Source organism: Pavona decussata, unplaced genomic scaffold, assembly GCF_977016875.1.
Source record: "Pavona decussata unplaced genomic scaffold, jaPavDecu1.1 SCAFFOLD_262, whole genome shotgun sequence".
Lineage (NCBI taxonomy): Eukaryota > Metazoa > Cnidaria > Anthozoa > Scleractinia > Agariciidae > Pavona > Pavona decussata.
Window position 1 is genome coordinate 136,802 of NW_028145665.1, and position 144,179 is coordinate 280,980.

Genomic DNA, 144,179 nt, shown 5'->3' on the forward strand with positions numbered 1-144,179 from the left:
AATCCTGAACCTTGTCGCTTCCCGTATTAAAATTCTCGAATATGATTGCCTCGAATATGATTGCCTATCAGCTGCCATGATTTATAATCATATATGGTAATTGAACTGAGTGGAGTGCAATTTGTATACTGAAATCATATGTGTGATTTCAAAATCGAACGAGCGTGCTCGTTCGTAGTCTGAAATGTCAGCCGTCTCCTCCCCTTAACCCACCGGGGGCGCGCCCCTGTGGGTTAGGGGGAGGAGACGGCTGACATTTCAGACTAGCTTGTTCGATTTGAAATCGCACATATGATTTCAGACCAAAATTGCATTACACGAAGTTCATTTACCACTCAGTATTACACCCATTTTGAAATCACAGTCTTTTGTTAATATTAATATTTATTTATCCACTTCGCTAAGTGCTCGCGCGGCTAACATGCAAAATTGAACAATAAAAAATGGAAAAATAGAAATGTCTATGTCAGAAGTTACAAAATTTCTCCCCGAAATAACTTTTTCTGCCCTTTATTTTTCTGCAAAATGATTGGCTCAATTGCAGGTAAGCCATGAAATCTGATTGGTTATTATTTCATTTTCATTTTGATGAGCTAAAAAAAGGATGCGCTATAGGGCAAAAAACGGTGTCATTCGTGAATAAATCGCACTGTTGAGAGCCAATCAGATTGTAAGGATCACCAGTGATAACAAAATGGCTGTAATAAATGGTCTTTTTACATAGAGGGCAAAATTACTGAATGCTGATTGGTCGAAACAGAGGGCATTTTTTCTCCTGATTGGTCCAGCGGGGAAAACACTTGCTCCTGATTGGCTGAGTACGCCACTGCTGCATTTAGTTCGTTTTTTGCTTTTCTCCCACAACAACAACGACTTCTTTCAGATCCTTTGGAGTTAAACTTTTTAAGCCGGATTGTTTGTGCCAAAGATACTTGGAAATCAAGTGCGACACCTACAAAGGAAATTCCTAAAGGTGGACTTTCGTTTCTTACAAGAAACAGCAAAAGATTATTTTAAAGCTAAAAACTTGATCGGATTTGCTTGGTTGAAAACTGAAATCATTTATGGCAGCAACCAAGTGTTTTCACCTCGCTACCGCTTCTTCCAACAAACGATAACCGAACAATTAATAACAGTGCCCTTTTGATGGGAGGAAGGAGCACGTCAAATTCAGTAGAAGCATTGAAATTATCTTAAATTCTGAAAATATTCCAAGGCAACAGGGCCAAGAAATTGACAATTTTACCTGCTTAGAGAAGTTAAAACTTTATTAAAATTGATTCCTGAGCCATGCAGTTCAAAGTAGAGAAAAGGTTTCATAAAGAAGATAACATATTTTGAAATAAAAACTTTTACTTTCCACTGCATGTGATAATTTGCTAACTGACATGCTTCACTGATTTTGCAAATTATCATGTCCAGTGAAATTGAAAAGTTTTACATCTTGTAAAAGATGGCCTTTCTTTTAGTTTAAACAGGCTTGGAAATCAACTTTGATAAAGTTTTATCATCTGTCAGTGGCTAAAACTGTCAATGTTTTCACTCCATTGCCTTGAAATCTGGTCAGAAATTCCAAATAATTTCAACAGTTTTTCTTTGTTTGACATCCACCAAAATACAACTTTGTCTGCCTCTTTTCAAGGTGAAGGGACATGAATTAATATTGGTAACTACTGTAACTGGCATGCTTGGTTGATGATATTCAAAGGAAGATGACATTGCTCTCTGAGATAAATTTAACAGGTTGCTGTTGTCCCATTAACATGTGAAGTTGCAATAGACTTTACTTCTTGTACTGTGGAGACAAGAAGACAAACTACTGTGATTAACAAGTAAAAAATACTTAAAACAACACTATGTTTGCATTGTAACAAGCTTGTCAGTTGAGCTAAGCTTTTCAAAGTGCATTAATGGCACAATGTTCAAAATATGCAGTAAAGTAAGTGCTGCTTGATGGCATCCTATTTTTGATTTCCAGGGTGAGCTTCAGGAAGACCTTTGAGCTGAGATGTATCCTAAGCATTACTTCCAAGTAATAGTCTGTTGTTGGAATATCAATTTAACACTAGTCTATTGTTAATAAATACTTAGGACACATCTTAATTAAGCAGAACTTTACCATCCTAGAAATCCTCCTTCTTCCTCTTTCTTATCCTGCCTTTCATGGTCTGTTCTCCTTTCCTTTAAGTCCCCAAACCCACCCCCTGACTTATAATGGTCTCATGAGTAACTCAGCTGTGAAAGGTTATTAATGCAGCAATTCAATGACATCTTTCACAGCCCATCTTTCACCCTACAGCCTGGGCATAGCAGCATTAGATCTATACACAAAGTACAGCTGGTGTCATGTGATGCACTGACCTTTTTCAAAAGCCACTCAGCATCCTGCAGGGCTCGGTCAATAATCTGCTGTATTCTTACAGGGTCACTTTCATCACAATGACTTGCATAACTCTACAGGAGAGATAAAAATTTACCAATATTTTGTTTATTCTTTTGATGAATTAGATACAAAAAAGGATTTGGTGAATGACACCTGATACCTGCTGTTCAACCTGTAGTTGAAACCCGGATATCATACTCATATCTCAAAGTGAGATAAGCGATGCTAATAAATCCCCCCTCCCCCCCCCCAAAAAAAAAACCCATGAGCTAATCAATAATAAAACTCCAAAATCCCTAATTTCACTTGAATTGAATTTATTGATTGATTCAATCAACCAATAAAAATGATTTTCATTCACCAAAATGTCTTAATTGCTATTGACTATAACTGAGCTTTCTGGCATTTGGACATGTATGCGGGATGTGGACACCTGTCATATACTACTCATGTAAGAAAGTATACTGTGCTGGGAAACTGATTGTACAGACTCTAGAATTTGATTCGTACAGTACACTGTCTTGTAACCGCACTGCACTTGTAACAGTGATTATGTTGAAGCAAGATCAAGTGGAACTAACCATATAATTCTGCCTCATTGAAGGCTACCACAAATCACGGGGGGGACTCCCATATAAAAGTGACAGGGGTGATCATCGGAAATTTTGAAAAGGACCCGTAAAAGGTAGCAGAATCTGTTTTGTAGATGTGGTCCGAACAATTTGTTACTCCTAAGAGGTACCAATGCAGTTGACTGAAATTTACACCCTCTCATATTTTTTGTTTCAATACCCTAAAAGGTATCACCATACCTCTGACAGAAGTCATTTTAGATTTTAGCACCCTAAGGACTACCAAACCCTACAAAGTACGACAATCACCCCGGTCACTTTTATATGCAAGTCCCCTCCCCATACGCCACATATGCCCTTTCAAAGTGAATGCTGGGGAAACATTTTTGAATTCAAGAGGAGAGGAGAGCATGGGAATGCTATTTAAAGTTACCAATGACTGAGGTCAAATCGACCACCATCTATCCACCATTGTTGGTCCTCTCTGGCTGTTATACAGAGTGAGGTACCATAAAATTCCAAAAATATAAGCCGTGGCGCTTATATTTTTCAAAGGACCTTTTTGAGGGGTTTACTTTTGGAAGGGGCTTATATTTGGAGGGGCCTATTAAAGGAGGGAAATTTGCATTTCAAAATTGGCTAGGCTTATAACTGGAGGGGAATTTGTGTCAAAATTTTTGAATGTGCAACTGGCTAGAAATTCGTAATAAATTAATCGCACTGAAAATGCCAAGTTCAAACACAACAGCAATAAACTTAATTAAAACGGAAATACAGTAAAAACGGTAACATAGTTCAGGCTCAAAGTTCATGATAACTATAAAAGCTCATATCGTTCTTCATCAGTTTCCTCTGTGTCAGTGCCTTCAAGATCTCCCTCATCTGAGTCAAATAATAAAATCCAAGGACAATTTCCAAATACAAACCCCCGGGGGCTTATATTCAGAGGGGCTTATTATAGGAGGTATTTTTGCGTTTCAGATTTGGGGGGCTTCTATCTGGAGGGGCTTATTTTCAGAATTTTATGGTATATGAGTAGTGAGCCCAGGGAAATATATGTACAATGAGTTACATACAACAGAACAAATAAACTAAGTAAATGATTTTTCAATTCATAAATTAAGATGCATTTTACTGCACATGTAAAGTGCAATTTTTTATCACATGCATCAATCAGTAATTAATCAATGAAAATAAATCCACACTCACCACATGCAGCCCAAGTTCGTGTCACTAGAGTGCGTGTAATAATTAATTACTAGTGGGCATGATGACCCTTGAGTGCAAGCAGCAATTGAGAATTTAAACGCATTATAAGACTTTGTATGGGAAATAAAATACTGTTGATTATGAAGTTCTAAAAACGCTAAATTTAACTTTCATTCAATAAAACGAATAAAACTGCCAAGTTCGCGGCGTCACTAGAGCTGAGAGCGTGTGATAATTAATAACTAGTGAGACAATGACCTTTGAGTGTAAGCGGTATTGGGTTACGGGCAGCCGTTGAGAATTTGAACGCACTATAAGACTTTGTATGGGAAATAAAATACCGACGATTCTGACGCTTAACAAAACGCTAAATTTAACTTTCATTCAATAAAATGAATAAAACCGACTCACCTCTGGTGTATCCTTGTGAATTTTGTAGCCTATTTCGCCTTTTCGAGCGTTCTTTGAAATCACTGTCATTCCCCTCATAAGACGGAGTCAAGGCAGCACACTAAGATTTCGATCATAAGCTCGCATAGTCCGCTCAGAGGCGGTTTGCTCCTCGAATTTCCATCCCAGCCGCGATTTTTTCACTCAAAGCTAAAGCCCCATCATTCGCAAACCTCGGTGAATGTTTCATCGTCAAAAATCCCCACTCAATTGGCTGGAAATGAGCATTTTCTGCTTCCGATTCCACGATAGCGTAGTTTCTCCAACAGCCGATGATTTTGAAAATGGTCACGGAGCTTGGGTCCGAGGTCAAATTAACTCCACCCGATGGAGTACAGTCATTTCATGTACAGCACTTAGCCCATCCCCACAGCGGCATCTCGGACCGCTTCATAATTCATAATTGCCAAACCCAATCGAACATGATAACACAGTCGCACTTACAACTTACAACCATTACAAAGATATCCTTGTTTAGCATGGGAGTTGAGCACGCCATATGTGCGGTAGTTCTGGTTTGCGCGTTCAAGACCCGGCGACATCGTCACTTTTCTTTCCTTTTTTTTTTTCGCTGGTTTTCTGCAGTAATTGAAGGACTGGATGCAGAACCGCCTTCTGTCAAATGTTGGGCCTTTTTTTTCTGGATTTGTCTCAATTTTTGCAGGTGGGCTTCGTTTTAGTCAACAAACATTGCCCTGTATTTTATTTAATTATTACACGCTCTCTAGTGACGCGAACTTGGGCTGCCTGTGCACTCACTCAAGTCTTTTGAGTCTTTCCTTTTTATTGATTTGCAATATCAGTCAATTAATTGGTATTGATTGTTGTTGATTAAGCTTATAGTATTCATTTTCATTGAAAGACTTGAATGATATGTACCAAGCCTGCTGTACCACTTAGTTCATGATCAGCGTATATGAACTGTTGTCTTACCTACCTGTCTGACATGATGCTTATAATGACTTTGAGCCTCTTCAGGCAACTGCTTTATGCATCTAAGTAGATGTCTGTAGAGTAAAACCGGTGTTCTAATGGTGTGCTGCATTATAAAATCTCCATAAAATAAGCCTTGGAACGATGTTTGCTTGAAGAATTAGTAACCGTGCCTTCAAGCTGTGTAACCTCCTAATTTGCCCACAGACTACTGCAGACTGCAGATGACTTGCGCCCCTTGCGAGTTTCATATTAATTTGCACAAAATGTCTGTAACAGCGTCTTCAGATGGCGAGGTGATAGTAGTGACGGGTGCAGCGGGATTTTTGGGGCTTAAAGTAGTGGAATTGTTACACACAAGAGGTGAGAATATTCGGGAGATCAGAGGATTTGATATATGTCCGCAGCAGCCATATTACTTTGTTCAGAATCGGCATACCCGGGATGGAAGTACGAGGCTTACATACAAGCAAGGGGACGTTTGCAATTACGAACAGGTCAGTAGCAAAGCGATGTAGTCCTGTGTGAAAAGATATTGCACTTTTAAACTGTAAACTAAATGTATGAAATGGCCAGGAATATAATGCGGGTATCAGCAGTCATCCCGTGGGGTCCGCCCCCGGGGACCCAGAGGCTTTTCGTCAAAGCAGCTCTGAAGGAGTGGAGCTACATGAAAAACGATGTGACAAAGATCCCCACCCCTGGACCTAAAGACGGCAGTGCTGTATTCTAATGAAAAGCAGAAGAATTTTCAAGCTGAAAGGGCTTTGTTTCTAAACTTCTCCTGTAATCTGCTGTAATCGTCAAAAGCCAAAATGCACCACAATACCAGAGTAGTAAGGAACAAGCCCACAATTGAATTGTAGCTTTCGTAACAACCTTGCTAGCTTGACTTCTACTCTTCTTTAAATATTTTCTCCCTATACATCTTTATTAAAATCATGTGCTTAACAATACAATTTAACCCTACGTGATTAGTTTTACACATTAATCTACAACATTCTGGTAATAAATGCAAAATATTTATCTTAACGAGAACTATCATTAAACTTTTCAGATTAGCAGAAAAGTTCAGCTGGAAAATAGTACAGGCTGTACTTTGATTCTTAATAAATAATAATAATAATAATAAAAATTAAATATTTGTATGGCGCAAATTAGCATGTGCATATGATCAAATGTGCCTAACAAATTGTAAAGTAAGAAATAAAAAATGATTAATTAAAAATAGTTATTTACAATTCTTACAATCCTTACATCATATTGTAAGCAACTCTAAATAAGAATGTCTTCAATTTAGACAGTTTATTCCACAGTGACGGTGCAGCAGCAGTAAAAGCCCTGTCACCAAGTGTCTTCTTCGTTTTCGTGGATGGCGGTAACAAGTGGCCTCACCCTTTACACCACACACCCTTGTAATATTTCAAAAAAAAAAAACTGTTGCATCTATAAATTCAGTGACTATGTTTGAAAAACAGACCAACTGAACAGTTTCATAAATTTATTTTGAGCACTGAAAAATAGGAGGTACATGTACCATTGACAATCTGTTTCAAATTTACGTTGTAATCATTTATCATGCTAGCATTGTTGATAGCATGATGAAAATATTGAGCAAATATTGAGCAATTAGTTGCATAAAGTGCCATATGATGCTCTTTGGGCATTAAAATTGAGGATAAGGGATAAAACATGAAACATAGTCAAAAGCAACATGCTATTCCTTTGCTTTTTTTTGTAGAAGACTCTCGTGTTAGGGCTACAAAAAATCCATGTTCGCAACTTGTATCAGCCACATGATACGTTGTCACTATTCACCAAGTTTCATGGCATGTTTGGAAGTTCAACTTAGTTTAAGATATATTATTACTTTGTTTCCACCATTTTCAGGTCAAGGATGGCTTAATAATACTTGCAAATTTAAACAACAACAAACAAGCTCACATTGAAAGAGAAGTTATCGACCATCGGCATTCAAGCTTTTGTTGACCGCTTGATAAATTAATGCTGAACATCATAGTTGTAGCAGACCATGTGCAAATCCTGTGGATAGGACCCTGTGGAGATTTACCTAAAAATGTAAAAGTGATTTAATGCCGCAGTCTCTGGGGCAAAGTTTTACAACAAATCCCTTAGCATGCCCGCAGGTTAGTCCATGGGATGGCCTCTGATAACGCGTAGGAACTTAATTTGAACTACGGATGGAAAATTTAGCAAAAGCCGGTTTCTCCAGAGAGAACCTGCAGGGATTTTAGCAGCTTTAGAAGTTGCACATAGTCTCCTAGGTGAGGTCTTGACAGCTCATCTGCTCACAGATTTCCCATTTTTTGTTTTCAGGTCGCAGCGGTACTCAAGGGAGCAACTGTTGTCATTCATACAGCAGGTATAATACATGGAAACCATCAGTCAGAGATGAGAATGCATGCAGTCAATGTGACAGGCACTGGTAACTTAATCAGTGCCTGCATAGAGTGCAGTGTCAGTAAATTTGTGTACACAAGTACCGCAGATATCATGTTGGGTTGGTCAGATAACTACAATTTGAATGAGTTGTCACCTCTACCAGGGAATGATGTTTCTGGCTACCTTTTTGGCCAGTATGCATTCACCAAGATGCAAGCTGAGAAAAAAGTCTTGGAGGCTTGTGGGAATCCACTTGCAAATGGCAGTTCACTTATAACTTGTTCTTTGAGAATGGCGGTCATGTATGGGGAAGGGGACAAAGTGTTCATTCCTAATGTAATCAACTCTGCCAAAAGCCAGTTTGGTTATTTACCAAGAATGGGAAGTACAGATGCCAGGTTCCACACGTGTTATGTGGGCAATGCAGCTTGGGCCCATGTGCTTGCAGTTGAGGTTATGCGCACAAACCCAACACAGATTGCTGGAAAAGCATTTTGTATTGGAGACCACACACCAGAAAAGAACTTTTTTGATTTGATAGAACCCTACTTGACAGCTACTGGCTGCCAACTGCTGAATGTTTCCATTCCATATGCAATCATAGTCTTTATTGCTATTGTTTTAGAGTGGATAGCATGGATTCTACGGCCATTTTGTAACCTTTCTGTGTCGCTTTCCAGATGTTCTATATTTTGTGTGTGCAAAGGCATGACTGTTATCTGGCAAAAAGCTAAAACTGAACTTGGTTATAAGCCAATTTATTCATATGAAGAATCTAAAAACAACACAGTAAGATATCTTATAGAAAAATATGGAGCTTTAAAAAGCTGACCTTCTACATGTAAGAATAGTTTATTTTGAGAACTTTTTATTAGATCTGATATGACTTACTTTTAAGAGCGGTTGCTATAGTGACTGCTGCCTCTCGTTCTTAGTTCACTATTTGTTGTGTCGATGAGGGGCGTAGTTTCTAAAGAAATAGTGATGCTGCGTCAGTGGAGTCGAAACAAATATTTGGTTTTGTCAACTGGGGTGATAAGGTAGTTAATTTCGGCCATTGTAAAGAGCTGATGTTTCAGGGCTCGAAATAACGGCCGGTCAACGGACAATGTCCGCAATGATTGGGGAGTTCACCGGTCAACCTTTCGTCTTGCCGGTTATGTTGAGCGGTCACATTCAATCGCATTGAAGATGAAATAAATAAAAATTTCCATGCTATTTAGTTGTTTCAGTTGTTACCAGTATGTAGCGAGTCGCTGTGTATTTTGGGACTTTGATCTGAAATCGTCGGTGAAATGCAACTAGAGCCGTTGTTTACAATTCGCGCATTGAAACAGACATCGGGGTTCACGCACTTCCAGTCACAAAACTATAAATATTTGTACTTTTATTGGTTAATTTATTAGTTAGTTTATTTTAATACACATAAGCTTATTTTCATTTCGCCGCTGTAATTTATTTTTATTGTTGACTATGAGTGCTTTAAAGTGCTATTAGCTCTACGCAACGACTTTTTTGGAAATATATAATGCCAGTTTTGTTTCATGGGCCCCTGTTTTAAGAGTTATTTATGTTATAAATTTGACCGGACAGAAACGATACATGACCGAGCTTAAATGAATTTGGCCGGTCATCGTGTCCGGAGACTCTTCGGAAATTATTTCGAGCCCTGTGTTTTGAGTGGTAGGCCTTCAACGCAGTTGATAAAACCAAATATTTTAAATAATACCTCCACCCTCACCATTTTGTATGGGGGGGGGGGGGGGGGGAATAGGATGGGCACTTTCAAATCTGATATGGATTTCTTGTTTGTTGTTTTGTTTTGTTGTTGTTGTATAAAATGCAAGTAAATTATGATTAAAGAAATTAGAATCAGTTTCCCTTATGAAATTGTACAATTTAATGTAGGTGCCTGTCAGTATGAAAGGAAAGTTGTAGTTTGTATGTAGTGTCCCTGTTTACCAGTATTTGTAATTCTGTAAGGCATAGTAATGTGTATGTGATAATAGTATTGTACTGTGTAGTTTGTGATGTAACATTGATAGCTAAAGTTCTGTTCATAATAACATTAAAGTTCTGTTGTATGTCATAGAGTTGCAATAAGTGAGAGGCTTTGATGTAAACAATGTGTAAGTGATAGTAATGTGTGTAGTCTGTTTAGCTTGCTATATATTGTGTGTATTTAGTTGTGTTTGCTCTTGTGTCCCTGACCTTAACATTTAAATATCTTTTCTTACAGCTGGCTGCCTGGCATTTTTAACTTGTAAGCAGCCAGCACCCCTTTCATCTATTCTATGTATGTATTTATATTATTTATTGTAATTATAATGGGGATGGAATAAAGTATTGTTGTTGTTGTTGTTGTTGTTGTTCCTGTGTCATCAATGAGTGCTATTCATAACATGGCCGGTTTTTTTTTTCACACTTATTTCAACATGATCATGGTTAAAGCTGCGAGCTTTGGGGCCGTGTATTTCAACTGAAACAACAACAAAAAAAAATACATAAATGGCCACTAGACCTCCCACAAGTACGGTTAGTTTGTAAAGAAATTGGGGCTCTGCGTCAGTGGGAGTGAAAACAAATGTTTGGTTTTACCCTGATTCCACCAATAGCATAGCTTCACTTCACTTCACAGATACACCACACATAACCTACAATTTCCTGATGCGCTCTGAGTGACAATAAGCTACCGCTGGAAACATCAGCTGTTCAATCTCTCTACGGTGGTGAATTTTCCTCATCATCAACTCTGTCGATAAAATCCGAAATATTTGTCCACGTGCAACATAATGTAACGTAAGGCCCCATTAGCCTCCCTCACAGACTCTCTTTTGGCTCGTCACGCAATCTTTCGTCCCCAGCGTGGCTAGGCCTCGAGTGACAATTGGAGAAGGGGTACAAAGTGGGGTAAAAGATTACTGTGGAATATCACGGGTATGGTATCGCACTCTTTAATCAACCTAAAAGACTGCGAGGTGTTAAGAAACCATAGTTACCTGGCAAAAATGGAAAAGAAAAAAAAAAAGGCAAAATAACGGACATGCTAATAATAAATTAACAAAAAAGTTATTTTCTTTTTGAATTAATTCGAAACAAGACGTAAACAGAGAATGTGGCCGACTTTCGAAACGAAAACGTTTTTCTACCGGTCCTGTCAGAGACACATAAACAAGAAAAGGATGGATTCCTTTCAGGATAGAAATTTAAGCACGGTCCTAAGATAAGCTCTTGGCACAAGTTGAAACGAGGATAGATTTCAGGCCCATGGTATACAATGCCTTAAGTTCAGTCATGTGACAATCGAAGGGAGTTCTCAATCGCTGTTATAAGAAAGTGGCCTTGGATGGATAAAATCTTTGATCAGAGTCTTATTGATTTGGTAACTGAAGATGAGATAAGAATCCTTAATTAAGCTGTAAAACAAGTAAATATTAATTTCCTCTCTTGAACGCAGCTGTAAGTTTTTTTGAATTTTATATTTTTACACTGGACCGCAAGTAGCAGAGGCTAATCGAGGCGGGCAGTGAAAGAGAAAGAGTGATATACAATGAATTGAAAGTTAGTTTTCTCAAGTCAACTCGGTGTCAGTTTAATTGAGAAAATTCGTCTTTTAGCCCAACTTTCGGCAGGCTTTGCATAGTTTCTGTGTAATTCTATTAAATTGATCCAATCTAAATAAGGACTATTTAAAAAGCAGGAAGCTTGCGAATGACATTCAATTTGCCGCTTAACAAAACTAATTGGAAATCGAAGACAGCTCTTAAATGTTGAATAATTTTATCGGTTATGACAGGTTTTAATAACTATACCGGCTGTATGTTTAAACGAAAATTCGCTTAGGTCCTTAATATTCGTTTAAAACAGTAGCAGCCAAGGAGAGTTCCACTGGCAACAGCTTGGTAAGTCCTTGATCCTTCTAATAAGAACATGAATTAAAACTTATATAAAACATATATAGTGTTTAAATGCTCTGTTGTTGTTTCTTGTTTTAAACTTATCATTTGTCTCATCAAAATCTGATTTTGAAACGAAGAATTAATTCAAATAGTTTCTTATTAATCTCCGTCTCAGTTTAGTCGTTCTTTCCAGTTGACGGTGAAAACGCACGTTACAAAGTGGGAAGAAGCGAGAGTGTATATGCGACATGTGAAATGTTAACCTTTTTTTTTGTCGTCGGTCATTTGTCTCACATTACCAAGCCAAGATCAAAAGAGACATGTCTGTTTTATTAAGAATATTCTCTCGACTGAGCGAGCTAATTCAACTTAGCATCATAATTGTCTATTTTACAGTTTAAATTTTAAAAATCATGAAAACCAATGTCACTAGCCACGTCGTAAAATTCAGTCCATGGCATGGTAATGGTTTTACTTTCTACCTACTTGCAGTCGACTTGCGGTTCAAAAAAGGCTGTCAGCAACACGACTCTTATCCGCCTTTTCAAAAGATTTGTATTCACTACTATTGTTTGAGAGTCACAAGAAAGATCTTTTCCATGCTTTTTCCCTTGTAAAAGAAGAGAAGATCAAAAGGAGAAATCTCACATCGTTGGGTGGAGACGGAAGAGGAGTACACATGGTATGGAAATATGTAGAGTAATTTATATCTCCGTAGTAATACTAAGATTATCAAGGTATATGGCACGTCCAAAGCTATCTCCTTTGAGGTCTAAAGAATGAGCTGATGATATAGTATGACATGGCAACCACGTTACAATTTCTAAACGGCGCCCACCTTAGAGCCGCCATCTTAGATTTCTTAATTTCTCCAGTACGTCTCCAAACCACCAAAAGAACAACAACAAGATCAACAACGAAACAAACACACAACCAAAATAATAATAACAATTAATAACAACAATAACAATAACCAACAAACACTAAAATTTACTTACACGAAGAAACAAGAAAATTCAAATTTTGGAAAACGACCTATCAATATATAGTTGCATACACTGACGTACGAAAATATCCCCAGATAAATTTCTGAAAATTAAAAGTGACAAATATTGATTGCTTTGCTTGTACTGGTTAAAAATGTGTCTAAAGTCCGTTCGGGCTGTCACCCCTGTCCGTGAATTAAAAAATATTTACAAGACTAATTTTTAAGACATCTTCACGTGTAAATAAAAAACCATTTCGCAGATCGCCAGCTTTGGTAGTCGTACCCAGTTGTGTCATATCTAGTGGAATCATTTTTATTTTTATTTTTATTTGCCTTGAGCTTTTTAGTCCAACAACAACTGTTTTTGAAGTCACCACCGATTAAACAAACCCGGTTACTGTTTAAATTAGTGTGAAACTTATGATGTACATGTAGCTGCGGTATAAAGTGAGCACTTGTATGTACTCATGTTTTATATGGTTTTTTTATGTTCATATGTTTAAACAATATTCCAGCGAGCAATCACATTCGCACAATATCTTCATCTCATACTTCGTGGGGTCACAGAAAATTATTTTGAGATGACTTTTCTTTCAGGTTCAGTCTTGGAGTTCCAACATTAAAGACGCTCAAGAAAATACGCATTATTTTTTTCTGTGTTCATAGAAGTATCTTTTTTAACGTTCTTTTCTATTTTTTAATGCCTTGACAAAAATGTTCTCTTAGTAACTCTGCTTTAAGCTAGCGCAGTGTTCATGGTTGTCAGCTTTTTTTAATTACTATTTTTCTTCACAGATTCAAGACCAGTACTCAAGAGGGAAGAAGCTACTAATTTTTTGGATCCAGCTCACGGCGAATATATTTGAGTTTAAAAAAAAAAGTAATCAGGGTAAACAAATGTGCAGTTCTGATGATATACAACTGAAGAAACTAAATTTCAATTAACTACTTTCCTTTATTAAACGTGGTATTCGAGTACCTCAGCTTTTTCAGATCATACATGAATAAAGATATCGCGTTAAAGGGGCACTGTTACAGAGATGCTGTATTTTGGTCAAAGCTACTCAAATATTTAACATAGAACCTTACATTACTGAATCATTCTTTTAACATTTCCATCGATGCAAATGTGACCCAAATGTGTTATCTCGCTATTCAAAGGCACGTTAAATATCATTAACACTGCCCCTTTAATTTGCATTGTTCGTCGCCGCTTAGCCACCAAGCGCCTTATGACACAGTTGTAATTCTACAATGTTGGCACGAGCGTGCTGATGTTGTACAAACTGCGAGTGCTTCAGCTGGCTGCAGACTACTGATTCGGATGGATGATGCCCTCTTTTGGTAGTGTCGTTAACAAAAGAAATGACAGTTGAGGTCAGTCCGCCTCCGCTTATAATTAATAGGTGTCCGTTTGATAAAGGTTCTTAAGAAAGGAAATGACAGTTGACGCCAATCCGCGTTTTTTTTTTTGCAGTAAATGTGCTCAGAGATATTAAGGCATGGCCAAAAGCCTAATTTGCATAAAACTAGAAAACAATCATAATATTTTGTAGATTGAAAGAAGAAATGTCAAACTTGGCAATAAGATAAAACTTGATGACCTTAACCGATTCTTGCAATAAAGCGTGGAACATTTTGGTCACGTGACCATTAACTGATGATTACCTCTGAAATCTTTGAAGTAAAATGGGGTACATAAAACAAAGTATAACCAAACCTTTTCGGATGTCATACTATTACACTATGAAAGTTCATTATTAATTAGCCTTATATGGTGGTACTTGTTATTCTTATTAAAAGTTATTAAGTCATTTCTAATGTCACGTGACCTATTTCGGTTAATTGCAGGACTTTTCTTAAATGTTGACACACAAACAAAGTTATTCGTTCCAAACCCTTGACATGTAAACGTATGACACCAAACGACAATTTTTACAGGTCTCGTGACCAAAATGCTTGCCACTTTGAAGCAAAAATCAGTTAAGGTCTTCAAGTTTTATTTAACTACCAAGTTTCACATTTTTTTGTTTAAGGTTACCGGATACCTTCGAGAGTCGTTTTTTTTGCCAAAAAAAATTTTGAGGCCAAATTAAACATTTCTAGTCTCGCTTCATTTTCAAAAAAATATATATTACAAATCTTGCGGCGTGCGCGAATTATCAACAAGAGAGCTTTTTCAAATGAAATTCCATCACCCGCCAGAGTGCTATAAGCCAATTAAACTTTGTCAGCGTCTGGGCTTCCCGTGATGTTTCTCGCGGTAAAACATCCGGAGACGTTCATTTCATGTCGCCTCTCTTCCTTTTGTTTACGTTTGCAACTTGTGATTTATTCACACCAAGTTTTCGCTTGTGTTCGTTTTGCGAATCGTGTATGGCGAAAGATAAGAAAGAAAAGAGTCCGTGATTGAAAACTAAGAAGAAAACTGGTCCTAAGAAAAAGAAGAAGAAAGTTTCTGATGAAGGATGGCGAAAAACTCTTGCCGAAACGGCATAAGCGCGTAGCGCATAAGCCCAGGTACAATAATCGATATATCGAGTTCTTTGAGGCCCTTTCCCTCCCCACATATTGCGCACAACGCTGGCCTCCAGGTTGCGGGTGAAAATATCTCCATCAAACCTGCAAAGCAGAAAAACTCGGATATTGAGCTGCAAGCTTGCGACGGCAATTTATTCGCATGGACAATGGAATATATAAATAGTCCTTCAACGTACCCCGGTGGCCGCATTTCTGCCTGCAGCTGTTCTTTCGGATCGATGGGGCTCACCGTCGAGGCCACTGCAGTTTTCCTTTTCTTCAAAGAATTTTTTCTGCCCGGCATTTCGCGAGGAAATCCGAGAAATTCTGACTGGTAATAGAACTGCAGTCACGCACTCAACTTTTCCGGCGCGACACCAGTAATCTCAGGGGACTCAGCAGTAGATCTCTTGTAATTCTATTGGCTTTCGATGTCGGCGGCATGCTCAGTGTTGAAATATGGCGCAGCAAGGGCGTGAAATGTTTGTAAACCTTTAGAAGCGAAAAAAACCTACTTCGTTTTTACGCGAGTGCGCTTCCTTTAAAGCAATTTATACGATACAAGGATTTGACGGATTGCCTTGAAATTTGGCCCGAAGATTCCCAAGACACCGAGCAAAAAAACTGTGTGAGGGATTTCCGTTTTGTAAAATTGATCTCCCGCAATGGCCTTCGTCGTAAAACGTATCGGTGAATTTTTGATCGTCAAAATTGACAGTAAAATTGCGAAGCAACCAATAGGAATATCGAAAAAGCGTCACACAGTTTTGAAGATTAATGCCTTGTGATTGATATGATGCAGTAGTTTTGATTCTGCGGTCGAATTCCATACCCGATAAATTCGCTCAAAGAGACATCAGTCGTTTTGGGCTTTTGGAACGCACTCTCCTTACGGCTAGAAAAAATCAAAGCGAAATAATTTTTACCGGATAGTACATTTCATTAGCTTTGTACTGATATATAGTTTATGGTTGTTGCATTTAAGACAGCGCGCAAATATTTTTTTTCGCGAAGGACACATGCGAAGGTATCCGTTAACCTTAATGTACGAAATGTTACGATTGTTTTCTGATTTTATGCAAATTAGGCTTTTAACCATGCCTTAATATGCCTGAGTGGCAAAAAAAAGCGCCTTATGCAACTGTCCGATTAATACAGTTTCGACTGTAATTAATGTATGGAGTTATGTGGAAATCTTTCCGTTTTTTACCTGTTATTGGGGATATGTTTGCAACGCTTATTTTCTTAATTTCGTGGGTACTTTTTCATGTTGTGTGCTTGTCTGTGCCGTTAAACACAGATTTAAATGTTCACTGTGGTGGCTGCATTTTTACGTTCTATTAAGATTACTTTATCTCCGCTCTTCTTCAGTTCTTCCTGGAAACGTAAGTTTCATCAATGATGACAACGTTTTTTCCAGGCGCAATTTTCTCGCCATAGGACAGGGCCTTGCCATAGGGCAATCAGTGGTTAGCTGTTTGGTAAAAATGATCCGACTAAAAGCGGACCCTTTATGACGTACGTGTGTTTGTCCGTGTAGCCTAAGTTCGAGTGTGTGTCAATAAACAATTCGTGCACAAGCTACATAGGCTGTCATTACTTGACTGTGTAAAAACTCCTCAGCAAAAACGAGTAAGAACAAAATGCTAATCCAAACAGTTAATCTGCAAAGGGTATAGCCCCACCACATTACCACAATTAAAACGCTTAAAGATTTGAAAACAATTTATTTACAGCGTTGATCTATAAACAGCTAAAAAGCTTTAGAGACCTGATGATGTCTTTTACTAACGCGAGTTCTTAAAGGACACCTCCACTCTGACAACAAACTTTGACGTTACATTGTTGGAAACGTCTAAATTCTAAATTTTAGTTTGAATAGTAGAAATAACATTCAAGTGTACTAAAAATTAGGATACGATTATCGTCTATTTTCGCTTTTAAATTTCCCGCGCGCCGCCATTTTGGATTTGTGGCGTCATACGGTTGCCGCTATTAGTGAGGTTAAGCACCACGTTTACGGCAAACGGCAAACATGACCACGTGACCATGTTTATCCTTCATTGCCGCTCGCTGTTTTCAGTTTCTCAGAAAAATTGAGTGTTTCTGCGTTAGAATTAAAGGCCAGAATTATCTTGTACTATTTTCATCTACGTACTCATATTTTCAAGAAAACATAAACGCGAATCTCACGTTTGCCGTTTGCCGTAAACGTGGTGCTTAACCTCTCTAATGTCAGTGAGCAGAAGTTCCTTTGGGGGAAACAATTGAACAACCGTAATACGTCATTAAATCCAACATGGCGGCGCCCGGGAAATTTAAAAGCGAAAATGAGCGATAATAAAATCCTGTTTTGTCCGACACAGATATATTATTTCCATGTTATCCAACAAAATGTAAAATAAGATTGTAGTTTCAACAATTTAATGTTCACTTATTTCAGCAGTGGAGGTTTCCTTTAAGGAGCACAGTTTGCAGGCCTTTACAGTGTCATTTCGTTACGGAGACGAAAACTAACACTGCGTTTATAACAATGAAATCCTTTTAACTGCTAAACACCTAATATCCAGAATGTCAACGGTCACCTAGGAACTACACGAACGAACTACACCACGAGGACTGACCCATCACGTCTGCTAAAGAGACAGTCGGAGAGAAGACAGGCCTTTGCGGTGATTATTGTACCACTATAGTTACCACTTACAACAAGTGACAAATTGTTGTTACACTTTCGCCTTGATCGCGTCTCCCTTTCCCATCATTCAATGTTGTTTAGAAACTTAAACACGCTCCAAAAGATTTCGCTTTCCTTGCGCTATCCAACATTGCACGGGGGGAGAGGAGGCGAGTGGTTGAACGACACCGCTTGTAGTAACTACTAACTAACTAACTCACTAATCTAGTCATTACTAGGTCCTATCTAGCTACTAATTACCAGATACTAAATGCTGAGGGGGCAGACGTGGGGATATTTGACGTGGTTATGATTTTATGGTCAATTTACGCTAAATACGCCCACTTTTGGCATAAATCATACCTCTTTCAAACAAGTACTCGTTATTTATCAACAGTCAAATTCCCGAAGATGGGAATGGGAAAATTCTTCACATCCCTCGCTACGTTCCAGTTTCCTCTAATGAGTCATCTGGTTAAGTTGTAATTTGTGTTCATAGGCATAAAGCTGGAGCCTCAATTGTGCGAAAAAAAAAAAAAAAAAAACACCATGAGGATTTGTGAAGTCAAATCTCCCCCCACCCTTCCCCAACATCAAGCTTTTGATCATAGGGCGCAAAACTCGCATTCCGGAACCAATGCTTGTCTCTTGAACTCGCCTTTTCCTACAGGCGGTCTGTTCTCAAACCATTATAGCTACGCCTCGGCTCCAGTACTGATGAGTCAGCAGTGTAAGCTATGAATTGTCATCCCTCTTTACACCCTGCGTCATAAATCTCAGCCGGATCTGTAATGATTGGCGTAGCTGTGGGATGATCTTCAGGATTTCATCTTTGATGATATCCCCGATGAACATGTACTTGATGTGGTATCTAAGGAAACATTAAAGAATTCAAACTGCAAAGAAACCCAAGAACTCTAAACGCAACACAACAAATGTAAAACACTGAAGTCTTCTTCACGGGCGTTATACTTATAAGGCGGGTCACGCAATCTTATTTCCTTGTGTGACGACTTCGATGGAGTTAACTATCGTAAACAACAACTCGCTGTCAGTGTGGTATGACCTGGTACTGGTAAGGGTGCGGAGGAAATACAAAAGATTGAGGGGATAATTGAGCAAATTGAAATGTTAAACCATCTCACAAAGCACTGTTTGAAATATGTGTCACCAATTTATGAAACAGTGGTGAAATCTTCAAGTTACTATTCACATAAAGCTACCGAGAAGTACTTTCCGGTAGTATTGTTTACTATGCTGTCCAGGACAGGTCCGCCTGCAGAACAGGCGTTTTTTTTTGTGTGCGTTTTTCAGGCGAGCGGGCTCGCCTCGTGCTTGGCTCCGCTCGCCTTCAAAAGCGCAAAAAAAAAAAAAAAAATTAAATAAATAAAAATAATGCCTGTTCTGCAGGCTATGTTCAGGGTTCCTTTCAAAATAAAATGCAGGTGTTTTCCACGATCAACTAGTTGGGGTCGCCACGAGGAAAACATTTGAATATGCTAAAAAGTGTTATTAACTAAAAAGTAATGTCGTTCTAAATCTACGGCAAAATCACAAATCATACTAAAGGATACAAGAAGTCGCAAATTGTGTCGATGTGGTGCATATGCTGAACTTCTCTGTTGATTTTTTCCAGTAGACGATACAGCTCGATAACGATCTGCAAACAACAAGCAACCAAACAATTAAAGGAACTGTTAGGGGTAGGCAGTCAGTTGAATAGTAGGAATATGAGTATATTACTATTTACAGTACAAAATGATAAAGTGATACGCAGGCGTGTGCGTGTGCATTCTTCAGAAGTGATTTTCCGGGTGATACCAAGATGGTTATCGGTTTTTAACAAAATCTCAAACCAGTTAATTTTGGCGTGTTTGTTGGTTTTAGCTTTTGAGTCGGGGTGAAATCCCAAAGTGTTGAAATTGCAAAAAAACAAAATACTTATAAAAAAGCTGTTCCATTAAAAGTTAATAAAGCTGCTCCTAAAAGATTTGAAATTCAAGATTTCTCTCTGGGTTCGAGGGTGCATGCTCTTTGGAGCAAGAGTTGAGAACTCGTTGTTTCCAAATTTGTAACGAGATTTTCTCACATAAATAATAATTCATAATTCATAAAACGGAAATCACTACCTTGAAGGAGGTTTGGAAATGGGATCTTAAAGAAAAGAAGTGGGTTCAAAAAACGAGTCGCAGCCGTGCTTTTTAAACAAACTTTGAGGTGATTAACAATCAGATGGAACACTCTTTCGAGTGTTTGATAAAGCTTCTCAAACCATCTATAATTCTTTAAGAAATTCAAAGCAAAAGTCCACCAAATTTTTTGATAATTACGATCACATGTCCAAACTTCTTTCACGGTAGCGATTACCTTTGTTTTCTCTTCATGAATTATTAATGAGTTTGAAAAATATTCCATCTACAGTCCGCTGCAGTCGTTTGTTCGGGGCCAAGTCTGAATAGTCTGCATGATATCAGTTTACATTCCCTTCTAGTAAACCCCAGGGTATTAAAATAGTAAATACGGTACACAAAATTTTCCCGTCGATCTCGTAGGTGTATTGACACTGTTGACAGGTCTGGTGAGCTTGTTGTCACCAGGAACTCCACGTTACCTTAAAAACAACAACAACAGTTTAGCTAATACTCAAGTCAGGACACGCAATAACAATATATTTGAATACCTCTTGTAAACATCTAGGTCTCTCGTGCAGAAACCGCTGAAGGAATGGTCCCACCAGATGACACACGTACAGATATTGGGCTTCATTTGTGATCAGCGGTGATACACGCTCACGAATAAACCTTCAAATATGAGATGAACAGCGAGAGATCAGAGGGAGAACGTCAGGGGTAGTAACAGGCACTTTTTGTCTTATACAAACTCTTCTTTGTGGTGAGAGCAAGAGGACGCCTGCATTGTCATTCAAACAGACAAAACAAGTCCTCCGAACAGAGTTTAAACCCTGTACGTCTCGCTTGCGTCGAGTGTTTTTTTGCGGGAAAGAAATACACTATTTGGATTCGCTTCCTAGTAGTTTTGGCCGGCCTGGAGAAAGGCACTGTTGGTTTCCATTATGCCTCGTATACAGTTTCGGCGGAACTTCTGGGACCATTTGACGATAAGGTGAAGGTGAAGTCGCACTTCAGGCCTAGCTAGATGGATCAAATGGCCAACCCGATTTTTGTAGGAATATCACTACCCCGGCCCACCTGGAAGGAATGCTAGTCCATCACACGATTACTCACAGCATTTTTCGTCAGATATATATCATACATTTGGGTGAAGTGAGATAATTTGGACTTAAGTTTCTTTTCTGAGGGAACAATACGATATTTCAGAGACCAGCCAAGCTTCGAACCACCGCTCTCCCGATCGAATGTTCGATCACTGACCACTGCATGCATGCGACACCGCACCTCCGTCGTTGGCGCTAACTTGTGGAAATTTACGAAAACGTCACACATAACAAAGTTTCGTAATGGGTATTAATTTTTCCGTTGTTGTTTTAAGTTCATAGCTCTCGCCTACTGCTTGATCGACCACCATTTAACCAATACTGACCACATCATTCAGCATCATTATATTATATTGGGGCATCATTATACTGAACAATTCAATACAATAGACAATACTTACTGAGGAACCTGGCTCAGCTGTCCAATACTTGCATGATGCCAGAACGCATGCGTGATTGCCAACACATAATCTGCACTGGTTTCTGAATGCATGGCTACGTTGGTCGAAAACTCCAAAAACGAGTAGGGGAATGGAGCACCTCTTGTCAAGTCCTCGATTATCATTGGAGTCATAGACGCGTCTCGCACGGGGAGATCGTTTACGAGGGCCACTCGTATTTTTTCGTACACTTTGCTCCAGTACGGTTCCTGATAAATAGAGATAGCATATCAAATCAAGACAGTAGTAGCCATATTGCTCTTAAGGAAACCCCATTATTAAATTCAGGAGTTCAATTCCCGGCAAAACCACAACTATTACAATTTTCCGTAAGCGACAAAATACTCAAATCGCCGCGATACATTCCGGGAAGAGCAAGTGCAAAACAGCTTTATTGCCGATATCAAACTACATTCATTGTATAATTAAGTGAAATTGCAATTGAAACGGTATACGTATTATTCTAACTCAACTCTTTTTCAAGAGGAACGTGATCTTTTTTTTCACTCAGTGATACAGGCATACTCGGACAACGAAAATCCGAGTTCTCCTAACTGGAGCCAGTCGAACCTACGACCTTCCGATTACTAGTTTTCATTGGCCATCTGCCACAGGAGACTCGTGGGAGTTAAAACTTAGACCTTTAACCCCTAATATCAAAGAACAAATTCTCCTGTCTTGTCCCTATACTTTTCTTATAAAAGTACCGGGAGAAGTTATTAAAATATCAAGAAAAGTCATCTGGGGGTGATCATATCTTTAATTTTCATGACCTCAAGGGTTGAATAGGCACTGATATTACAAGGAGAAATTTGACGCTGACCACTGTTGGGGCTTACTGGGTTAAGCTCAACTTTTCTATAAAATTTCTTTTATGAAATTAAGTGTATAAAGAAAAAAAAATACCATCAAATTCGGGTTTACGCATGGAGACCAGCATGAAAGCGTTGGGCCTAAGTTCTTCCCTGATGTCTTACATATTCTTTCTTGGGAAATTCTCTTGATTTCATGTCATTGGTGATTTAGAAATAGTTCATGTGTGGGCAAGATATTTGAATTTACCATTCATATTTATTTATTTTTACCAAGAAACGAAAATCCCCGTGACACTGCCCTTTAAAGTGTGCCGTGTTAAGATGCCTTACGGAAACGACCAAATAGAAAAGAATAAAAAGGAACTGAGGATTTACCGGAAGCGATGACAAAACCAGTCCAACTGCATTGATCCATTCCATGAGGTTTGCACGGATATGGGTCTCGTGAGTGAGGTAGCTTCCTTTGAAGATGACGTCAAACAGTGCATCGCCTACTTCCGGGCCCGCGACGGGTAACGCCATCAGCTCCACCCACGTCACATGAAGCGCATGCGCAACGGGGTTTGCAAACTCGTTGAACCGCCAGTCACAGGCGGGAAAAGGAGGCGGAGTTTTACCGGAAATAGCTTGGAAATTGTTAAAGAAACGACATGAATTTTTGCTACAAAAACGCATGGCTAAAATGACAACATAAACACACAACACTCTCGACGCCAAGGAGGAATTCACAGGTTCGACCTCTGTGAAGCCTCGCTTTTTCCTTCGGGTTTTCTTAGCAACTTTTTCGTCCTTAATTTTGTAAAGCATTATCTTTAGCTCATAACTTGCGTTTCTAACCCTAAAGATGGTCGTCTGTTGCTGCACCTGGGAATAGTGATGGATCTAGGGGAGGGGGGGCGGTCCAGATAATCAAACAGAGAGAAAACATCTTTAAATTTGCTCAAGATGAGCTTCTGAAACCCCCAGTCTGATGAGTGAATGGCATTGCACGCAACTTGCCTTCAGCTAATATATTTATATTTATGTCATATTGTTGATAATATAACGGGTTTATATGGGTTGGCTAAGCCTTGCCTTAATATATACTTCTTATGTATAAAATGGCCTAAAATGTCGCACAAGTTCTTGTATTATGAGTAATGGATGGAAATCATCAAAATCCAAATTTGGAAACAAAAACAAATCCCAGCACCAAAAGGATACTGTCCACTAGTCGACCAATGACAGAACAGTAGTAATCCAGATCTGGAGTCCAGGAGGCGTCTTCAACACTGGACAGATACTCCAAGTATCCCTTGGACAGACACCTGTTGACCAAGAAACCATTAAAATACTTAAAGGGACCATTTCACCCTAAGAACATGCGCGCGTTGATCATAAGCACTCTGAAATCGTTGGCTCAACTTTTTCACATAGCGTCGGAGAGTTCACGAAGCTGTTTTCATCTGTTTGAATCACGTTCATCTTCGGAAAGTTAGCTGAATTTTTTATTTGCAAACGTTCTTTAGTAATTACAGAAGCTGTTTGTTGTGATATTTTTGAAAGCTTTTGCAATGGCGGAAAAGCAAAAATCCCGAGACGAGTATGTAAACTAGTCTCAACCGGACTCTACTGCGCATGTGTCCCAGCTGACATACAAGGGAGTTTAAGAAACGAGCACGGCGCTGGTAACGAGAACGCCACAAAACAATGGGCTTAATGAGCAAAAACAATCGCTCTGCACGTGCGTTTTACATTTGGTACATTTCTTTACCGTTCTCTGCAAAACAACAACGTAAAATGACCAAGTTTTAGGTTTTCTCGAGAACGGGAGGGTATGACGCAAAATCTTCTTTATTTTTCCTTATATTGACGTCGTTCATACTAATTTAGTTCCTGGAGAGTTCGCCAGCATTTTCCAAGTTAAACAAATTTAAATGATTGCGAAAGAGTTACAAAAACGAGAAGTTATATTTTTAAATGACATTCGCGTTACCGTTGCCGTCCTCGTTTCTTAAACTCCCTATTCCCTTAAGTGAACGGGTTCAATTTCGTGAGAAGCACGTGTTGAAATTAGTAAAGCGTTACCTTCAGGGGCGTGTTCCTCAATTTTTTAATAGGTATTTCACTTTTAACGGAGATATTGTAGCTAGGACGACAAGACAAAGCCACCATCTATATGTCCCTAGTGTTAAGCTGGAGTGCAGCAAGAAGTCTTTTTATTATCATGGCTGTATTGTATATAATCGTAATTTGTGACATTACCTTATTATTATTATTTAATTTAATTTAATTTAATATTTTTTCTCTGCATATAATTTTAGTTATAGTTTATTGACTTTTTAGCATATGATATTATTTGTATATAGGGCCTCCGTTGATAACAGTAATTTCATTGTAAATTAGCTGAAGGTGCTACCCTATTCAAATAAAGATATCATATCATGTCACGTCATGTGGCATCTAACACAGTTTCTACGAAACGAGCTGAAGGAATTGCCCCACGGTCCATGCTCTCTAAACGCTTTCCTTTACCCTCTATCTCCACACGATTTTACGTTACAAATGTTCTAAATTTTTCACTGGTACAAAGTGCCTTCCCAACAACATAGGTCTCTGAACGTGAAACAATTAGGAGGACACGCCTTCGACAGTACATAGTTGAAAAGGTAGGAACAAGTACTCACCAGCCAGCGGGATGGACATCTTTTTGTGCACCTGTTAAAACATGTAAGAGCCTCACCTCAACAAAACAAAAAAGCAACAAACGGCTCTTCTTCCTTTCTAAAATATTCGTCGACAAATCAACGTGAGCATCCGACATGTGTGGACTAATGTCGTCGCTTGGCCAGAACCATAAAAAGTATGAATTGCAAAGTTCGCACAAATTTCGGACAATGTTTGGAAGACCATCGGAAAATTGTCGATAACCTTTTTAATTGGCATGTGTGCAGTCTCTCAGAAGCCTACGGAGGCAATGCGTTGGGAAGTCGTATCAGTGAGTCCGCCAGTGGCTGAACCACAGAGGCGGTTGCAGGTAGGGCATGAAAAGACAGTTGTTGCCAGTTTTTAATTGGAACGGTTTGTACGAAAAACACAACAGTGCATGGCCCTTTGGACTGAGATACGAAAATATTCAAACTATCTTGATTTCATGATCTACACGGACACGTTTTATTATCAGAGTAGCTCCTTAGGATTCCAACTAGCATTACTCCCCGTGGATTACATCTTAGTCTAATGCAGGTTACTTACAGGTTACTGATGCACTAAAGAGTCATTTTATAGTAAAATGGGGGTAAAGAAATCAACATTAGGCTAAGGAGCACGTTTATAACAAGCACTGAACCTTCTGATCTTGATCATCTGATCACAGCACCCTTACAAATTGATTTACAGACAAGGGTCCCTTGGGCGACAAGTTGAGCGTAATGCAGCGGTAACTTACCGGGCCCGATAAGTATATTTTTTAATGATTTCTCGCCGATTACACAGTGATTACAGACATGGTACTTGGCCAATGTTTTCATATATTATAAGATTTTAAAATTTAGTATTAAAAATTTTAAAATTTATCGGACCCAGTAAGTTACCGGGTCTTTCGAGAAACGGCCCCCAGGGCGCGCACAGTCACGCAAACTCACCAATAATTGCTCCAGCTAGTTTTTTCTTTAAATTTGAACATTTATCACCAGACACTTATCGGGCCCGGTAAGTTACCGGAACTTTCGAGAAACGGCCCCCAGGGCGCGTACAGTCACGTAAACTCACCAATAATTGCTCCAACTAGTTTTTTCTTTAGCAAGGGTTTGTCTCGAAGGCAGTGCTCATAATAGTGCAGTGTGTTGTACAGGTAGGTTATCGGGCGATCTATCAAACAAATAAAAAAAGAAACACTCTGTCACATTCTAAAGTGTTATAGTTACTAAGTTTATAATCCAACCTATACGCTCCTGCTTTGTAATAAAACGTCATAAAATGACAGACAGTACACAGCTCTTTAGAACGACTTGCAGGCCAATTCCGAGTTGCGTCTAACCTCATTATAGAAGCGTGGCTAAGTGCAAAGCTTTTCATATGAAAATAAGTTTTGTTTGCATATAAATGAAAGCTAATTTTCATTTGAAAAGCTTTGGACTTAGCATTGCTTTCATAATGAGGTTAAAAGCAACTCGGAAATGGCCCATTCCATTGGACCTGTATATCACACAGCTCTATTGTTTCTCTATAGTGCTAGGGTCCATTGTCTCAACCTCAATCCCAGGGTCACACTCCCTAGGACGTGAATAGGAGAGACCCTGGGAACGAGGTTGCCATTATTTTCTGTTATTTGTTCACTGCTCAGTCGTTGTCTTTTCAGCCAATCCTGTGAGCCGTTGTAACAGGTGCTATGGCCCTAAAATGATACAATGATACAGCATTTGTGATTGGGTCTAAACAGTATCATTCAAACGACAAACCATGGAACTTGTACAAGCATCCAAGATGATCAAGAAGACAATCCAATGACTTGTGCACTGGCGACAGCTCCAGGAAGCGCTGGATAACAATGTCAAATACCTGTCAGAGCAAGGAAACATACAATGTTACCAACAACAACAAACAAACAAATTAAAAGAAACGCTCAGTTTTCATGAAATGAATTGCAGCCTTTTCACCTAGCATACGCGTTAATTTCTCTTCGCTGTTTCTTCAAGCGACTTATCTGTTCCAAGCCATATTAATCCTTTAAGCCCCGAAATCAAAATGCATTGCCTAGTATCTTTCAGGCAGCCCCAATTAATCACATGTTTTGACAAAATTGGCGAAAAAACTAGAGCACGAAAACCGGGAGCATGCCGGGAGGTGTCCAGCAAACAGCATTGGGAGTTTAAGTAGCCAAACACGAGAGCGCACGCAAAACATTATTCACTGGTTTGGTACATACTAACATCGGACATATTTTTGATGGATTGTACGAGTCGATAGACCTTTGGTAAGGAAGCAGTGGTGGTTGGACACGGTTCGCAAAGCTTAGTTGCAACAAACCTTCGTGCTGTGCGGATCTCAAGGAATGACAAATTTTAACTTCAAAAAGGCAGAAAATCGATATATTCGGCAATTTATTCGACTACATCGACTGACTGAGTCTTCTGTTCAAAACGTTGGTTTTACGCGGTGATCCTACCGATCGATCGACCAAAAGCCGGCAATGCCGAAACTGCTATCAATACTGCCGTGTATGTACCCCATCAATGCAATTACAAAAGCAATCCTGTCGCCCTTCTAAGGTCCACGGATAGCTATGAAATCGTATCTCTTGCTTTATTATTTACCATCATGAGCTTGCCGGAAAATCTGGCACTTTTATAGTCAACCCAGGTCACGCGTGAACAGTAGAGACTTTAAGCATCGACGACGGGAACGGCAACGGCGACGGAAAAACCGAGGAAAGACTGAGGAGAGGACGCAGTTGCGTCGCGAAATTGGAAACAGTTAAGCAGGCGCAATACGACGACAGCTTCCCTCGAAGAGGATTAAATAGGATGGGCGCTTTCCATTCACCAAAAATTTTCGATTTGAATTTTCGGGAATTTCGGTCTCGAATGGAACGGGCTTATTCTCGGTCGGTTTCCACTTTTCGGGAACAGCTGAAAAGGTTGTCCTAAATTGTCGAAAATCTTTTCCGGAAAAGATGCTGTTCCGTTCGATTCCCACCCGAAATTTTCGAAAATTTCGTCGAATTGAAAGCACCCATCAAGTTTTCGTTAAAAGAAGTCAGAAATCGATTTTAATAATGAAATAACCGATGGAGAATTTTTACTGCTATTAACGAGAACATGTTTGTCGGAGTTGCAGTTCTCCGATGTAAACAATTCAGACCATTTGATATATTTTTAGATCGTAATAAAAATCACCGATATAACTAGAAATAGCGACTAGATTTACATTAATTTACTTCAAATGTTCTGCATCGAAGGCTGGGATTTCAAGAAACACTTTAGCAGTGCGAGCACGCGTGAGAATTTCGTTATCTTTACATCTAAAAATTTGAACTGAAAACTACGATATGACACAGTGGTTTGTGGTTTGGATGCTATTTTGAGCAACATAGACTTTTTATTTTTCTCCAGCTTAAATGTAAATTAAAAGTTCTAGTGTGTCTTGTTTTGAATAAGAAAAAGTAATGTTACACTGATGTTAGAGAGAAACATCGATGATTAGTGTCAGACTCGCAAGTCATTTCTAATTTTGCAGGCATCGTCACTAGCTTTCTGTTTTGAAACAGCCGACTGATGAAGTTATTATAGTTTCCGAAAAAATAAAACAAAAACTCAACGCGTACTTTACCTGCAGTATCCTTAAGTGCCAAGCGATATTAAAAATATCATTTTTTCGGGGCGAAACGAAGGTAAAATATGTGAAATGTTACTCACGTTTTCGGGCAACGCCAAACGAAGCTTTCTCACGTCGGGCCCCGGAACAGAACGTCTGGATATTTCCCGCCAGACATGCGCAATGTGACATTTGGGTTTTCCCTCACAATCTCACGTCGCCGTTGCCGTTCCCGTCGTCGATGCTTAAAGTCTCTAGTATTTCCAAGAGTGAAATGAACATTCGAATTTCTCTTTGTAATGTCCGACGTGTGAATGGAATGTTGGACATTTCTCTGGAAATCGTTCCGAAAAAGACGCATTAACTGAAAAAAAAAAAAAAAAGATTTTGCAATGTAAAGAAAAATTCATAGCTTTATACCGTCAATAAGCTAGGGAAATTTATACGGGAACTCTGAAATCTCGTTGGCGATTTTCAAAACTGAAATGTAAATTTCAAAACTCCGTTCAAATTTCAAAAATATCGTTCACGCGTGACCTGGGTTGACTGTAAAAATATTCAGAGGTTCGTAACCACAAGAATCCAATTCTGGTGGCAATTCAATAACAATCTACGGGAATGTTGTTCCATTGGTACTGTTGACTGGTAAAGAAGTGTCTCATAACTCACCGGCAGAAACCTCAAGCACACATTACCAAAATAGATTGGCAAGTACTGGACTGTAGGAACAGAGGCTCCAGGGGAATCTAACAGCCCTTCAAAGTAGAACCGCTCGGGGTAGGTCTGAAAGAAACACATTGGTATGGTGTCAGAGCCAACCAGATCAGTAGCGAATCAATTAATTAATCAATCAGAGGATGTGTTACTGAAAAGGCAAAAGTTATGAAAGTCTTTTTTTTTATATTACATCAAAATAGGTTTTAAACTGTGTTGGATTATTAATTATTATATTTAACAATTATTCCTCGAGCGCGCGTTGGATATGAGATGATAGATAGCCAACGAGGCGCGTAGCGCCGAGTTGGCTATAATCATCTCATATCCAACAAGCGCAAGTGGAATAATTGTTTTATTAAAAACAATCGAGAAATGTTGCTAGATCTTGCTGATTTTGCTTTGCAAGAACAACCAGAAGACAATTTAATGGTGGCTATTTCTTGGGCATGGTATAATGGCTCATATACCATGGCCGCTAATTCAATCAAATCCCTGGAATTGCATTTTACAATGATCCAGTTTTTAATAATAGATATTAGTTCTCTCTATCCGGGCATTTTTGCCAGATGGATCCTGAGCGGATGAAAACAATCACGTCAGGTGATCAATTTACCAATCAGAATTAAGTCTACATTTTACACTGATGTTTGGGCTTCCACCATAAAGTGCGGTTTCTCTGTTACCGCCTTTACAAATTTCCAAGCTTTCATAAAGGTACGTGGGATCGGGAAACGATAGAATTTGGTTGACATGCGTTAAGCACTGATTCTATCACTGTTACAATGTTTATGACATTGTGTTTCCCCACACAGGCAGTGTTAGTATTTGTAGGACCTTAACCCTTTCCCGACCAAGAGTGCCATATGGCACAAGATGCAATTATGAGCTCAGTATTTGGTCTACTTGTGTGAAATTTGCACAACCAAAAGATCTTGGAAAGATCTATAAATTGAAGGCATAAAATCATGCCCCCCTCCTATATGAGACTTGATTTACCACCCCTCAAACTTTTGGATTTTTTTTTCTTTGTACGTTAAGGGTCCAGTTGATATCTTACAACAAGCAATGCACTGAGAGCTGTACATTAAGCTATAGTTTAGGGGGATACCCAGTATGTACAACGAATAAGAAAATTTTCAATGTTTTTCTTCTTTTGTTTTGGACTTTTTTCACTCTAATATGTGACCTCCTCCATCTCTGTTGGTGTGATTTATAGCACACCCCAGAAAGTATCTTTTAAATGGTATATCACATGTGGTCTCCCAGTTCATAGTTAGCGATTTAGAAAAATTCGCCATTTCCCTCGGACGGGAAAGGGTTAACGTGTCCGTTGAAAGTCCGTACAAGCCCTGAGCTACATCGCAATAATTGACGACTCTCAAAGATTCTGAAACCTCCAATTTGAAGATTTCTCATCCTATACCAGGCTGGTAACTAAGAATGTTTTCTTCACTGATATCGATAGAACGAAGGGCGCCGGTCGGTATTCACTACTAAAAGAAAGGGCAATAAAAAACAAACAAACAACAACAACAAATAGATAAAAAAATATCATCAAATTGAATGCCAATAACACGGGGAGTGCTTGCACAATCTCCCGAGCCAGAGGCTCGCGATAAGGTGCTTGACAATAATCCAGATCGATCTGGAATTTGGAAATGGTTGAAATTTTAGGTGCAGTCCAAATGAAAGAAATGATCAAGTTCTATATAGAAAACAATGAAAACTAAAACGATTGCCATACAGAATGTTATTGGCTATCAATAAGCAGCTTACAGTGTGGTACGCCATGTGTTTCTGATGCCAATCATTCTGAAGCCAATGTTGAGGAGAGTTCTGCAATAAAATAAACAGATAACAACACTTCACTACAAACTGGGTAAAAGATGAGCACATAACTACACAAAAGATTATTGTTAGGCTGAAAAGGCGCCTCAAGGCGCAACATTTGCCCAACATTCGTTCAACAAAAGTTGAACGGATGTTGGGCAAATGTTGAATGAACGGAGTTTTCAAACGGTTTCAACGCCATTCAACATTTTCAAGAACAAAGGAAATGTTGAATCGATGTTGAATGAAAGTTTAAACCAATTTAAATTTGATTCAACACAGTTTCAACAAGCTTTTAACATTTTTTTACGCTTTCAACAATGTTGAACGACCTGCTAAAACGCCCCCGACATTTGGTTCAACAACTGTGTTGAACGCATGTTGAAGCAAATGTTGAGACCGTTTAAACGGGCCTTTAGTTGACTGACATAGAAGCATGGCAAAAATGGCATTTAATTTATTATTCTTAGCTTTTGCATGCATTTAAATGAACCTCATTAACATCATTTGCCAGTAAAAATTCTTTGAAATTATCAAATAAAAACCTTATTGAAATACATACAAACGAATTTTAACCGGCCCCTACTTTTTGCAAAGAGTTTGCATGGAACCAAAGCACAAATATAATAGCTCAAGTGGTTCTCCACCCTGCGAGCAGAGCCTCCTTTCGTTTTTTTTCTTCGAGCAAGCAAAAGAAAGGCTCTGCTAGCAGGGTGGTGGTTCTCATGTTTGCGTCTGTGAATAAAATGTTCAAGTGGAGCTATTCTGACCTTCGTGTTTTCAGCTGCAGCGATTTCAGCGAAGGCTCATTCAGTATTGTTCAGTTCTGCGTAATGACCATTACATTAAATATAAGACAGACCTATAAATCTTAAGTCACATCCTTATTCGCGAATACAACTTGATAAAAAACGCATAGATTGACCAGGTTATTTGCTTTTGGACGTTGTTCGTGTCAACCCAGAACAAACTTGTACACATACTACATAGTTAATTGAGGGACTGTTTATGAAACCTTACCATGTCAACAATGGTGCTGCAATTTATGTTGAAAGGGCCGCGACCGTACATAATCCTTAGTCTTAACGTTCACACTGCAGTTGAATATCTTAACAGGAACATTTCTGTTGGTCAGTTGCTTCAACACATTTCAAAATCTATGGTGGTTTGTGCACGGCCAAGGCCAAAAATGCTAACAAAAACATATAACAAAGAAATTGACAGGCTTCATAACCACTGGCTTTTATTAACTATTACCAGTAGACCCTTATCACTCGGCGGCCATATTTAGTTCCGGGAGTAAAAGGCTTTGTTTTCGCACGGCAAGCCTCGGCCAGACGCGAATTAAGTGTGAGGCTTGCAGTGCAAAAACAAAGCTTTTTATTCTCCTGAGACTCGACATGGCCGCCGAGTGATAAAGGTCTATACAAGCACAAATCGCTAATGTAGCCACAGCTTAATAACTGTCCAGACTTACCTCTCGTATGAAGGCATTGACGCGGCTTCTGAAATCATGCGGCTTTAACAGGAGCAACTGAATGATAAAGAAACAAACCTGCGCTTCATTTCCTTCATGGCTGCGCAGGGCCTAAACAACAAACAAACAAACAAACAAACAAAAAACTGGTTAAAATCCATGAGACAGGCCATTTCTTGAAAAAGATAAGCCTTTCTTCCTCAAGTGATAAAATTCAAAATAAACATTTCAGTTTGTCCCATCATACTTGTACACCTTAATGTTGGATAGGGAGTTTTCAGTGTAAAATGAAAGAGACGCATCTCTGACAGCTCACCGAAATAGCGGAAAAACGCGTGACCGGGCTGGGAGAATTCCGGCTATACCAAAGCACTTAACTCCTAGGTGGCCAAAATTCGAGAAAAATTTTAAAATTTTATTTTCTAAAATACTTCAAAACAATCAGCACCAGAGGGAAATACTGCTCAGAAACACCCTGTACATCATAATAGCTTTCAATTCAATGTCACACGTTACGATTTCAGCCACAGATTTTATCACTCCAGGTAAACTTTGTATCTTGTTATACGGACAGTTTTCTTGGTCCAACCCATACATTTTCCTCAAAATTAAGTGTTTGATAATAAAGATGAAATACCTTAAATCTGTATTAGTATGTAAAGCTTAATGTCTTTATGAAATGTAGTTTGTACTTATCATTCCTTGTTTTCAACTCAGTTAAACTCCTTGTACTTGTAAATTAAGGGTTCTTCTTTTAGAATGACATTAATTAATGTGAAATACTTTAAATCTGTATTACTATGTGAAACGTAGTTTGTACTTGTTCGTTTTACTCCGCCCCGACTAGCTGTATTTGCGGGTAAGTAAGCCCCAACTTATGTTACATTTTTGAAAATAAACATTGATTGATTACTGATTGATTGATTGATTGATTGATTGATTGATGGATTGATTGATTGATTGATTGATTGATTGATTGATTGATTGATTGATTGATTGATTGATTATAACCCACTTACTAAGGACACCCGATAATGCAGACACTTGTTCTGGTCCCAACGGTGGCCATTTTAACGGGGTTTGACTGTACTCTCCACAGGAGAGAAAAACGTATTTTCAACTCACCAGACAAAGAACCAGTCTATCTAACGTGACAACGTTGTACTTCCATATCAGATCATTAAGGTGTGTGATACACTGTGAACAGAACAGTACACATAGTTCGTTAAATTAGTGTCATACAGATTACTACATCAGTTCGGTACTGACGGAATTGGATAAGTACTTCATCAATGTGCCACGATATATTTTGATTGGTTGCTAAGCAGCATGCAAAAAGTTAACATTAGACTGCAAATAAATGAAGTATTGTTGAATGCAATCTTTGCACTTTTGCGATTAAACTGAGGAAAAAATTAGCTGGTATGACCTTCCCAATTTTAATTCAATGGCAACTCACTTTAAATTCAACCGTAATGTGATCATGGTTTTACGATACGTTTTAAGTGTAAGGCAGTATATAACTGCTTGCGTGATAATTTCACATCTGATCATTTTAATCAAAGTTCAAAATAAACTTTTTTGGCCTGTTGAGTGCAACGAACCTATTGCTACACATAAAGAGAGCTTTTCAATTGAGTGTTCAAAGTAATTCGCATTTGCTTTAATCTTGCTCTTCTACACAATGCGACTGGTTTAAAAACCCTCGTGCCTCAATCTCAATCGTTTTCCCGCGCTTCGCACGTTTTTCTGTATTTACATCGAGTTGTGATTGGTTCATTGTGTCGTTTACGTTTGCTGTGCTTGGTTAGCGTGATTTGCTGAGTTTTCCGACTCTCAATTGAAAACTATTCTAAAAAAATAACACGTGTGTTTTCCTGTCGTTGATACATCAACACAGCAAATAAGTTTCTCCAAACCTTGTTGACATGTTTTCCTCCAACAGACGTAGAAAACTCGTACACCAGATAATCAGCAAACACTCGAACATGCGCAGAAAGGGCACGAGCACCCAGACGTTCCAGAACTCTTTATCAAAGAAAGCGAAAGCCACGTTAGGAATATACTAAGGAGGCAAACAGTACGTCAAACCTTGGAGCCAGTGATGTAAAGTGCTGCTTATTTTTTAGTCCGTGAATGAAAACCTGAATTGTGACCATTCAAATGAAAGCATTTTGAGCAGCGTGTTTTCCAATGGTGCTGTTTATTATGCTATCCAAGATAGTTCTAACCTTGGGCCTGTGAATGAAATGATAAAGTGCGACCATTCAAATGAGCAATGCTTTCTTGTGGTATTGTTTAGAAGAGATGAGGTGCATGGTTCTAACTTTTGAGTACATAAATAAAATCCTAAAGTGCCACTATTCAAATGAAAGCTTTGAGCTGTACATTCCCATGGTGTTGTTTGTAATTGCTGTACAAGACGGTTCTAACGTTTGAATCAGTGGACGAAATATCCTTAACTATGAAAGCGTCTTATTGTAACTTAAGCAAGCAAGAATGTTAGTTCTTGTTTTAAGTTATCTTCTGAAAAACATTTGACCTTGAGTGATCGTGAGCCATACTTTTTCAAGTTGGGTAGCTGGGACAGATTCACGATTGTCTCCTAAGTTAAGATGAACCCCGAGCATTGTTTCTAAACTACAGAGTTTGGTATTCAAATGCTACTTAGGACAAAATTAATCCAATGATAGCTTCATGAATTTGGTTCCAGGGCGATGGTTTATAATTCACCTCACATCTTCTTTCTCACATGAGTTTTGGTCTTAAATATCAATATGTAAGAAGCTTTGAAGCATTCTATTCAGGGGACTACTGACTTACTTGTGACATGCAGGACTGAGTCGGCCATTTTCAAGTAACATCTTCCACAAAATGCTGAAAAGAAGGTTACATTTACAACAGTCATGAGGCCCTTTCACTATAGTATTTTCCAAATATTTTAAGCAAATTTTTTATCAAATCCCTTTTGTGATCTCACTCGATATAGCTCGCACGGAAGTTGGAAGCAAAAATGCAAGGCATTTGCTGTCCGTTGTATTATTCAGTGCCTCAAGGATATTCCGTCAACACAACGAAACAAAAGGATTTCTGAGTATTATATAGTAATGTTGAATCTTCCTCATAGCATGTCAGCGTCCACCATCAACCACGAACAACAGATCCATTCACAGAAATGTTACTAGTGTTTGTATGATGGAAGGGAAGGGGGAAGGAGTAAATGTGCCCTACACCTCCCCTCACACATCAACCACAAACTTATGAAAAACTCCGAGACCGAGGAAACATATTTTATTACGCTCCTTTGTCTCGAGGCATTCCCCATTCATTGAGGTCGACGACACTGCTCTTGCCCCAGTCTTCCCGCAGATAACAAGACCATTTCACACCTCTGGGAAATGAAAAGCAAATTTGGATGATCTTCAGCCATGACAAGCTATTGAGAAACCTCTTTAAAGCACCGTGAAAACTAGCTATTTTTAACAAACTCTCAGGTGAACTGGTAAACAACTCATCAATGGTCATAAAATTACACATGATGCTTGAAGGTTGATCATGCGTTAGTTGCTGACTGGTGAACAGCTTATCCTGAGCCTATGATGTGCACAACATGCATCTTTAATATAAGCATGATGACACTTACCAAATAAAAACATTTGTTGAGGAAGGATCCGCAAAGTGATTCAAGATTTCATTCTCTGTTGTCATCGCTGAAAAAAAAAGTATTTGCGATCGGTTCTCACGCATGCTAACACAACCAAAGTCATGAATGACGTACTGCATCTACGCCTACTTCACTTAATAACCCTTATAATTATCGAATTGTGAAAAGTGAAATAAATATTTCGGGGGTGTATGGCACGGTCATAACAAGCAATATTTCTATCAACAGTTCCATTTTTAACTCGTGAATGCGCGCATGCACAATGATGGCATCGAGAATGGCTCTATGATTCAATGCCTCTTCTTTGAGTTTGGCCTTTGCATATGCCAAATTAGGTGCTATATGGGAAAAGGTAACAGATCCTTTCTGAAAGGTTTTGGAGACAGTGTCAAGGATTAGGATAACCTGGTTCAATATGTAAATTGTTGCGATGAACTTGAATGTGTTCAAGCGCATGAATAATCCCTTTGCAGCGGCATCATGTTGTTCTTCATCAAGCATTCGCAACGTTGTCAGTATTGCTGGATAATCTTGCTTTAAACTTTTCACAGCTTTTCCCAGGGATAGCCATCTTGTGCGACATGCCTCCTGGATCTTCCGAACTACTGCTTTTCTCGTGTTTTCGCTTAACTGTAGACTGTTTATGTTCATCTGTACTTTGACATATAAAGCTGTTTTCTTGTTGCAATTTTCAAACAAAGACCACAGCTGTCGAAGATTTGTTTCAACTACTGAAATGTAGAGAGCCAGTCGGTGGCAAACACCCCACAGTTGCTGCATTATTGCTGGGCTTCCATTGTTCAAATGTTCCGCTTGCTTTTTCTTGAGTTTTACGCCAACGCCGTTTTTGTTTCCGGTAAACACAGAAGCACCATCAGACGCCAACCCTGCAAGTGAGGCCCACTGTAGCTTATTGCATCCATGATGGCATCAGAGTTTGCACTCTTGTGGTGATCAAGAGATTTTGAATCGAGAGAAACTTTGTGTGAATCTGTGCATCAGATACGTATTGTACAAAAGTAACCAGTTGTTTCATAACGGCAATGTAACCGCCATTCGCAACTGTCTGGACTACCTTGCCTTTGAGGACTTGACCAATTGCCAGGAAGATCTCTTGCTTACATCTTTCCGATCGATGTGTGAAGTACTTCATATCCTGTATCCCATACTGAGTTAGAAAGTCTGTAAGTGGCAAAACCTTCATGTTGGGAATTTCTTCTTTGGCAATGAAATTGAATACCGCAAATGCCTGTACAATCACCTCGTCAGCCACTTCAGCTTTCTTCTCCATTTCCTTTTGTAACCACGACGCCTGCTGCAGAAGTTCTAGCCTTACTGACTGCTTGTGTTCCTCTTGAATTATCATGCTCTGATATCGTTACCTTCCTGAAGCGTGTACCGGGTGTCTTAACATATTTCACGGCTTTCCCTGTTTTCATATGCTTCTTACAAAGACAACAAAACATTCCCTCATCCTCTTTAAGTGCCAACCAACATATACCAGTTCTAGGACAGAATACAGTATTGTCATCAATCCATTCATGTTTGAAAACATGCGGCTTTGATGGTAATTGTCTCTTAACTTCACCGGAAGACAGCGACTTGCAGCCGTTTTTGGCACAAAGCACATGATTGTGCAGTACATAGTGATCCTCGGCACCGCCAAAAGTTTCTTCTAGGATGCGTAGGTGATGTTCTTCTGAAATAACAGATGGTTTAAAGGGAGCATTTCCTGATGCTGGTTTGAACATGTTGTATCTTTGGCTTGTACTTGATTATCCATCAATGTAGGTGATGTTCAATTTTTAAAATTCAATTTTTAAAAACGTGAGTACTGGCAAAGAAGACAGTACCACTAGCTTACACGTACATAATATTTGTTAAATTATATCCAATTTGGACTGAATGGTTTCAAAAATCACGAGCTGTGAACACATGTACCTCTCGTGTACCTATTTTTACTCTTCGTATTATTCGTCCCCCGGTCCTCCGCTCAGATAAGTGAGCTATCGCTGAATTGTCTTTGTGGGTTGACGCACAGCGTGTTTCATTACAACGAAGAACGCATGCGCAGTGCAGGTGAACTTCTCAACCGAGACATTGGTCGAGGGTCGGCACCCTCCACTGTTCCCGTTAAGGATACATTGCGGGTAACAATTTCCAGAAATATCCTACCGCGTGCTGGGAAAGCGACGCGTCAACTGCTACTGCTGCTGGCAGCGGTGATAAGCAAGGGAAGTCCATAGCTTTCTAGCGTGCCGGGGCAACCGACGAAGTCTCACTTCACAAATCAACAAAGAGTGGCGTTGAATTGATTACAATGATGTATGCCAGCAACTACCTGGACCTGTCCTTTATAACGGAGGCGTTGACCGCTTATAGTTTGATGAACTGAATTAATTCTTAGCTTTGAAGTATTGGTAAATCAATTTTACGTGTTCTTTTCCAGAACCGAGTGTCTTCGGTGGAGATTTAGTAAAGCCATGAAGAATGAGAACGACACTTTCGCGAGCATTTTGGTCGAGCGCCCCTTGTCTTAATGTATATTGACGCACAAATATTTGCGCTCGCGCGTCAACATGCCGTACAAAAGTTAACAAAGTAAGCATGTTTTTACTGAAAAGAGAATTCTTCACTGAATACCTTTACAAAGAAGAAAGAAACTTATTAAAGTTAAATATCACTTTAACTCCACCGATTTATCGTTAATTCTTCTGTTCTGTACGAGAAACTGAAATATCTTCGACCCTCTGTCGGAAAAAGCCGCGCGCGTTTTAGGCCACGTTTTAGGCACAAGTCCACGAGCTCTGGGCTGGTCAAAAACCGGAAGCCAGATCCTGGCTTCCGGTAAAAGATACAGTATAATCTAGGAGACCACAGCGAAAAATATATTTCAGTTATTCTAGCCTTTGTTGTTTATTTCTATCAAGTTCGCCACCTCCGCCGTTAGGAACAGTCTGCCGTCAGATTTGTTCCGGTAAAAGGACGGATACTGCTGACCAAATGGATGCAGCCTCTGGAAACAAGATTGCCAATCTCCAGAGTAAACCATGTTGTGCGCAGGGTTCAAATTCATTCTCCGTCAAGTTCTGCGCTTACTCTTGTAATATACAATAAACAATTCTTTGACCTTAATTTGGTTCTTGCTTATTCCCGATCTTAAGATGGCGAGCGTAAAGAATGCAAAAGACTCAAGCTTATCTTGCTATCGATCCGTAACGGCGGCGATTACTTCTGTGAGCTCGAGCACATGGTGAAAAAGCTCGCTAAGTCCACTGGGACTACGTCACTTGATTGCGCAATTTCGCAGATTTGTGTCGACGACTACAAAGCCAATTTTCTGACTCCGTCCTGGCCCTAAGGGCCTGGCCGGAGTGATAAATATATAAATAAAACTTAAATTGTATGCTTACATTTCCACCTCCTGTATTCATCTTCAACTCTTTGCCTCAGGGCTTGTTTAGATTCTTGAGGACAGGGGTTCTGCTGGTAAAACTGTCGAAGTGGTGCAGGAAAACATGCCAGTGTGTGACTGGCCCAACTAAATAACAAACCACAACACGAATGAGGAAACAAAAACTCACAATCTACTGTCTTTGTGGTTTGGTGAGCAAATTTTCCCTCCAATATGAAAACAGTTGAACCTTTTATACCAGTGAAACTAAACGTTCAATTGATCAGAAATGTTTTATTCATCTGTTATGGTAAATGGGGCGCTGCAAGTTGTAAGTGCACAGCGTGCTGTGTCATAAACTGAACATCAAATAGCAAAACGTTCTTCACGTATTTGGCTTTTACATTCGTATGACCGAGGAGGTGAACTTCAGTTTACAACATTAAACAATTGTCAGTCTGTAAATGGAAATCAAGAAGTAAAAAGAGAACCAAAGCTTAAATTCTGTTAGACATGTTTCGAAATCCTTTTGTCACCGTCAGTTACAAACTGATCGTTACAATTTGATTTTATAATAGAAGGAGAGCACAAAAGAATTGATCATTACAATAAATATACTAAAACACTAATACAATACAATACGATACGACACGATACCAGGTGTGGGAACCCCCAAACAACACTGACAAAATTGTTCTGAAATTTTCTTCCCACAAACCATAGTTAATTAAAGGCAATGGTTATTAAACCTGACAAACGTCTTTGTTATATGTTTTTGTTTGCCTTTTTGGCCTTGACCCTGCACAAACAACAATAGAATTTGGAATGTGTTGGAGCAACTGACCGATCGAAACGTTTTTGTTAAGATATTCAACTGTGGTGTGAACGTTAAAACAAAGGATTGTGCAGGGTCGCGGCCCTTCCAACATAAATTGCAGCACCATTGTTTTCATGGCAAGGTGTCCTAACCAGTCCCTCAATTAACTATGCATAAACAGATGACACCCAAAAAGGCCATAAAGACCCTGAGTGTTAGCCTGGCCAGTACTCCCACAACGATTGTTCAGGTTACAACTGTAAAGGGCCTACAGAGCATCGAACAAAACATGCATGGCTCAGAATAGAACGTACCTGTGAGGAGTGTTAGTGATCAGACATTTCAGGATTCCTTCATACCAACTCACAGTGGATTCAGCATCTGTCGATCAATCAATATGTTTTAACTTAGGCTCACGATACTACAGTTTTCATGGCCAACGAGACGCTACACAATATCTTATCACTACTTTATCTGGAAAGCCCAAGTGTTTAACAGAAAGAGGAGTATTGTACTTTCCTTCATTTCCTCCGGCCTAATAATGTCATTTGCCCTTTCGCTGAGCATATCATGAAGCACTTATTCACTCAGTCTTAAAATACAACGAATTAATTGGGTTTGACAAAAGTAAATAAATACTGTATCATCTTGGCGGTCACCATCGCAAAATTCGGACCGCTCAGAGAACCAATCAGAATGCTCCTTTTGATTGTGGACCAGTTCAGCCATATAATAAACAATAACACAGCATACTTACAGGTGATATGCATTGCACGTGCTATGGTCAGCACAAGGGCGCTGTTCAGTTCCTCGGATTCGGCAGACAGAAGCTTTGAAATAAAGAAATTTCACAAATATTAGCAGTTATTAAATGTTTAATGACAGATGATTTGATTTAAATTTCTCATCATGAAATCACAAAATCCTCTGCAATAACAAAATTGCCATCTGATGGCAACAATAAATATCAAAAACATCTTGCAGTAAAACAGGCGGACTGCAAAACAGTTCGTATTTTTTTGCGTTAGTCAGCACGAACGCCCGCGTTTGGATTGCCTTCGAGTTTGCATTAGGCAGTTTCAAAACATGCGCTTCTAATTAAAAACAACTACTGTTTCTTTAACATAGCACAAACATTTTATCTCAGGTTATGTTTGAATTTAGAGTTTCTATCAGCACCTGTTTTGGTTCAGTGTTGAAGCGAGACAGCTGTGGCTGTACTTCAGAGCTTCCCAATCCTGTGATGAGTCTGAGGGCCGTGCTCTCAACACTGTTGACAAAATAATAACAACCACTTAAATTTCAGTAATAGCCTCTAGGGGAAGTGGTCAAAACTACTATACTCGAACAGGGCCCACCAAACCACAAAATACATGGTAGTCTCTGCCTGCATCCACCCCCCCCCCCCCCCCCACCTATCTCAATTTTGATGTTTATCTAGCAATGCTATCTTGGTAGCTGAATATTTTCTGTTTCAAGCCAATAAGATTTTGTCGATAATGTTCATGAGATAGGTAGTATCTTTGGTAACACCCTTGGACAAACTTGTTATGACCAGTTTCCTAACAATATACATCCTCCAAGCCAAAACAAACAAAATTTGTATTAAAAAACTGAATGTTGTTGCAGGTTCTAGCCAAGCATTGGATCAGCAGATTTGATACCAAAGACACAGTCCTCTAAATGCAGCTGAGATTTGTTGCCAGCCAGTTGATGTACAGTTACAGTACCTTGTTATACTTATTTCTTTCCCTTTCTTTACACACTGCTTTCCAGTTAAATTTTTGCTGCATATCACATTTTGATGGCCCACATTGATCTGTGATCATGGATAAGTCCAAACTTGCCGGGCAAAAGCGATACTGTTTATTTCTTTCGTTTAGATGCAAACACAAGAAATCATCATTTACAAGTAAAATGTATGGGGATGTAATGGTCAAACTGTGGGTCTCTTAGTGAAGACTAAGTTTAACCAAAAATAAAAGCAACAATTTGACAAACATGGCCGCTGTATTAAAAATGGTGTTATTGCGTAGCCCTACGTAATTATGGTAAAAAAAACTAAATGCAAACATTTTAGTGTTTGTTTCATACTGTTTGGACGTAAATGACTCCTTCATAAGTGAACCGACGAAGCTGTGATTTTCACCTCTGAACAGCACTAAAATGTTAACGTTTGCTTTTTTTCACCAAATCCGCAGCACTGCTGGTACCCTGCTAGCAGAAGTTTCTTTCTGATAAGTCTTTTAGCATGTACGAAGTCGTTCACGTCTCTAGTATTTCACGTAGACGAATACGTGAAATACTAGAGACACTACCAGGGTACACCGCTGGGTATGCAGAACGCAAAAGATATTACCATAGATGTAGCTGATTCTGGTTGGTATGCGGTACAGCGGCGAGTGAGTGCAGATGGGAGAGTAACGTCACTCTGTAGTGAGGCTGGATGTGGTGTAAGCGGTAACTAAACATCTCCAGTAATGTGTGAAGAATTCCCCAAGCATGACTCTTGAACACATTGGGAAGTAAAGAACCTACAAACATGTCCAAACATAGTTGGTAAAAAACAATGGTTATGAAGTGTGACAAACTTCTTTGTTATATGTTTTTGGCCTTGACCGTGCACAAACAATAACAGATTTTGAAATGTGTTGGAGCAACTGGCCTGAGCGTTAAAACAAAGGATTGTGCACGGTCGGGGGCTCGCTACTTTCGGGATTTATTAGCGGCCGCAATTTGTTTTAGGTTACTTTCGGAATTTTACGGTATCACAGAAATCCCACCATTACAAACACCCCTCTATTATAGATGATTATTGCTTTACTTATGAATCCTTTGATTCCAAGTGACTCGATCTCCATGTAGACGAGCAGCCGACTGTATGTTTCCACAAGGGCTGGGGCCAGAGCAATGGACGATGGGGAGTTACCCAACTTGATGATACGATTAACAATGCTGTGAATGAAACTAAACAAACAAAAAAAATAGTAAATCAGATCACAGTAACCACGAAAATGCAAGCACAGTAAGGGTACAGCACCAGACAGAAGTAATCTGTTAGAGAATATATGCTGATTAGCGTAGAGGTACGTTTACTTACTAACAACAGATTTATAAAAGCTTATGAACCTCAAAACACATATTATAATTTAGCACAGCTTTTGGACTGACCATCAATTAAGACTAAATGTGCTTTGGATTTACAGTTACTGGGTTTCCAAGTCATTATCCATCACACCAAAATCTCAATAGGTGACACAAAAAGGTTCAGTGATCCTTCTGTTCGATCATTCTAATTGATGTTAACTTCAGGGACCTCTTCTCCTGTCGCTTTCTTGAGGTTATCACAACAGTACTGGACACCACAAACTCAAAAACAACTTGAATAAAGGAGTGTCTTGGAGAAAGAAAGGGACAACAGACTGTAAGGAGCATGACATTATTAGAAATACGTGACTCGGATATCACCTTGTGTGATATATATTAATGGCATGTTCCTTTGAGAGACTCACCTCATTTTAGCATGCACTGTGAGAGAGTCCAAGAGACTCATTGGACATGGCACCGTGGGACTAGCCGCGAGTGTGTTTGATGGACCAGGCAACTGTGTTGTGGCTTTATTGTTCATGTTTCCATAACACATTTCAACCAGCACAGCCATGGGTACATTGAATAAGTCTGGGTTGGTGCTGTCTGTTGTCAAAACCAGGAAAAATAAAAACAGAAAAGTGAACTGTCAAGTAGTTTTATTCCCAGATAATGAATGTTGTGCTGCTGACACTAATGACACAAATGATGGATCAGAGAATTGACTCTGCAGTGTATGCTGTAGTGCCAAGTGAACCCAGACTAAGCTACAAGGCCAGACAGGAGCAAGTGCTGTAATTACCACCATAATCACCCACGCCTCGTACCTCAGTTGGTACGGCAGTGGTGATCAAATCCATAGGTGGTGGGTTGGATTCTCGCCAAGGACTAAGATTTTTTTTGTTGCCTCGTGTGGTCTTGCATTCAGTCCACACTAACGCTCAGTGAGAAATTCATGGGCTTACTTAGCACCTCAACGTACACTGCAGAGTTATCATCAATTCCCAGACACTTAACTTGGCGATCAGCGATAACTGAAATTGTTTGTTTGTTTGTTTTGCAGAGGACTCAAGCAATTAAAATAGCAGCCCTTGTTCTTGTTCCCCTGTCACCGAGTAAATATGGATGTATTGTTCTAGACTAATTCCTGGTCTACATGTTGATTTGTTCCAACAAATTATTTCCAGTCCAGTCCAGTTTAGTCAGAAACAGCGCAAGAGCAATCATTGGATCTATAAGTGTTTGCTAGCGGCTCAAAAAAATTAAAACAGTATGAAGATGAACTACCAAACTGACATTTGGGAGTGTTTATCAGATGGTTGACCAAATTAATATTCCCTACTTACAAGCATTACAGAGAAGAGGTATCTTGTAATTAGACATGTTAAATGAGCTGGCTGCAGTTCTAGAGCTCATATTAATGAATCTGAAATATTAAAAGAAATTACAAAATGTGAGAGAATTAATAATATACACAAACCTGCTGTACTACAAACTAACACACATTACATTGCTGACAGTTGCAGAACACAAACATGCAGTTTATAAGGCAGCCAAAAACAGGTTTCAATTTAGATAATGAGTGAGGTGAGTAAGGGAAAATTTGTTTGTATTTTTAGACTTTTTTCACAGCCCCCCAAAAGCCATGTCCTGCATTTTCAACCATGCCCAAAAAATAAAATCCCTTTTTCTGGCCAAAAAATGTTTAAATAAAGTGGTTAGAACAAAAATAATAACAAATAACAAGTTTTAAAATAAAATAAACCAGGTTAGAAATATAATTAAATCAAATGTCAAATTAAACCACAACATATACGCCTGGAACATGAACCCACAGAAAAGTGAGTGCAAACTAGTTAATACGTTTTTGTGGAATATTGGGAAGGCAGAAGATGATGCTCCCTCTGTCTCCCCTTCTTGTCGTCTTCCATGCATTTGTTTTCTTTCCTTTCTCTTTCTTTTTTAACATTTTTCTGTTTTTCTTTTGGTGCCCCTTATTCTCTTTCTTTTCTTTTTCATATTTTATCTCCATGCCCAATTTTCCCTCCATTTTTCCTGAAGTAGCCGCTGTAGAGACAGGCCCCTCGTTCTAAGCATTGCCATAGTACCAAAACAAAAGGGTGGCAACCCACAAGGAAGGCACTGATAGTTAAGGGTATGCTGGTATGGGAGACAGGAATTTCAGGCACCCATTGTCCCCTCCAACTGATAGGGCTGTACCAGGACTAGAACAATCAACCATGAGATCAGAAGTTGGATGGGTAACATACAACACATAGACCATCATATAAAATGTAAACAGAGTGAATAAACAAATTACACAGGAGACGTATGACAATGGCATGAAAAGGAAACTCACTCCAGTTGATCCTTGAGTGTGTGAGGAACAGCTGGCCTCCAGGTTACACTCTCGGACTGTGCCTTAAGTACAAATAAAGTATTAGTCTTGTTCAAGAGCATTAAGAGCAACTGTTGGCAAGGGAGCTTTCCTGTTGGATTATCATCATCATCATTATCAAGTACTTCGAGCTCTCATCTCGCACCACAACTGTTAACACTGATTTAGGTTTGCTGAAAGTCATACTGCATGGAAGAGAGCAAGCTGCTTGGTATCACATTAAATTTTGGTTTACAAGTGTACTGACCTTCTTTGCTAAATGAACCCAGATGCAGGCCATAGCCAGCGCATGAACTGAATCAGCGACAGTTATATCTGGGAGCGGCAAAGGCTGAAACAGGAACAAAACAGCCGTGATTATTAGTATCAATTAAAGCACCGATGTTGCAAATAATGTTGATGTCTGAGTTTTGCTCAATATTGAATTTATACCAACAGCAAAAGATCGTCCACCATAAGTCTTTAGATTATTTGTCGGCTTTTGTAGCAAATGTTAACCAGATGAGCATAGACTCCATGGAGGATAGTAGTAGGAGAGGAGTTTAATGACATATTTCAGAGCCTTGTCATTTAGAGCTCTAAAAGTATTCAACAATATATCAATACTTCAGTATTTATCCTCTCCTCATTAAGGGTAGTAATATGGATAATGCAACAAACCAGAAAGAAACAAATATCACCCACTTTGCCACTTTATTTAAAATAAAGACAAAAGTGACAAAGTGACTGACAGAGCCAACCTGTTTTTCTGGATAGAGCAAGTCAAAAAGCTTCATTACTGGTTTGAAATCACTGAGCTGAAAGGAAAAAGAACAACATGATATTAAACCAAACTTGTTACATCTATGTATCGAGTCTTACGGAACGAAACAAATTTTTCATAAATTAGAGCAGACACACTGTCTGGACTTACAGGATTTTTCTGGATACTACCAGAGATAAACTGCAATAAAACCCACATCAGATGGTCTCTTCCTTTCTTAAGGTTTCTTCCACTTAACTGCAAACAAACATAATATGGAAGACATCAGAGCTTTACATATCTGAACCCACTTAATCTCAGACCAATAACATGAATCCAAAAGCAAAAGTGTGACAATTCCAGTTGATGAAATCATAAATATTATTTTTCAGTATTGCAGTTAGTTTTCAACCAGGACTCATTGGAAAAAGGTGACCTCCTTGGAAAAAAAAAATAGAAAAGAAACCTAAATTCACCAATACAAAAAAAAAAATTGGATTTTGCATTTTATTTTGTGGGAAATAATTTATAAATCCATGTTTTGCTTCAGAGTAATTTGGTAAACCTTTAAATATTGAAATTACAGGATGGAACCATCTCTTAAATATATTGTATGAGTCAGTGCTTTCCATTTGTCAGAATTGGCCGACTGGACTGTAAATCAAATGCATCATTTTGAAGGGATGGCGCTGCAAAATCTTGAAAAATAATCACTCCAAAATAGTATGCACTTTTTTACTAGTTTGAAGAAATCAGAACGACTAGGTAAAAATAATCCTTCAAATTGGTGCATGTATGTTCCATTTACAAACTGACTGGTCCGGCTGGCCATTTCTGACAAATGTAAGGGCCCTTAATTATACAGAATGCCATCAATTTGCAGCTTACCTTGGTGTAGAGGGACAAAACCATGTGTGGAAAGCTGGCAAACTGGAAAAGCACGAAGAAAATAAGGTGGCTGGACAGATGATGCCACAGCAGTTGGCAGCCTGTTTCCGTCATGCTAGCATCATTCTCCTCAGATCTCTCCATAGCTACAACTATCAAATCAACTAGGAGTTCCTCTAAAGCTGGGCAGCGTTGCTTTTGCTGAGAAGACAAACAAAATAGGTATAAGAATTAAGGGGTAAGGAAACTTAATATGTACTTGTGTGAATCTTGGAACAAGGTGAAAATCGTAAAGTACTGCGCAAGTTCTTAAGAAAGCAGTCAGACATATGCCACTCTCATACATGTAGAATACTAGCATGAAATTATGTTTTAGATTTGTAGGCATTTCTTTTTTTCTATTTTTTCTCACATTTGTAATACAAGAGACAAACTATTTTTCCTACAAAATTAGTGATGTACTACTAGAGGTCCGACCAGCCTCACCAACCCGACTCTAAATATTCAAAGTTATCCTGTAGTATGAAAACAGGATGCTATCCAAACAACTGTCATTTATTTTGTGTTCAGCTTCTTGATTTTCATTGAGGGAATATTCACGGACATCTAGAAAGTGGTAGTGGGAGGTGATTTGGTAGTAATATTATTATTACACCTAGTAAGTCAGTATTATATGGCAGAGTAAGTTGCTTGCAAAAGAACAAACCTGTTTGTTAAGTCCCAACATGGTACAGATAACATCACGAGAATAAGGCTGGGCAATCACATACTGCAACAGTTTTGTCTGAGGCTTCAACAATTCCTGAAAAAGGCATCACAACATCATCACAGTCATGTTTATCAGGAAGGGAGGCAGCAGAGTTGAGGGGTTAGGGTGCCGGACTTGAAATCTGGAGGTTCCCAGTTCAAGTCCTGCTTCGGCCGCTAGCTGGAGTTCAACTCCTTGGCTGTGCTTGTAAATAGCCGGCTGGTCTGTCTCCTGCCAGTTGGGATTATGAAACCATGTTATTTTCAATTTTAATTTTTTTTTGTAAAGTTTAATGCTCTGCCACACTCGCACTTGTGCTTGAGAAATAACGGTTATTATTTATATTAATTCTATATTTAAATATTAAGTAAACCATTGACATTGTATTATTAGGACACTGAAAATACATTCTTATCAATAAAAGGTATAGTTCCATACCATTTTGGTCTGCAAAGGATACAGATTTTGATACAAGGGTAGAATAGTGCTTAGTACATGTATGTATAATTTTATTGATATCCATATTTCTTTAAAAGGTTGACACTGTTTAAGCCCTGGATAGTGGATGGGTTGGGGCCATGACAGGGAGTGGGAAGATACATGGGATCCATGAAGGAAGGAGAGGATCCCGATGCCAGGATTTTTGGAAAGTGCTGGTTTAAAACTTCCATTATCCCCTCCTAAGAAGGCTAAAAGAGTCTAGTGAAACCAAATTGATTTCAAAATACCTTGTCATATGGTAAAAGCCCTTTGAGAGGAAAACTAAGTGTGTTAGGATCCAGTTTCCACACAGTGATGGAGGAACCAGGATGACCAATGACAGGAAGAAGGGATGGGCGACCTGTGACAAAAGAAACACACAGAGGTCAGTTTCTTGATCAAAAACCAAACTTTAAAAAACAAATTTAACTTTTTGGTTGTAACTATTTATTAAATGGTTGACAGGTCTGAAACAGGTTTGCATAAAATGTTGCCATCTTTCACTTAGAGTGGCTGGTGGATGACCATTCATGAGATGATTGTCTGAATTTACTGATCAACTGATTCCAGAGTTTCTTAGCTTAACCTGCCCCCTGTAACACTGGTCACCAGTGTTTCAAGTAGGTCTTATGGCTTTAAAAGTGCTATGCCAATACATCAGTCAGAACTACATGGTCTTTGGCCTTGCACATGCGTCCACATTACAAGTGAAAACATCAGAGCTTGGCTGTTGAGATTTGTATTATACTACAAGAACCCTGTGAGAATGGATTCATAAACAAGTGGTTTCTTGTGGGGTCACTTTGGAAAGAGACTCGCCATTCTTTACTGCAATCACAGTTCGTACAGACATACCTATAACAGATACCAGGCGAGCAAGTGGTCTGAACGATTCTGTAAAATCTGACAGCAACTTTGCAATTGCCTAAAGGGAGCCACAAAATAATAATTAGTAGATAACATTACCACTTTACGAAAGAATCTGTTAAAATTTGCCCTAGAGCATAACCATGTAAAACGAGATGAGTGCTGAGCATTTCCTTGGCTCATTTAGGATTGTTTTTTTACATTTCTGTTGGAATTAGAGGTTAGGCTAAAATGTTTTAGACACTTTGATATGATTATACAGACTTACAACAGAAAAACACTGAGCCCCTGGCACAGTGATAGTCTGGCAAGCTAACAAAGCACCAGGGGTTACAGTACTGTGCAAAAGTAATGAGAGCAAATTTCGATGAATTTCGTTTATTGTTCTTGTAAATTTTTGACAATATGTTGGAGAAATTTCGGGCGGTATTTCGCATCACTCAATGCGATATTTCGAAGAAAATGCGGCGAAATTATGCGAATTCTTTCGAAATTTCGAAGTAACGAACTCTCCTTGCTTGCCCAACAATGCAGATTTGCAACATTGATAACGAAGCTGGTTTTTCTACTCATGAAGCAATTATTGCCAATGGATCAACCATTGCAATGGTTGTTATTATCATTATGTTCTACCCTCAGTAAAAATAAAGACGTGATCATGGCATGATCACAGGTGTGATCACGGGTAAAAACTTTTTACGCGTGATCACGACATTATCACACCCTGACGATAGGGACTTGCAGCCATGTTACAAACTGAAAGTTTCTAATCTGATGAGCACCTACCCAGTGAGGCTTGACTTTTCCTTCAGGAAAATTTTTGTAAATCTGTCATCAAAATTAAAACAATGAGAAACTTGTACATATGTTTACCTACTGGTTTTACCCTCTTTACTAAGCTATATTCAACCTACAGAACAGAGCATAAAATAAAGTGATCTGTAAATAAAAAATATAGCTAATGGTACACCCATAAAGGGAATACACCAAGGAATGTCAATGTGGACCAAAACCGAAACTTTCTATAATAATTGAAGAGCTTAGAGCATAACTGGCCTATGTCGTATTAAAGATTGTTTTATGTTGTTTTAGCTCAAATTCACCAGAGTTTTTGCAAGTAGTCTTAAATTCTTCCAGGAAACATTACTCTATGCAATGTTTTATTCCTGCTTTGTGCTTTGTTTGCAATAAAAAGCTATGATCATGGGCAAGTTATTGACATTTTTTAACACAGAAGGAAGCGCAAAACAGCTGATAAAACATTGCAGCAACGTTTCGTGAAGGAATTCAAGACCACATGTAAAAACTCCAAAAAACAACAAAAGGCAATCTGAAATGCAACATAGGCTGGTTATGCTCTGTGCTCTGAGGCCTTCAATTATGACCATAATTTGTGATAAGATGGATCAAGTTGCCGACATTGTAATAAGTAAACAAAATTGCATTTAGTCGTTGCTTAAATGTATGTAAATACTGTTTAAACTCATCAAGAACTGAGCAATAGATATGTATGTTCAAGAGAATACAATTATTGTGACAAGGCTTCATATCAAAGCATTATTTATCATGAATTATACATTTCCAGGATTAATAGTGTTTAAAAATGCTTTAACACCATTTCCACGAGTTTACTATGCTCTCTGTTTAAACGCATTAAACACTGTTCATTTACCATTATCCCTGTTAATGCAAAGTGGGTCACAATTTAGAATACATTCATTCCTACATGGACATTAAATGTACATAGAGAATGAATCTTACTAATAAATAATTTATTGTGACCCATGTCTATGTCCATGTCTACTTAATGGTTATTTTCATTAATATCTGGATTAATAATTCAGAGTGAACATGAACATGGACAACATGTCTAGAATCCTCATTCTATCTAGCTGACATGCTATTTTATACCTAAAGTGAACACTTTCAGGTCTTTCTCAACAGTGCAAGACAGCATTAATTTCACAAACTAAAATTATAGAACTGTTAACATTAAATTTATCAAGCTTTTCACATCACTAAGAGCAGTGACTTCTGGAAATCAGACTGTGAAAAGGAAGGCAGACTATTATGATCATCAAGATCAACAGCGTACATGTAACAAAACTTTAAAAATTAGTTAATACATTTATTTAATTTTTTATTGCTTAGTACCTCATTAATAACAAAGTAAGCAGGTAAAAGACATGCATTCCGGTCAAGAATATACCGCACAACCTGCAAACAAACCAGGAGTAAAGTCTGTGATACTAGAAATTCAATTAAACAAAAATAATTTCTATATAAAATGCATATCCAGGAGATAATGCTGATTCAGAAGCACATCTGGCTACTCTTGTGCACACTACAGTCAACTCCCTATATTGCGGACACCCTTGGGACCACGAGTCAGAGTCCTTAATAGAGAGAGTCCATAATAGCCGGAATTTATTTCAGTCAAACGTCTGTTATTCATTTTGCTTGGGATTTAGCTACTGTCTGTATTATCGAGATGTCCGTAATAGCAAGGTGTCCACAAGGCGACAGTTGACTATATTTATCAATGTTTTCAGCTATGCATAATTATGGTTGGCCATGATAGAAATGGACACCAAGTTGAAAATAATAAAAAAGAGAGACTCCTTTCAAAAGAAACTGCAGGGCTTCATTGGTGGAGGAGTATGGAAACAAATAAATTATTTGGTTTTATAAACTGAGTTGATAAGGTAATATTATTTGACCACCGTAAAGAGACTTGAGTGCTGACATTTTGAACACTACACCTTCATCAGAGTGAATCAAGGAATTGTGGCTTGTGTGTGGTTTATATAGTTAGCAGTAGAGGCACAATACTGGTGGAAGCATAGTAACATGAAAAACAATAACAAAATTAGTCAAATGAAACATGCTCATTGATCGGCACTCTTAATCCCCATGGAATCAATAAATGCTTTTCATTTGACTAATTTATTTTTGTTTGGCAGATGTTTTCAAGTTCTTCCCTGTTTACATTAACTTGTTGGGGTTTGTTTTTTGTTTGAATTGGTTCTCAACACATCATTTCAAATAAGCATAAAATCACGTTTTATCATATACATGTAGATACGAGTGTTTTACTGGAAAATACACCACTTGTAAAATTCATACAAAACTCTATCCAGGACCTGAGCGGCGTATTTTCCATATCCTCACTACAAGGATATTGATGACATCATTTCCCGCTTTTTTATGGTTGTTTGTGCAAACAATCAGTAAAAAAATGGTGAGCAATAGATTTGTCCATATAATAAAAAGAAAATTACACAGTGACTTGAAGATATGAATTTTCTCTTCTCATGTTAAAAACAATATTTTACTCACTCGCTACGCTTGTTTGTAAAATATTGTTGTTACCACTTGAAAATAAAATTCATATCTTTGTGCCATCGTGTAATATCCTCTATATATTACATGGCTATATACATAATTATCTTCTACATGTATCTACAGTGTACCAGATAACTTTCAAAATCAGAGGGTCAACGGAGAATTTTGAGGGGTCAATAGATGTGGTTCTCTACTAATCTTCTTAAGTTTACCATTCATTTTGTCGGGTCAGGAAGCCAGGCTTGTTGGGTTTTTGACCTGAGGACCCTCTCTTATCTGAAACACTGATCTAGCTTAATTGATTATTTCTTAAAAAATAACGCTAACATACAGTGACTAACAGTATCCTTCGGGTGTATTCAGATTACCTTGACACAGGCCTGTATTCTGTCAGTGAACGCAGCATCAGAAAAGGTTGGGATGTTGTGGAATCTTTGGAACACCAAATTTAAAATGTCACGACATCCCTGTGGCATAAATTAAAAGAGTTAGCAAACCATATTTGATGGAATCCATAACCCCAAAATGCCTTGAAAGAAAGACAAATTAAGGAGGCTTATAAGGGTTTTTGGTTGTTGTAGTGTTTGTGAAATGATGAAAGATCATGTGGACAAACTTGAAACAGCTTTGTAATTCAGTTGTTGGGCAATACTTTTTGGCTAGTTCTGACGTCATTGCAGTTACTACGGAAACAGGTAAGCTCTACAAAATGTTATCTCAAAAACTAAGTCGGTGACTGATCCGTTTTTATTGCTTTGGTGGAAAGCACCCTACATTCTTTAACTCCTCTGACAAATCTATTAGATTTTGCATTATTTCAAAAAAGGCATTTTTGCACCAACCTACATAAAATTCTACTGGATAACTTTCTCCCAAACGTTTTGTATTTGAAGTGGCACACTGAATGTTGCATGCATGCAAAAATCAAGGTAGGTCATCGTACAAAAGCTTCCTGCAGTTTTTATTTCCAGTTCGCGTTTTCACATCCGGTGTTCTGCGCATGGGACTTTTGATAGACATTTTATTTTTTTCACATTTTTTTTTACTTATGACGTGGGTGGGTTACGCGTGCCCACACGGCTAAAAACCCTTTTGAGTCTCCTAAACAAAATTTTCAGAAAAGGCTTTTTCACCTTATAATCTACCCCACCAATGATCCTGAAAAGCAGCTGAAATGTCTTGCACCACATGACTTCCTTGTGAAAGCTAAGATGAGGGGTCTTGAGAATGGCATCACACACCAACCTACAGACAACATTTCAAAAACATTTCTTCACTGTGAAGGATGGGAAAAATATTGTACTGATATAAACTCTTACGAAAACCTATAATTTGACAAAATAAGGGGTGTAACACCTGCAAATAACAAGCATCCTATAACAGGAACTCAAGTAGTCATTATTATTATTATTATTATTATTATTATTATTATTATTATTATTATTATTATTATTGTTAAAATTATTATTATTATTATTATTATTATTATTATTATTATTATTATTATTATTATTATTATTATCAATTTTAATGATTATGATTATTTTCAATTTTATTTACCGGTATTCGTAGGTCTCAATAATATACATCAGCCAAAGTACAAGTATTACCATGTACCTGGATGGGAGTAATGATGTTTCAACTAAACTCCCAAGCAATCCAAAGGCTAGATCTATTCTTCTTGGATTGTTTTCATTGTAGATGAATGCAACAAAATCAAGGAGAAGTTGTTCTCTGGCATCCTGAAGTTAAAGCCAAAAATAATACACAGTTAGTAGATACAGTCTGTAATAGACAGCTTCTGAAGCATAAAGGTTATTCCAAACCTTCATGTGTGTTCCGCAGAAAAACATTTGCATGCACACCATATTTAAACAGTAGATACCCTAGAAAATCCTGGACATCCTCTCATATTAAGCAACCACCCAAATGTCAAGCACTGGTTGTTACTTTCATTATTCAGTAATATATACATGTAGGTGGTTCCTTACAAGAGTTCAGACCTCAGGGAGTTTAAATTTTCAATACTCACATGTACTCTCTGCCTCAATCCATACACAATGAAGTGTATAAAACTGTGGTGTATTTCACCCTGACAACTACAAATATTAACTTTTAAAACATTGCCCAGACAGTGAATAATTATTATAATGCTTCATATACATGTATGTACATGTGGTCAGTGTTTTGGGTAACACACGTTTACACACTATCCAATTTGAGGCTGTGGTAAGAGCAGATCAGACCTCCCTGAAGGATGTACATGTGATACTTGTCAATTTAAGGGCCCATTAAAGTATCTTTTGATGCTGTTGCTAGGGAAAAATCAATTTGCTCTAACTCTGCGCGTGTATGTTTCAATTGGACCAAATTTGGGCAATACCCATAGGGAGCAAATATGGTCCAGTTCATGACGTCATCGGGCCACGTGACCAGAAACAGAAAAATGCATTTCAACTAAATGGCTTAAGCCTTTTTTCCGCATTTTCTGTACAATAACAATTCAAAAGCCGTTTTGAAGAAATTTAAGCTTGCGTTTTGGTTTATGATGAAATTTGAAAAAATGAGAATGGAAATTGTGCTTCTTTGACCACTCTTTTGGCATATTTTTTCTGTTTTTCATTTTGTTGCAAAACCCATGCTTGAATTCCGAGAAAATACATGTATGATGTTCTTTCGAATTGTTTTAAAATCCAGCAACTACAATTATCTCTCGAGGAGAAAAGTTCTTTTTTCGCGGCACCGGAAGTGGTGAGCGAATTTTCAGCGGCCTGGTGCCTAAGCATTGTTGGCCAGGCTGCTCCACCGCTCGTCCCTTCCCAGTTAGCACCTTGGCTGCACTTTGTTCGGTGTAAGTATGCAATAATTAATTTTGCCAGTCTTCGCATCGTGGATGGTAGGTGAGCTGTTATTCGAATAGTGGCCGCGAGTCAGATAAAAGCCGTCGAAATGTGCAATGATGACTTATCTCCACACCGAACTGCTTCAGTTCTTGCTTCTTGCACGCTCCAGTCGGCGATCCTTTTTACGAACGGTGCAATCCATTCAATAATATGGATCCACTGAGTGGAACTGACGTGATCCAGACTGAGAGTCCCGAGAATATTGTGGTAATCTTTGAAATATTGCCCATTGACAAGGAATGAAAGAGTAAAGAGATTACGTATTGCAGATCTTGGACGAGTCGTGGCTTTAACGACAGGAATGCTACTCTTCAAGTTGACTTTTTTCCCACATCGACTGCACTCGAACTCGAACTCTTCAACTGTGTTTTGTTTTACCGAACAAAATTCGAATTCAGTTTCTTTTTCAAAGGACTTCACACTGTTGTAGATTACTTAAATTACTGTTAAGTAGGTTCTCAAGCGAGGTTGATGTTGTAAGGAGAAGTTGTCCATCACAAGTTTCGAGCTCACCATTATCAGTCAGGTTTTCTATCGAGTGGTTAGCATTTTTGATGTAAGAATGAAATTCTTGAGCTAGAGCTGCTTTCAAGGATAATTTACAAGCCTCCTTGCTCACTGTCTGCTGCTCCATGCTGTCTTGGGAGAGTGGTTTCAATTTAGTGGCCTCGATAGCTTCATTTATTTGTGTTATATCTAAACAGTGGAGTTACTCAGGTTCGGGAGGGCAGTTCACGGACACAGGGTCGCACAGTTTTATCGCAAAAGATGTCAGGGAGTTTCGGAGCGGTCAAAAAGACACGGACACAGAATTTTCTTTGAAGTTTGCAGGTGATGATAGTGCAATACTAATTTCAGTTTGTGTCTCCACATCTTTGAGATTTCGATTCCCAACCTGACACTTGAAATCTTGTACTGTCACCTTTTCGAGATTTCCCCCATCGACATGTAGCCATCGCTGCGGCTTTCTGCTTCCGTCCGTACGTGGACAACATTTTCAAGCAAAACACTCAAGTTTCAAAAATAAAGGCACGACTCACATGTTATAACCGTAAAGCAGAAAACTAATCAATAAAAATGTAAATGAAAAGTTTTTCTTGTGTTTGTTGCAATGAAGGCGACTTGAATCGGTGACGCCGGGCCGACACCAAAAAAAGCGCGCGAAAAAATTTTTGGCTGACTGGAAGTGAAATTGCACTTGGGTAGCAACCGTGTAGCTTAGCCCTTAAGATTTAATGGTTATCCTTTCAGCAGGCTTCCCTTTGACCCATCAATGTTGTTTGGGGGGAAAGATCAAAGGTGAGTCTTTCTTGTACATGTACAATGTAATGCAAGGTAATCAATAGTGTGCAATAACTTTTCTTGATTAGTGAAACACGTGTCAATACTAAACTTTAACCTTGACTGACATTTATCCACTCAATTCTTTAATTAAAATAAGTTTTGTAATGCATGTCTAACAAACCATACCCTTTGGAGCTACACTGCACACAAACCCATGTACATGTAGCTTATATATTGGTATAAGCCACTGCTTCCCCACCGCGAGGTGGCAGAGGTACATGTACATGATGCTCGCTAATGTACTGATTGTGTTTTGGGTGTCACACTTTGTCTTGTTGTATGTACAAGATCAATTTACAGGAACACTTGCACAAAAATAAAGCAATGATAAAAAATTACTTACCACTGGCACATTAGCCCAAAATGGTTTAAACACTTGCTGAAAGAGTTCCTTGATATCTTCATCTTCATCATTTTCATTATGAACGATCATCCTTTAACACATGGAAAAAGCCAATTCAATATTATTTAGACATTTCACAAAACAGCATGATTTAAATTTTGCTATTTAACCCACCGACTCCTGAGCTTTTCTTCTCCAAATAATGACAATTTGCAATATTATTGTCCTGGCAAGTTGTAGCCAAATCTTCAGCAACTCTGTTGCAACATGGTAAAAGACATCACTTTTTCTTCTCATTTTTAATTTTGTTTTTTGCCCACAAAAATTTAGGTATGTATTTCAAGTTGACATTCTCTTTAAGGCACAAAGCAAAATTTTGAGTTTTTGAACGAGAAAGACAGCAGCAGAGAGACAGACAGACATTTCACCTAAACATTTGCAAATACCTGTATAACAATAAAGTACAGTGTCAATTTCTGAGAATGTGAAAATTTTCAATGAAAAGTATCAGAGTCTAGGAAGAAAACTTTGAAGTGTAACAATTATTATATATAATTATTATCTTAGACCCAATTCATTCTATCATGCTCTTTTACATATAGATGCTTACTAAGACTTTTTTCCTATTCTATCCACTGGTTACCAAAAACATCTTCTCAACAACAAAAAATTGTCATATTGTTTGTCAAGGAAAAAAAAGGAACATTTCAAATCTATTCATACCCACAGAAGGCAGTCTCAATGGCTTCAATTCCCTGTGAAAGACAAAAAAAATGATACGAAATTAATAATTAAACTTACAATAAAATAATATAATTCCCTTTTGTTAAATAATAAACTAAGGTATCTACATGTAGTAGTATAGTGCTAAATCAGGAAAGCATCAAGGTTAAATTCAAATTTTACCCAGCTTCTTTGTGCAAAGTGACTGCAGTGACAGCACAAAAACAAGCACAACAACAACAAACTTTACCTACACGTGATGCCGAGTCCAGGAATCAAGCACAGGCAACACTGACAGGAAGCAAGTGTCATCACTGTTTCACCATCCTTGACATTTAATGAATTTACTTGTGGCAAGTGTGTATAGTGTATAACTGGCAAGCATCTCTGCCAATTTAAATTCCATGTGAATAATATACAACTCTCTTTTAAAAAAAAATGTCTGCCGTGATTTTGGTACAAATTTTATTACTATCAATAAGTCTTCCAGATTTGACTAAAAAAAATGAGACCCAGCCCAAAAACAACACTATGTGCAAATAAACAAAGGCCCTGTTCAGAAAGGGTGCCCCTGCCCAGTTTCAGGCATGGGCACTAGTCTGAACAAAGTAATGTTTGTTGGTGTCTGAGCAAAAATCTGGGCACCATACCCAGGTACAGGCACTGTCTCTAAGGGTATTACATGGGCACTGTTCCTGCGCACAGAAACTGGTCTGAATAGGATTAATTTTTATCAGTTCCCACGCTTTTTCCTCATGCCTCCCTGTAATGGCAGGTGCTATATTGACGAACAAGAACAGGTTAGCTCCCTGAGCACTGGAGTCTGAACAACGTCCTTTTCATTGCCTGGGCACAGGGCCCTGGCACAGGTATCTAGTCTGAACAGGGTCAGAAACTCAGTTGCTGTCTATTTGGACTAAAGTATAGGTGTTGAAAACAAATAAAATGGTATTGGAAATGTAGAGAGGTTAACTTTAACTCTTTTAGAAATTACTTCTAGACCTATCAATTTATAGACAACCAATAATTTTCTTGTGATGTATAATAAGAATCATTATTGGTTCTAAATTACACAAATAGGTCTTTCTTTGACAGATCTTGGCTACTTCTTAACATCCTATAGAATGCAGTGCTGGAAATAATTTCCTTGCTTAACAGAATGCGCGTCCTTCCAAATCTTTATTTGACAGTGAATCAAGTATCAACCCCCACAACCCGTGGTGGAGAATGTGCGCCATGGGTAGTGCTTACTGCTAAGCAAAATCAGCTGGTTATTACGACCGCAAATGGCATAATTATGACCCTTTCAAGTCAAGAAAGCGCCACTTTCCTTCAATAGCAATTTCATATAATCTGAATATTTTTTGATACCTAAACAGAGTTTCAGTTGCCTTAACCCCGAAGTGGGGAGTCCCTTTATGATCACTAACAAACGTTCGAACGTGTCGAATTTCCCGCTTTTATCGACAAGACAGGCGGAACATGTAGCCGTGCTTGTGTGCCACAAGTATGGAAACAAACCCCCATAATTCAGCAAAGACTATCATACCAGTGCATCTTCTAAGATGTGTAGCAGTTTTGCCTTGTGGCTTTCCATGGCATCACTCAGTTCCTTTTAAGGGTATTTCCTGTATTTCCCTCCTTTATCCATGTGCCGCCATCTTGGAAAAATATCTACCCAATCTCTTTTGTCTGTACTCGGTGGGTGGACTGGGATGGCGTGAGTCACTTCAGTGGGTGTACTTGAAGTATTTATTCAAAGTTCAAAACAAGATGGCGGCAGGGAAACGTGGGTAAGGGAGTTGTGAGGTTTTTTTTCAGGCAAATCACAAATGCGTGTTATGTCTAGACCGTAATAAGTGCTTCATTGAATGTTGCAGGTTAAAGCTACACTCAATAATAGAGAAACTCTCGGAACAGTGCGAGAGAAAAAGTCCTTTACCTGTAAGTAAGCTTACTGTTTATTGCATGCAAGCGGTTAATAAAGGGACGTAAGCTTACTTGCGTCAGAAGTTTAGCGTGTGTGAAAAGTTGTGTTTCGTGAATAACAGAAATTTATTTTGAAGGAACCGTTCGTTTTGAGATCAGTTTTTTTAAGCCAATTTAGATTCGAAATGGCTACCAAGGTCGTATTGATAATGCACTGTTAGCTATAAATACAGTGTAGTAATCCGAGAAGTAGCGGGGAATTGGACTTTTAGGTGCAGGACAACGTTGTCAGGTTTCCTGGAAAATCATTATCGGAGATCGGGGAAAGGGGATCGCGGATATTAGTTTTAACCGAGAAAAGAAAAATAGTAAAACTGCAAATGCATTCAGTGATTAGGTGATCATTATGGAGATTGGATAATTCTCCGAATATTGTGCTACATTCTCAGGCTAATCAAGACGTTTTTTACGTTGCTCAGATTTAAAGTGTAGTGTAGAATTTAATAGCATAGAATGTTCCCTGCACTGTTATGGTCTCTTTTGGCAAAACTGAGCTTGTTCAATTGATAATTCATAATCCAATAACCCAGTTAGATTAATTGTATCCATGGCTTATTTTATTTTAGAGAGTGAAATAATTATTGCTTAACATTAATTTTTTTTTTGCAAGAGCTGTTCTTTTTCATTCATGCATGAAAAGTCATTAAAATTAAAGCCTACGAGAGACAAATGGAATCAATAAAATCACGTGCAGTATTACCAGGACAGGAGTTAATCTACATGTAAAACTATGCAAATTTGGCACTAAATGTAAACATATACATGTACCAGATCTTGCTTGTTCGCCGCCAAACAAAATTTAGCAATTTCTCTGTTGACATATAATTTACAGTGACAAAAGCAACAAAGATGAAATGTTCATCTGTTCGATGGTTTCTATTGAAAAAAGAATTGTTCATGAAACTTGTATAAATGTTTAGAAGTCTAGTATTGAATCTATTGAGGTTTTCGCATTGAGCACGGTGTGCGTGTCATTCAGGCCAACAGACTGTTTACTTGGTGGAAGTTGTGTTTATAAACAGCCCAAAATTGTGAGAAAAGTTTTTCCCGCTATCTATAAAAACATGAGGTGGACCACAGAACAGTTTTCCTAAACATCAGTAGGAGGGAAAAACTATTGTTTAACATTTCATTTTACGGTGTCAAACTTTACCATTTGTTGCCACATATTAGGCTGCATACATGTCTGTTTTCAACATGTTAAAGCTTCTAGTGTTAGGAAAAGGGTAAAATACAGGTTTGGATAAGGCCTGTTAAACATCTGCAAAAGCAAAATGGATTCATCAAGGAATAAAAAACTTGATAGAAAGGGAATCGGCTCTTCAACAATATAGATTGGTCCAAACTACTGCCCAAAGTGAACCAATATAAACTGATCTTTGATTGATGTAGCAAAATCCTGGTCATCTATCTTATATTACAGTTGGAACTATTCAGGATCAATCCAACTAGGAATTTTTCAAACCCTCTATTAAGCTACATATACATATTAACATATTTTTCAGGATGATGAAGGTGAAGATACCCTGACCTCTGACGTTTCACAAGTTAAAAGGTGCAAGATTTTACTCATTTATTTTTTGTTCATTTGTCTTTTATTTTTTTGTTTGTCTATTTATTTAGTAGTTAACATTAAAATTAAAAAAAAAATGAATAAGATTTGCTGGTTGTGACCTTCATGACATAAAGAATGAGGCTCTTTCTTGTACGGTAAAATCAAATAGTCTAAATAAAAGCAGTGAGGAAATTAATTTTATGAAAAACACAACACTCCTGAGTTTTACAACAGACATGTTTCGGCAGTTGCCTCTGCCATCTTCAGTGTGAAATGAACTTGTAACAGGTAACTTGTAACTTGTAACTCATGCAACCTGGAGGAAGTCATCCCAGGTTCATCAGTACTGCTGCAAGTTCATGTCTCTGTGGCCAAAAGTCAATAATATTTTAATGTGCATAGACCATAGTATGAAATGTCAGCAACTTCCTACCTTTATCCCACAGGGTGTGTGGGGAGAGAGACTGTTGGGAAAATATTTGACCCAGTCTCGCTGTGTTGCCTCCTTTAATTAATGTAACATCTCCCTTTGTAGTTGACCACCTTAAAGTTTATAACATTCCATTTGAACCAGTTCACAGTTAAACACTATTTAAAATCACTCATACATGTAGCATACAAGTGACAGTCTTCTGTAGATGACTACATGTACTTTTATTATTTCTTCATCCTGAGGGTATTTTTTGTGTACAAGAGATTCAACAATGATAAATTGAAATTTGACTTAAAGAACTTGATATATTAGTTTACAGTTATTCATGAGAATAATCTGAATACACTGCTTGTTATCTTAAACTAGAAAACAAAGGAAAGGAAATGGAGTTAAGAGAGTTTACAAAGAAGTATCATCAAGATCAGATTCTGAAGATGGATTATCAGATGAAGAAATTGATGTAGAAAATGTGGATGAGGAAAACCATACAGATGAGGGCATTTTACATACAGATGTTACAGGAAGGAGTGCTAAGGCTCATCTCAGAGCAGGAAAGAGAAATTCACAAAAGATACTAACCATAAGACAGCAGCAAAATGCTGAAAGAAAAAGTTCATACAGTAAGAGTAGGTTACCAACAAAACTGAAAAATGCAAAGTTAGAAGATAATTGGTCAAAAGCATTTAAAGATACTGGTAGTAGTGGGTCAGATAAAGACTTGGATATTGATGTAGAAGCATTTGTGAACCATGTTCCTGTCTTAGAAGATGTTGATCAAGCTGTGTCATCATCATGTCCTTTCTGTTCTGTGTTGTATGAAGATGTCACTCAACACATTAAAGATTGCCATAATTCAGGTGAGATCACAGTTGGAACCTTCCTTTATGGAGACTCTCCCATGGAGATACTTACATTCTCCTTACTCTCTACACATAGTTAGTAGACTAGTTAGACTAGTTTGTGTTTCCCTATTGTTTCCCCTGTGATCACAGAGTTTGACTGCCTTGTTCGTTTGTGTTGAAATCTTAATAATATAAATTTAAAGCAAAATCATTGTGGAGTGAGTACATGTATATGAAACCTCTGAGCGGGTGAGGGTTTTTTCGCCGAAAAATTAGTTGTTGACAAAAAAAAACAGCGAAAAAAATCACAGGACAACATTCTTCATGTCAAAACAAGTCTGTATGTAAAGAATTAGTGAGGTCCTGTGAAAAATAATTTCACCAAAAAACAATATATGCCCCCTTTTGTGGGAATCTCTTCAGTTGATAGACAAGTCTAATTCAAACTTCCACATGTGCAGCTGTAAGCAACCTTGGGATGATGTTCAAACCCCTATTTATGGTCTTTGGCCATTTTTATTGCCTCTACAATGACCCTGATCTATTTCCTTGTCTTAACCACTAATACATCCACTCATTGACAAACACCTCACCACAATGGTCTACAAAAAAATTACGTTTGCGGTTTAAGTTAAATAATAACATTTTTTAGTAAAATATAGCATTTTCCTTGCAACAAATGCTTGGTAAATAAATAAATATTACACTTTTTATACTACATTCTTGTATTTTTCCTTCTATGCGCATATTCTTTCCTTTTTTTTTTACATGCACTGTATAGAGGATATTACATGGCGGCTTGAAGATATGAATTTTATTTTGAGTGGTAAAATATGGTTTTCAACCCGAGAAAATAAAATTCATATCTTCAAGCAACCATGTTATTTTCTTTTTATTATATAGACAAATTTATCGCTTGCCATATTCCACCAACTGTTTGCATAAACAGCCATGAAAAAGTGGGAAGTGACATCATCAATATCCTCACTAGTGAGAATATGGAAAATACACCACTCAGGTCCCCGATGTAGTTTCGTATGAATTTTATGAGTGGTGTATTTTCCAGTAAAACTCTTGTGTCTATATAATAAATGACTGTAACATCTGATACATGTATGTATTTTTATGTGATGAATAAAGACTTTTTTTTAAAATTTATTTTATTTATTTCGTTTATTTATTTAAAGGAAAGTTTGGTTTTGTTTTCTATTTGTCAGAATGTGCTGTTGTGGGTCAGACTGATGATGATGATGATGAGATGTCAGACTCATCCTACACACCAGATAATGCTACAGACAGTGATGAAGATTTTACTCCTTACAAGAAAAGAAAAGCTAAAATAAATAACAGGAAAAGTGCAAAGTTAGAACAGCAACAGGACAAAAAGGTGAGGGGCATTAAAGAAATTTAGATAATTGGTTAGCATTTTTAGGAATCAATAATACATTGTAGTCAGGCTCATCCCATACTTTTGTCTAAATATTTGTGTTCGTGTATTCATTAAAAATGCATCCATGTTGAACTTCCTTTCTTTTCTGAATTTCTTAACCTCAGAGTTTCTTGTCTGCATTTCCTTACGGTGCCAACCACAACTTCTACATATTATTTATCATAGGCACTGGTTGTTGCTATGGTAAGATTCATGCAAATCTTCAAGCACAAATACATGTACTTTAACACATGAATGCAGACATGGCTCCTTCTCATGACAAGATCACATGGACTACAGTTACATAATCTGAGACAAAGGGAAATAAAAATCAAACTGCCTGGATAATTTTAAACCAAAAAAAGATGTTGAACCATATTATATACATGTAGTCACAGAAATTGGTCCTTTTATCTTCCTCTTTGTAGGATAATGTATAATGTATTGGTGCATTGTTTTATTACACTATTCTAAACACAGAAACTCACTTGAGCCTCATATTTTTGGGATCAGGCAGTTTATTGAAATCCTACACATACATACATGTAAACCCGGAAAATGACCACCGGTAATTCTAATCTAGAAATAAACTACAGTAACTAGAGGCCCATCATAAACCTGTAAAATAAGATTACAAATACAGTACATAAAACAGAAACGAAATGGTAAAAACATACATATAAATTACAACAAAATCATAACTGCCATGGAAGAGAGTGGGTGGGAAAGCTAAAATTGATAACTTGAAAAAGCGAGTTCTTAGACTGCAAATGCTAAATCATGCCTCAGTGAATGATAATGGCATGAGCTTACTCTAGTACTTAAGATTACATGCTTGGCGTGAAGCAATACTTAGTGATTTTACCCTACATAGCGGAATTTAATTGGATTGCTATAGTCTTATGACTTACATGCTTTGTTGTTCAATTGCTAAAAAAATAGACTCTGTACCTGTGCCTGAACCCACTGTGAAACTAATGATGGGTTGTCATGTCTAGATTCATATTAATAGTATTAATATTCAACGTTATTATTACCATTGTTATGTTATTCTCTTAAAATTACTGTTTGTAATTTCTGGAAAAGACTAATCTGAGGAGTATAATTTAGCTTGACAGTTTGATAAGAAATTGCTTAAAATTCACTTAAATTGAAGGGCTGAGAGCAAAACCGACCTAAAGGCATTTCAGATTGCTTTTTGTTGTTTTGGCTCAGATTCACCAGATGTAACGATACCGGATTGTGACATTGTTTTGTGACACTAACTTGCGTGATCTTGATATGATAATTATAGTAGTGTAATCGACACCTCTGATTACCCCACGTATATCGCGTGTTTATATAAAGTACTTTATTGATTCATTGTAACTCTCAGAACACAGAAGCCTGCATTAAACTAGGAGTTGACTAGCACTTGCGTCTCTCTCTATCTATCGTTCCGACGTACGACCATAAAACGTTACATGGTGTCAGACAGAACCTGAACCACGATGCCGGCAGGAGGGACATCTGAAGAAGCTCCAGGAGAAGCTCCAGAAATCTTGCCCGCTCCGCCTGCACAAATATTCATGCCTCCTGCAAACTTGCCACCGCCAAAAGCGCTTGTCATGGACGACAACGTAGCCACAAATTGGAAAGCGTGGAAGAAAGTGTGTTCACGATATGAAATCGCCACAGGAATTTCTAAACAGGAGCCACTGGTAAGAGTTTCTACGCTCTTGTCAGTTATTGGAGAAGATGCCACGAAAGCCTTCGATGCCTTTGAATGGGGAGAGGACGAAGATGAAACCAAAATAGAACACGTGCTAGCAAAGTTTGACGCATACTGCGAACCGCGAACACAGGTGATCTACGAACGCTACCGATTTAACAATCGCAAGCAAGAGCCTGGCGAGAATATAGCAGCGTATCTTACAGAGTTAAGAACAATCGCTAAAAACTGCCAACACGAGGACATTACCCCAGAGGAGATTTTGCGTGACAGGATCGTTTTAGGAATTCGAGACGACAAGATGCGTGAGAGACTGCTTCGATACAATGATTTGACACTGCAAAAAGCCGTCGATCTTATCAAAGCAGCCGAACAAACGGAGCACCAAGTGAAGCTGATGGGTGCAAGCGCAAACGTCAATGCGTTGAAACAGGGTCGCTCGAAAATCAACAGACCGTCGATGCCATCGCGTGCAGCAAACAGCAAACATCAAAAACAGACATCGCGTGGTAATTGCGGCAGATGTGGAACGTCACACGCAAAGCAAAAATGTCCGGCATTTGGTCAGAAATGTCACCGATGTGGCAACATGAATCACTACCAATCGCTTTGCCGAAGCAAGACTGTTGCTACCGTGCAATTAGATGATGGACCTGATCAATATGAAATTTGCACCGTTGGAGAACAGCCCAGCCGTGCGAACAAAGCCCTTGTAAATTTGCACGTCAACCGACGACAGGCCGGAAATGTAGTCCGTTTTCAAGTGGACACTGGATCCGAATGCGATTTATTACCACTCAAAGTGTACAAATCAATCACTGGAGATGACACTGTCGAAATGCTCAGGAAATGCAACAAATCAATCGTTTCCTACACTGGTGAACGAAAACAAATCGCCGGAAAGATAAACCTCCCAGTCTGGCATAAGGACAGAAAGAAAACTCTGACTTTTAATGTTGTAAATGGCGATTATCAGCCTATCCTATCACTCAATACAAGTATCGCGCTTGGAATCGTCACGCTAGCCGATTGTGACGTATGATCGCTCACGATATCGCCAGAAAGTAACACGATCCTTGAAGAATACAAAGATGTGTTTGAAGGACTTGGAGAACTTCCAGGCGAGTACAAAATTATCACGGACGAGAGGGTAAAACCGAAAGTTCACCCCCCGAGGAGAGTACCAGTTGCAGTACGCCCACAAATCAAGGAAAAGTTAGACGAATTAGTACAGCGAAACGTCATCACACCAGTAACAGAGCCAACAGAATGGGTCTCAAGTATGCTGGCAGTAATAAAGCCGAACAAAATTCGAATTTGTTTGGACCCAAGGGATCTGAACGAAGCGATCAAGCGAGAGCACTACCAGATGCCTACCATAGAAGAGGTCGCTACTCGACTTGACAAAGCTAAGCTTTTTACAGTGGTTGACGCAAAAGACGGATTCTGGCAGAAGAAACTAGACCGCGAGTCAAGCTACAAAACGACGTTCAACACTCCCTTCGGACGCTACCGTTGGCTTCGCATGCCCTTCGGTATCAGTTCCGCTCCAGAAGTATGGCAAAGAACCATGCACGAATTTGTGGAGGGACTTCAAGGCGTAGAAGTCATTGCTGATGACTTTGTTATCGCTGGTTTCGGCGACACCACTGAAGAAGCTTACAAGAGCTTAGAACAAAATGAGCGATCATTCTTCACAAGATGCAGAGAATGGAACTTGAAACTGAACAAACAGAAAGTCAGTCGTGCTCAAACAAACGTACCATTCATGGGGCACCTGCTCACTCCCGAGGGACTCAAACCCGACCCCCGGAAGATTGAAGCGATCGTTGCCATGCCTGAGCCAGAAGACGCCACAGCACTTAAACGTTTCCTTGGAATGGTGAATTACCTTTCTAAGTTCATGCCGCATCTGAGCGAAATGACAGAGCCGTTGCGGAGATTAGAAGATAAAGACGTGGAGTGGCAGTGGATGACGCAGCACAGTATCGCGTTTAATACTGTGAAGAAGTACCTAACTGAATCTCCAGTACTCAAGTACTACAACGTGAATGAAGAAGTTACCATTCAGTGCGACGCATCTGAAACAGGTCTGGGAGCTGTCCTCATGCAGAAAGGTCAGCCAGTGTGTTACGCCTCAAGAGCGCTCACAGACACTGAAACCAGATACGCCCAGATCGAGAAAGAGCTTCTTGCCATCGTATGGTCTTGTCACAAGTTTGACCAGTATCTATATGGCCGAGACATCGTACACGTCGAGTCTGACCATGAGCCTCTACAAGCCGTATTCAAGAAGCCTATACAGCAGTCACCGAAACGACTACAGAGAATGCGCATGGCGTTACAAAATTACTCTCTGGACATTCATTACAAGAAAGGCCGTCTAATGTTCATTGCAGATGCCCTGAGCCGTGCCTACAGGCTTACAACCGAGGACGCCCAGCACGACAGCAGTGAAGTACGCGCCTTACGAGAAGTTCAGCATGAAGATGGACTTTCTGTATCGCCCAACCGACTACAACAGTTCAAACGAGTCACAGCAGATGACCCAGAGATGCAGCTACTCATTGGGGCGATACACAAAGGGTGGCCATTATGTCGAAAAGACTGCCCTGCAAAGCTTGTACCTTACTTCGACAGCCGAAGCGAGCTAGTTGAAGATGGTGGACTGGTTTATCGCGGAGAACGCCTGGTTGTTCCTCAATCGCTGCGAGCTGATATGCTAAAAGAAATCCACAGGTCGCACATAGGAATCGGTGGATGCCTAAGGAGAGCCCGGGAGCTACTCTACTGGCCAAGAATCAATGCGGAAGTCAAAGATTACGTTTCGAAGTGCAGCGTTTGCCAGTCATACCAGCCAGAGCAATGCCGAGAGGAACTCCAGCCACATGAAATGCCCAGTCGCCCATGGTCCAAAGTTGGAGCTGACATTTTCGAACTTGGACCACAACAGTTCCTGATAATGGTGGACTACTGGTCGAATTACTTCGAAGTACAGGAACTGAAACGAATAACGTCAGCAAGCGTGATCCACGCACTTAAAGTCCAGTTTGCCAGACATGGTATTCCGGAAGTCCTGGTTACAGACAACGGGACACAATTCAGCTCGTCTGAATTTGCGAATTTCGCCGAGACGTGGAGATTTGAGCACAAGACCTCAAGCCCACGCTATCCTCAGTCGAACGGAAAAGCGGAGAACGCCGTGAAAGTTTGCAAAGCGCTGCTGAAGAAAGCACGAGCCGACAACAACGATCCTCTACTGGCGTTCTTAGACTGGAGAAACACCCCGTCAGAAGGTTTAGGAACCTCACCAGTCCAACGTCTGATGGGCAGAAGAACACGAACGCTGTTGCCAACCCACACCAAACTGCTGGAGCCAAAAGTAGACAGCCAGACAGGAGACAAGTTGGCAAAGCGCAAAGCCACACAAGAGCAGCGGTACAACTCGAAGAGTCAACCGCTAACACCACTACAGCCAGGTCAAGCGATCAGAATGAAACTCCCTGGTGAAACTAAATGGTCTCTTGGAAGTTGTGTGAAGATCCTTCCAAACCGCTCGTATGAAGTAGAAGTTGCCGGTCGCCCCTACCGTCGCAACAGGCGTCAGCTCAGGACAACTGCTGAGACACCGCCACCTCCTTCTGTCGAAGAAGATCTTTCGCACGATCATCCACAGACTGCAAAGCCTCCCAGCACAAGTCAAGACACAGAATTGGCTATCAATCACAACCAGCCTGCTGTCCAAATGCGGAGGTCCTCCCGTATCAAGAAACCACCAGCTTGGCATGAGGATTATGTCATGAACACTTAACTTTAAGAAAAGGGAGATGTAACGATACCGGATTGTGACATTGTTTTGTGACACTAACTTGCGTGATCTTGATATGATAATTATAGTAGTGTAATCGACACCTCTGATTACCCCACGTATATCGCGTGTTTATATAAAGTACTTTATTGATTCATTGTAACTCTCAGAACACAGAAGCCTGCATTAAACTAGGAGTTGACTAGCACTTGCGTCTCTCTCTATCTATCGTTCCGACGTACGACCATAAAACGTTACACCAGAGTTTTTGCATGTGGCTGTGAATTCCTTCTGGAAACATTGCTCCAATGTTTTATCCACTGCTTTGCACTTTGTTTTGTGATAAAAAAGGAAATCTTGCCCATAATCATTGGTTTTTATTGCAAACAAAGCGCAAAGCAATGGATGAAACATTGGAGCAATGTTTCCTGAAGGAATTCAAGGCCACATGCAAAAACTCCGGTGTATCTAAGCTAAAACAAAAAAAGCGATCAAAATGTATTTAGGCCTGTTATGCCCTCAGGTCTCAAATTGTGAAGTTAAAACAAACTCTCTGGCATTTTCTTTTTCAGACAGCTGATGAAAATTACTCTGAAGGTGAACTTTGCATAGATGTGGACAATGTAATGAAGACAGGTTCTGTCGTGAATGATATTGATTGTCCAAGTGTACAATCTTCGGCTGTAATAAAGTTACCAAACTCAACATGTGGTCGACGTTTCACGACTAAAGATGACTTTACCAGCCACACTGCCACATGTAACAAACAAGGTTTGTAATACCTTATTGTAGCGATTTAACCAAATTGCACTAATAACACTTGGAAATTAATTTCCAAAATGCTCATTTCTATCATTTTGACCCCAAATTCTGATTCCTGTACTTAAATTAGGTAGGTTCAAATATATAATTTACAATACTTCAGTTAATTCTCCCTATCAGTCGCTTGTTGTTCAAAGAGTGGCTAATTTTATCCACTGGATAGATCGCTATGCGGCAAATAAATGTGTGCAAGAATTTCTCCATAGCCCTATAATTTTTGTATAAAAAAGAAGCATATGTCTATTTTAAGTATAGGATTATGTGGAAAACTTGCCAGAAGCGTTGTTTGGAGTACATTTGCACCGCTGGATAGTGACTTATCCACTGGATAGTTATCCAGCCTTTGAACAACTGGGGCCAGAAGTCTTGGAAACATCAATATGCACTTTTTCTTGATAGAATTCAAGAGACTTACATAAAAGAAGAACCTACTCTCACCTGGTTTCTTTTTTGTACAAGACTGAACCAAGTCAAGCAAAGCATTTGTGGTTATGAATGAAACAATTCAGTAAAGTGTCAGTATTTCTTTGTGCAGTTCTTTTGTGTTTTCAAGAAAAGTAATAAGTTATTTCTTGTTTGTTTAGCATTTTGTGCATGCAATGTTTCTCATGTGATAACAAGTCTCTTTCCCAAAATAGAGCTTATCTGGTGTAATTTCTTTTTCATGGCAAAAAAGGCACTGATGCTAGTCTTTCTGAAAACTCTTCAATTATTGTTTACTGATCAGTGTAATGTTGCTTTGTGTTTGCAGGCAGTGGTAAGGATATTCCTAAATTCTGCTGTGGCTGCCAGGGTTGTGGAATGAAATTTTATCGTTGGGATGAATTGAGGAAACACTTTGATGAGAATTCAGGTAATGTTTGCAAAAGAGAGAGCAATTCTACATTTCCGTGCAGTAAGTTATTTATCATGAAACACAGTGGTGGATCTGGAACTTTGGGTTTAAGGCCCGGTTCATACGTCGAACTTTACATGAGCCGAACCTAATCATTTGGTTCGGCGCATGTAAAGATCGACGTATGAATCAGCTAGGATCGACAGATTTGTATTTGGGTCGACCCGCCGTTCTATTCGACTGCGCCAGTCGAATAGAACGGCAAAAGTTCGACTTCGATTCAGACGTCGAACTTTTCATGTGCCGAACCAAATGCATACGTTACGTATAAATGATATAAATTATATCTATCCCAGAAAATTATATAAATTATATCTATCCCAGAGGTCTGTGCATTCCATCGACTTGGCATGTGCTCAAAGGACTTCATTCTGAACAAGATGGCGGGAAAAGAGGAATGTGCTTGTTCTTCTTGTTTCGAAACAACTGAATATACTTGTCTGAGATGCGAATCTTAAAAAAAAAAAAAAAGAATCTTTTCTTGAAGTGCACACGCACTTCAGACCGACAGAAACTTTCCAATACAGGCTATATCAAAGGCGAAGCGTCAAGACTTCTCAGAACAAAATCTTCAAAAACAACATTGGAAGAGAACATCACTCTATTCAAACAGAGATTACGCAACAGAGGTTACCTCGATAACCTTATAATAAAACTCTTTCAGAAGTCAACCTCCGCGAAAGAATGTCGGCACTACAAAACAAACTAAAAACCCGCAAAAACATTTTGAGGTTTGTTATGGAATATCGCCCTTCTGTGCCTAACCTAAAACAATTCAGATGAGTAAATACAGGAGCCATAATCAGGGATGGAGGTCCACGGGGTCCACGCGTCCCCATGAGTTGTACCAAAAATAATCTATCTTTAGAAAAAATACCCCCCCCCCCCTCCTCATGTGGGCACTGAGGAGATATTTCCTGGCAGAATTTTAAAATTTGGACGCCATTTTCAACGGGTAGAAAAAAATTTCAATTTCTCCACGCGCGATCCTGGCCGTTGACACGCGTGCGCGCACGCGCGTATGGCGTAATTTTTTTCTAAAAATAGATTTTTTTTGGTTCAACACATGAGGACAGGCCCACAAGTCAAAATGGCATCTCGTTACGGTCTCCATCCCTGATTATGGCTCCTGGTAAATGACACTTGATAGAAAATCTGCCTCTGCTAAGGGAGATCTACAAAGACCCTTCCTTACGTTCGTACAGAAAAGGGAGATCTTTGAAAGACGTACTCGTAAGAGCAAATTAGCTTTATAGGTCATATTCTTCCTATCTCGACCAGTAGGAGCCGTGTTTGGCCTGTCTTTATTATTTTACCAAACAAGCTCTTCCATGTCAGAATTCATCTTTCCCGCCATTTTGAATCTTGTTGAGTAAAAACAACAGCCGCTGACCACGAAAATCTACTTTCTCACTTTAGCTTTAATTAAGTTCGACTTGAATTAGGTTCGACGTCTGAATCAACTGCCGAACTTAATTATTTGGGTCGACCTTAATAGGTATTAGGTTCGGCTCATGTAAAGTTCGACGTATGAACCGGGCCTTAGTGGCAGAGTAAAATGTTTGAGAATTCAAAGTACTTTGACCCTCCAGTCCTCGCAGGCCTCTCTGGTCCCTTGTCCAGATTTGCTACTGACAGAAATGTTTTCCAAGTGTCTCTATCAATGTTTGGCGAATTTGGCAGCTATACCAACTGACTCACCAACCAATCAACCAATAAAACAACCAATGAAGAAACTAGTTGGCTAGTTTACTAACTACAGTCAACTCCATTTATTGCGGACACCCTCGGGACCGTGTGTTAGTGTCCTTAATAGGAGGAGTCCGTAAAAGTGGGAATTTATTTCAGTCAAACGTCTGTAATTTATTTCGTCCGGGGATTTAGCTCAGTGCTGTCCGTATTATCGGGGTGTCCATAATAGCAAGGTGTCCGCATTCCGAGAGTTGATGTAACCAACTGGGCTACCTAACGAACTACTGTAACTGGCTGGCTATCAAACTAATGATTTGACAACATTTATACAATGAACAAATTAACTAATGAACTACATGTAATGTTTAAGGCTCCCATGAAACTAATTTTTTGCAGCATTTACTTGCTTTGAAAAGGTTTTGTTACACTATTGAAACCCATTATTGAAACAGGGAGAGAAAGGGAATTGAAGGCAGGGTAAAAATGTGGCAACCTTCCCAAGAGAATTGACGAGGATTTTAGGCAGGCACGTGTTTGTTTTTGCAGACTTTCTGCCGGTAGTTCCGAGTAATATATCTGTTTACATCTGTTCACAAAGAAAAATATACTGAACGTGTGAAAAGTTGTTCCATAATTATTATTGAATGCTGTCATACTAACCTTCGAGTCATAACGTGAGAGTAACTGCCGGGTACAAGTGGTAGAGTCCCTGTCAAAACGAGACAGGAATTAGTCATAATGGGTGGGGAGGGTGGAGTTGAAAGAATCCAGAACCGTAATAATGGATGAAAATGACCGAGAATAAAGTTGCCTTGGTAAACCTTGTGAATTTACCAAACTTTTCACAGACTGTCGAAAGCTGTACCAGTGTGATGAATGTGATCAGATTTGTATGACGACCAGTTTCCTCAAGAAACACAAGCGTATTCACGCGAAACAGCCCAAAAAGGAACCTCACAAATGCTCTGTGTGTGATGCTAACTTCACAGACAAGGCGTATCTGAAGCGGCACGCTGTCAGGCATACTGGGGTCAAGGAATTTGAATGTGATGTCTGCCACAAGATGTTTTCTCATCAACGTGAGTGCATTCCCTCTAAACACAATAATCTTTACTCTTTAACGTGTTTCCTATTTCATATCGGTGGGTTTTTGTTTTCATCACGACAAGGTATTCTTAGTATAGTATCTTGAGATAGTTTTGACTTGTATTTGATAATCATACGATAGGCCGGCTTGGTGGATACGTTCTGTGTGGTATGCAGATCTGCAGTTCGCCACAGGAAACCCGAACGATTTATACGTTCAAAGTTTACTTGCGGTCGGAAGTGCTTTATGCTAAGGTAGATGTTCGTATTTTCCAAGTCCTTTGCTTGTTAAACATATCGACTTAGCTGTGTTTCAGTGTCTCTTTGAGTCAGTTTGGAAGGAACTTCATCTGAGCAGAAACGATATCTTCACAGGTACTTGAATTAGACCTATGACAGGGTATGACTTCAACCGCGCCGAAAACTCTAATTCAATCAAATCCCTACGTAAAAGCACCTTTCGCTGTAATGCAGATTCTTCCCAAAACTACGCAAAACGCCGGAAAACGGGTTGAAATAAAGCTTAAAGGCTGTAAAGCCTGCGGGCCGGGTCGTGGTCGGAATACGAGTTTGTATAGCGTTTGAATTTCAAACAAGTGTTATTTTCAGCTTCTCTACCAGCAGAGTATACTTTTCCGTTAAGGCTCAAAATAAGTGAAAGAACACTCTCTTAGCAGGGAAATTCTCAGAGCTCTCACTCGGCTTTGCCGCAGCAAGAAAGAAGAATCTGGAAACAAGATTGGTACGACACGTGACAATCTAACGCATGCGGACTAGGTTTGAAACCCGTGCTCGATGTTGATAGAAGTATTTTTTCGTCAGTGACACAGGCATACTCGGAAAAAAGAAAATCCGAGTTCTCCGAACAAGAGTTGTTCACATTCTCCAGCCTAAAGGTCCCTCTTACTGACCGAAGGAACCGATACTGCTTTCGAGTATCGAATACCTTTTTATCGTTCGTATTGGTATCGGTGTAGCCTTATAGCAAGGCCTGTGAACTGACTGACCAACTTGCAGTTGATGTTGTAACAAGTGTTTATGAATTGGTTTGTCAGGTACACTGAGGGAGCACCGGAGGAGGCACACAGGCGAGAAACCGTACAAATGTGAATACTGTGATGCTGCGTTCAACCACTCCTCCGGTCTGAAAACTCACACCACTAAACACACGGGCATTCGTCAGTACAAGTGTCACACCTGTGGCAAGCTGTTCGCCAAATCCTACGGCCTCAAGATGCATTCTGTTTCACATTCAAACGACAAACCTTTCGTCTGTGAGGTGATAATTGTCTTGTTGTGTTGCTTGTTGTCTGTCACAGTCAGACCTTTTGTAAGTGGACATGTTCACAGTGATCAAACGCAAAGCTTCCTGCAGTTGCAAAAAGGTTGATACACTCTCACCGAAATAAGTATTCTCCCTACATAACGCGATCAGGTTGAAAACGTAAAACAGTTCACCGCTAGTCTGCCCCCCTCCCTCCCCTCCCCCTTTCAATGCTGATGCTGTCGGTTCAGAGGTAAACATAATCCCTAAAATCGCGTAACACTGATGATGGAGGAGGGAGGGGCCGACAAGGTCAAGGAAATGTTGAAAATGACGCACTTTACCAAGGGATCGTTTTTTGGAGACATAATCGAGATATTCCAAAATCAATTAAATATATTTTTCTCCCAAAACATTGATAAGAATTCGATTCTTTGCTTTGGCCATATGGATATTTTTCGTTACCGTGCAACGGATACAATTTGCATTCAATGCATTCTTTTTTCAGAAGACAAAGAATAATTTATGTTCCAAATAAACGCGCCCTAAGACTGTCTCAACTCCGTGTAGAAATGCTTGTGACGTCGTTTCCAGATTCCCTTACAAACGTTATGAGCGTGAACTTCGTGTGAAAACAATGCAAAAATTACTGGGAGATAGCGAATTTCACACCGAGAAAAACGATGTCTTTTATGTCCCGTGATTGGCCTCTTGCTCATATCACGAATGTACGTTTCTGCGCCGCAAATCCTCGTGAACCCAGTGCCTGTTTATTAATTCATTTAATTTGTTTGGGAGGGGGTGCTTAGTATGTATTTGCTTAAGTATTTGTTTCGTATTTCTTTTAGGTGTGTGGAAAAGGTTTCAAACGACCAGATCACTTTAAACAGCATAAGATTATTCATTCTGAAAACAAACCATTTAAATGTGATACGTGCCAAAGGACCTTCAATCAAAAGGTTTGCCTCAGAAAGCATCTCCCTTGCAGAGAACACGAAAAGCAACAGAAAAAGCTACAGAATTCTCTTGCTAAACAAGGTAAAACTCAAAACAAGGCTAAACGATCGAGAAAACGATCCACTGGTGAACAAAAACCGGCTGGCTCTGATCGTAAGGTTAATTCACAAGAATGTAGTGAAAGTCATAGCAGGGATGATGTTATTACAGCCGGGTCAGACTATTGCGATGGTTCAAACGATGTTAATCTGGCTTCGTCAATTGACACTTGTCCGAATGAAGGCTCTGTGTTTTCTGGAAGTTATTCGCCGCCCTCATTTGTTCGACCGACATCAAAGTTAATTGATAGTGAGTTCTACTCCGACCACACTGAAACCACGTATCCACACGAGAGAGACATGAGCAGTTTGCTTACCTTGCATCACGCCATGTTCAGCTGTGTTGAAGAGCCTCTTTCGCTTGACTCATTGCCTTCTCTTCCTTCACATGACACGCATGCGTTATCTGAAAGACCGCTGGGCCATGACAGCTCAACGGACCTCAGCTCCGTGATGCTGAGCAGTACGATGGCTCCAGAGAACCTGGGCTCTATTGTTGAAGAGACAAGTTCATTTTTTGGACACGAGTGAACAAAATTTGAATTCCATCTTTTGCACTTGCGGAGTTTCATTTTTAATTGTTACAGTTGTGAAAAGATTAATTGAAAAATTAAATTATGAGGTTACTTCTTATCAACTGGTTGTCGTGTTGTTACATTGATTTTGATTGATTTGATTTCACGCGAGGTTTTCTTGGGAGGGGTGGGGAGGGTAAGGGGGTTTGTGTGATATTTTCGTTTACGATTTCGTAACACTAACATTATGTGGAGGATTTAATTTTTTTTTTCGGTTTAGTTATCGGGCAACTGTAACAAAACTGTAACAGCGCAAATGACCAGTCAGCGGTATTGCAGCTGATTATTGTGTCATACAAAAGGGTTTTTTTTACGAGTTAGTTTCCAATTTTTTTGAGCGTCAAAGCTCGAAGAGGTTTTTCTCCGGGTGCTTCAGTTTTCGCCTCTCCCGATAAACCAACATTCTAAATTTCAATTCGATTCGGAATCTGAGGGCTACAGGTTTGGCATTCCTTATAGACTGTGAAGTTCCACCGTCGTTGAAGGGGCTGTGTCATGGGGATTTTTGTGGGTTGAGAGTCAAAACGGCGCTGAAACTGAACTAAAAACTTTCCTAGAACACTAAGACAAAGATTTCAAGTGACTTTCGCAAAGGAAGAACAAACATAATTAAGCTGCGCCTCGTTTTTCAACCCATTTCTCGATGTTTGGAGAGCAGATGAAACACTGATTGTGTTTGATACATTACTATTAAAACACAAGAGTAAGAATTTTTTCTGGTAAAAAGTGATAACATTCGCCGCTAAGTATTACTCTATTATTTAAATTACTGGAATTGCTAAATCCAGACCAAAATTCACAGCGTGGGAGACTTGGCAGGCCGACAAAAAATCAGCTTTATTGAATCAATCCCAGGCGCTGCCAGAACATCACTCGAGTGCAGACCAGACCAACGAGACAGAAAGTAGATTTACAATGTTTGAACTTCGATAGTATTTCGAGTGCTGTTAACAGAGTTAACAAAACGGAAATTTTAAAAGGAGACAACTTCGTTTCCGTTTTCTCATTTGTCTCGTGTAAAGCGCTCCTGGGTTCGTTAATTGTTCGGTACACTCGTGTGACCATTTTTTAGCACTCAAAGGTGTGTTCCGTGCTTGGCTGGAAAAGGGCAGACTCGTACCCAGTCGCTTTTTACGTGTTTTGTGGAGAGAGAAGATTAGATACGAGAATGGATTGAGGCGCGCGGGGTGGAGGGAGAGAAAAGTCGGCCCCTAGAGCATGCGCAAGGGCTAAAACGATATAATGACAGAAGGATGACTCGTGGTCAAACGGCCTGTAGTCTTGGAGGTACCGCTAATCTTGGACTCCTTTTACCTTATTTCATTCTTACAATTGTTATTGCCGTTTTCCAGAGAACGATTGCTCCTTCGATGGATTATTGACATTGTTAAGGAAATCAGGTCGTCACTTGAAGAGCTCTGTGAAAGCCGTTGCTCGTTTTCCGTTTTTTGCCATTAACTCAACACTTATTACCGTGCCATGTAATAAAAATGTGCCACTTTTGTTACTACCACAACTCGGGTGCTACCTTTCGCCTCTTGATGTCCGGTGACATCAATCCTAGCCCTGGACCGGTTACTGCTTCGACTGCTGGTATGATCAATTGCCTCGTGATGAATGCCCTAAGCTTAAAAAGTTATCACAAAGACAGCCCAACAAACTGGCAATCCGTGTGTAACCTCCATCGCTCTCATGACCTGATGTACGCTGAAAACTCTGACGTTATATGCGTCAATGAGACATCAAGTAAACGAAAATATCAGCAACTCTGAAATGTTGCATTCTGGTTTTACAATATTTATGAGAGATCGGTATGATCGGGGTGGTGGTGGAGTTCTTATCGCAATCAAAACAGCCACCTTCAAAGCTGTCAAAGAATTTAAACCTGAATCGAAAGCCGAGCTGCAACAGCTTGAGATCATTTTTGCCGAAATTACTAGGCTTACTGGTCAAAGAATTTTATTCTGTTTTTGCTATAGGCCACCCAATGAAGACCCAAGTTGGATGGATGTATTCGATAATTTTCTGCGTGAAGTTTGTGACCAGTTCGACAATATGGTAATTTCGGATGATTTTAATTTGCCAGACATTCTCTGGGACTCCATTGACAGCGCATCGGGTGTTAACGAACTAGCCTTTATTGAAACCCTTCACGACCACCTCTTGACACAACTCAATGAAAAACGCACTTGTGGCAACAACATACTTGACGTTGTAATCACGAGCGTGTCGAACCGTATCACTGTAACCGACACTGATTGTTTCCAAAAGATACGAGGTTTGTTACAGACCACAGCGTCATTATTTTCCAGTATAACACTTTTATAAAAGCCCTACGAAAAACCCTAAGATTTGTCTACGAATATGCAAAAGGCGACTTTGGGGGTCTGCCGTCAGCAATAAACCTCTCTTCGATCATAGCCAATGACGATATAAATACTGATTAGCATCAATGGAAAGACACGTTTCTTGCAGCGTTCTCTTATTACCAAGAGGCTTAAGGGGCGGAATCCCATAAGTTGGATGTCTGGTGCCATACTTAATTTGATCAAGAAAAAGGAATCTATAAGACAAAAGCTCAAATTATCTCCCTCGAGCCACCTAAGGGAGAAGTTAAAAAAAACTTGCGCAAAACAATGCACATGCTGCGGAACAGCCGTGATGAGTTTCTAGGTTCCATCAAGTCCGACCTCAACACAAACCTAGAGCGTTTTTGGTCTATATTTTGTAGTTGAATTCCAAATCGCATACAAATCCTGATCGAGTCTCGACGCCAATATCAGCCAGAACATTCGCTGACCCAGGTAATTGTACGCCGTCAAGATCTTCAGCTGAAAATCCTCGGGAAATAGCCAATCTTTTTAACTTCCTCTTCACATCAGTTTTCGCCCATGACACCCCCTCCCCCCCCCCCCCCTTCATCTGAAAGCGTTGCCAGTGCACCAGCCTCTCCTGATATCAATGTCGGAATTAACGCTCACGGTTAGCGAAGTCCAATCCGTGCTCGAAGCCCTTAATGTCACGAAAGCCACAGGACCTGATAAAATCCCGGCGAAACTTGTTAGGGAAACAACCTCTGTGATTTTACCATCTCTTTGTAAGCTGTTTAACAAGTCATTTTAAAAGCACTAGTTCTTTCCCCCAGAACTGGAAGGAAGCTAACGTTGTTCCTGCTTTTAAAAAGATTGAGATTGAGTGCACAGAGAATTACAGGACCATCTCCTTACCCGGTCACTGGTAACCAAGGTCTTGGAGCGATGTATATTTAACACTTCAAAGATAGACTGAGCTAGACTGTAGGAGGTGGTAAGAGATTGTCAACATGGATTCATTAGAGGGAAATCATGCATCTCCAACCTTTTGGAAGTTTTGGACCACGTGGGCTCCCTACTAGACGACGGAAAACAGGTGGACATGATCTACATGGATATGTCTAAGGCTCTCGATAAGGTGAACCATGGCTGCCTGCCGCAAAAGTTGCACGAGTTCGGATTTGGAAGCAGCGTCTTGCAGTGGTTTAGCTCTTTCCTGATGGGTCGCTACCAACGTTTGACAGTGCTGGTTGAAACCTCTGATCCTCTGCCTGTCAGCTCCGGAGTACCTCAGCGTTCTTTTTTAGGCCCGATGTTATTTCTCATCTATGTAACTAACTTGTCCGGCCGGCGCCCGATTCGGTCCTGACGAGCTAGGTTGCCATGTTTGCCGATGACACAAAGATGCTGCGTACCTACAAGCATACTTGCTTGCTGGCTAGTTGACAGACATCACACTTACAGCTGGCTTGGAGTTTCATTTCTTAAAAGTCTTTTTCGCTGGGAGTGAAGAGCGGGTATTTTTTCTCAGGAACGTTAAATAGTAAGCTAGATTGACGTAGGGACACTCAGCTGGTGTTAAGTGCAACATACGATTCATTTTCTCTAAAAGGGTCGTTGGGTACTCCTGCACAAGCAAAAGTGTCAAGTTGAAAAAGGAGATTTTTTATCCATATGGTTATGCTAGCGCTAATGTCGGGCCCGATTTGACGTCGATTACAAGCGGTATTAGAGAGATTTAGCTTTGCGTTTACGGCTAACGCCAAACGGGAAACGTCAAGCCGCTGTTTGTTCTAAAATCCATAAACTTGTGTTTCTCGTACTCACTTCTCTCTTTTTCGTGTTTGCTCGATAGCTGTCGCCAACTGGGTGGAGATAAACTTTAACCTTAGGCAGAATGTAATCGTTTGCTTCTTGAACCTGGATATGATATTTCAGCATCACGTTTATTCTGAATACCAACAACCAAACAAGAGAAACGTCGCTACCCTGCACGATTTATGAAGTCGTTTAATTCGAGAAATCTTCTACGAGGCACAGCGGTAAGTCGAAGCCTCCCAAGCAATACGTAGAACAAATAAATAAGATCACTTTTAATTTCATCTGGGACGGCAAGTCCGCGAAAATTAAAAGAAGCACAATCATAGGAGAAAGAAGGAAACGCGTGACTTCGCAATCATGGAGAAAGCTTTGAAAATTGCGTGGATTTAAAGAATCCAAAACGAGGTACCCTCCTCTTGGAAAGTTATTCCTGATGTTATGGTCCAACAACACGGTAACCTCTTTTTCTTAACCAGATGCAATTACGATCCTAAGATGCTCTCGCTGGAAAACCTTTTCCCTTTCTACCGTTCAATTCTGTTGTATCGGCATGACTTCAAAAAGTCGCAGAAAAATGAAGCAGACTTTAAAAATGAAATTCTTTGGAACAATCGCAATATTTTCATTGATAAGAAACCGGTTTTCTACAAAAGATGGTTTTCCCACAGCATCGTCTACGTATGTGATTTATTGAACAGACACGGAAATCTCTGCAGCTACTCTGAGTTTAAGACTTTGTATAACCTACAGGTGCCCTTTACAACATTTTATGGTTGCCATTCCATCTTTGCGGAAAAAAATCATAACTCCGCAGGATCATACCAACGCTGAAGAAAACTCCGTGACAAACTTGTCCACTGGCTCTATCTACTCGTCAATCTTAACAGATACATTTGAACCACCAACCTCCCAGAATAAAATTTTGAGACATGGCTTTACCGAAAAAACACTTGACAAAGTATACCAGTTACCGTTTAAAATTACAAAAGAGGTCAAACTAGTGATGTTTCAGTATAAAATTATACAAGACATACTACCCACCCAATTTAGCTTACACCGCGATGGAATGGCCGAAAGTGACATCTGTCCTCTGTGCAAAAATGAGAGACAAACCCTATAACACTTGTTCGTCTTCTGCACCGAAGTGCACTCCTTCTGGGATACATTTCAAGACTGGTGGCTACAAAAGACCCATGATAAGCTTTCTTTAAATCAAAGTAATATACTTTACGGCTTTTTCAAAAAATCTTCATATTGGCAGGCTTTAAACTACTCTATACTCATAGCAAAATACCACATCTTCTGTACAAGCAAAGGCGGAGGTGTACTGAGCTTCCAGAGCTTCCTTTTACGACTTTCCGATAAAATTCAGACTCTACAACAGATTGCTGTCGCTAATAAGTGTTTGTCAAATTTTAGCCGACTTAGATGGGCAGTTCTTCTTCCTTAAAAATTGCTTTATATAAATATATTTTTTTCTTTTAATTTAGTAAGAATCTTTAGCAGTTGCTTTCTAGCTTGATCATTTTCAGTACGGAATCAGTGTAAGATTTGTAAAAATTGTATTTGATGTAAAGTAATGTTTGTTAGTAAAAATAAGAAAAAGTGTTCGCTAAAAGACATAGCGTTATTTCTGTAAGTAGTGTGGACATTGTAAGCACTTATAGTTTTGTAAGTATAGTAAGTATTGTTAACAATGTAGATATAGTTATTGTGGTTAGTACTCTGTGTATTGTAAGTAATGTTAATAGTGTTCAGTATTGTAAATCTCATGTCATGTATGCAAATAAAAATTGTTAAATAAAAAAGAAAAAAAAAGTCGAAGCCTCACGCGCGTCGCGTGGAAAATTTGCTGCAACTATCCTGCGAAATTGCGCAGGCTATCGCCTCATACATGGCCGACGAGGCCGTAGGTCGGGCTGACTAAAATCAGGGGATATTTTTCAAGGTTCAGCAGGATAATTGTTTTATTATTCAACACACTGATAATTAACAAAGCACAGTTTTATTGCAGAAAAGCTACAAGAGACGATTTTTATTTTGGCAATTTTCTCTCCGACACGCGAAATTACGCTGACATCGTAGGATATCTATTACTTGCGGACGACGAATATCGAGTTCACCATGACCATATTTGGGCAGTGTTACAATATGTTGAATAATAATCAGGGTCCAGCTGTTCCAAGCCCAATTAAGGTGGGGGTACACGTGAATTTTAATAGAATTTTAAGAGGTTTAAAGAAGGGATAAAAGAAAGAAAATTATTTTTGGAACACCAACAGACAGTTGCCCCCAACCCAAGAGCATTTCAGGTTGGCAGGGGACTGTTTGGGTGTCCATATATCAATTTTTAACTTCAAATTCTAATTTGTAAACTACATCAAATCTTAACTATTTCTCATTTTCTCTTGCTATTCCTTATTTCTCAAAATTTTACCACTCTTTTGAGAAAAACTATCTCCTCCCAAATATACCTAAAAATCACCAAAATATTTACAAAACACCCCAAAACATTGATTTCTGTTTTAAGGATAGGGTTTTTGTATTGCTTGAAACGAGAACGAGATACTTCCATGAGATACTTCCATTAAATCGATTTTAAGCGGCGTGAAAAAGGCTTTTACGTGTACCCCCGCCTTAAGCTAATCCTGGTTTAGTGAACTCTGGTTCAAGTTTATTACTAATCAATAAAGATTTTTCAAGAATAATTTTGTCCCTTCGTTTTGACATAGATTTTCTTTACCATTAGCTTAGAAGTGGCTTTGGAAAACATTTTTAACGAACGAGATGGAGACCTCGATTAACTTTTTATCGGAGATTAGCTAGCGTTCCTTTGACCTACTTTTGAACAACAGGGCCCATCTGGGTAGAAATTACGACGTCATCAGTACTGTATTTCTGGAGTTATCACTCAGACATCGCCTCGAAACGGCGTCTGTTTACTCAGGCTAGAGCTGACTGACCGGAAAGTAACGGAAAGAAAGACAGAAAGAAAATTTGAATTTATTTATTTGTTGCAATTTAAAGACTATCAATCAATTAAGGAAGGAAAATATAGAAAAAATAGCATTAAGGACGATTTGTTAAAGAGTCCTAAAGACCCCATATAAAAACAAATCACCTCATTAAAAAATGATCCTTATACAATATATGAGAAATACTAAGACTAACTAACTAAAAAAAACAACTAACTAACTAACTAAAAAAAATTAATTCTGATAAAAATTGCCCGCTTCTCATACCCACCCCCTCCCAAAAAGAAAATGGCATGTCCCTAACCGGTCATGACTCATGGGGTCATTGTAGATAATATCTTACGTCATGAAGCGTGACTCCCGGTTACTATGCGAGAACGAGAGAGGAAACATGCTTTCGCTCTCTATCAGTTTTATTTCACCTGAATTTTGCTAAAAATTTCTTTTCGCACGTTTTGGTCACAAATGAGAGAACCCTGCACTCGTTTGATAAGCCCGTTTAATAAAAAGCATATAAATATTTTAAGAGTTTGAACGTTTTGTCACGCAATCTCTGAGCAGAACTAGCCCACAATGCAAAGTGTGTTTGCACAGCTGCACACAAACACGGAATATTTGCTTCACTTGAACGAAGGCGAAAAAATCGAAGTGAACAGTCGCTTGACTTCATGCTGTAATGGCAGCACCAGGGCAGAACTATACTGCGAATCAAGGACAATATCCGCCAAACTATCCACCACAACAGCCTGGATATTACCAGCCAGCGCCGCCGCCAGGGGGACAGTATCCTCCACAACAACCCTATTATCAGGTGACTCACGAATTTGAGTTCTAACAATACACGCAATAAGTGATCGACATTTTAGGTTATCTTTGACAACTTAAAAACTACCAAGGACATTTGTTGCGCCAAGCCTTAAATTTTTGAATAATTAGAAATAGACGTTGCTGTGGCCCTGTGCCCATGGATGATAACTTCGTGCCAACGGATGATAACTATCTAGCTAGGGCAATCAAGGCAATTTTTAAACAATACTACCAATATATTTGAAGCCAAAAATTGCCTTCATTTTTTCAACTGATCGCTTTGGAAAATGGCCCGATTTTCGTAAAGCGCCATACTTAAATTATATACAGCATGTGCATTTGCGTTGTTCGTTTGAATGTGCATTAACAGTTTCAAGTCTTTTGAATGCATAACATGAATAGTGGGCTTTATATGCAGAAATGTTTTAACACATTCAACTCCAACTTTGTTTTGGAATTTGTTTTGTGAGCCAAGGGTATAGATTTTAATCATTTTGTTTTATTTTGGTCTGAAATAGGGTCAGGGTTTGTAGAACCGAGCTGCATTCCCTCACCAAACATTGTGAGGAGTACTCCCCCCCTCCTCCCTCCGCCATGTCATAATTACCCTCCTCTGCTTTAATACTAAAAAGTAACTGCGTATGAGACTCTGATAAAAAGAACTGCACTTTTGTACTCTAAAAGGAGTAATTTCTTGATAAATGTATTTTTTCAGTCAGTGACAAAGGCAAATGCAAAAAAAGAAAATCTGAGTTCACCCAACAGAAGTTGAACCTATCACCTTCCAACTACTAGCTATAGAGTTCCGATGTTCTACCACTGAGCTTAGACAGAAGACTTGTGGGAACTAAGGCCATTAAACTAGGTTCATAGGACAAACATCTAGCCTCCCACGCAGTCGTTTTTAGGGGACTCGTATTACCTCCTCCCCACAAACACCTGCTTAACCGAGCACCACTCCCACTCTTGTACTCCCTATTAGCACTCTAGCCAATCACCATTGAGACATTGTCTAACAATGTAAAATCAAATTGCTGGTTACGAAGGCCCGATCCGTTTCCATTGAGCTTTGTACGATCTTGAGGGATGCGGGCACTGTGAAGTTGGAATATACATTTTTGTTCACATCTGCAATGGCTAGTCATGGCTGAAACACAAAAAAAGTTATTGAATGAGAATACAAATGCCTCTTGTGTGACTTTTTTACACCGTTACCTGCTGGAACTGATTCAAAATCTTTGGGAAAGTACAGTTGATCTTCCTTGCCTGATTGAGTTAACAGTCAGTTAAGATATCACCTCTTACGGGTTCAAAGCTCTGGAGCAGATTTGATTGTTTGCATGAAGTGCTACAAGAGACTTACTAAATACGAGAAAGCAAAGAAGAATGTAGAAGGGATCAAGGAGGAGATCTGCAGTATTAAACAGTCCATTAATATCCCCGAACAAAATTAATTGCAACAACAAAGAGAGTTTCAGCAACAAAATGTTTAGAGTTTACCAACATATTGGGTAATATTTTGGTTTCCTCCACACCAACAAGAATGAAGGCTAAGCTTGATAAAGAAGCAACTTTCCGTTCCCAGTCGGCAAATTGATGAAAATATTGCTATTTCTGCTCACGAATTCTTTCATTGCAGTCAGTTGATAGGCATTCAAAGGGGAAATTCTGAACTTATAGCACAAAGTGCTCAAAGCTCGCTTGAGTTCTGTCTCCGCCGTGATGTTTTTCACCATTCCCATGAGAGGCGTAATAAGGTCAACGTCAACCTTCCAGATTTTAGAAGGTTCAATGTGATTGGCTTAGCGGTGGAAAGGAATGTGGTGCTCGGTTAAGCAGGCATTTTTGGGAAGGAGTTAATACAAGTCCCCTAAAAACACTGCGTGGGAGGCTAATAAACATCCTTCATATAGCTAGAATTTGAATGTCAAGCAGTATATACGTGAAAGAAATGTAATGTCATCTTTAAGCCTGGTGAATAAATGGTAGATGAATTTTTGAAGTCAGTGACACAGGCATACTTGAAAGTAGAAAATACGAGTTATCCCAACAGGAGACAAACCTGTGACCTTTGGATTACTAGTTTGGATGCTCTACCACTGAGCTACAGGAGACTTATGGAAGCAAGCTCCTTTGAAAAACTAGGTTCATCAAATGTAGATTGTTGTAATATTAAGGGTGGAGATCAGATCTTCTTAATTGGTTTCTTTGCTTAAAAAATTCCCTGTAACACTTCAGTAATAAATAATTATTAATACATGGAAATTATTTTCCCCTCCCTAACATTTTAATACAAATTTAAAATCAGTCATTTCTCTAGAATAGATGAATTCTGGGTGCTGGTTTTTTGTTAAAAACAAAATAATCAAACGTAAACAAGATGGTGCATTGATTGTGTTTATATTTTTATGATCAAAACAACAGTTGTTTAATGTGGGTGAATTTGACAACTAAAGTATATGCTACAGTATGAATTCACCCATATAGAATAACAATGACTCTGAAGAAATAAGCTCGTAAACTAAGATGTTTTTTGGAGTCATAAGATTATTATTCTGAATTTTTTCCTTCTGTTGGTGTGGAAAAGGTTTCAAATACACCCATAGTTAACTAATTTAACAGGATTAATAATATTATTCTTGTTTCAGCCAGGATATGTGGCACCTGGATATGGGGCGCCACAGACAATAATTCAACAGCAGCCCGTTGCTCTTCCACAACCAATCATTCTCAAACAGCTTCCTGTATCCATGCAATGTCCTCACTGTGGTGCAACTATTGTCACCAAGTTAGATCATCGTGTTGGCCAAACTACCTTTCTCTACTGCTGTATGCTCAGTATGTTTGGGTAAGAGCATCAGATATTTAAGCTTAACGAAAACATTTTTGTGTCAAGAGAACAGTCTTTAGTTAATAATTAAAAGTAAGTAGTAATAGTTGCCAATAGCTGCCCCTGTTTTGTATGGGAAGCCAAACAGGTTTCTTATGGGTAAGAAAACAGACAAACAGGTTTCATGGGTAAGAAAATTGGCATAGTGTGGGTTGGATATTATAACTGAATGCAAGATGTCATATAGGTAATTGATAAACGGCTTTATTTTAAATTGGTAAAAAGATTTGTGAAAAAGTGTTACCAAAGTGTACTAAATACATGTACTATGTTATTGATTACAACGCTATGTACATATCCGGCATAGTACAATAGTTAAAAAAGATATTTTAGAAAGAAGTGAGTCTAACAACTTCTTACAAAAAGTAACAGCCAAAACATAATGCCATAGACTTTTTCAAGTCAGTTGTAACATTGTGTGGATCTAGAGGGTACTGTTATGGGATGAGAAGATTTGAAAAGATTTGCAGCTGAAGTCTTGGAATGGCATCAATGCAATGATATAGTCGTCAATATAGTTACACTGTTCTTTTAAAACAAAATATAGTTTGCATCTGTAACTTTTTATTACAAGGGAATAATATGAATTGAAGGGCTGGGAGCATAACCGCCTTATGTCGAATTTCAGCCCGTTTTTCGATGTAGCTCGGATTTGTGCAAACTTTTGCATGTCAACTGCAATGGGATTGAAAACCATTGTCCAGTATTTTTTCACGCCGCTTTGTGTTTCGTATTAATGCTATTGAGAAATTTTACCATCTTGTAAAGATATATCGGTAACATTATAGACACTGGATGACCAAAAGGACAATGCACTGAGGATTAAATACTTGTATTCAATATACACTCGTTGTCTTTGAAACACGGCACACGAAAGCGGTGTTGTTCGCGGGAGGAACGAAAGGAATGCTGTCACGCTTTTATTTGATTCTGTTACAAACTACTACGTACGTGACAGGAATGTCCGAAATGTAAACAGTTACATCCTCCAAGAGAAAATGTGTCCATTTCCTGGCGTAAAATCCAGCTTTGTCCCGTTTGTCGACATATCACTCTTCATAACTCAAAATACTAGCATTCTACACGATTAACAGGAAGACATGTAGCCATTTCAACGATTAACAACGATTAACAACGATTAACGGCAGTTCTATTAAAAGGTAAAGACTATCTATTCTTTTTTACGGGCAGTCGGTGTTAACCGTTGAAAATCTATGTTAATCGTACTTTTATTGAATCATTGCCTTGAAATTGTCAAGTTAATCGTTACATACCGAATTTCAAGCCTGGCAAACCACAACTAAGGCTTGCAAAACACCTTGCACATGGCGGGATTTGTCTCTGATGCTCCCGCGGGATTTGATAATCGAATTGAAAAATTCATCACGGCACAGTCATCACTACCAAGGAAGGATTCTTTGGACAACATTTCCGCCAGTTCCTGTGAACTGCATTCCTCAATTTCATAACCTTTCAAGAGATCCATAGATGTCGGTGCGTTTACAAACTTCACCAAACAAAAGCGAAACCAACTAGCCAGTACGATACGCAAGTTGTTTCTCCCGACTGCCTTGATCTATTTTGGGCTTGTTACAACCCGCAAAAGCAAACCATGATATCATCTCAAACGTTACTTATAGAAACAACAACTGGTGCGACTAAACACGGCTCGTGGACAGTGGAAACTTTTAGCCTACCGATAATTTGGAAAACGAGTCTGACGTGGACAAAACCTATAAAAAATTTGCTTTCCAAGCGCGTTCACTTGTAGACAAGCAAACTACCAAATACCCCTCCCCCTCCCCCTCCCCCTGACTCAATGTTGTCTTTTGGGTCACGAACAGTTTCCTGGCAAGCATCACTTTCCACATCAACATTGCATAAGGGGGAGGGGGGAAGGGAGAAGTAATAGTTGTAGAATTATGAAGGGAGAAACAGTAAGTGAGTGGTTTTTTGGCTGTCTGTGTTCGGTTCTCATTGCATAGGGGGAGGGGGTGGGAGGGAGAAGTAAGCAAGTGGTTTTTGTTCTGTTCGTGTTTGGTTTTCTCAAGGAGTTTTGTCCACGATTGTAAAACTGCGAAATGTTTTCCAAGCCAGGGAGAGCCAAAATTCGGACAAATCCGTGCGAAATCGAAAGCCGCGCTAAAATTCGACATAAGGCGGTTATGCCCTCGGACCTTCAATTATGTAATTGATTTGGAGAATTTTGATTACAAAAGCAAAAATTTTTAAGGAAGAATATACAAGGCATTCTGTTTGGCATAAGTTTTTGTGCTTTTATACTTACTTGACAGATTGAAAATACTGGATTTCTATTGGCTATTCAGATTTCTAACTGTGAACCGTGGTTTTCAATCTCTTCCTGTTCTGTTCAATCCCTTCCTTCCTGTTGTCTTCCAAGCTTAAATTAAAGATCTAATGCCTCTTAAGGCTGGTTTCCATATGATCGTAGACGATAGTTGATCGCAGATCAGATCGCAAACAATAACAGACGATCACAAAAAAGACTGTTTTCATATGATCGCAACAATAGCAGAGCTGACCAAAGCCACACATTTCAGTCAGCAGTAATGTCAAATATACACACACATGTAGGCTGAAGAACAAACAACATGTCAAACGTGGAAGAGGAAATTTTGCTGCAAGCAAATTTACTTCCTCTGTTTGCCGTGAAGTGACGTCGTCGTCAGCTCCAAAACCATCAAAAACATCGGTTTTGGATTCGATAATGACCATACGCAGTTCTTATGTTGCGAAATTTGGCCTCCGCTTTCCCGGCTTATAAATTAAACTTCTGCCCGATTTTGTTGAAACAGTTGGCCTTAATTTTGTTCTTGTCTTTAAAATCTTTGCTGTTACCATGGTAAACACATTCATAACGTGCAACTTCCTCCATAAATTCCTCATTACTAATGTTAACATGTTCAATCTCAGCCATAATGACAACGGAATGAGTGTTGCCACGGAGACCATTCCTACAATCAAACACACGAGCGTTGAATTATGGAAGAGAAATTTTATGGGATGCATTTCAATAGCGGATCGCAAAACTTTGGTTTCCATAATTATGATCGCACAGTTGCAATTGATCGTAGGCGATCGCCGATGATTGCAGACCATCGAAGGAGATAGAACATGGTTGTATCTTTTGCAATCGCCTTCACAGACGATTGCAGATGATCACAGACCTTATTGCGATCTGCGATCCGCGATCATATGGAAACCAGCCTTTGCCAACAAGTCCATTTTGTCTAAGCTTACTTCTGCTTACCACTAGAATGAAATTTGCCAGAATGCTCAAACAACTTTGAGTTAATGACCAAGGTTTCAATAGTACCATTTGTAATGAAAAGAACAGGGCTTGGATTAGTAATGAGCTATGAACTGTAAGTTATGAAATCCTGTTTTTCATCACTGACACAAGAATTTTGCACCTTTGCACTTTACAACTCCTTTGGTCTTGTGTACTATTCTTTCTACAAATAAACCGATCATGAACTTCACTTGAAGCCAAAATATCACTTGATCTTTATTCCTCTAATGATATTCAAAACTGGAAGCAACCAACTTTAAACTTTTATGTATTGAAGTTAAGACTAAACTGTGTGATCAACGTCACAATATTTTGTCACCTCTATTGTTTCAAACAGAGACCATGCGTTTGCTTGAAATTTTGTTTCTCACAAATCTCAAATACTCTTCCAATCTTCCTATATATCTTTCTTGTCTACCGAGTTTTTCAGTCAGTGATTTGTGTTTGCAAAACTCTTGAAAAGTCTATGGACAATTTCTTCTCTTACCTATATACCTCCCTGAAATTTTGGCCTCCTGAACTTGTGAAATGGAAAGGAATACCACCCTATGATCACAGTTTGGACAAATCGAGACTTCTTCTACATATACAAACTGTATATTCCCACTGTAAGATCTAAACTATACTTTAATTTACGTGGGATCTGTAATGAAGCCTCCTCAGGTTTTGGCCCTGTGGGGGGAAATAAATATTTATGAGAAGCACATGAACCATTTATAAACCAAACCTGAGCCATTTATACACAATTATCGACTGTTATGTAGGTATTGACTAGTTGATTGACTGACTCAGATTGACTTACATGTACTATCTGACTGAGAAGTGACTGACTGACTGACTGACTGACTGACTGACTGACTGACTGACTGACTGGTCAACTGACTGACAATTGATTGACTGACTGACTGAATAACTGACTGATTGACTGACTGACTGTCAGACTGACTGACTGACTGACTGACTGACTGACTGAATCTGTAGCTGCTTGACTGACCTCTTACAAACAGGCAATTGATTTTTTTCCTGTGAGGTTGACAGGTGATGATTTACCAGCAAATAACACTTTTATGGGATGCATCACGTCCAAGTTGTTTATAGAGGATATTTTAAAAATTCACAAATTATAGATACAGTGTAAAAATCTCTACCCACTTTTTTCTGATGTATAGAGATTGAATGGCTAGGAACAGAAGGCCTAAGGGTTGTCCAGTGTTGAATCAACCTGATAGATACCTCTTTGTTCTCAGAAAGTATTCAGTGCCATGTGCAGTATTGTGTGGTATCAGGCCTTTCAATGTGCCTGTGACTGGCTGACACAAGTGAAAATGTGTGAACAAGTATCAGGAGCCAGTATGTTTATCTTGATATTACATTTTTTAATTTTATTCCAGTTGTTGTTGCATTCCATTTTTCACTGAATGTGCAAAAGACGTAGCACACGAGTGTCCAAACTGTCGTAGGGAGATAGGTGTGTTCAAACGTCCACTCATAGAGTCCGGGGGAGGAGGAGGTGGGGGAACATACAAGAGAGGACAAAATTACGACTTCCATTATGGTGGACCAGCAGATGATTATGTGCCACCAACAGATGACTGAGTGATCTGCATTTACAAGCTGATAATTATGCTGTCTGCAGCTGGGAAGTAAAATGCATATATTATTAAAAAGAGATTGCTACCACCTAAACACGTTAGTGCACCGTGTATAATTTATATACAGTTATATTTAGTGACACTGGATTGCCCTGAAAAACCAGGTCTTAATAATTATTAGACTTAAACTACAGCTGTATTTCTTCTTCTAGTAGCCAGAAAATTATCATTTTCATATATGCTCCTAAAGCAGGCTGGAGCTATTAAAAGGTGCTGATCATTCAAGGCAAATTTTAGAACAAAATTAATTATACCTGAACAACAATAATTGAAGAGCTTAGGGCACAATGCCGACCTATGATGCATTTTAGCTCAGTGTGTGTTATTTTAGTTCAGATTCACTGGCTTTTTTCAAGTGGCTTTCATTTGAAAAAGACCGGCAAATCTGAGCCAGAACAACAAAAAATGAGCTAAAAAACACCATGGCTCAGCTCTAATCGGAGGCCTTTATTGGTACATGTCACGACTGATAAGATGTCATTGTTTACTGATGCGCAGGCTCGTTTTGGTGACAAGGTTACAAGGTTTTTTATAATGTTTTAATTAAGGCAATTATTAATAAATTTTTCAAAGCTTAACCTCACAGAGGGGATGATTAGTTTAGGGACATCTGTAATTTGAGAAAAAAAAACTGCCTTAAAGTTGATTTTTTTTATACACATTTAAGTTCTGTTACGTAGTAAAAGGTTCAGAGAAAACTAAATTGTTATTAAAATACTGATGTAATACTGGTTTTTAAAATACTGATTACACTTTGTATTAACTTATTACAGTAGAATCTTGATAACTGACATGTATGTTGTCAGGAGAACAAAACTAATTAAACAAAGGAAAAGGCATTAATATAATAATTGTCATGATTTGAAGCAGGGGAAAGGGTGTCCAGTTCGGGTTTGTAAGAAGTCGGGTTGTAGGTAGTTCAAGTGCTTTTAGTGCACACAACATCTAGTGTATTGTTATTTACTGTAAGGGTTTTTTTTAGAAATGCATCACGGTATCACGCTAACTGACAACAGGCCCCCTTTGAAGAATTGAAATTCAGCTTGACAGTGACGCCCAGAGGACACAAACAACAGAAGTGTGCGTTTCTGTCCTCTTCGTGTCATTGTTAAGAATACTTTTATTATACGGAAAAGAGCCTGTTGGTTCACCCCTGTGGTAGAGGGCAATATGTTGTAGTAGTTGCGTCGAGTTTTCTTTGGTGAGTGCACCAATATGTTAAAAACAAGGTGTTCAGCTGTTTTTATTTGCACAGTAAAATCCCGCTATCTCGAATTCAATTTACTTGGACTCACCGCTAACTCGAACAAAATCCGATTTCTCCTGGATTTGACCCCATTTATTGTCAGCTAACTCGAACTAATTTTACTTTTCCTTGGCTCAAATTTACCCCGATAGCTCGGACTATGTCAAAACATAGTTGATTGACACGTCGAAATCAGTAATCTTTATTGATAATGTGATAATGTCTGATTTTAATGTGTACAGACGTCCTTTCCTAGATCTCAGCCTATGTTTTGTCTTTCGTACGTTCTTAAAATTTTTACGTAAATTTCCGAAACTAAACGATCATATCAAACGTATTACATCATAGTAACTCGTGATTATGAAAAAATGATAAAATCACTATAGTTATTAATTATTAGCAGCATATTCTTGAAGTTCAATACGAACCCCGCTGACTGTCTTTCAAGTAACATTTCTTAGCAGTCTTTTGCCAGGAAGGCACAAGTTTCCGCAATGCTTGATCACGTAAAAGTATGCTTAGACCACAAAGTTGTAGAGATTAGAATAATATTACTAGAAAAATGTAGTTTGCTCAAATGTATCTTAGCTTGATAGTAGGTGTTATTCATTGTGCATTTTGTGGAAAATAATTCAACGCGTTGGTAAACCTTAAGAGTGAATGAAAGGGTGATTCTGGCCGCATCAAACCGCGTGGCCAATCAAATACAAGGTAGACATAAGCGAAATTATTTATCACCCTTTTTTGTGAATTGCTCAAGCTAGGAGGGTTTCATTTTCCCACGAAGGCTGAATTTTGTTTGTTAGTTTGTTTTTTTTTAGGCGATATAATGTACTCTGTATACGTACCAAACCAGTGGTTGGTGAATTTCGTGCACTCTGATTGGCTACCCAAACTTCACTTGTTATTACACGCGCGTATTGCTAGCCTCGTATTTGATGCTAGCCTATCACAGGTATCCACCAATTAACCCTCAGCATTTAGTCAGGTTTTCCTGGCAGTTTGGCCGGTCTCATTTGTACTCCTGTGAAATTTAACCGTCTTGGCCTCGAACCCGAACAACTCGATGCGTACTCCAATGTGCCAACTACCAGTCCAGGACATGCTATGAACTGAATGAGTGCGCGGTATCTCAAATAGCCAATCAGAAATGCGCGAAAAACACTATTATTGTTTTGCTGTATACCAATAGCAATGATCAGAGATTCGCCCTCCTGTGATGACCTGTTCGTTTCAATTCTATAATTTTAACAATTTGACTGATTTCGTTTAAAAAAAAATAGAGGTTTGCATCGATATCCACATTTAAGGTCTTAAACATTCACTGTATGGTAAAGCTGATAAATAAATTTAAATAAATACAAATTGTTGAAGGAGGGTATGACAGCCTTAAGGATATAATTCCAGTTCAACTTCCTCATTCCGCTTTAGAAACTCCAGATAGTTTTTGGAAATACTTTTTTCTCCGGATACTCACCTATGAAAGCTATTTAGGCAAGAGGCTTGATTTAGGTATGTGCGGCGCTAAAGGGTATGGTTTTTGAACAGTTTTGGTCTGAAATGGGTATAGAGTTTGACAGTCAAAATGGGCATGGATTTTACAGAAACGGGTATGGATTCTAGAGACCAGGTATGAAAAACGGTACCGGAAAAGTCCACATTTTGGTCTGAAATAGGGTCAGGGTTTGTAGTCCCCCACCAAAAATTCCGAGGAGTACCCCACGACTTTTTCGAGTCGTTGAAAGATCGGAGGGATTTCGTGACCTGGTAGCTTTCCAGAATGAAAGAGAAAACGATTTGAGGTTCAAGTAGCCAACGTAGCACTCGTTTCCTTTCCGAGCGAGCGCGAGAAGCAAAACTGAAAGCTTCCGGAAAGAAGCAAAAAGATGCAACGTTTTTGCTCCTGCTTTCACGAACCTTCCGCGCTCTGCGAACGCAGGCTACGGTTCAAGCCACCAAACGTTTGATTTTCGTGTCAATAGTTCCTTGCAAGGTTCTTTACATTTTTTTTATTTCTCTTGTTTGTTTTGGAGGTACCAGTCATCTTGTTCTTGGTCACTGCAACCTTCTAGAACAAGAAGTTACAGCTCCATGGCCAGTTGGGATAACCAGCCGCTATTCGGTGACGACCTTCACCTGTCTCCGGTGACGGGAAAATCTCCATATGGCCCTATGAATCATGGAAGAACAAAATTGTACATGTAATAAAGTGTGAGCCTTGCAAAAATTTGCCAAATGTATAATTTTGGGGTACAAATTGTTCTATACGTCGGATAACGCGTCCATTCGGGTTGAGATAGGTAGCTTGGTTATCCTGTGCTGGATAAGCAAGGAAGACTGGGCTGGAAAAAGAAACGCCTGGCGGATTTCGTTCCTCAATTCACTTGGGAAGCCAGTCATAGTGTTTCAACTTGATAGATTCATGGTTTTCAGAGTGCGTGGAAAAGTATGTGCAGTGTTTGGAGGCTCTCGAGGAATCGGCAGAGCTTTAAGTGAAGCACTCGCTATTCGAGGCGGAAATATAGCTGTTTTATCCAGGGACAAGGATCGTGCAGCTGAATGTGTGAACCATTTACGAAGTGTTACTTCGTGTGAGAAACATTTGAGCTTGAATTGCGATGTAAGCTGTTACATATCAGTACAGAACTGCTTACAGGATGTTCAAAACAAGCTGGGACAAGTCAGTGTTCTTGTGAATGTGGCTGGAGTAAATTACGACAGCTTGCTCCTGAGAACTGATGCTGAACAAATAAAAAGCATAATAAATACGAACCTTGTGGGGGCGATGTATACTTCACAAGCTGTTTTGAAACATATGTTGAGAGAAAGAAATGGGGTGATCATTAACATTGGAAGTGTGGTGGGAATGAAGGGAAATACAGGCCAGTGTGTGTATGCAGCATCAAAGTCAGGTATGCACAAATCATTATCAAGGGGATTTGAAAGTCATTTCAATTCTGAGGAGGTTGCTGTATCAACATCTTTCTGTCAATTAAATATGCCAGAAATGATGTTCTGGGTGGGGTGACAGGGTGATGGTGAAGCTAAAGTACATCCACTGGGGTTGTTTTAAAATTGAAGAGTTTTATGGAAGAGTATTATAAGTGACTTTTCCTGCCTTGTAATCAAAATTGCTCCAAATTACCGCTGTTTTGGCACAGATCAGAGACTGATAATGGCGTACATGTAAGCTCAAGAAATGTTCACGCTTTATGTTTTTTTTTTTTTTTTTTTTGACTAATAGAAGTGGACAACAAAGAGAATATTTCAGTTATTACAAAATAAAACATAATTTTGTCTACAAAGGTGAAATGAAATGAAATTGAACTTGTTTTGGTGGCCAGTGGTCATAAGTATAGCAGTCAGCCTCTGAGTACTGGCGCTCATAGCACAAAATAGCATGCTTTTTGCATATCAGTTTCCCACTCTGATTATCTAGTCAAATTATCCAGTCAGTGCAATGAGTTCCTGGGTATGGAGGGCTTATGGTTAAGTTATGGGAATGTGTGAGCAATAAAGTAGTCCATCCAGTGGGGGCCAACTGACCACAATGGAGATCCCAGGATATCACAGGTACCCATCTGCCTTGATGTTATGTGAGGCCATTGGTGAATGAATTTGAAAAGCATGTTTCAGCCTTGTGTATTTTTGTGTGCTAACCTGGGTGGTAATGATATTATTGTAAGAAACTTCACATCTTTCTATGCTATTTACAGGTCTTGTAGGTTTCACTAAATCACTGGCTAAAGAAGTTGCATCACGGAATATTCGAGTGAACATGGTTGCACCAGGATTCATTGAGACAGATATGACTTCAAATTTAAGAAAACAGAATTCAGGAATTGAGTCATTGATTCCACTTGGCAGAAATGGAAAAACTCATGAGGTTGCAGAAGCAGTGTGCTTTTTAGCTGAGACAACATACATGACAGGACAGGTATCCAATTTGAACTTAAATTACTGAAGACTATACCTGCCAACTTTTCTCAAGTCAAATGTGTGACATTTTTGTCTTCATGTTACACAGATTTCCAATGATCGGAACATTACCAAATTGTCTGGAGATGTTCTCTTGATTTCTGAACACTGATGAAGATGCCAAAAAAAATTTCTTAAGATTGTAAAAGATAGTCCAAGACTTTATAAAGGAAACTTGAACTACAGCTCACATAACTGGCAGAATCTTATTTGGGCGAATCAATGTTAAAGTGAATCAAATTGACATGCTGTTTGGTTATGGAACCAATAAGTGGTCCAGATTTGTGAGACAGTCAGGTGTGAGAAATTGGTACATATGCAGAAGGTTGATGTTTTCAATTCACAGGCATGAGACTTAGATATAATGCACATGACGGTTGGCAGGTATAACAGAGATTGAAAATTATATCTCCATCTCAATCTTCTGTCAGATAGGCTCCCTTGCTTAGGGTACACCTGGAGGATCAACCCCTTACCCTTTCACATACCAACTTTTGCCCAATTGGTATCATTTTCGCGTACATATTTACTAAATATTGGATGAAAAGACCATGGCAGTTAGGTGTGCAAATTACCAGTAAGCTGTTTAAGTTGTATTAATATCTGCAATAATTTTTCTTTTAAAAATGATAAAAATAATTATCTCTCATGTATTAATAACTTTTGTATTCACAGTTCAAATTTTTGGCATTCTTATATTTGACTTCCATTGCAAAAACGTGAACCATTCTCTGATACCTCATGACAACAGTGATCACATAAGTACAGTGTCAATTGTGAAACAGAAGAATTAAAGAGCTTTACCATCTCACTTTTTCTGGCAGCAAGCATAACCTTTGCATTGTAATTTCTACATTGTTTGTGAATCTGAACAATCACTTTGTTCCTATCCCTTAGTTAGCCATGGTTTATGTCTGTTCACAGATCTTTGAACAAATTTCTTTGCAGGTTTTGTTGGTTGATGGAGGACTATCACTGTCACTATAAAGTCCAAGAACAACATCATATACATGATAAATTACCAACCTGTGGTGTGTGCTTAAAGATTCTGAGTTGTGCTTGTTTTAGGTACTTAAAAACTGCCAAATAGGTTCATACTGAGCATACACAGGACAAAGGAGAAAGAAACAGAAAATTCAACAGACTTGACAGAGAAGGTTTATCCTGAGTATCAGGCCCTCCTAAGGGAGGGCAACGGAAAATATTTCTCAAATTTTGACCCCCACCCCCACGCATGGCAGACAGTGTAACGGTTTTTGCATCTCAAAAATATCAAACCAGATACGGATAGAAAAGAGTCTGAACAGATGGTGGAATATTGTGAGTCACTATTCTTTCTCTTAGGCTTCTGATATTATGCGATGTTGCGATTTCGCATAATTGACTTAAAATCGCAACAAATCGCATAATTCATGAAAAATCGCAGAATTTGTACAAAATCGCACAATTTAAGAAAAAAAGAGCAAAATCTCGCTTAATGTTACGTTTTCCGATAATTTAAACGTTATCTCAAGGAGTTTTTTTTCTTTCAAAAGGCGTCAAAAATCACCTGGAAGCGTTTGTTTGTTGATTAAGCGAACAAACAGGCGTTCTATGCTTCATTTTACATGCTGGGGACCTGGTGCTGGTTTTCAATATTAAGCAAGTGATCATTGGTAAAGAAATAAAAAACGCGCCGAGTGCATTGTTGAGTTATATAAGCACGCGGGAATTTTTAAGAACACGAGAGAAGTGCAGAGAGGCACGAGCCGCAGGCGAGTGCCTCTCTGCACTTCTCGAGTGTTCTTAAAAATTCCCAAGTGCTTATATAACTCAACAATGCACGAGGAACAAGTTTTTTTATTTCTTTTATAAAATATAAACAATCGCAACTCCTCAGACAAGTGCGAATTTTAATGAATCAACATCAAGTTTCTCCTTACGCGAGATAACGCGTAATTTAATAGCGCGCGCTCTTGCCGATCACGACAGGGCACGCGACAGCGCGCGCAATCAAGTAAAAAGTCAAACTGTTTTAGTTTTTCGTCTCGTCGTAAGCAAGTTCAAGAAGTTAACTACAAGTCAAGGTTAAGTTTTAAGGTGTTGAGAGACACGTTCAAGTTAATTAAAAGTCTGGAAACATCAGTACAAGAGACTGTTCTTTGCGAATCGCTGGAGTGACAGCGCATTCTGTCTCTGAATTTCTCAGATTTTTCACAGGCAAAAAGTCTGACGTGTGCTCCGTGCATATGTACAATTATAATGCACGCACCATACGTATGCTTCGTGCTTTGTGGAGTTATACAGAACTCAGTTTGACCAATCACAGTGCTTGCTTGACCCTGGCTATTTTATAACACGGAATAAACAATCCTTTTATGTAAATACACCAATCACAATCATTGATATATTTTTGAGATGGAAAACTGCTCAATAGCCGCTTGCAATATGTTAGCTATTTTGTTTTAATTGAAACAAACATCCTCATCATGGATAAGTTTGTTGTTAAAACACGGAGCGCTTCTTCACAGGATAAAAAGATTACACTTTCCTGTAAATATTTCGGCGAAAGACAGGGAAAGAAAGTACTCCGAAGGAACGTTTCATGTTGACGATGGTCTGTTGTTTACTCTGCGAGCAGTCTTCCTAGATGTTTTGATCTTCGTGCAACATAGTGGTTGATCATCTTCGAAAGTTTGTGGTTGACAAGCACCTTGAAACTAAGTCACACAAGCGGAACACAGAAAAAAATGCGGGTGGGAAGCAACAAACACTGACTTGACCAAATTAGCAATATCTGATTTTCAATAATTTGAAATGAGGCTGTTTCTTCATTTCTCCGTGCTTTAATTGCTTATTGAACAGCAAAACATGGATTGTTCCCCTCTTAGACCTAATAAAACAAGGTTAAATTAACTAAAATGAAATCGCATAATTTGCCGCATAATAGACCTTTCTTGCAGCATAATGAGACTTAAAAGTGCCGCATAATTTCCAATTTTTTTTTGCACCCTATCAGAAGCCCTGTTAAATAACTTACCTATCTTTGCATGCTATGCAGGTTGGTATTACTAGCTAACAACAGATAGTGAAGACTTGATGATTCTTAATTCTCTAGTCGAGAGAATAATATTTGACGATGGAACAAGCATTACTTCTGACCGTAGCCTTAAATCTCTTTGTAATTTTTGCATGTCTTTGCTTCAGCAAATCCCTTTTAATTAAAAGTTGTTGTTATTGGTTTTTTTTTTTTTTATTTTATTTTTTTTGTTCCTTTTTTGGTCTTTTCGTTTCAGGTTAACGACGTAATAGCCACGTAGTCTTTTTGTTTTAGTATTAAAACTAACCAGATAGGAGTAGCCTGTGAACAGGCTCCCAAGTGAGCCATAGGGGCGAGCAGAGTGCGGTCTATACCCAACTTGGGAGACTATTCACCGGCTAGACAGGAGCGCTATAGGCTATAACTATCTGCTCATTCAAGCCCATTTGATTATTTAGTACTTAAAAGACTGAGCTATGCTTGCCACCCAACAAAAGTCTAAACAACAACAATGGTCTACAGAGCATGATATTTAAAGACCTTCTTGGGGAAGAAACTGTACTGGCGAGACAAACAACAACGCGGTAAGAGTAAGCACTTCCTTGTGCTCAAGGCATATTAAACGAGCATATTTATTTCTCGACCAAATTGTTGAATTTCATCATCTACGGTTCTTATAAATTGGTTGTCGTAAAACTACCTTCAATAAGGTCATTCTGCTAAGGTGCAGACTTACTGTTTAAAAATTCGTTGAAGTTCACACAGCATTGGCCAAAGTTAATCTACTTGGAGCCTTGAAGCTCCTTGACAGTAAGCAAATAAATGTTTTCGTTAGATGACTTTTTCCCCTGGTGACATTTACTAATATTAATTTTATGAACGTCACCACGCTTGAACTGAATTTAAGGACGGTGCCTACTATTGTTACTGCGCATACGTTCTGCGCATCTCGAGATACTCGGGTTTCCTATGGGTGGTGCCTACTAATACAGGAATATTTTTGCGCGGTTTAAAACTATACGGAGAAAGCAGAACTAAGCACATACGTTTGGTATCTCATAAGAAAATTGGGGGTAACCATGCATTTTTCAGAGATAATTAATCTTCAATTTAGGAAAAAATCCCATACATTGCTTTATATTTTGACGCTTTTTAGAGGTATTATTGCTTAGTTATCGCTGAAAAATGCATGGTTACCCCCAATTTTCTTTTTGGATTCCAATAGCCCTTGCTAAGATCTGCTTTACCCGCATAGTCATAAACCACACAAAATACTTCGGTATTATTACTAGGGCACCGTCCTTAAACTTCCATTTTCCTGTGTAAACGAAAAGACAAAAAAAACATGTAGTTGAACCCATTTCAAGAGACAGGTTAACTCTGCGTAGTGGTTAGTGAATTCTCTCGCCTCTCCTCTATGTCCCAAGTTGGAGTTCTCGACTCGACGTCTCAAGTGGGATGGGTTTAGTTGTTGTTGTCGTTTCTCTCCTTGCGTGCGGGGTTTCCCTGGCCTGGCTCTTCGGTTTTACTTTTTCCCTTTACGAAGAATGCCCGCAAATTAGTCTTATTTTATTTTATTTTGTTATTTCATTACACGTGTTGATTAGATGCGATTCCTATCCTACTTGAAGCCTTAAATATTGTCCTTAGAGTATACCAGTCAAACGTTGTCGGTCCGCTTGCATCAGTGCGTTTAAAAGTTCTAGAATTGTTATCACTAAGTTTGGCTTTTAATACAGTGGTGATCCTGACCTTCCGGTATGTGTGGAACCTGCTGTCGAGCAACCAACTTGCTTCTTCTTCTTCTCTCGGCACCGTGGCTCGACAAGCCTCGGTTTTCGTCTAAAAAATAAGATACGGGTTGGGGGGGGGGGGGGGATTTCACGAGCCAAAAACTCAAGTAGACAAAACTCAGTAAAATGTTGTTTGTTTAATGTTCGTAAACATTATTCCTGCTCAGAATTTTCAAGTGATTTTAAATTCACCCCAAGTAAAAAATGGACTAAGCTTCTGAAAAATGGACTTAAGGACGGTGCCTACTAATATAGAAGTATTTTTGCGTGGACAATGACTATGCGAGAAAAGCAGATCTTAGCAAGGGCTATTGGTATCCAAAAAGAAAATTGGAGGTTACCACGCAATTTTTAGAGATAATCAAGCAACACTAATTCTAAAAGGTGCCAAAATACAAAACAATGTATGAAATTCGTTCTCGGATTCCAATAACTCTTGCCAAGATCTGCTTTTCCCGCGTAGTTATAAACCGTATAAAAATATCTCTGTTTTAACAGGCACTGCACTTAAGAAACCCGACTTTCTCGTACCATCACGAGATGCGCAGAATGAATGCGCAGTAGAAAAAGTAAGCACCGTCAAAGAATATCTTTACTGTTTTTTTAAAGCTTTCACGTGACTTCGTAGACATCCTCATCAGCCGCTAAACAGGGACCTTCTACAAATATGGCAAAGCTCGTGGAATATTTATATTCATTTTGGGCCTTCTTTGTATTCCATACAGCGCTGATTGGTTAGTATGATCAAGGGTTATTGCCTCAGGTCTATTTTGATCCCTGACATATTGCAAAAAAAAAAATTATTTAGCCGTTGTAAAAATAATTTTAATTAAAGGGGAAGTATCATGAGGTTTTTGATATCTTTTGTTAAAAATGATGAAATAAGACCTTCAATCACCTGGCAAATAATTCTAGAATGACGAGAGGAACGAAATCAACTCAATTCTCAAAAGAAACAACTTGTGAGAACTTGAAAAACATTATTCTAATATTTTTCAAGTTTCAATCCAGACCGGCCAACCCTGTCTCTGGCCAGAGACACTAATCGACAGTTTTATTGCTCTGGGGTGGTAATTGTTAATAAACTTGACAATTATTTCGTTGTTTCTGCTGACAGTCAAACATTTTTGGGTTTTGAAATGACAGCAAGTTTGTGCGATACTTCCCCTTTAAGTTGATGCGTTTAAACAGAAAAAGTGGGATCCTAATCACTTGGGATATCACCTATCGATTTTAAGATCTGCCTCAAGGCGTCTGTTTCAACACAGTACCTGCTTTGAATTTAAATTAATATTTAGAATCAGCTCGATTTTTTTTTGTAAAGCTATTACCTCCGTAGGCATCAGTATTTGCCGCTAAACAGCAACCTTAATTCTACCACTGACACGGCCAACATCGCGGAATATTTATACTTGTTTTGAACCTTAATTATATTGTACAAACGCCGAACAGTTATTAATTTGCATTGCCTGAAGTCTATTTTGACACTGTCATTGGAAAAGAACATCCGCACTTTAACCCTCGTAAAAACAGTTTGACGTAAGTTGATGTCTTTAAAGAAAGAAAGAGAGAAAGAAAGTGAGGCGTTAATCACTTTCTAGTCAGAAAACAAAACTATTATGTGACTAAACGCGCATGTAATATCGATACGTCTAACTTTTTTTGTGTGGCCGGTTTTGCTAGAGAAGGGATATACCTTGCAATGAACGGATATGCCTTTTAATATAGTGGTGTTAGTCTAAAATACAAAAACGTGAAAAAATTTGTTTTCAGCGGGACTTTTTTAATGGAAAGGTTGAAGCAATCACTTGGAAAGTGCGTACATCGTTACCTTAATTGATTTTATGATGTGAATCACCACAAAGCCTCTATTGCGACACAGATTTTAAAAACGAAGGAAACCATAAATTTTACCTGCTTAAAATTTGAAACAGTTCAATTAAACAAGTAGTAATTTCTAAAATTCTAATTTAAAGTAATACATTTGTCAATTTGCATAGCGCATATTCCATGACGAGGTGATCAAATGCGCTTTACAGTTTTGGGACACTCTCCAGATCGAATTGGGATTTGGAAATACTAGTTTTTGAGAAGAGGAGAAAACCGAAATACCCGTAGATAAAGCTCAAAAACATGTGAATAGATTTTTAGTATTTTTTTAGTATTCTATTCGTATTCTATTTAGCAAATGGTGATCAATTTACATTACCTTAGGCTATTAGGCTTTTTCGCTCTTTGATAATGTTTCCGCCCGGCCATTAAAAATGGAATTGAACCCACTTAGTCTCTCCATAGATCCAACTGTCATTTGCTTGCTTTCTTGCTAATTAAATGTTTCTCCAAAGGAACACACCAAAATTTTGAAGAAAATATATTAGAATGCGCAAATTGTTCGTTTCATATCGAAAATATGAAGTAATATTACAACTCGTGTTCAAAAATTAACTTTAAGTTACGACGTGACCTGTCGCTTTGGAGGTTTGAAATGGTAGCTAATGGTGGATCTTGCTCATTTGAAGTGTTTAGCTTTAGTCGTTTTCTCTTCCAACACCAATATTTGCCGTTTGGTTCCTCAAACGCGGCAAGACACATCGACAAAGGAACATTTACGTTAATTTTGAATCGAATTTTAATATTCCTCTATAATGTTCGATATGACTTTTTCCACAGTTCTCTTTTCCCTTTCCTGTAGTTTCCCTTGTGATATTTGATGGATCAATGTGCTCCCTGATAGGAAATTGTTTTGTTTAAGAAGAGTTTTGCTGGCATATTCCGTGGTTATCACTGTTTATCGGTCAATAAATCCCCGGTATATCATGGTAGGTAATGGGAAAGATTGAGAGTTAAGTCGATAACCGGCATATTTAAAAGAGAGGTGTTTTTCAACCAAAATCATACTCCAAATTACTTTATTTTATTGCATTCTGCATGTGCGGTTTGACTATCACCTTGGATAAACACATCAATACTGAACATGACTCAACTTTTCTTTCAGTTGGAAGGCTGTGTGCTGAAGAAGCCGACAAATAGAGGCTTATTTACCTTTACATAATTTAAGTGTTTTCAACTGAAGAAAATTGTCGTAAATATTAAAGCTGCACGTAGAACGTGCGTAAATATAATCTATTCAATGTCGACTCCAGGCGTATACATGATAAGTATTAATATCTTCCAACGAAATTGTGTTACTGCCTGATAATTACGGAAGACATAACAATATATGCTGTTAGTATATACATTCGATTAACGACGCGTAATTTTTTCCGTTTTCTTTTTTCAGTTCTCGCTTAATCGGAAAACTCTATTCGGACGTGTCTGGACATTTTGAAAAAGAATGACATGCCTCCTGAAGACTGTATCATACGTACTGAGTGTCTCTAAAGCTTAATGACTTCCTAACTACAGTTATATACACATTAGCGTTTTTCCTGATTCTATAGCCCAACACTCGCATTAAATTCCAAAAATGTCTTCGCGGAAGTTGAAAACATGACCAAGTTTTTTTTGTGGGTAAAATTGTATACTAATTTCACTCACGTAAGTCTTACAAATGTGCATCAGTTAATCTTTCGGTCAATCCATCAAGAAGAAGTGCCAGTAACAGCGGGGACCAAGCACTTGTCAAAACCCATCAGCTTTAGTTCTCTTTTCATATCCTTTTTTAAAATAGCATAAACCAATGGATTAGCTGCCGAGTTTATGACGAAAAGGACGTGAATCACTTTCATCAAAGTCTCAGGTACAACACAGATTTTAAAGACGAAGCAAAAACATCTGTAGTTTCCTCCAACATGGCACAGAACGAAAAGCGAAATAATAAAAATTATCATTTTTACCGAGGCTGATTTCTTTTCCGTGTGTCTGTTTGTATCTGGGTTTGTTTCATGAGTCGCCAAATTATATCTGATCTGATTCAAAATGAACGCTTCTTTTCGTGAAATATCTGTAGCTATCAAGCACAGACGTCCAATGACATAAACAAATAAAACGCTGGGAATAAGCTGAAAGATTAAAACCCTAAAATTTTCGAAGACAAATGTAAAGGAGTCGTTCGCACTGGAGTAAGTGAATATTGAAGGCAGGGTGAAAAGAATCAACGGTAATATCCAAGAAATGGCGATCATAAAAATAAATCGGCGCCTTGTCATGAGAAGGCTGTATTTTAGAGGCATCGTAATTGCCATTAGTCTATCCGCTGTTAAGGCACACAAGTTTGCAGATGAGGAGTATAAAAAAGTATGGCTGACTTTAAACCATACTCCTGTGTGATCGATGGCTAACTCTTGGAAGAAGCTTGAAATAAAGAGCAACGGAAAATAGGTCAATCCTACCAACAGATCGGCCAGCGCTAGAGACAGGACAAACCAGTTTGCTGTAACGTGTAACCGACGCCTTGTGATGACCAAGTACACCACGAAAGAGTTTCCTAGGATGGCGATGATGGTAAAAAACCAACCGAGAATTGAAAACCACATCTTCCGCCAACTAGTCATACAATTATCTGAGCATGCACAAGGTCTGAAAAGCAATTAGTTAACCTTTGCGTTGAGTCCACATCTGACTCGATGGGTATAGTAAATAAGCAAGGATCGACGGCACAATCGACTTTCCTTATATATCTTTAAGCGAATTGTTATTAATCATTTCAGTTGTTTCGAGTTTGTTTTTGTTGAATTGGATTCCCGTTTAAGGAGAATACCATGCCTGGGCGGATGAAATAAAGCACTTGTGGTGATATTTTCTTATGCTCTCCGTAATTCAATACGGCGATTATCATTTTAAAACGGCAGGTGTAGACAGTATGTCAAAAGGTTTGGACATCTCATTAGCACACGTTCTATTTAACAGTTGATTAAACTACAAGAAAGTGTCAGTGGTTGTCATTCTCAGGGAAAGTGCACGAAAATATAAGCTCGTGTGGAGAGGACGAAAATACAAATTAAATTAAGAACCGAGAAGGTCTTAACCGTTTTCTTTAACAGCATCAGTGATATAGTTCATTCAACAAATGAAACTAAGAGAAAAAAGGTGTCCCCGTTCTTAAATATTCATGAAGAGATACTTGACAATAAAGGCGAATGGCTAGCCAATCAGGAAAAATTTCTTCGAATCACAAACATCAGTTATTTATGACAGTTCAAGACATCAATTGGACACCAACCTGTAATAACCACTTTACTTGTGTATTCAGCTGCGCTGGTGAGACGCGTTCATCTGTTAACTATCCACGCACAACACTTAAATCGCAAAAATTGTTGCACGACGAATAAACTTTCAAGCAAAACATTGTCGAAAACGTTTTCCGCCCAACAAAACAGCAGTACTAGTCTGACCATTTTCCCAGGGAAAGGGGAGGGGAGGGTACTGCATATTGTGAGCTATACGTGGAAGCTCCGACCGAAAGGGGTGAAAGTTTACTCTCGTAGTATTTTAAAGGGTCGCCAAAAAAAACGTTGATCGAAATTAAAGGGTAGCAATTAAATCCAAATATTGATAAGACCTGATAAGGGTAGCGAAAACTTAGCAGAAATTACAACGGAAAAATAACGCTTGCTGTCAGTCACTGATAAGGAGTATTCTCATTCTATCTTGGGCCAGAAGCTCATTACCTGTAGGGTCAGTATATATGTAAAAGGAGTTCAACTTTTTGCTTCATTTATTTGAAAGGGGTACCATTCCAGTAAAAGTCAGTCCGTGAAAAGGGAAGCTAGGAAGAGGTTGAGCCTCCCCCGAGAAAATTTATCGATTCCTCCAACCTTTTGATGCTTTCGATGAAGCATATTTGAGGGTCTGTATGGGGTTGACATGATGGCTGAGGATTGGCCAAAATTTTAAATGTCAGCTGAGAAATGGTGGTTGTTTTAAACTGATAAGTGAGAAATGTCAAGAAGACTGTTAGCTGAGAAGTCTAAACGTAACTTTGCCTGAGTGTAGTGTGAATTTTACCCGAATAACTTGCTTATAACTGAGCAGTTAATGCCTGGAAGATAAGTTGCTAACGAAGATGGTTCGGAGCTCCTCACTGAAGCTGTTCCTAGAAGTCATCAGAAGATGACACGAGAGATTGAAATCATTCAAAGTTCTTCGGAAGTCTTCGGGTGAAACTCGACACTCTTCGCCTAATGAGAGAAACACCATTGATATCATAGAAAACCGTAAAAATACGTGAGAAGTAAAAGTTACTGAGATCCGACAAAATAAACTGATAGCTGAGAAATGGCCAAAATTTTAGCTGATAGCTGAGAATCCAGCACCCCCACGCAAATCCTCATATTCAGGTAATGTATTAGGGGAATTTTGGCAATAGTTGTCATTAATCTCGTTCCCAGATCTCCCACGGTCAGGCGACATTTCCGAACCGACTACTGAGATCGGGGTACGAGATTAAGTTGTCATATGTCATATTCAAATTTTTAAAAGGACTCTTTTCATATGTATCCAAGTATATTTATTGGGGTTAGAGTTATAAGTGTATTTATTGGTTCTATCATTTACGATTTGTGAGCAGTGGTAACCATAGTTTCGTTTTAGCTTTTCAATAACTCGCCTTAGTTGCTCAAATGATCTTGAAAACAATATATTTGTATGTTGCTGTGTTGTCACATTAGGCGTTAGAATAAGTTATCATGCTCGTCAGTTGCCAAAGGGAAAATAATAACAAAAAAAAGCCTACAGTATAGCTATGCAAGGAAATATTTCAATTATCGTCCTAGATCTGAATAAGTTCAGCCAACATAGAGTTTTAGACGTGTTGCTCGAAGGTTTTCCGTTTTAACTGATTAAACTCTTGAAATGAGTTCCGTTCTGTAATTGCTTTTCCGGCTAAAGTACTCAATAGGATATATGAGTAACTAGTTAAGTCGTTTACCTATTGGCCTTTTGTGAATCAGTTTCATTCTGTGTATGAATAACCAAACTTTTCAATTCAGTTATGAACTGTAATTACACACTTAAGCGAACTCATTACTTGTTTGCTATTTTTACGAAGCACAAGAACTTTTAATTTACGGCAGTTTGAATAGACCAGGTTCTCCTGATTAACAAGTGGTTTGGAGATGTAATTGTGGTGTGAAATCTAAGTTTTTGATTTTCTGTGCGTTATTCAAAGTACTACCGCTTCCACTGTTATTACTTTTAGCATCCTAATGATGGCACACGTATTGTATTCCGTTAGTAACTGACGCGTGTACAAATCATTGCGTTCGACGTCGAAAAAACGCACTCCTAATACCGATTCGAGTGGAGATTGTATGGGACAATGTTAATTGCCGTGATGAATGAATGGATCTTGGGATGCGTATCTGGCATCCCCCGCAGATTTTTCAGGGGCGGATGACATCGTAGGCTCGATTACCAGCCCCTGTTTGGAAAATGAGCCGACGCTCAACCCCGAAGAGCTCACGCTTCCAGCTGTCTCTTCTCGGGGAGGAAAGTCGGACCCGAGGAAGCGGCGGAAATCGAGCCTAACTGACATCATCACCAAATTGGCAAAGGAGAGAGCCTGGAATCGAGGTAATCGAACGCATAAGCAATCAACCCATTATGTAACACTTCTTGGATTACAACTGTAACTGCTAGACGAACTTATGTCAGTCGTATCTCGAGAATAAACTATTGTTGGAACTAAAAGTTAAACTGTCACTATTGATTCTACTGACCGGCTGCGGTTAGACCTTGGTCCCTCGAGGGGGTGACGGCCCTTCCCCGCAAGCGAGTTCTCCGTTTAGCCCTGGCCAAACTATCGAACAAAGTTGGATAAAACGTTCCAACTTTGCTCAATCCAACACTGTTCGACTACCCATGTTGGATGATGTTCGTCCAACATTTTTTGCTCCATCAACTGTTAGAAACAGTTTGCTTTTGATCAAACATTACGCCCAACAATTCTGCTCGAAGAGAAAATGTTGCAGTGTTTTGCCGCTCTTTTGACAAAGTTGTATCTTGAAGCGAGTGACTTTTGCCGTGATAGCCAATCACGAATCGAATTTTCGTGCTCTGTTTGCAGATGTCCGATTCAACAGCGTTTAAAATTTCTGCGAACTGATCCGGGCTCATTCCCATAATCTTAAACGCAGGAGTATCTTGCAACTGTACAACGGTATGGAACATACCCTTTTCTGCTCGTTCTTTCAACCATTCCCTGGATTTTCCTCGGTTGACACAATAATTTGGCAATGCGTCCTCGAACAGCTCTAGTACCATAAACGCTACAGGCGCTTTTCGTTTCAGTGTTAGCGCCATTTTTTTTTTCAAATTTAGCGCCAACTTGTACCGGTAGCTTAATAATAAGAAATAATGATATTAAGAAAGTTCTTTTATACAGATGTCCTATGTCACAAAATGTGGTTTTCAATAGGGCACTGCATTAAAAAAAAAGACAAAATATTAAAATATTAAAAATACTAAAAATGGATGAACTAAGAAATGTCACACTAAGGATTATAGGAAACGTTTTGAGATTTAAACTTTTTTAGTAATGAAATTTTGAAAGCATCAAAAGGTAAACATTCCAGTCTGTTAATGCACTATTAAAGGATCTGAGTAGTGCCCAGTTCGTTTTTTATCTAATAGATCTATTTTTTCCCTTTTTTGGAGCGGGTGTTATGGCTGTGATAGTCTAAACCTCGAGTGATTATACTGTTTCCTTCACTGTTTCGTCTAGTAATGTTGGATAGTGTTTTGCCACTTTCTCATTGTTGGATGTGGGATCCAAATTTGTTCGATAGTTTGGCCAGGGCTAAATTTGAGTTAATCCTTCCAAAGAGTTTTGAATTGATATACAGAATAGCCCGTAACGTCCCCGTTCGCTTAATGTGGAAAAAGCTCCCGTCAGACTGGTGGAGAATCAGGCATTTACAGCAAGCAAGGTATGAAAACGATCGATAGTGTAGGCTCAGCTACATTCCATTAGACATTTGGCGTTGGGATTTTTGTACTTCTCACTTTGTTTTGCTCAAGGTTGGACGAGTAGCTTGCTGCGTTCAAAGTTAACTCTGAATAGAAAATAATGCATCCTGACATTGTATCGTCCAAGATTGTCACGCCTGAGATTCAAGGGGAAAAAACGTTCTAAATGTGCCAAGAAATCGTCCGAAAGTTTTTTTCTATCTGAAGTTTATTGTCCGATAATCTTAAGTCTGTGCATTTTCGTTGTCAAAGTTGACTCGGCGCGTGGACGATATCCCGCGCGATCGAGTTCACACTCACGCGCGGGCTTTTTCCTTACAAATTGGAAGGGGCAGCCCTACCAATTTCCAAGAAAAAGGCCTTGACAATGAGTTTCAACCGTTGCTACTATCCGACTGCACTTTTTTCACGAAAAGTGCAAACCTTGTTCTTTTGGGTGTAAACATGAGATGTAACTGGACTGGTGGAGTGGGGGGGGGGGGGGGGGAGGGGGGAATTCCTGACACTTTCTTCGTGTCCGGCTCATCACCGAAAATATGACGTCCATTCGATCAGAAAGCGAAATACTTCTGCCAGCAGGAGAGTCAAAGTTGGCTCCAATAATTTTTGCTAATTCGATGAATAAAATGGCAATATTTTTTTAAGGTTATTGTATACATTCGAGGGTCTCCTCCGGGAAATCGATACCTTTTATACGCGCGTTATTTTAAACAAATCCACAAAAATTGAAAGGCTTCCTCACCACTTTCTCTGTAATATATTTTTACTCTAATTTTGCTTTTTTGTAACGCTTGTGGTGAAATAAACAAACAAAAACTCAAAACTGTTACCCCCTAAAATCCACCAACTACAGGTGCAGCGTCAGAGATGGAAGCCATCTCAGACAAGTTACTCAAAAAAAAAAAAAGTTATCCTTATTGGGATTCCATTATTAGAAACATGGAGAGATTTGCCGACTGACTACTCGAATGATTACCCCGCTTCCATAGCTAAATGCTGTGGTATCAATTGGCGGCGACATCGTGGAAACAATTCTGCACAGAGTATAAACAATGCACTTCCCTCCATCAGTTCAAACCATCTCTCTTCTTTGTGGGACGAATAAATTGTTGTCAACTACCCGTCACCGTTTCCGCCACGGTGCTTGCAATCTTATTGATACTTCGTCAAAAAATGTCCAACTACTATTATCTATCCTTTCCCTACTTTATCAAGGTAGTACGTGTCACTAATTAGTATATTAATTTTCGGTTCCCGAAGGGTTCTTCTCGGAAACGTTTTGTTACTGATGAACTACCCCCCTTCTCTGTACAACACAAATGTGTACAGGGATGATGAGGTCCATCTGACCAACAAGGGCAATGACAGTTTAGCCAAAGATATCCACTAGGGAATCAACAACCCCCATCTTCCAACCACAAACATCTGCACAGAACCTTCCACCTTTTCTGCTACTGGAGAGGATTGACCAGCCCTACCTCTGCCCATTCCCGCTCAGCCAATCCTACATGCCAGGTGTGCCCAGCCCAGCCCAAACCTCAATCTTACTCAACCAAGTCCAACTCCATCCATCCCCAGATAAACACCAACCAACCAACCCAGTTTAAACACCTAAATTCCGTCAGAAATCCAACCCAACTCGACCCAGTTGAAACACCAAGTCCTCCTAAATTCAATCAGAAACTCAATCCTACTTGACCCAGTCCAAACACCAAGCTTAAGCCCTTCTAAATTCTGTCAAAAACCCAACCTTTTGTAGAGGACTGTATCAATCTGTAACGATAGCTCAAACACATTGATCTTTAATTGCACATCTTCAGAATATTCAGATATTGTAAACACATTGTAATTCATTTTTAATGCGAGAATGTGGTGATGTATTAAACATCTAGATCTTTATTTATTTATAGTTATTTATTTATCTCTTTACAATGTCTTGGCACTCGAAATTCTCGCATCTATTATCGTAATTGCTTGTGACAATATTCGTATCTTCAACACATCTGAAATATAGCCTAAAACCTCCACATACACAGTGTGTTATTTTACTACCGAATATGGTGATTTCACATGCACGTTCACGTGAACTTTCACAATAAAATTGTTGTCGCGAAATGTTTCTTTTCTTCTTTCAAACAAAAGAGTTCGTTTTAAATATCTACACCCTACTTGAATCAGTGCAAACACTAATCTATCCTAAATTCAGTCAGAAACCCAACCCTACCCAGCTTAGTTCAAACACCAGCCCTCTGCAATCGAGTCCAAAGCCAGCCCTTCCCAATTTAGGGCTTTGCACCGATTTCAAATGTGCTCTCTTCCCAACCAAGTACAATACAGAACCTTTCTTGCCCAGTCCTCCCCTCACCCTTCCAGACCTGGGCCAAACCCCAGGGCCCGGTTGTTCGAAAGCCGATTAATGCTAATCCCCGATTAAAAGTTAACCGAGGTTTTCATCTCGTTCGTTAAAAATTTTTTTTAAAAAAGCTGATTTTAAGCTTAAGGTAAAGAAAAGTTCAAGTCACAACTGAGGCGTAAAAGTGTTTTGGAAAAATAATTATATTGATTAGTAATTTAAAAACTCGAATCAAACTTCACGTTAACCCAGGATTAGCTTAATCGGGCTTTGAACAACTGAGCCCAGGCCTTTAGCTTTCCAACCCAGTCTTAAACCCAGCACTCCCCAATCAATTGCAAAAACGAGCATTATCCAGTCTATTGAAATCCAAGCCTACCAAACCCGGTTACAATGAAATGTGTGTATGGCACAGAATCCCGGTATAACGAAATCCTCGTTATACAGTTTCCAGAAACATTAATTCCACTCTTCATCCAACCCAAATCTTGCTCCAGATCCAATTTCCAGTCCCCAAATTTGATCATCCCATCCCATTTTCCCTGTGAATACAAGGGTAAATTCGATAGTACGTATTTGACCTTCTCAGTACCCTCTTTATCAAAACGAAAAGGAAGCTTTTAGCGGGAGTGCGGCATTTTGGACAGCGGTGTCGCAGTACAGGCGTTCGGGCCAGGCGTCACGGTGTCACGCAAGAGTCACGATATTTGGTTCCAGACTTCCTCGGCAATAATACAGCACTTGTCAAATATGGCGTCTGGTTTGGCAGAGTGAAGTGAAACAACGACACGTTACAAGGTAAGTTATCCTAAAAGTTATTGTTTTTAATGAATGAGATTTCTGTGTACCAAAAGCTGTGATCATTTAGGACTTCAATTTCAATATAAAGGTGTATATATATCTAATATATGTAACTTACTATGTTCATTTCGAGACCAATTTCGAATAAAATGTCTGAAACTAAAGCTTCGGGTTTTGGAAACTATAGAACGACTGCGATAATTAAAGAAAACGCCTCCGTCAGCTTATAAGCATTTTCGCTTTTCATGGTTAATTTATTGAACTCTTCATCTATGAAGAAATGCGGCGTTTTAGTACAAACCAATTGATATTCTTAGTAACCATGCAGAAGTGTAGCGATGACATTTTACTGTTTACCTCTTGCACATTGATATCAACAGCTGACGTAACGCGAAACATCGCTATATAATAACTTTGTAACATAAGCTTATGGCTACTGCGTTATAGTTTTACCCCTTTTATCTACAGTCAACTCTTTCTGTTATTACAGACTTGCAAAAGTTGTGTCGTTTAAATTAGAATTACTGAAAATAACCCCATTATTAAAAAAAACAACTCACTCATAGTTGTATACTACAATTCAAGGGATTTGATTGACTTAGCAGCCATGGTATATGGGCCATTATACCATGCCCAAGATATAGAGACTTTAAATTGTCTTCTGATTGTTATTGCAAAGCAAAATCAGCGAGATCTAGTAATATTTCTTTATTGTTGTAAATAAAACAATATTATTCCACTCACACTTGTTGGATATGAGATGATTATAGCCAACTTGGGGCTAGGAGCCTCGTTGACTAACTTTCATTTCACATTCATACATACATAAACTTTATTTTCACTTGAAATGGAGAGTAGCTGAGCCCAGGGGGTACTCGGGTATGAACGTGACGGGAGGGGGGGGGGGGGGGGGTCCGACAGAGCCTGATATTTTGCACCTAAAAAAATACATGGACCTTATATATTTTTTTTCCTTTTTAACAATTTTTATTTGCATACATGACATGAGATTTACAATACTGAGCACTATTAACATATTTACTTACAACATACAGAGTACTAACCACAATAACTATATCTACATTGTTAACCATACTTACCATACTTACAAAGCTAAAAGTGCCTTATATTGGACCTTATAACACTTATATTGTGCACCCAAAAAAATACAAGACTGGAAATTTTAGACCCAAAAATATACATGACTTTTGACCCTAAAAATGCAGTCTTAAGAACAGTATACATACTGCCTTTCTGCCTTTCGGATCTTGCGGGAACTTTTGCTTGAATTGTGTAAGAACTATTAGCCTGGCAGAAATTTGAACCCAAAAAAATATGCGCAGATTTTTCAGACCCAAAAAAATACATGGTTAAATCTTCAACCCAAAAAAATACAAGAGTTAAAAATTTTGACCCAAAAAAAATACATCGGACCCCCCCCCCCCCCCCCGGCACGTTTATACCTGAGTATCCCCCCTGGGTAGCTGAGTAGCTCCTATTTATTACAGATTATGGATTCTTCCCCACTCCCTCCCCTCCCTCCCAGAAAAGTGTGCCATTCAATATAGCAACAAAATCTATAGAGTTTCATGGTTTTGGACACTGTCTTGGTTTGGAGTAGGGGGAAAGGGGGCAGCTAAAATTTATTACTCCTTAACTTTACTAGAATTTGCTGGATTTTGACTCTAAATATGTCTTTTAAAAGGGGCATTTTGTCCCAAGTTTATTTTTGTCAAAAAGAGAATCGATTCAGCCAAAAATGCCCATAAAAAATTTATAACTTGATACAAATGCCATGAAATTATAAGTGACATGAGAAGATTTCTTATAGCATAAGTTGTAACTTATGTAATGGATATAATAAATTGATTTTTTTTTTCAAATTTTGGAAATTCTGTCAGTTACAAGTGGACTCCCAGAGGTTCAAAGTCAGTCAAATTCCACACATGTACTGTACAATGTAATTGTATCCATGTTTGGCCCTTAACCAAGATGGTGTTAGGAACTGTGAAAAGGTCAATTGACTTGCTATCAACAATCAGATCTTGAATGGGGCATTAGGGGAAACACAAATCACCCAAATGTTATCAAAGGTTTGAGTTATCTGGGGGTTAAGGATGGTGCCTCCTTTTTGGTACCGCTCGTACACTCTGCGCATCTTGGAATGGTCCTAGAAATACGAGTTTCTTAAACAAAAATAAAGCAGATCTTAGTAAAGGTTATAGGCATTTAGAAAGAAAATTGGGGGTAACCACACATTTTTCAGAGGTAACTAAGCTTCACTTTGAAAAACAAGATGCCATTCATTGTTTTGTATTTTTAAACCTTTTCATTATTATTATTGTTCCTTAACTTCGAAAGATATGTGGTTCCTTACTTAGATCTACTTTTCAGCATCGTACAAAAATACCTCTGTATTAGGAGGCACTGTCTATTTATGCAAGCCAATATACAAAATGCTATAATAATTCTGCATTGCACATGTCAGATCACCTTTGTTGATATCTTATACAGTTGACTCCTGATAACTTGAACCTTCAAGGCAAATTGAAAAGGTTTGAGTTATCGGGAGTTTGAGTTATTGTAACGTTGTGGTTTTAATGTAAGCTACTCACAAGACATTGTTGAAACGTTGAAGGTTCCCCGAGCGAGAAAGAGAGAGCACACACACATAAATTGCGCGCAGCTTAATATATACAAGTTGGCGACACAGTTATCAAGGGTGAAATTATATAGAAAATGACGTGAATGGAAAGAAAAATTGGTTTGAGTTAGTGCAAGGTTCGAGTTAGCGAGGGTTTGAGTTATTGAGATTCGACTGTAATTATTGTGAATATAAGCCAAGCGATTCATTCAAAAGGTTTTTCAATGGGCTTATTTTTGGGGAGGTTTTTTTAGAGGGTTTTTTAATATTATTGGGAATTTTGCATTTATTTCAAAAAGAGTTTGGATTGACAAAAAACTCACTACCCTAACAGCTGCCTATGGGGTGGTGTTCAGAGATTTACAAGGCTTACATTCAAAACTTTGTGGTATTTATTTTAACATGCTGCATTTGGTTTCCTTCATATGCAGTGGAATGCGGATCTAACAGCCCCTTTAAAATTAATGTTGTTTAGGAGCGGTGGTACAGTGGCTAGAGCATCAGAATTGGGTACCAGCGACATACTGCTGGGGGTAACCCTTCAATGGACTGGCATCCCATTGGGGGGAGGGGGGGGGTGTGGAGAAGTAATACTCATAGTTGCTTCATGCTACAGAACCCAGGGTAGGCTTGAGTTTGACTTTACCCTACCTTACCTACCTTTGTAATGAATCCCCAGTAAACAAACTTCATTTTTTAGCCCAGCTAAAGTTGAGGAAAAATTTATAGAACAGAACCCCGACGTAACGAACCCCAGTGTAACAAATCCCCTTTACAAATGAAAACAATAAAAGAATGTGTGGCTATCTGACTGTATAACTCTCACATAGTCACACACTCTTTTTTGTGTTTTTAGTTACTATTTTCATTTGCATTTCTAATGAGTATTATATATTTATTTCAAATTCAATTCTGTAATTTATTTTGTAACTGATAATGGCTGTTGTAATAGCTGAAATGTGTATAAAATTAAAAAGTGTGTTTTTCTTCAAGTTATACTTAACATTCATAATTTTACCAAAGTTTGAGGAAAAACAACTGCCCATGACACAACCCCTTTAATATAGCTGGTTTTAGTTTTACGGGATCCGAGTGAACCCCACCTCCCCACAGCCTGGTCCCCCTAGAGGGGAGTGAACAGGGTTTTCACAAACTAGCCAAAGTTGCCCTTATGGGTGTTGAATTTTATGCACCATTTCCAGTAAACCAGTTTGTTGCAAAATCAACCTTTGGTAGCAGAATGTACAAGGAATTGTTGTAACACCTGTGACATATCATATGGTGCTTAAAAGGAACCAGCTAGGATCAGTGCTGTGAGGGCTGAAAAAGGTCAGCAAGGGGTGGGGGGGGGGAGCAAGGGGTGGTGGTGGGGGGGTTACATCATGTCTATTCTTTGGGAAAACTGAACACCACAAACTGCTGAGTTGTGGAAGACTGGTGATTCACTGCCCTGGGAATTTTGCCCTGGGAATTTTGTTAATAATGTTGTTGTGTTGACTAAGCTTATAAAGGTGTTTGTAATTTTTAGAGTCACTGAAAGAAACTTGCTTCGAGTTTTCCTCCTTTCCTTGTACAAAGCGTTCTGGTACTCAAAGCCCGTTAACAAAATATTGAAACCACAGGGAACATTTTACTTGAATGTAAGTAACTAGGTTTGTTTGATATAAATACAAATGACTTTATATGTCCATTCCCAAGGGGAGTTTCAGGATCAATTTGCAAAAAAAAAAAATGTCACAAATTTCACGTACAGGTACAGATATTGTAAATTTAAAAACTAACTAAGGATAATAATAGTGATGAATTGATGTGAAAAGTATGTTGACTTTGCTTTTGCTCTCCGCATTTTAAGAAAGATACCTCATTATTCTGTTAAGTATCTTAATTTTCTTGAAGTTGTGTTATGTCCGTGTGTGATGTATTTTTTACGAATTTTGTCACCCAAATGTTTGTATTTTGTTTTTTACTTTTCAGGATGCTTGAAAATGGCTTTGAACGGTGCCAAACCCGAGCACACGGTGTTCTGTCCCGAAAACTGCTCCGTGAAACACAACGAAATGATCATAGCATTAAGCGCCATCAGTGATGACAGCAGAAAGCCTCCAGATTTAGGTTCCCTCAAAGTCGCGCTTTACTCTTACTTGCAAACAGGTTGGAATGCGCAGAGCAGTGTACCTGATGCTCTGACAGAATTCCGCTTTCCTCTTGTGCATTGGGCATGCGTACTAGGCAGAACTCAAGCTTTGAGCTGGCTTCTCTCAAAGATGAAATTTAAGGCATTTGTTGTAGCTGAACGGACTGGCGAAACAGGTTTGCATCGAGCCTTAAGGCTGCTGCATCGAGTGAGAAGCCGTGATGCGACTCCTCGGTCGGTGGACTTCATTTGCAACAAGTTTAACCTGGTTTTATACACGCTAACGGAGCAAGATCCTAGCGGATTGTTTTTGAAGGACAAAGTTCAGGGCAACTCTGTTTTTCACATCTGTGCGTTGTGTATAAGCCAACAAGGATCGGTAAATAATGAATTAGAGTACTACGAAAATTGCATGAAAATCTTGCTCGTACGCGTCACTAGCCTTCAAACTATGGAAAAATTGCCTAAAGATGCCCTACATAAAGCAATCAATACGAGGAATGACCGAGGCGAAACAGTACTGCATATACTTGCGCGCAGTAACATCTCCATTAAGACAGTGAAGTATCTTCTGTCGGATTACAAAGAGGTCGTTAACAAGTTCATAAAAAATGGTGAAAGCAAATCTCCGCTTGATATTGCTCGTGATCGTAAAGCGGACCTCGTGGAGAAAGAACTGCTTGATTCTCTAGGCCTTGGCGTTGAGCAACTAGTGCGGAGCCATCCTGATTTGTACCAGTTATTCACCCAGGATGCGGACGAGATCTCGAGTAGTGCTTCATCTGTTAATAACACTGCCGCTAATACTGTCACCACAGCTCCAAGCAGAGTTGAAAACAATGCTTCTGGGGGATACTCACTTCGTTTAAGCAGCCTTCTACCAAGAGAAGGATTCTACCAAGGCTCATCCCAGGGAATAGAGGCTTCCTCTGAGGACAGTTCCTCTCAAGATGAGTCGGTGCGGTCGCCTTCTCTTCTTGACACTACACCGCTGTCTCATCCCGAGATTTGTGCGTCAAACGCGGTGAACAGTGCTGTTAATGATAATCATTCTGATTCGGAGGCTGCCTCTCAACATGGCGTCTTAACAAACGCAACCGAACAGGATAGTTGTGTTTCAGTAGTTGTCGAAAGCAGCGTTTTAGTCAGCCTTGAGGAGGACGAAACAGACGACGAAAACCTTAGCAGTAGCACCGTTGTGGTGAATTGCGCCTTTGATGCTGGTGAAACGACTTTCCCTTGCAATTCAAATTCGTTGTCTGAAAGTTCCCAGCTCTCTGAATCTGTATTGTCAATGGAGACAAGTGGGGATGTCCCTGAAAGTGCACACGCCAGTGTAACGTCACAGGATGAGGGCACGTGCACCGCACGTGCCGAGCTCCCTGTAGCACGTGAAACTGACTTGCGCAGTTCACTTGCTAAAGTTATTCGACAGGAGAGTGACGTTGCAAGTATGTTGGTAGCCAGACTTCAAGATAAAAAGGAGCAAAATCGTGTTGAGCTACGCAGGGCTCAACGAGAGCTCACAGGGAAGCAAGAAAAAGAAAGCCAAGCAAACTGTACTCTCGTTCAGCTTAAAGCAGAATTAGAAAATCTTCGTGTACAAAAGGAAAACTTAGAGCGAAGAAGACAAGAATTGTTGGAAGAGCTCAAAAGTACTGAAGGAAACATCAGTCAGCTTCAAGAAGAATCGCTTCGCCTACAATCAAGGGTAGATGAGCAAGCTCGCATTACTGAGGGCTTCAGGACAGAACGGCAGAAAGCCAACGATGAGTGTGCTACTCTTAAGCGAAAATTCACCGAATATAGTGAAGCTTTGAGTGATATTTGTTTACCTTGTGGAGAGCCAAAAGCGAAAAAGGAACGCTCTGATGATGGGTGAGGCTGTAACATCTGTGTTACAAGACACAATCTTGGTTATTAACAGTCTCTCATTTCCTGCAGAGTTAGTCGAGCATGTTCACTTGTTCATCGTCCTGTTCGAGTATCTAGAGGGACAAGTGAAGTAAGTTAGCGTATATGGAGATACCGAGGACTATTCTGTTAGGGTTTGATGCAAGTTCCACATTATAACAAGGTGTATTTCGATAGACACGTTTTGATTTGAGAACGAGTTTGACTTTTAAATTTCAAACCAAATACGTCTCGAGTACTCTCGCTTTTCCTGTTGCTTATCAGCAGATAATGAGACTACAAACAAAATTGATGTTACAAGTAGTTATATGAAGAAGGCAAATTTGATTTGAAAAGTCACACTCGTAATCAATCTTATGCTCGCCCTCAAATTTAAGGGCTTCGACAGACAAGAGAAAAAGTTGTCGACAACCGTGTGTTTTCGACGACAAAAAAGATTCGACAATCATATTACGGTGCTTGTTAGAGCTTTTCCACGCACTAAAGGCCAAAATGATCGTTAAATTTGGTTCTGTCTATGAGAGCTTGGTAACTAGCGCTTCTGCTCATGTCAAACCGCTGACAACGAACACTGAAGATGGCGTAGATGCAAGTTTTTTCAACAGCTCACAGACAAGGTAAAACGCGTAATTAAAAGTTATCGACAATTAAAGTAGTTTTCCTTTTTGAAAAGGAAAACTGATTTGTTTTCGATAGTTAATTATATTTGCAGTTTGTTATCGATAACTTGGTTCACGCACTGGAATTTTTTGTCATGGACAACTTTTTATGATCGGCAATAAAATAGTTGTCGATAACTATCGTTTACTCTGTCGAAACCCTAAAGGTCCTTAATATCACGTCTAATTCCAACAGAATGAACCAATCTGAATGCTCATCCGGGCCGGGTTGTTCGAAAGCCGATTAACGTTAATCCCCGATTAAAATTTAACCTAGGCTTCCAGCTCGCTCGTTAAAATGTTTTTAAAATCTAATGTTAAGTGAATGGTAAAGAAAATTCAATGTCAAAACTGAGGGACAAAAATCTTTTTGAAAAATCTTTATTGTTTAGTAATTAAACTCGAATCAAAGTTCTCGTTAATCTAGGGTTAGCTTATTCGGGCTTTGAACAACTGGGCTGATCCATTTCTTCGTAACACCCAGAACTTGGGGCATTTCACATGTCATTGTAGAGACGACGGGTAGAGTCGCCTTCCCAGGGGAAACTAAAGAACCGTAAGATTTCGAATATACTCCCCCCCCCCACCCGTCTCGACTATAAACCCCTCCCAAATGTAATGCCCCCAAAATCGCAGTTGTTGAGATACTTCTGATAATAAGATCTCCCCAATATAATCCTACGGACTCGGTGTTAGGGTTGGCTGTCGTAGTGTTTCAATCTTTTTTATATTGTTAAATCCAACCAATTTTCAAACGCAAAACTCACTGCCATAAGAAGCCGGATTAAGCCCCCTCGGAAAATAGATCTCCCAAAACCGTGTTTCGAAGGGGCGTATGCCCAGGGCTAATATTCGGAAATTTACGGTAGGACTTGGCTAGCTGGCGTGCTGTGAACGTCACAAAGATAGGTTACTGACTGTAAATGCGTGTTCAGAAATGCAAGTGGCAAGCGTATACGAACTTCTCAACTTTTTGGCAAACTGTACACACTGAGTTGTTTCTCGAGAGAAACTCTTGACCGAGAAGCCTGCAGTTTACGAGTCTGCAATCGAAGCTACAAGCATTTTCAAAATGGTTGAGATACTCTTGCTGAAATCATCATGTCTTTTAATTAAGTAATACTCTCAAGCGCAATATAAAAGAAAGAAACCCTTTCTGACCCCCATCCTCTCCACTTTTTAATGTTGTCAGCCGTTTGTTTAAGGTCTATTGGAATTTCCCTCGACACTGACAAGATGATAGCGGGAGAAGGGAAATAAGGGTTGAATGAAAGAATTTGGAAAAAGACTCTCTTTGCATTGAGTGTCTCAAGTCTTTGCAAATGCATGTAGAAGGGAAGTTGGGGGGGGGGGGGGCGGAAAGTAACGCGCATCCCCTACGTCCCACGCTGTTTGGTTTAATGGCGACTCCGCTGCTAAGAGATTGAAAGTGCGGCCATGCTTTTGCTTGGAAAAATGTTTTTTACGTCCTCGTTCACACAGGCCAGGTTGCATTTCAGAACAAGAATTCGGACGTAAGTTTGCGTGTGAACACACCTAAAGAAAACAACAGCTATATTGTACAGCCTGTTAAGCGTTTTTTAGCCTGGTTTATTGCCGTTTCCTTCGTGGTAAAGCGTACGTTTTTTTTTACTGGAATTTGGCGGCAGTCGGCTCTGAGGCAAAAAAAATTCGTAAAAGAGCGTTTAGGCCATTGAGAATGGACATCGAGAACACGAAAACCTGTTCTGCAGGGTAAAGAGCGACAGCTAGAACTATATTGTGCGAACTTACCACCTAATTGTCAGACTAACTTATATTGTAACCAAAAATATCTTATTTACAATAAAATGTTTAAATCTGTGAGACTTGTTTCATTGGTGTAAAAGTGTTGATGTTTAGAAAATGTCGTGCGCCGCTGTCCTGGTAACTGGTCGGATACAAACTAGAGAGATCAAGCATCGTGTCCGATGAGAAAAGGTAAACAGCACTCGTCTGTCTCCTGCTGTAAAATGCAAGAAATTTTTAGTGTTTCGTAAGCTTCTCTGAAACTGACTAAGGCCTGGTTTACACCACGGCGGCTGGCACAAGAACAAGCATACGAATAATTCCGTGTTCGTGAGATAAGCACAGGCCTATCAAATTTTTTGGCTTGTGCTTATGCCATACGCAGGTGGAAACCAGCGTGAGACAAGTACAAGAACTCAGAAGTTTTCCTCTTTCGCTTGGAACTTCCTTGTCTCACAATTGTGGTTGAATAGCAAACTACAGTACAAGATAAAACATTTTACAAAAAAGGATATGAAACCAATTGTGTAGACTATTTTTGTCAGAAACGCCTTGTCCTAGCGAAAACAATTTAAGAGAGATTTGTGTAGCAACAGTGATATGTTCGGACTCTTTGGGCAGTGACATCAGGAATAATTATTCCACGAGCGCGGGTTGGATACAAGATGATAAATAACCAACGAGGCACGCAGCTTCTGGAACTGCGTTATCTGTTACCTGCTGTTGTGCTATAACAGGGAATTTTTATGTTACAGCTGCCTAAGAACCTGCCCAAAATACACTAGTTGGGCGCTCGACCGATTTTAAAACAATGGCCAGTATATTTATTCTTTTAACTTTGTATAAATTATTATGCTATAGTTACCAGCATATTTACTGAAAGTTTGCCGTGTCGAAAGAAAGTGAAGTAAAGTACTAACTGAAGTACCCTTTTGTGTCCCTTCTTTTTGGTCAATTTTCGTTTCTTTATCCCATCAGACAGAAATTAAAATGATTTGACATGATATGAAAAAGCTGCCAGTCTCTCACGGTAAGTATCCGACTACGAGGCCTGAGGCGATTTACACGGCACGACTTTATCGCATGCGACAAGCTTACGACAGGCCTACGACACGAATTGTTTCGTGTAAACCAAACCTACAACTCGCTTACGACTGTCGTGTACGTCATAAAAAAAGTCGTAGGATTTTAAAAGCAATGAATGACGAGAGCTGTGTGCGATTTTTTGCATGAAGCGAGCAGCGCGCGCTCTAGAAATCACATGCGACAGTCGTAAGCAAGTTGTACCGTCTAAATCGGCCTTTAACACAATTTGCACAAGCGTATGATCTGATGATGATCTGATCTGTACATAACAGCTGACATAATGATGTAAACGAAAGTTTAGTGCACTGTGCTCAAGGTTGTCACGCAATCTTTTGCGCGTGATGTGACAAACTTTTCTCCTGAATTTCGTATGAAACTACTGTGGTTCGAAAGGATAAAACACTATTCAGAACTGAAAACTCTTCCCTGGATTAAAAAACACGCCCAGGAATTGAAAACACGTCCCAGAATTGAAACAACTGTCAGAACCGTGCCGTGAAACACTTCCCCAGAAACCCTGCTTCCAAAGCTCTAAATTTGGCAAAAGCCCAGACAGGGCAAGCCCCGCGTTGACATATCCGGGATCTATAAAACAGCCCCGGTTCAGTAAAAGATTGCGCAATTTTTAAACACAGAGTTTTTCAGCTTATAGGGCTTATATATCCAACTTGTTGTTTGCGTCCGTTTGCTGTGAATAATAATTTGGTTACACTTTGTACTTTGCTGACTGGCTCAGCTCAGGCAAGGTGTTTAGTTCTAAATTTATCAAGCAGTACAACCTGATTACAACCAATGTTAGTCCAGTGTTTATGTCGACCTATGAACCTTTTGATTAAATAGAATATGTTGATTAAATATAATAATATTATTAATTTTGGTTTATCCTGATGTATTTTTAATTAGCTATTATTATTATTATTATTGTTATTATTATGATTATTATTATTTGGATAATAAAACAGGGATTTCAGAGAAAGCGGGCCTTTGATTTGTGTGGTTTCGACATCGTGGGTCTTTGATCGTGTACAAAGTGCACTTTGTCTCTTATTTCATATAGTTGAATATATTTGCGTCTACGTGGACTTATTCGCGCTTATATTTTTCTTGGATTTCGGTTGGATTTTGAGGCGCTTGAAAATTATTTAGTGAAAAACCAGTTACTGTGTTTGTGAGGACTATCGCGACGAAATAAAAGCACCGGATCCTGTGGTAAAGGATCTAATCAGCAGTAGATCTGAGAACAATTAATGTAAAAATGTTTCTTTCACTTTGCGGTTGCCATCTACGCGTCCATGGTCCGCAACAAACGTTTGCACCGCGTGACACGCTAAACCTATGCGCTGACAAGAAAAAAACCTATCCAATTTGTGATAGCTTTTCCAGGCTTTATTAAGCCAATTATTCAGAAAAAAAATGCGCAGGAAAGACTTGATCCGTGAAAGATTTCGATTTTGCCAGTATATTGTACTGTAGGTGTGAAATAAAGGACTGTATAAAATTAATTCCGAAAATCAGGACAAAGTGTCTTCATATGATGATCATGGTCTCTGGATTTTTGAATGCGTTTTCCTATAAGTTATATTTGGTATGTCTGAATGTTTTGTTTGTTTTGGCTGTCAGAAATGAATTCTTAGGCTATTGAATTTGAACAGAATCTAAAACAAGAATATTTGCCTTATTGATCAAACGCTACGTGTCCGCCTGTTGTCATGGTAATGTCACGGGAGACTTGTCCATGCGAAGCGCGGCTTATTATGGTCTGAGCTGGTCCCAAGGGACCTGGTGCATTGTTATTTCAACTTGTGAACTGAGCAGTGAATAGATCCTGCTTCGAAATTTCTCCTCATGTGTGACTCAACTGTACTACAAAATGGACTGTGAATTCGAAGGCGAACGTAGATTGGTGTGTAGATTTATTTTAAAAACGTAATTTGGTCTAGGTTATCGGTAGTGTTTATGGAGGCCGGCAGACCTTGAGTTTATTTACTCGTTACAACGTGTGTGGACAAATTTTCATCGCGGTGTGCGTTACTTTGTTGATCGTGTAAGAGCCCTTTCGGCTCTTCTAACTTCTGCTGATAAAAATTTTCTCGTATTTATCACAGAGAAAGCAGAACCGCAGGAATTACAACTACGATACGGATGACATTATTGAAGGGAAACGCACATTTAGCGTGGAAGAAAAGCTAGCCAGTCCAAAATTTGCTGAGGGTGATTTTGTAAAGAAGTGCAGCGGAGACGGTGGGTCGAAAGGAATTGAGTTTTTGAATAAAAATTGCAGTTATAAGCTTCCTTGCTTACTAGAATATTTTGTTGTCGTAGAATTCACTCTAAAGTTTATCCAAGAAAATGGCTTCACTTCGCCTGTATTAATCAAAAGCGTCGAGGGACTAGATCTTCGGTATGTAATATTTTGTGCAATACACATGCATACTGCGAACGGCTTGCTTGTTGGTTTCATTAGAGATGTTTGTTTCAACTTGTCAAATTTCTCAGTTGTAGAAGCCTGAAATATTTTAATTTTGCTGCCATTTTAGAGTTCCTAACAAAGATTTTACTGTCGAGGATGTGAAGAATTTTGTCGGTAAGGTTCAATTTGAAACTCTGAATAGCTTGTACGTGTTTCGCATGTATAAAACTTGAATGGGCGCATTGCCTCATTTAATGGCGATCATTTTTCTAAGACTGCGTGTTTACAATCGTTAGGAGCCCGGCGAATCGTGGATGTAATCGACGTGAACACACAGCAAGCATTAGAAATGTCTTTGCAACAATGGGTGAAATATTTCACTAGTGAACCTAGAGATGAAATTTACAATGTGATAAGCTTGGAGTTTAGCCACACTAAATTGGAGGACTTGGTCGAACCGCCTGAAGTGGTAAGCTGAATTTGTTAAGCTTTTTATGTTTTAAAAATGTATCTTGTTCTTTGTGCATGGCAAATTGTTTTCAACTCTTTATTTTTCCTGTCTTGTGGTCAATGGTTTGTGTTTCCGTGCGTTTGACTCCTGTAGTTGGTAATTTTCATTATCAATGGCGCGTGTGGATCAAACTCTAATGCCAATCAGTCAATCCTTAATTATTATTTTTCATTAAAATTTCTCAGCAAAAGTCGTCGTTCTTTGGGATTATTAAATATCTCTTTTGTCGTAAGTGACCGTTAAGATTTTTTTGTATACTCTGTTTATAGTGACAAAAGTCACATAAAGTTGTAAATATGATACAGAAATGAAACGTATCCTTTTATATCTTGAAACGAAAGGGAAATTTCCAAATTCGGAGGTTTGACGTTGCACTCTGGTTAGTGTGCCTGCAGATTTCGCTCCGTGCTAACTGAAAGAAGGAGGAAAAGCGAAATTCTCTTTTTCCTTAACTCCAGTTCACAATAAACTGCACTTAGATTGCTCCGTTTTCTGTTCACACGCCCTTGAAAAACAAACCCTTGAGAACAACACACTGGGAAAGCAATAGCCACATCCGTAATTCATAGATTTCTTCTTTGATTTTACTATTTTTGAGGCGGATTGTACAAACTTGCTTCGTATCAGGGTTATACAGCTTTAGAGGTGTCTTGGTAACGAAAACCGTAGGTGGAAGCTAAGTAAGGCTCGGCCAGATGAAATCCCTGCACCCCCGGCCGGACGCAATATGCAATTACTACCAGAAATCGGTCCAAACCCTTCCGACCAAGAAGTCTTTAGCAGTGAAGGATTCCTTCCTTATCAAGAACATGCTGTCGAATGAGGGCGCTTGCTGTAATTAAGGAGTTTTGGCGTTTTTAAGGGATGCATTGTCCCCCGGCGGTCACTCTGTTGTTCTTTAAAGCAGTTGTGATTCAGCACAGTCAGAATTGTACCAGTGTGTTTATGTTTAAATCGATCTTTTTTCTCTCTGTTCTTCTGATGTATCCGAATATTATCGGAGAGTAAAGTTTTTTTCAGCTTTCCAGCGGGTTTTTGATGCTGGAAGTCTAAAGTGGTTTTGTATATCGGCAATAAACGACGTGGTTAGCTTTATAGTTATGTAAATATGGCGGCTTGCACATCAGTCATTGCCAGACTGAATTGAATCAAAGGAAACCGAAATCCTAGTTATGGCGTTTGAATTATACGAACTTTTTGACTAAAGCATTGATCTTAACGTGGTGAGTTGAGCTGGACTCTTTTTCACAACTTGAGCGGCGCAAACAGTGTACACTGCTGGCAGATTTTAAGAAACTACGTTTGGTGCTTTCCGCTACACAATACTGGCAATTATAAAGATGAAGTTCACCATACAACAAGGCTTTTATGGAAAAGTACTGGTACCATTACGGTACCATGCTAAATGTCAGTGTTCGAGAGTTAAGCCATCATGTGGAAGTCGAGAATTTCAGTTTCAGCAATTGATGATACGGCCTTCCGTGTAGGGTGGTGTAGTTTCACTGAATTTGGTTTGGGTGGAAACCCAATGCAACGAGCACAAATTAAAACATTTATGCTACGGCTTGCTGACTTCAAAAGCTTCAGATCTGTTAAAACGCTTCATGTTGGTTTGCTACTGAGATGAACGCCATTTTATGGTTTGTAATTGCAAGACGCGAGGGCATTTGTAAAATTGCAATTTTCAGCCGGCGCGCGCGGCTTTTGGATTTATCCCGCGTAGCCTGTTCTCATGTACGAGTTGTTTCCTATATGTGGTGGAATTAAGCTGCGGTTTCTATAATAACGTGTCTTTTAAAGCGAATCGCAACTGTTGGTGAACAGTTGAGATTTGCAGTTCATTTGTAGCAAAGCAGTTTACGCCATTTAGTCAACTTTTTTGTGTTACCTCATTTGAAACCGCGGAAATATAAAAAAACAACATTCAGGCAGAGGAAATACGCTAGAAACGAACTACAAGTTTCAAAAAGAAATTCAACTTTTATATTTAATTGTTTGTTCATTGTGGAAACATGGTGGATAATAAGGAAGGATAAATTTCATGGAACGAAATGCTCATTTTTTTTTTGCAAACGTATAGATAGCTATCCCGTAGTAATGAAAGCCAAATCCCTGCTTTTTTTTGAACAGTGTTGAATTTAGTTCTAAGAGTTTTCAAATTAGGGGAATTTATGCTCAGATCACTTAAATGATTTCGCCTATAGCTTATTCACACTAAAAAGGATTTTTCAATCTGGCCCAGTCTAATCTGCCCACTCTGAAAGATACTGTTCGTTTTTATAAGATATGAAAAATAAGAACTTTTTCCCCTAGTTTTCTTTGCTCTTTTAGTTCTTTAATTTCACGCAGTTGATCGAGGTTCATAGCTTTGGGGAAGTTAGATGTAAAGACGAGAAGTTGCTGGGGGAGATAACGATTGAATTTTAGTGGAGATTATATTTTGTTTTTTCGCCAGTTTTACTTTTAAGCAAAAACACGGATGTTAAGTTAAGATCTGAAATGATGTTAATCTCAAAGTTTTGAGCTAAAAGGAAGGCGGAATTTCTCTCAGAAACCTAGCCGTGCGCTATGTCATGTGGTCTCTAACCTTTTGATTCTGTGCTATAGTATCTTGACGCGTGCCCATTAAAATTAAGCAGCACTGTGATGCTGTTTATTTTGGCTATACTATATAAGGTGGTGCTAATTTTCAAATCTCTGGTTGAAATTCGAATCTTAAAGGCTATTGAATGTTCTAGTATTAGTTGTTACAGTATTAAACGTTCGGGAAGGTTTCTAAAACCAACCTTTTGATCCTGTGGATATAAGATCCCGAAGTGTTGCTCATGAGGTACTTTTGACGAATGCTATCTTCGAGGTGGCACACTTTATTTACTGTTTCGAAGTGAAAAGTTTGGAACATTCATGAAATTGTATTTTGGAACACTTGAATACAGTAACTTGGGCGTTAATTAGAATGAGGTAAATATTCCAGCCATTGCTGCAGTAATCTCAAATGAAATCTAGAAAGTTCAGGTCTGAGCTTTTGGTGTAAAAGGTTATTCATCATGGTTTTCACACGTTTTTAGGTCCGATTAATGGACTGGGTGAATGTCGTCTGGCCGCAGCATCTCATTGAACAACAACGCGACTCCACAAACTCCTTAGCAGATATGAAGTACCCAAAAGTGAGAAAGTAAGTTGTTGATTTATTGGCTATTGTGTTGCTTCTATTGTATAGTGAGATCCTATAGGCACTAAACCACGCACATGGCTAAACTCTCATTTGCACAGAACAGAACAGGCAAAATTCCTCCGGTTTTCAATAGTATTGCTTGCGAGATATATCTCGCTATTAAAATTAGAAGGTGACCTATATACTCCCACGATATGGACCTTTATTTCTTGGGACATTCCTGTTAATTTTTCTTCAAGGGAAGCTACATTGTTAACATTAACAGTTCAGTTGACAGCGATTAGATTAAAATGTGTTCTTACCCAGTTTCAGCATTTAAGTACGAAGTTAGAGAAATGTCGTGGTTTGAATTTCGAGTAAACTACAATTGCTTGGTTGTAAGTTTGACAGAGTTTTAGACGAATGTTCATGTGCATGCAAATTTATAAAGCACTGAGACGAATGCTGTCCGTTTCTTATTTTAGTGATTGATTTACATATGAGTTAAATATATTTATCTAAAAGACGATTTTGTAAAACCGATTATTTTACGGTTAAACTGCAACAATCGTCAGAACAAACGTTCTCAATTGTCCAACTACAAACGAACCCGTAAGATTGAGTTCGATTTTTCTTATCATCTACCATAATTTGTTGTCATATGATTTGGTGCTAATAATGTATATATAGTTGCAACATGTGTTTGTACAATAAAGGCAACTCAAATCATCTCTTATGCTGTATATTACTTCAATGTTGAAACGGTTTTGGAGCAAAACTCATGCGTAGTATCCCAAACCCTTTACTCATTCCGCTGTTGTCGAAATTAACGCTCGTAAAACATGAACAACGAGCTAAATTTATTGGTGGAATTCTGTATGGCATGATTAAAATTTACCATGTTCAGTCCCGTTCTTTGGTGCAGGAGAATCGATCGACGTTTTGTTTTGTATTTTAATTTGCTATCATTATCGATCCTACACAAAAGTTAAGGCCTTTAGATCCAGCTCGCTTGTGATATTCTTCTGTTTGCTTTAAGACTGGTTTTATGTTCCCTGCAAATTGCGTGACTGTTCCCTCGATCTATAAACAAACGCCTTCACTGCTCCTTCAACACTATCAGTAATTTTTGTTTTAAATATTTTACGGAACGTTTATGCTTTCTAGAAGTGTTACATGTAAACACTGAATGATGGTGCAAATGTGCAAGAATCGAGGAAGTAATCAGTAATGCGTTATTCCTGCCTGAGACTTCACTCTTGGACTTTTTTTGCGTTGGAAGAAGGCCTGCTATGGTCGACTGGTTATCTTCCCGGCTTGTGTTTCATAAGCCACATGCTTGGCAATTCAGCTGATCTCGGTCTAGTCGTGGCTAAATCCTAGAGGAAACATTCATTCCTGTGTTCAATTAACTGTTCACTTGTCTGGGCCTTAGTACAGTGTAATCAAGCCGACGTAATGGCGAAGTACATGACCAAACCGAAGAGTTTATAATCTAATATTAGATTTTAACGATGCAAACCAAATGGAACGATTATATTCCATTTTTCCTTTTGTTTGCATCGTTATAATTTCTTGGGATTTTGGTTTTCATCCTTTATTTCCTTAAGCTTTTGGCTGGAAAAAGTTAATGGCAAAGCAACAATCGTGTGTAGAGATTCTTAATTCCTGTGGCTAGCTTTACAAAGGCTTCTAAAACATCAGTCTAATATAAAATTTCTTATTTCAAGGTAAAGAAAGGTTTTTCTACGTTTTCACGGCATGTTAAGAGTACAGTTAGTCTCTAATTATAATGGTCACAATCCAAGATATGCCCTTTACAATTGTAAACGTCCACTAGCTTGGATTTTGTGATCTTGTGTGCTCTCCTTTGTTTGTTTTGGAAATATGCGAACCCTTCGTAAACCCAACCAAAAGTGTCAACGAAAACTTTTCATGAAATTTCCTGGCAACAATGAATATCGAACCGCTGTGGATAAATTTGTGCACCTTCACAACTTGCATTCAGTTTGAAATTTCATTAGCGTTAAATTACCAACAGTTATGTACAGCACACCAAAACAGAACCATCACAACACAGGCGAGTACTCGGTCTGAAAAGCTTTCATTTGAAATTGGTCAACAGTTTAGGATTTCATTTACAGATTAGCGTACTAAGTTAGAACTGCGTAAGAACAAGTACAACGGAAAAGTTCTGCAGCGTAATCTCGGGGGTATGGTAGCCTTCATGAATGTGAATGGTGTTTTATCCTTGTACTCAAACCAAGATTTAATACTGCAGTGAATGAGGGGGTTTGATTCTAGAAAGGAAAATGTTAAGAGTTTAAACCGAATCTCTAGCGGAAAAACTCAAGTGTTTCACTGGTTGAGTCCTAAAGCTTGGTCGTGACGTATCTGTTGAAGATCAAAAGTTGGAACCATTGCCAGAAAAACATTGTTGACAAACTGATAGACGTAGCTGATCAATATGATCGAAAATGGAGTAAGAAGTAGGAGAATCAATCAGTGTTAATTTAAACTTAACTGAAAATGTACAGTGCTTTTAATTATCCTCATTCGTGGAAGATGAAATCTCAAACGAAGCTATTTTGGATCCAGTGTATCTGTTTGATTGCCTATAATCTGGTATTATATCATTAGTATACCGACTTATATAAGTTGAAAGACTTCATTTTCAGGTTGCAAAATATTGAAAACTAAACAGAACCAAATATCTGTTCAAACTAAGCTATCGCTTAAACGGTCGCACTAGGTTTTTTAACTGAAGATTTTTTTATTTTAGAACCACCTTGTATAACAGAAAAAGTTAGTTGTTATCACAGGGAAGAGTTGCTCAATAACTTTCGTTAGAGCTATCACAGTTAGGTTTTCATCCACACTTAAGTGAGACCTACCTTGTCACTACTTGAGAAACAGCACCAACTGAAAATAATGCTCAGTAACTTTCGTGTGAATGGTCGCAATTAAGGATTTCATGCACAGACTCGAGTATTATAACATTCACACTGAACAGCATTTACAAGAAGGTACTGCTGAACAATTTTCACTTCAATGGTCCTAGATAAGAAAAGTTCACCCAGGTACTCTAATAGAACCACCTTTCGTGGAGTACGTCAAGTAGCAGTGCTGTTTTACAGTGATAGAAAGTACTGTTGATGCAGCTCAAATACCTTTTATTTGAACGATCAACTCGAAATTCAAGATCACCTTCTGTTGCATAACAGCATCTCATGTAAATATTGCTCAAGTAGTGCCCATAGACACATGCAAGAACCTTCTTGGGAAAGCAAAACACTACAAGAAAGAACTGCTTTTAAACGTTTCATTTTAACAGTTGTAAATTAAAATCAGTTCATCCACTGACTCAGTGTACAGTGTAATACAATAATAGCACCCCAAGATAGAACGGCCGGCTAAATAGCTTTCATCTAAATTGTCACAATTTATGCTTTCATCCAAAGAATAGGTAACGTGTTTGGAACCACGATAGTTGACTAAAAAATGTTACTCTTTCTTCGAAAGGATTAAACTAAGTGCTGCTTGTTCGTCGAATATTATTTGATTTCTTTCAGCAATTTGATAACGTGGTTGTGTTGTCATGTTATTTTGACCTTTACCCAACGAAGATTGAAATCAAAATGCAAGTTGTAAATAAGAATCTATGTTGCAAAACAGACGCAGTATTCCTAATCTGGGGCCTTGTACTGCGTACGTGTTCAGCTTCTGTTAATTCTTTTAATTTAAACTTCCGCCGGCAAATATCACTCAGAACCACACTTGAATTGGTTAACCTTTCACAAATTGTTGAGGAACAATTTGACGCGTTTCCGAAATTGTCTCTCTTGCGGTAAGCCGAAGAACAAACACCACGACAAGAAAGCACTGCTCAATAATTTACGTCCACACTTGGGAATTGTTCCAAAGACTCCATTGCACGTTGTTTATTATAATATACAGTATGACAGCAATGGCACTTTAGTATTTTACACATCGACTTCAAACGCGCAAGAAACAGAACTGCTCGTTTACTTTCACTTGAATGGTTACACAGAACAAAAACAGGTTCACAGGAAGTACTGTTCAGTAGCTTTTACATGAATTGTGACACTTAAGGATATTATCCACAAAAAGTTAGAAACACCTTGTATGGCAAAATAAGCAGCACCACAGGAAAGTACTACTCAGTAGCTTTTACCTGAATGGTCAGACATAAGGATTTTTTTTCCACAGGCATGTTAAGACCATTTTGCACAGCACTTAAGAAACAGAGCCACAGGAAGGCACTGACAAATAGCTTTTATTAGAACTGTTCCACTTGAAGATTTGCTTCACAGGCTCAAATGTAAATTTAGTGCACTAAATTAACAATACCACGTTAAAGAAGCTCTCTCTTGAATTGAAACTCTTTAATATTTCACCTTGCACAGCATACAGTATTAAACAGAACTATGTAGACATAGTGCTTAATATCTCTTTCTTGAATGGTAGCACTTTAAGATTTCATTCACAGATTCTAAGTTAAGACCAGTACCCAGTAAGGTAAGGTAAACAGCACCACATTAAGTTACATTAAGTTACTGTAGGTAACGTTCGTTTGGATGGTGCAACGAGATGATTTTATCAACTGACTCAATTCTAGAACTACTTTACATACTTGTCATTTAACTCTAGGAAGTATGGAAGAGCCAAGTGATTGTTAAACAGGTGTTGAAACACAATTACTTTGTTGAGGTTTCTGTTACATTTAATGTATGACACATGTGTGACAGGCATTCATAATTTTACAAAAACGCAGCTTTTTAACTGCGAAAACGTACTTAAGTTGGAGTCAGGAATATTCATAATAATTGGCGACTTTGCCACTTGATGCAAAGTAATCTTAGGAAAAAATCAAGTTAAATATTGTAACCAATTACTTAGCCAATCAGAAACAAACATGCATGTGCATGAACAAAGTTATTTCATGAAAAAAGGTAAAGAAATTAGGGCTGGTATAAAAGAGAGATAGCATAAATAAGCCGCACGAAGACAACTCGAAAAAAATGCCGCTCGTTGAAAACAAGGCGCCCGTGACTTAGCATCTCATTAAAAGCGGTAATTGAAAGAAAGACTTGTGCAACCTATACAACATGCTTTAGTATACACTTAGCTTTGTTTCCTGTTCATGGTGCTTGAAAACGTGCATGTTGCATGCCAATCAAGGCGATTAACTCACGGTACTCCAAAGCCAGGGTTTATTCTAGGAATTGGCTTGTGGGCTACTCTTCTCGGAGATTTCAGGGGGCCTTTGTTTCATGAAAGGTGCCCAAGATATTTCAACCTGTCATACAGAACACAGAAATTAAGGATAAATTGAAGGTGTAAAATTATGTCTTTGGAGATATGAAACCTTATATACGTTGATTTGATAGTTGATAAAGTTTGTAGTGTAGCGCTTTCATGCTTGTAGACTAGTGCAGAGAGATTTCAAGTATAACCATCTTCGACAAAGTAATTGTCGAATCCCTTTGTAACAGGAACATAGCTTTCCTTGGTTCAATTTGTGCGCCATGTACATTTGACACACTACTGCAAATTGTATGCTTCAATATATCTGCATTTGCGGTAAATCGTACTTGTGTCACGAACTTGTAAAAAATTTGCATTTTAACAGCCATCAGAGGTGAGTTGAATACCTCTGTATATTGCACGACTTTGCGCAGCGTCAACAAAAGCTAAGACAATGTAAGAGATAATGGATGTTGAGTCATGCGTCCCCAAGCTTGCTTTACACACAATGACTGCGGTCGCATTATGGAGTTAACACGAGTGTTTACATTAGATTCTATTGTTGGGTGCTGAACTGTTTCTATCTCCAAATTGACTAAAATTTGATTTAAACGTCAGTATTAACTCTGTTGTGCGACCGCAGCAAATGTACAGTCATCCAATGTTTGGCAGGTTTGACGCTGGGGAGTAGGGTAAGACGCTCCCCTGCGTGGGAGGCTAACTATTGCTTTGAGAAAGAAAAAAAAACTAAGGTTGCAGTTTTCGATCGAAAAGCTTTGGTTTTTATCAGTTACTGATGGAGCGAAAACTGGTTTAAGTTTAATGCGTGTCATCTTTTTATAGTTTTAAGTTCTATATTTTTGCTCCATCGGAAACGTATGATGATCGAACCTCTTCAGTAAAACATCCTTGAAGACATAAACTTTTCATCAAAACGTTAGATTTTAACGTTTGCTTCAGACTAGTAAATAACTGTTTGTTTGTATCGACATCCAGTGTCAATTGTATCAAGACTAACAATCGCTGCAGCTTGGAAAGGTTAATTTACAAGTTCAACATGAAAATAACTTAGACACTGCTTCCAATAATCGGTTTAAGTATTTCATTAGTTGATCTTGTAAAATTTTATGCGGTGTATGACATTTGGCGCAAAACATTTTTTGTAAATCGATGTTTGTTAAAGCCCAAGATACGTCACACTTCTTTTTGTTCAATTATTATTTAATTTGCAGTGTACTCAAAAATAGCTGTTCCAAAAATACTAAGAGGTTGTAGTCGGGTCACAACTGTATCAGTTTACAGACTTCGTGCACAGACATTCATTGTTTTTCTTTTTTTTTCTTTTGTCTGAAGTCGCATGCTCTCTGCATGCTTTCATCGCAACAAATTGCAAAGGAATCACGCAAAGATCACAACAAAAATCGAAATAAAAAACCGAGAAACGTTTGCTAACCACTGAGTTTCAAAGAATCTGTTTATTATAATAACTCAGACAATGAAAATCACTGAAAATCCCCACAGTGGTCAGACAGATCACTTATGGGTCCTTATGGTATTGCGCAAAATGTCTTTCCGTACCATTTAGTAACCTAAATGATCCTGAATTCTATGATATAGCTACCATTGATGACAATATTCATGACATGATATTAAAGGCAAAAGTAAACAGTCTTAAATCCAATTCCTTTTTTTTTAAACAACAATTACAACATCAAAATTTAGTTACAATCCGATGGTGCCATCGATCCAGACAATAATTATCTGAGAATGATGTATTAATCAGTAAATGACACAGGCATACTCTTGGCATACTGCTAAGACAAATTTCAATTGATAGATGCCGCTACACTGGGGAGAGTTTTAACAATCTCTTAGATAACGAAAATGTTAAGAATGAACTTTCCTTGTTCCATTTAAATGTAAAAAGTATTAAAAACAAATTCGATGATTTCTGTACCTATTTAAGTTCACTAAAGATAGACTTCTCTCCAATTGGTATTTCAGAGACGTGGATAACTGATAACATTGCAAATTTTTTATGATATTCCTGGATACAAATTCTTAAAAGCCAATTGTAACAACAGAATCGGAGGAGGTGTGGGGATATATATTAGACCATATTGACTTTAAAACCAGCGAAGATCTTTCAACAGACAAGCAGTATATATTAGAATCGCTATTTGTTGAATTTAAACTCGATAACAAAACAATGGTCATTATGCCGCCCTCCGAATAGCATTTTAAGGGAATTTGAAGAATTCGTTGAAGAACTGCTTGATAAGATTAATGGTATCTTATTTATCAGATCACTTACCAATCATTCCTATTAAACGAGACAAAACATTGAAGGAAAAGATAACGGAAGTTAAAAAAGACAAATCACGCCTGAAAACATAGGAATGATGATAGACGAACTAAATAAAGAAAACTGGACTGAGATATACACACTTGATGACCCAAATGAATCATACAATTTATTTCAAGAAAAACTAACTCATGTTTATAATAAGGCTTTTCCGCTGAATGTTTATAGAATTAAAGAAAACAAGCTGAACAATAAACCTTGGTTAACAAAGGGACTACTCAGATCTCTAAAGAAAGAAAGACAACCTATACAAAAAGTAAATCAAGACTCCGACAGCTGAGAATACATTTAACTCATCACCTGCTAAGAATACCAAAAACAGATATTACAAAACAAAATATGAAAAAACAAGGAACAACACACGCCAGACACGGGCTCTTATTAACGAAGTTATAAATAAGCTTTTGTTCATAACAATAAAGAAATAACCGACCCGGCTGAAATATCTTATAAATGTAATGAATATTTTACAAATGTAGGACCAAATCCTGCAAGTAAAATACCACCTGGAGCCACATCGTTCAAATCTTTTATGAGCGACACACGTTATCACAAAGTTTCTTTATTGACCCTGTTACAGAGGAAGAAGTAAATAAAAGGAATTGGTTGCTACAAATCCAAGTAAATCAACTGGCTATGATGCGTTCAGTCCATAAGTAATAATGCACTTTACCAAACTGCCACTAACAAGAATTTTTAATAAATCGTTTCAACTGGTCTCTTTCCTGACAGTTTAAAATTTCAGTAATTACACCAATTTACAAAAATAGAGACAAATCTGTGTTTACAAATTTCAGACCTGTGGCTGTCCTGTCATGTTTTTTACAAATACTGAAAAGTCAATGCATAAAAGATTAATGGATTACATTGAAAGACACAATATGCTTTGTGACAACCAATATGGATTTCGGGGGAAAAAAAAAAACATTCGACAGAGATGGCCATAACTGAGCTGACGACTAAGTTGACAGATGCGATAGATGTAAACAAGCTAACAGCAGGGATTTTCCTAGACTTATCAAAAGCTTTTGATACCATTGATCACTCCATTATAATCTCAAAGTACAAACATTATGGGGTAAGAGGAATTGCACTAAAATAGTTTAAAAGTTATCTAGTAAACAGATATCAAATAATGAAATTCAAAAATAACCAATCTGATAGAAAATTAGTTAAATGTGGCGTACCTCAAGGATCGGTTTTGGGCCCAGTCCTTGTTCTATTGCATGTTAATGATATTTTCAAAAGCTCTAAAATATTTGCCATTTATTGTTTTTTGCCGATGATGCTAACATTTTTACCAACATACGGATATCAAAATCCTGACAGAAACACGTAACAATGAATTTAAGAAAGTAAATCTGTGACAACAAACAAACAAAACTTTCTCTAGACATAAAAAAAACATTATCCTTTTTAAAACCAAAAAGAAAACAAAAAGGAAAACAAAAATCAAAATAAACGATACTGAAATAAAACAAGTGGAACCAACCAAATTTTTAAGAATATACATTGATTCTAACTTAACATGGAAATAGATATTAACCATATTGTAAATAAAGTAGCGAAAACAACTGGTATTCTTTGTAAAGCAAGACACTTCCTATCCTCTCAGACACTGAGAACGCTATGTTACTCAATAATATATCCATATCTAAGTTTTAACAATTATTCCACGAGCGCGCGTTGGATATGAGATGACAGATAGCCAACGAGGCGCGTAGCGCCGAGTTGGCTATAATCATCTCATATCCAACAAGCGCGAGTGGAATAATTGTTTTATTAAAACCAATCAAGTAATATTGGTAGGCCTTGTTTATTTCATTTTCAAGAGCAACCAGAAAACAATTTATGGTCGCTACTTCACGGGCATGGTATAATTGCTCATATACCATGGACTCTGAGCCAATCAAAACCCTGGAATTTAATTTATACAATGATCCAGTTTTTAATAAATGGAAATATAACATGGGGGAACACATAGCCCTCAAGACTAGAACCTATTAGAAAATTACAAGAGAAAATAATATACACTTAATGTGTGGTCCCGAGGGAAACAGTTAGTTTTGTTTTCCCGAGAGTCCTGACAGTTCCCGAGACGAAGTCGAGGGAAACATCAGGGGTGACTTGCATAAAATTTAACGTCGGGCGTAACTACTAACTCAAGACCTTCATCCCAGTCACATTCACTATTTTAACGTCCTACAATAGCATTTACGCCCGCCGTTAAGTTTTATGCAACTCGTTCCATGACTCGAGGGAAAACAAAACTAACTAGTTTCCCGAGGGACTATACATCACTTTGTTATATATTTAGACTTTCCCTTCAACAATCACAGCAAAACAAACAAACAACTGAGAGGGCAACAACTGCGGAATTGTATCCCGGTCGGAATACATTTGTATTTGATCAGGGGCACGTGACCAAGAATCAACTAATCACAGTCTTCGTTTTGTTGAGTGAAAGTCTAGGTATATAACAATCAGGATTATTTCATTTTTAAGATGTTAAAGATCATACGCGCTCTCTTTTTTAAAAATCTATCTATTCTACCGATGGATGATTTGAACAATGAAGCTATAGCGTTATTTACATTTAGATATTTCACGAAAACGCTTCCTGCGACATTCAACCATTTTTTCAAGTCAAATAACCATTTCCACAAGCATGATCTAAAATCCACAAAGAACGCGTTCGCACAAATTGTTAAAAACATTCTATCAGATTTAAAGGATGTGAAATTTGGAACAACCCCATATTAATTAAGAACTCAAAATCATTTGGCTTTTGTAAGAAGAAAATCAAAAAATATTAACTCGACCTACTATACTAGTATTAGTAGACAGCCTAAGTTATAGGTAGCTAAGCGGAATACTAATGGGAACCGTTGCACAAGTTGTCTATATATGAATTATTAATACTTATAAATAACAGGGGCTCTCCACGTTAAGCCCTAAAGGGTTTGTCGAGAGTTCCTGCTCTAAATATATATATATATATTTTTAATCGTAACGTAATGTATCTATGCAATTAGGTTAACTGTTTAGAGCGAAATAAAGATTGATTGATTGATTGACTGATATTATTATTATTATTATTATTATTATTATTATTATTATTATTATTATTATTATTATTAAGGTTAAGTTCTATTTTTTAGAATTTGTGAATGAATAGTGTATTAATGAATTGACTGGATTTTTTGTAACAGCAGGTTGATTGTAAATAGGATTTTAATTGAGGTTTTGTAATAAAGATTATTATTATTATTATTATTATTATTATTATTACTATTATTATTATTATTATTATTATTATTATTATTATTATTATTATTTGTTTTGTTTTTATTTGTTTTGTTTTTTGGCCCGTTTCTATGTAAAATTTAGCATACAGACTTACTGGTGAATGTTTTTTTTCTGACTCGCAAGCTCGAAACGTGGATCGAATTTAGGAGTATGCGAGCAAAATTTTCGAGCTAACAGTTGTTTGTTGCTGTTTTTTAGGTATGTGTTGATGAGTGTGGGAGGCTGCTACACGGATTTCCACATCGACTTTGGTGGAACATCCGTTTGGTACCACATCATGAAGGGTAGAAAGGTAAGTGGAAGGACAGAAACCACTGTCTAGGCTAAGCTTTGTAATGAATGGTCACGTTTTCTTATCAGGACAAGGCGGCATGCACGGTACCTCGGTACAGAACGCGATCCTGTACTAATCTCCCAGCCTCATTCATAGTGTATCCAAGCTTCTCGCTGATGCAATCTTCCCATCTCCTTCTCTGTCTGCCTCGAGATCTTTTGACAGGTATTTGTCCTTCCAGCACGGCCTTTTTCATGTGTCCAAAGAAATTTATTTTCCGCCTTTATACGGAGTGCAGCAACCATCCTTCTGGAACTTCAAGCTCCTTTCTAATAAAAGCTTTGTAAACGCAACCAGAAAGACAGATCAACATACTTCATATTTTGTAGAATTCAAGAAGATGATGCGGCTATGTTCTACTGCTTTCCTACTTTCCTTAAAACAAAATCGACCAGGCTGGAAATATACCATCACATTTCTTTCATATACCACACGTTTGACATTCAAATCCTAGCAGTATGCAGGATGTGTGTCCCATGAACCTAGTTTAATGGCCTTGGCTCCCACGAGTCTCCTGTAGCTCAGTGGTAGAGCATCCGAACTAGTAATCGGAAGATCTTAGGTTCGACTCCTGATAGGAGCACTCGGATTTCTTTTTTCCGAGTATGCCTGCGTCACTTTCTAGATAATCATCATTCTCATTCATTCACCAGGCTGGAAATATACCATCACATTTCTTTCATATACCACACGTTTGACATTCAAATCCTAGCAGTATGCAGGATGTGTGTCCCATGAACCTAGTTTAATGGCCTTAGCTCCCACGAGTCTCCTGTAGCTCAGTGGTCAGAGAGCATCCGAACTAGTAATCGGAAGATCTTAGGTTCGACTCCTGATAGGAGCACTCGGATTTCTTTTTTCCGAGTATGCCTGCGTCACTTACTAGAATAATCATCATTCTCAAAATGGAAGCCCTTCGCAAAATTGCCCAAAAAAAAAACAAAATTGAGTTCAACTTCTTGCAAAATGGAAGAACAATCTTTCAATCTTTTATCGTAACTACAAGTGTTGAAAACTTA

General features: G+C 38.7%; 9 protein-coding genes across 12 annotated transcripts in view; 6 read left to right on the forward strand and 3 right to left on the reverse strand.

Annotated features, from left to right (window-relative positions):
* Window positions 1-1,667: 1,667 nt before the first annotated feature.
* Window positions 1,668-5,718, reverse strand: LOC146455966 (LYR motif-containing protein 9-like). The gene is made up of 3 exons (XM_085093610.1): window positions 5,552-5,718; window positions 2,362-2,454; window positions 1,668-1,795 (listed from the first exon to the last, which is right to left on the reverse strand). Exons 1-3 carry the CDS (start codon window positions 5,657-5,659, stop codon window positions 1,784-1,786), a joined length of 213 nt encoding a protein of 70 aa, XP_084949736.1. The 5' UTR covers window positions 5,660-5,718; the 3' UTR covers window positions 1,668-1,783.
* A 22-nt stretch (window positions 5,719-5,740) lies between these two features.
* LOC146455967 (3 beta-hydroxysteroid dehydrogenase type 7-like) lies at window positions 5,741-10,315 on the forward strand. Its single transcript, XM_085093609.1, has 2 exons — window positions 5,741-6,044; window positions 7,885-10,315. The coding sequence occupies exons 1-2, from the start codon at window positions 5,772-5,774 to the stop codon at window positions 8,779-8,781; spliced, it is 1,170 nt and encodes a 389-aa protein (XP_084949735.1). The 5' UTR covers window positions 5,741-5,771; the 3' UTR covers window positions 8,782-10,315.
* Window positions 10,316-17,064: 6,749 nt separating this feature from the next.
* Window positions 17,065-60,272, reverse strand: LOC146455968 (mediator of RNA polymerase II transcription subunit 23-like). Its single transcript, XM_085093585.1, has 40 exons — window positions 60,132-60,272; window positions 58,583-58,614; window positions 57,860-57,950; window positions 54,887-55,011; window positions 54,403-54,514; window positions 53,638-53,736; window positions 52,079-52,141; window positions 50,711-50,752; window positions 49,913-49,982; window positions 49,306-49,418; window positions 48,536-48,631; window positions 47,830-48,030; window positions 47,113-47,199; window positions 46,940-46,996; window positions 46,447-46,530; window positions 46,161-46,222; window positions 45,148-45,227; window positions 44,227-44,407; window positions 43,539-43,681; window positions 43,074-43,248; window positions 41,894-41,984; window positions 41,472-41,544; window positions 41,029-41,095; window positions 39,917-40,044; window positions 36,483-36,549; window positions 35,663-35,716; window positions 34,759-34,867; window positions 33,965-34,036; window positions 32,840-32,950; window positions 31,309-31,368; window positions 29,485-29,598; window positions 26,961-27,060; window positions 26,272-26,370; window positions 25,188-25,218; window positions 23,725-23,828; window positions 22,897-23,147; window positions 21,668-21,915; window positions 20,712-20,832; window positions 19,606-19,691; window positions 17,065-18,902 (listed from the first exon to the last, which is right to left on the reverse strand). The coding sequence occupies exons 1-40, from the start codon at window positions 60,177-60,179 to the stop codon at window positions 18,767-18,769; spliced, it is 4,083 nt and encodes a 1,360-aa protein (XP_084949711.1). The 5' UTR covers window positions 60,180-60,272; the 3' UTR covers window positions 17,065-18,766.
* A 60-nt stretch (window positions 60,273-60,332) lies between these two features.
* On the forward strand, window positions 60,333-77,800 carry LOC146455969 (uncharacterized). The gene is made up of 10 exons (XM_085093591.1): window positions 60,333-60,375; window positions 60,463-60,526; window positions 62,077-62,126; window positions 62,926-63,416; window positions 64,619-64,788; window positions 70,922-71,120; window positions 71,923-72,024; window positions 74,607-74,837; window positions 75,900-76,123; window positions 76,957-77,800. Exons 1-10 carry the CDS (start codon window positions 60,356-60,358, stop codon window positions 77,692-77,694), a joined length of 2,289 nt encoding a protein of 762 aa, XP_084949717.1. The 5' UTR covers window positions 60,333-60,355; the 3' UTR covers window positions 77,695-77,800.
* Window positions 77,801-85,424: 7,624 nt separating this feature from the next.
* On the forward strand, window positions 85,425-96,127 carry LOC146455970 (uncharacterized). 2 transcript variants are annotated; one of them, XR_014858885.1, is made up of 4 exons: window positions 85,425-85,657; window positions 88,302-88,501; window positions 93,248-94,615; window positions 94,688-96,127. XR_014858885.1 is itself a non-coding variant. In XM_085093574.1 (3 exons), exons 1-3 carry the CDS (start codon window positions 85,523-85,525, stop codon window positions 93,450-93,452), a joined length of 540 nt encoding a protein of 179 aa, XP_084949700.1. In that variant the 5' UTR covers window positions 85,425-85,522; the 3' UTR covers window positions 93,453-96,127. The 2 variants fall into 2 exon arrangements, 1 of the variants encoding a protein (XP_084949700.1); XM_085093574.1 differs by having other exon boundaries at window positions 93,248-96,127.
* A 923-nt stretch (window positions 96,128-97,050) lies between these two features.
* Window positions 97,051-100,378, forward strand: LOC146455971 (carbonyl reductase family member 4-like). The gene is made up of 3 exons (XM_085093614.1): window positions 97,051-97,666; window positions 98,471-98,691; window positions 99,681-100,378. Exons 1-3 carry the CDS (start codon window positions 97,177-97,179, stop codon window positions 99,717-99,719), a joined length of 750 nt encoding a protein of 249 aa, XP_084949740.1. The 5' UTR covers window positions 97,051-97,176; the 3' UTR covers window positions 99,720-100,378.
* A 5,326-nt stretch (window positions 100,379-105,704) lies between these two features.
* Window positions 105,705-108,434, reverse strand: LOC146455972 (octopamine receptor beta-1R-like). Its single transcript, XM_085093581.1, has one exon. It carries the CDS (start codon window positions 108,035-108,037, stop codon window positions 107,126-107,128), a length of 912 nt encoding a protein of 303 aa, XP_084949707.1. The 5' UTR covers window positions 108,038-108,434; the 3' UTR covers window positions 105,705-107,125.
* A 7,099-nt stretch (window positions 108,435-115,533) lies between these two features.
* Window positions 115,534-124,801, forward strand: LOC146455973 (uncharacterized). Its single transcript, XM_085093632.1, has 2 exons — window positions 115,534-115,602; window positions 120,224-124,801. The coding sequence occupies exon 2, from the start codon at window positions 120,235-120,237 to the stop codon at window positions 122,263-122,265; it is 2,031 nt and encodes a 676-aa protein (XP_084949758.1). The 5' UTR covers window positions 115,534-115,602; window positions 120,224-120,234; the 3' UTR covers window positions 122,266-124,801.
* A 2,771-nt stretch (window positions 124,802-127,572) lies between these two features.
* Window positions 127,573-144,179, forward strand: part of LOC146455974 (lysine-specific demethylase 2B-like) — a 36,223-nt gene continuing 19,616 nt past the window's right edge. For 2 of the 3 annotated variants that reach the window (XR_014858891.1, XM_085093588.1), the window contains exons 1-7: window positions 127,573-127,712; window positions 127,915-128,050; window positions 128,132-128,210; window positions 128,347-128,393; window positions 128,516-128,688; window positions 131,799-131,905; window positions 143,025-143,118. Coding sequence is in view for 2 of the 3 variants with exons in the window: in XM_085093588.1 (XP_084949714.1) it covers window positions 127,680-127,712; window positions 127,915-128,050; window positions 128,132-128,210; window positions 128,347-128,393; window positions 128,516-128,688; window positions 131,799-131,905; window positions 143,025-143,118 (669 nt within the window). In the remaining variant the exon portion in view is untranslated. Of the gene's footprint in view, window positions 127,713-127,914; window positions 128,051-128,131; window positions 128,211-128,346; window positions 128,394-128,515; window positions 128,689-131,416; window positions 131,692-131,798; window positions 131,906-143,024; window positions 143,119-144,179 lie in introns of those variants that run through there. The other variant, XM_085093589.1, reaches the window with a different exon arrangement.

Excerpts from the sequence above, each read along its gene's own strand:
- LOC146455973 (XM_085093632.1), top strand. The coding sequence starts at position 120,235 with ATGGCTTTGAACGGTGCCAAACCCGAGCACACGGTGTTCTGTCCCGAA.
- LOC146455968 (XM_085093585.1), bottom strand. The coding sequence starts at position 60,179 with ATGGAAAGCCACAAGGCAAAACTGCTACACATCTTAGAAGATGCACTG. Across the intron at positions 55,012-57,859 it reads TTTGGGCTAATGTGCCAGTG|GATGCCAGAGAACAACTTCT; the intron begins GTAAGTAATTTT and ends CTTTAACTTCAG. Across the intron at positions 50,753-52,078 it reads CTTACTTTGTTATTAATGAG|ATTTACAAAAATTTTCCTGA; the intron begins GTACTAAGCAAT and ends TTTTGATGACAG.
- LOC146455972 (XM_085093581.1), bottom strand. The coding sequence starts at position 108,037 with ATGACTAGTTGGCGGAAGATGTGGTTTTCAATTCTCGGTTGGTTTTTT.
- LOC146455970 (XM_085093574.1), top strand. The coding sequence starts at position 85,523 with ATGGCAGCACCAGGGCAGAACTATACTGCGAATCAAGGACAATATCCG. Across the intron at positions 85,658-88,301 it reads CACAACAACCCTATTATCAG|CCAGGATATGTGGCACCTGG; the intron begins GTGACTCACGAA and ends TTCTTGTTTCAG. Across the intron at positions 88,502-93,247 it reads TGTATGCTCAGTATGTTTGG|TTGTTGTTGCATTCCATTTT; the intron begins GTAAGAGCATCA and ends ATTTTATTCCAG.
- LOC146455966 (XM_085093610.1), bottom strand. The coding sequence starts at position 5,659 with ATGCAGCACACCATTAGAACACCGGTTTTACTCTACAGACATCTACTT. Across the intron at positions 2,455-5,551 it reads ATAAGCATCATGTCAGACAG|AGTTATGCAAGTCATTGTGA; the intron begins GTAGGTAAGACA and ends TCTCTCCTGTAG.
- LOC146455971 (XM_085093614.1), top strand. The coding sequence starts at position 97,177 with ATGGTTTTCAGAGTGCGTGGAAAAGTATGTGCAGTGTTTGGAGGCTCT. Across the intron at positions 97,667-98,470 it reads GTATGCAGCATCAAAGTCAG|GTCTTGTAGGTTTCACTAAA; the intron begins GTATGCACAAAT and ends TGCTATTTACAG. Across the intron at positions 98,692-99,680 it reads CAACATACATGACAGGACAG|GTTTTGTTGGTTGATGGAGG; the intron begins GTATCCAATTTG and ends ATTTCTTTGCAG.
- LOC146455969 (XM_085093591.1), top strand. The coding sequence starts at position 60,356 with ATGGCGGCAGGGAAACGTGG. Across the intron at positions 60,527-62,076 it reads AGAGAAAAAGTCCTTTACCT|GATGATGAAGGTGAAGATAC; the intron begins GTAAGTAAGCTT and ends CATATTTTTCAG. Across the intron at positions 63,417-64,618 it reads TAAAGATTGCCATAATTCAG|AATGTGCTGTTGTGGGTCAG; the intron begins GTGAGATCACAG and ends TCTATTTGTCAG.
- LOC146455967 (XM_085093609.1), top strand. The coding sequence starts at position 5,772 with ATGACTTGCGCCCCTTGCGAGTTTCATATTAATTTGCACAAAATGTCT. Across the intron at positions 6,045-7,884 it reads ACGTTTGCAATTACGAACAG|GTCGCAGCGGTACTCAAGGG; the intron begins GTCAGTAGCAAA and ends TTTTGTTTTCAG.